At 40.3% G+C, this 111,634-nt stretch overlaps 2 protein-coding genes and 1 long non-coding RNA gene across 7 annotated transcripts; 1 reads left to right on the top strand and 2 right to left on the bottom strand.

The window, feature by feature from the left end:
* Window positions 1–10,389: 10,389 nt before the first annotated feature.
* On the bottom strand, window positions 10,390–77,085 carry RECK (reversion inducing cysteine rich protein with kazal motifs). Of its 4 annotated transcripts, XM_031677294.2 has the most exons (21): window positions 76,926–77,085; window positions 65,565–65,623; window positions 61,609–61,683; window positions 60,687–60,723; window positions 58,001–58,086; window positions 56,265–56,312; window positions 45,153–45,186; window positions 42,825–43,022; window positions 39,262–39,529; window positions 36,853–37,032; window positions 31,489–31,701; window positions 29,769–29,905; window positions 27,297–27,437; window positions 26,283–26,471; window positions 24,642–24,764; window positions 22,488–22,659; window positions 16,459–16,651; window positions 15,100–15,310; window positions 13,869–13,942; window positions 12,864–13,019; window positions 10,390–11,993 (listed from the first exon to the last, which is right to left on the bottom strand). In XM_031677294.2, exons 1-21 carry the CDS (start codon window positions 77,023–77,025, stop codon window positions 11,772–11,774), a joined length of 2,916 nt encoding a protein of 971 aa, XP_031533154.1. In that variant the 5' UTR covers window positions 77,026–77,085; the 3' UTR covers window positions 10,390–11,771. The 4 variants fall into 4 exon arrangements, with proteins under 4 accessions (XP_031533154.1, XP_072815825.1, XP_031533155.1 ...); XM_072959724.1 differs by lacking the exon at window positions 65,565–65,623 and having other exon boundaries at window positions 76,926–77,017; XM_031677295.2 differs by lacking the exons at window positions 60,687–60,723; window positions 61,609–61,683; window positions 65,565–65,623 and having other exon boundaries at window positions 76,926–77,074.
* A 104-nt stretch (window positions 77,086–77,189) lies between these two features.
* On the top strand, window positions 77,190–85,250 carry LOC140696081 (uncharacterized). Of its 2 annotated transcripts, XR_012072084.1 has the most exons (5): window positions 77,190–77,400; window positions 77,497–77,761; window positions 79,382–79,436; window positions 83,816–83,890; window positions 84,959–85,250. It is a non-coding gene; the product is annotated as an uncharacterized lncRNA (long non-coding RNA). The 2 variants fall into 2 exon arrangements; XR_012072083.1 differs by having other exon boundaries at window positions 77,190–77,761.
* A 13,796-nt stretch (window positions 85,251–99,046) lies between these two features.
* On the bottom strand, window positions 99,047–100,052 carry LOC102539896 (olfactory receptor 13C7-like). The gene has a single exon (XM_006204119.3). The coding sequence runs from the start codon at window positions 100,050–100,052 to the stop codon at window positions 99,093–99,095; it is 960 nt and encodes a 319-aa protein (XP_006204181.1). The 3' UTR covers window positions 99,047–99,092.
* Between the last annotated feature and the right edge of the window lie 11,582 nt (window positions 100,053–111,634).

Genomic DNA, 111,634 nt, shown 5'->3' with positions numbered 1-111,634 from the left:
TCCTTACTGGGGAAGGGGCTCAGTAAACCCTAATTGAAGGAAGCTAATTTGAAGACCTTTCAATAAATGGGCACTGAAGTAAACTGACTTGCTATTATAAGGGTAGAATTTGTAACACCAAAGGCTTCAAATATCCAACAGGGCAACAGCAAGGCTGGGCACTGCCCTCTTCACTTCCTCCCCTAAGTCAGGCAAATACACTTCCTGTGACTTTGGACAAATGTGACTTTGGACAAGTTAACTGACTCAGTATTCTCAGTCTTCTCTGTAAAATGGGGATAGTAGTACTAGTATCTCCCTCGTAGGGTGGTTGTGAGGATAAATGAACTAATACATGTAAAGTACTTAGAATGTTCTTGACAAATATTAAGCACTGTAGAAATGTTTACCACCACTCCATTCTTTAATTTTAATATTGCTGCTGCTTTACATTGAAAGTGACCAGCTTGTAGTTGATAAGATGTAGTTGAGTCTTTCTTTTCATCTAGGCTGATAATATCCGCCTTTTAATTTGCGTTAAGACCATTTACATTTGATAACATTATTCAGATTTCTATGGAACAAATATAAAAGTTGACCAAATATTAGGCCTTTAAAGTAAACCATGATAAATCCCTAAAGTAGAAACTGTTCAAATTTTCTGAACACAGCGCAATAAAACTAAAATTTAACAAAAGATTAACTAAAAAATTTTGAACTATTTAGAATTTTTTGGTTTTGTATGGCCATATTTATTTTTAATTTTATTTTTAAATTGAAGTATAGTTGATTTACAGTGTTTCTGATGTATAACCAAGTGATTCACTTTTTCAGATTCTTTTCCATTATAGGTTACTATTAAAAAGAAATCTTTTCTAGAGCATTGAAAGGTGAAATCAAAACAGGTGTTCATAGATGAATGGCAATTGGAATACTCACTTAAGAGCCTGGGGCATGGACTTGAAGTCATGTGGCCCAAGTTCATGTTCTTTCTCTGCTGCCCATCGACTGTGATTCTGATCCAGGTGCTTGAAACAAAGACAGTAACACTGATCTTAGAGGATTTTTTTAAATTAAATGAGACAATACTTAAAAGCACTCTTTAAACATCACTTATTTTCGAGTGTGTAACACTCACAGTTTAGATTTGTAAAAAGGTAACTGTTTCTCTGTATATATAGATCAAGTCCAAATTCCACTGATGGTAGAAAATGTAAACTTGCATATTGATGGATATTCAGCCACATTTACTTCAGTCTCTTGGGGATAAATATTCAAGCAATCCAGAATCTTTTCCAGCCCCTCTCTACACCTCTGGGTCAGCTCCTCAAGACTCAGAGATTCTTGGGCAGGAGCACCTGTTTGGCTGAGCCTGGATCACATGCCTTCACACAAGCTTTCAGAAAGAGAACAGAGGAATGTCTGCCTCTCTTCAGCTTCCATAGTTAGATTCAAAATCTTTTACACTCAAAGACTTCCACACACTGAGCAGCCAAAAACCAGCAGATGTCAACCGTATCTCCCTTTTCAGAAGGGGGAATTTTGTTTCTGTCCTAAATGTTTTCCCAGAATGTTCTACACTCTATGATTAAGGCCTCTCAGTGTCTAAAGTCCTACATTACTATGAATTCTTCCTTAAACTATGGTTTAAAATACCTAAATGCTTTAAGTCAGGCTTTGGGTCTTGAACAGTTTTTTGGAATAAAAAAATTCATTGTAACAGCTCCATGGGTAGAAGCCATGGCAACTAGAAAAGTGTGGGAGAGAAAAACATTGGCAGAAAATCCCCTTATTTTATTGGGTTATGCTCTCTTTATTATTGTTGTTAGGACATATATGGGATGCAGCCAAAGCTGTACTTAGAGGAAAATATACAGGATAATAAATATGATCATATCTTTGAATTAGACCTAAGTTCAAAATATCCCTGCTCTGTTCCTTCCCAGCCATGTGATCTTGAAGAAATTATTTAATCTCCTCAATTCTTAATTATATCAACTGTAAATGGTATTAATAACACTAATTATCCCATAGAGAAGTTGTGAGAATTGCATGAAATGATTCATTTAAAACACTGATACTATGCTTGTGTGAAAGGAATCCTTAGATAATCCTGAGAAAGTGGTCTAGGAACCTTCTTGGTCATTCTTGGCCATTTTCCTTCCAGTGGGAACTGTCAGTAGAAGAGTGTGAAACATGAGGCTCAAGCTACTCTAGTTCCATGAGGTAATACATGTAAGATACAACAAAGCCTGGAGAGTTTGCTAGCTTTTACATTTCACTGATTTGTAGTATAGTATTCTTGTTAACATACAGACCAAGTTCATCTCTCAGTGCTCCAAATGAGAAAGAAAAGCTGTAGTTAGATGACATCACTGTCAATCCTGGATAAGCAAGAGGAAGGGAGGCAGGTGGAAGGGAGAGAAGCAGTCACTACATCATGTCCACGTAGCTAAACTGTAGATGATCCTCTTATTGTGCTCGCTTCCTAAGAGAGGCAACACATTCGCCTCTGCCCAGAGCTTGGGAACCAGTAAAGAGAGAAGCTTCACTATCAAAGGGCTGAGAAAAATGTATAGGTAATGACTTATTACTTGATACTTTTTTGATTTGAAAATAATAGATTTTTTTTAAAAGAAAGGAAAGTGACTTGAACGAAAATCCTTTCTTACTGATATCCATATTGAATGTTTGTGTCCCACTGAAATTCATGTTAAAACGTAATCCCCAGTGTGATGGTATCTGGAGGTGGGGCCTTTGGGAGGTGGTTAGGTCATGAGGGTGGAGTCCTCATGAATGGGATTAGTACTCTTATAGAAGAGACCCCAGAAAGCTCCCTCTTCCCTGCCACATGAAGATACAAGTAGATGCCAGCAGTCTGCAGCCTGGAAGAGGGCTCTCATCAGAACCCGACCATGCTGGTGTCCTGATCTCAAACTTTCTGCCTCTAGAATTTTGAGAAATAAAGTTCTGTTGTTTAAAAGCTACTCAGCCTATGGTGTTTTGGTACAGCAACCCAAACTAAGACATGTATCTTAGAATTCTGAACCTTACATTTGTTGACTTAGAAAAACAATCTATTACCTAATTTGGGGCCTGGAGAAGGCTCTCCCCTGATCTTAAAAAATTCCCCTAAAGTGGCCTGAAACATGATAGCTGGCCAATAAACCATAAATGTTATTTTACCAATTATTTAAAAAGAGAAAAATAAATAAACTAATGCTGGACTAAAGGAGCTAGATAAGTTACAAAAAATAAATTAAAGAACCATAAACAAATATTGAACTCTAATTAATGAATGAATGCTGAAGTGTTTAGAGGTGAAATGTATTGATGTTTGCAACTTAATTTGAAATACATAAAATATAACATGGATAGAAGGATCGATGGATAAATAGTGATAAAGCAATTAGCAAAATGTTCATTGTAGAATCTAGATGGTGGGTATATGGATTTTTCACTTTCATTGTAGATTTGAAATTTTCCATAATAAAGTATTTAAAATTGAACAAAGAAATTAATATAGATAAAAATAGAAAAGAAGCAGAAGTGCAAAAATACATCCTAGAGCTGGAAGACATATCAAATGGATAAATCTCTATAAAATCAAATCAATAAAAGAGTCTAAAAGGAGAGATAACTCAAATGTACTATATTAGTAATAAAGAGGATGTAACCTCTTTTTAGAAGTGTTCAGAAAAATAATATCAACTCTCCACTAGTAGTTTTTCTGAATTGGGCAATTTTCTAGGAAAATATGAGTTATAAATACTTAATAAGAAGAGAAAAAATCAAAATGAACCATAAAAAAATAGCCATAAAAAAGGGAAAACACTACCACTTACCCAAATAGAACTGAACCCAAATGAATGTGCAGTACAATTCTATCAAAGCTTTGAGACAGGGATGATTCTGGTACTGTTTATGTGTTCTAAAGCGTAGAAAACTTCTTTTCATGTCATGAAGCTAGAATGATCCTGATTCCACAATCTGAGAATTACAAAAAAACCTTTAAGAATATAAATACCAAAGTCCTAAATAAAATATCAGCAAATTCAATCTAGCAGTGTATTATTAAGAGAAATATATCATGACCAGGTAAAATTTATTTCAAGGGTATTAAGAAATATATTCACAATTTATAATATTAACAAGTCAAGGGGAAAATGTCATTTAAACACATGCTGAAAATATCTTTCTTACAATTCAATGTCCATTACTGCATTTTAAAGAAATCTGTTGTTTTCCTGTAGCAGAATAAAGAGAGGTCTCCTGGAACAAACACTAAAGCATATTTAAGCATCATGCTTAACAGTAAAACAATGGGATGTTCCCATTAAAGTAAAAAACATAAGGTCTCTTGCTGTCACCACTGTTATTCCACATTGTTTTGGGAATTCTAGCCAATACTAGGACAACAGAAAGGGATTAGAGGTACAAATGCTGGAAAAAGAAGAGTGAAGTTTTCATTATGGCTGGAAAAAACTAAGAAAATCCATTAAATTAATATAAAAAATTTCAAATGGAGCCAGGTCCAAGACTAATTTTATCTATCTATCTATCTATCTATCTATCTATCTATCTATCTATCTATCTATGTACAGTCAATTACAATGTGTCAATCTCTGGTGTACAGCCCAATGCAAGACTAATATTTTTAAGAATCAGCTTTTTTTTTTTTTAACACAGTATCAATACCCAGTTAGAATATATCATGGGAGAAACACTGACAATAGCAACCCATTTTAAAAGCACCCAAGTATATAGACTCATTTCACTGACACATGATCAAATTCATTTTATTTTGAAGATGATGTCCCTTCTTCACATGAGACAGCCTGGGCTGTTTTAGGAAGAAAACGAATACTTGTGCTGAGGAGGGTGCTTGCTCTTGGGCAGCTCCTTGCTGATGGGGAAGGCGAGGTGGGTTCTGGGCCAGAGCCTGTCCTCCGCTGGGGAGCCAGCAAAGCCCGGCAGGAGAAAGTTTCCCCTACAGCCTGAACTAGTGCAGCTGGGAGCTATAGCGCTGTAGGCTGGGAGCGCGTCTGTGGGACTCAGGAAGCGTCTCTTCTGAGTGGAGGTGGGTTGGGGATTCTCAGGGAGCTGGAGAGAGACTCTGGGAGATGTGGGCGTGAGGAAGGGCTAGGAGAGGATGGAGAGGAAGCGAGGACACAGTGAGGTTGCGAAGGTAGGAGCGCTCAGTGGGATTCCTCCAGAGGTAGAAATCAAGAGGCCTTCCCATCTGGGGCGGGGCACTGGGATGAGCAGGCAGATACTGTCCCATTGCCTGTCCTGTCACTTGACCTCGCCCTGTCCTGTGGTGCTGGTTATCTTCTTTTGCTTCACTTCCTTCCCTAAACTGATTCTCTGCTCTCTGCTGGGAAGGCTGACCTGTGTCATTGCCGCAGGCTCCCTTGTCCTCTGGTTTCTGACTGGGATCAGCAGTGGGAGGAGACCCGAGGGAGAGGGGAGAGGCCTCTTCCAGGCAGCACAGCTCCTGGTTCTGGGAAGCAGCTCAGTGGTCTGGGTCTAGGGGTGCTGACAGCCCCATGTTACAGCTCACGCCCTGCACTCTTCCTGTGGTTTCTTACATTCTGCTCACACCTTTGTAAATAGTCCCTTTCATTAAGCCTTCCTCAAATTATCCTAATTGGGGTGGGCCACCTGTTTTCCTGCTGGGTCCTGATCAATGTAAATGCTCCCCTGACTGCTCAGGAAAACTGCCACTCACCTCTCCAGTGCAGGCCAGTGGGAGGCTGCTGGGGAAGACAGTTGGCAGCCCTCAGGAGGACAGCTGATCGCCTGCTGAGGTTCTGGCCAAGATGTGGCTTCCACCTGTGAACCGTTAGGCCGGAAAGTGCCAACCAGCAGGCGACGTCCCAGACATGAACCCATATTCCTGAACTTCCCCTCACAGGGCAGCAAGGTAATCACCTTTGCTCCCATGCAGACAGAGGAAGGATCTGCCCCAATTAGGCACAGAGACAGTTCTAGAAGGACTCTGTGGTCACCGGCAGAAGCAGAGAGAGGAAGGTGCCTTGCGGGTGACTTTTTCCTTTGCTTATATTTCCAGGTATTTGGGGGAATGTGCATGTTATTTTTTATAATAAGAAAACAATACAGTGAACTTCATTTAGGAAAAATGAAAGTGGGTGGTGCTGGGGGCAGAGGTGTTGGCAGGCTTCCTGCCTTACTCTTACCCCACCAGCCGAACTTCCTGAAAACCTAACCAGACCTTAGACTCTGTGTGCGCTCTCTGTGCACCCTTTTGTAGTGGGTCAGTGGGAGAGCAAGGTGGAAAGCACTGTGGACACTGTCAAGAAAGGGCAAGAGGGTTGTGTCTGTTACTTTTATGATCCCTGTTGCTCCTTGGACCTGTCGGACCCCACCCAGGGGCCTGCCTTGTCAGTCTGACCTGGCACTGAACTTCGTTCACTCAGCCCACCCCTGGGGTCCACCTTCATGGAGCTCTCCTGCATGGCTGGCTCCAGCCCTGAGAAACACCAACTCTGTCCAGCTGCCTCATGCCAGGGAAAGCCCAGACCTGGCCTCGGACTTAGCTTTGCCCTGACTCACTCTGTGACCGTTTCCGGGAGGGTTGCCCTCTGGGGACGAAATGAAAGTCCACTGCTCAGCTCCAAGACTGCTGGACTGACGAAAGGGGCTTCCCGAGGAGCAATGCCTCAGCTTTCCCTTTCTCTCGTCTGGCAAAGCTCACAAAGCAGCTGGGAGAGAGGGAGCAAGGGGCAGGGCCTTTGGGCCCTTTGAGAAACAGCATGCCCTCTGTGGGAATGTGTGGGTTTGATGCTCACCAGCCAGGCCTAAGGAAAACTCTTTAGTCAAATGAAGGAAAAGAAAATGTCTCCTATGGATTCTGTGTCAAAGCCATCAGTGTCATTGGTGCGTTTAACTTTCTTCTCGCGGTGGAGCTAAAGCAGACCCAAGCTGAACTCCGAGGGAGGGGGCCAGGCCGTGGAAGCCTGGCACCCAGCCTGGCTGTTAATGTTTCCTCAGTAGAGTCCAGGATGTTCACAGGACAGAGGGGAAGGGAGCACAGCTTGATAACGAGATCAGTGGGTGATCTCGAAGGTCTCTGGTGACACTGAGGTTGGATGGCCACAGTTCTACGCACACCGGAGCTATTCAGGCAGTCAGTACAGCTGGGAGGGCGGGGCCAGAGGCTTTGTGTGCCATTCTGGGTTGGCATTCAAGGCTGCACATCTGACTTGCCTTACCTCCTGTCACCACCCCCTCCCAGGCTGTCAGCTCCACCCCTGGGGTGGACCGACTCTCCTGCTTCTACATCTTCACTCAGCCGTAGTTTCTACTTCGAATGCCTCTCCTCAAAGCAGTCTGCCAGAGCCTCCCTATTTCTGCCAGGCCCAGCTCAAATCAAGCCCTGGGAAGTCTTCTGTCTGTTCCTTCTTAGATTTTCTCTCCCCCTTCTCACATATCCAAGTCTGTACAATTAGATTACCTACTCCTGTCTTGTACAGGCAAACCAGAGCTCAGGGCAAGGCCACACAGCTCTTGGTCGACAAGCTTTCTTACTAGGAATGAAATATCTCGTAGTTTGTATGGAAGACATCCAGTGACTGTCTGTGACTGATGCCACTAGAGACACCATGACAAGTTCACTGTCACTGAGAAATGGGCCCTACCTATGTCTGTGGCAAAAAGCCCACATCTCCAATCCCCGCTCCTCCAAGAACCCATCTAGCCTAGGCTGGAGGAGGCAGAAGAGGCCTTCACATTGGATATGGGATTGAAGTTTTAAAATGACCAGGACAGAGGCCTGAGGAACAAAGTGAGGCTGCTTAAGTAGCTGGAAGAAAGCACTAAAGGTAAGGATGGCATCAGACAGCGTTGTCATGGGGCTCTGCTACCTTGCTGGAAACGGCTTCCCACCTAGCACAGCCCCAGGCAGTTACTGGAAAAATAAAATTTTTCTTATTTATACCCTAAAAAGTTGAGATTGCAAAACAAAACAAAACAAAAACCAGCTTTATCTTGAGGCAAATACTGTTGGTCTTGGCCTTCTGACACGTGCCCTCCTGCACCTCGACTTGGCTGCGACAGCAATGTCTGCAGTCCCTGACTGGCTAGCTATGGCCATCCTGCTCCCCTTGGCCAGTTGTCTAGGGGTGGGAATACAATCCCGTCCTGGTCCAGGAGATACAAGGAACAACTGTTAAGGGATTTCTGAGAAATGTTTTCCTTACTCAGAAAAGGCGCTGGCAGCAAAAGAAGACACTGACTCTTGTCCCTGTTTTATCTTGCTCAGAACCCTGTGTTTGAAGCTCAGCTTAAAGTGGAGATGGCGACAAGGAGACCATGACAAAGCTGTGATCTCTTTACCATGGACATCAAATGAGGATTTGGTGGCATGAATGATGTGCATTTGCTGTCCCTGGTTTACAGAAAAATGATGACTTAGGAGAGACCAACTATTTGGTGTCATCCAGTGACAATCAAGCCTTAAGCCCAGACACTCTGTCCTGGAGCCCTTGAGAAGCCCCCCATTGAGCTGATTCTGGAGTGAGGCATCCAGGAGGCAAGCAGGACCTTCCCCGAGTTGGCCTGCTTCTTTTTGCACTGATTTAAAATTCTGCACTCATCACAGTCTCTCCTCTTTGTTGCCATTTTTGCTCGAGGGACAACAAGTATTTTATTATTAGCCACTTTGGATAATTCCCTGTTTCAATAGCTCCATCATACAAAGCACCCCACTGGTTGTTCCTGGGCTCTGGTGGCTGATGGCACGACACCTCCAGGTGTGTCCCCGGCTCTGTGCTCACAGGCTGAATTGATTTGGGTGCTACTAGCCTATTAGAGAGATGCATACTCCCCAGAGGACACACCTAGCAGGCTTCTCCTAGGATCTGAGAATCACATTTCCTGTAAGAAATCCATTCCATCTGGTTGAGGTGGGGCCGAAGCTCCCCTAACTATCCTTTGTCACAGAGGTGGGCATGTGACCCAGGCCAGGCCCATGACCCTCTTAGGGTCCCTTCCTGCCCAATTACTTTCTGTAGGCTGGATAGGAGGCTATTTCATCTGTTTTTCTAGTATCTTGGTTTTGTTACCCACAGCCATAGGAGCCTCTGAATCTGTCTCTGGAGGAGCCTCTGAATCTTTCTCTGGAGTCCACTTTCTATGCGGTTACCTCATCTTCTAAATTGTCTTCCTCCTGCAGAACCACTTTCCCCTGGACTTTCAGGCCCTCCCTTACTAGCCCTTGGAGAAATTAAAGGGGCACAGGAACCTCATTTCTCTCTCCCCAAAGCCCCCCTGTCTCCCACAGGATCTCAAGTCAAGGTCCCTATGCAGCCTTGGGCAGAATGCTGGAGAGCCAGCCAGCAGGGCCTCTGTCCTGCTCTGAGGCCAGGAGGCCACTGACACTCTGTCCACAAGGCAGCCGGGCTCTGCTCACCACAGCCACAGGCAAGTGAGGAGCATGAGCTCCCTGAACTGACCGGACCTGGGCTGTTTCGCCCATAACCAACATCGGAGTTCTCATGGTTGTGTCCTCAGGGCAGGACCCACCTTTAGATCTTTTCTTCCCTTGATACTCCCCCTCTCCATACCCAAGCACCTCTCTCATTTCTCTTATTTTCTTCCCGGGCCATGAAACTTCTACTGCTTTTCTAATAAGAAATTTAGTCAGTCCTGGCTGTGGTCCTATCCTGAAGAGAAAGGACCACTGCGGTAGACTGTTACTATTGTTCAAAATGCTCATGGTCCCTCCCCCAGCTCCTTCTCTCCTCAACACGCACCCCACCCCCATCACCACCACCACCACCAACCAGAAGATGATACATCCCTACCTTTTGAACTCAGGAGTGGCCACGTGACTTGCTTGGGCCAATGAGACGTCGGCAGAAATGGCAGTGTCACTTCTAAGCAGAGCCCTAAGGGCCAGTTGTGGTTTTCTACGCCATCTTCTTCCCTTTGCGAGGTCAGTGGGTGGGTCCTGGAGATGCAGAGAAGAAGTGCAGCTGACCCCCAGCAGACACGTAATGGGAGTGAGGTGGAGGCTTTGGGCTTCAGCCTCACCTGGTTGATAGAACATAGGGCTCTGATCAGCAGGCTCCGTCTCCACAGTGCAAAGCTCCCTCTGCTGCAGGACGTCCCCTGGGGCTGGAATATCGGCTGAGGCAGTGGGAAGTAGAACTGCCTTGTCTGTTCCTGGGTCCAGAAGACCTAGAGCTGGGGTCTTTGTACTTGACTTTCTGCCACAGCCTGGCCTCTGGTCGGACCTGGGTTGGCTCTGACTAGCTCTGTCCCAGCTGCTCTACTTCCCCAAGAATAACACTCCCATAACTTCTTATTCCAATGCAAAGGACATAGCTCACCCACGACGGATCAGTGTGTATTTTGAATATGCATACTGCTTGGAAATACACATCATCATATAAAAATTATTTTATTATAATAGAAAAGCTTTCCAGTATATTGCATTGAAGACATTTATATAGAAAAAGCAATTGCAACAAACATGCTACATCAACACTGAGATATTCTGAAAGCTTTAAGTGCCCACTTTTAAACAAAATTTTGGTATAACAAGCATATCCCTATATATTTCAGAGGGTACACATAACACTGAAAAAAACGCTTCGTGTAAAATCTAAGTTCAGGTGCATATAAACAAGAAGTATTACACTGAATAGCTTATTTCAAACTGTGAAACACATTCAAAGTATTCAATTTCTTGGACAACATGCATACATTTAATACTTAGATTGACACTTTTAAATATATAAACCACAATTCTTTATAATTCTATATCAAAAAAGAAAGTCAGACAGAACACTTATCTACACTGTGCATGTCACAAAAAGCAAATGTGTCTTCATGAACGGAAAGTACTGGGTTAACACACATGATTGTCATTTTACAAATATGGCTATTCACCTTCTTCATAATAAAATAGAAAAATCATGTATTATTTACATGAACTACTAATTATTTCACTTTTTGGCAATTACATAAGTAGCAGCAATTGGTTTAAAGGTTGATATTTAAAAACTCTAAATTTAACTTGGATGATACCAAAGAATACATATCTGGTTAATACAAAAATGCATAATGCAAGATGCTTTGATGCAATATAGCTTCTCCCTTTCACAGACACACATTAGACACCACTGAAACTGTCACTTACCATTTATCATGTGAGTGCCATTTACTTAGCTTGTTTTTGCTTAACACAATAGATGGATTCCTGAATTAGATTTCTGTAAATTAAATTTGCCTGATGATTTACATGAGAATTCCAAAGGTGCCTGATCTTGACTTCATACTCTAATAGCAGTGGCTCTTTGCTGTGACCCTTCACTTCCAGACAGAATAAGGAATTATCTGTAAACAAACACACACACACTCGGGGCACCTTAATACTGAAAAGAACTCTGAAATGAAGTTTCTGTGATACAAAGCCCATAGTAAAATGAGTTATCTTTCTAAAAAGTGATCATCTCATTTATCAACGACATAGAATTTGTTTTAGAGTTGGGGACTCATTCAGGAGCAAAATGTAAATTGTAAGGCAGTGATCTACCAGGAGACATCCTCTTACCATAAAGGATTTGGAAGAATGTACTGTAACACTGGAAGAAACAAAACAAAAATCCTACTAATATTGGCAATTAAGAAAAATACTGTGTGGTGAATAGAGGTGACAAGTGCTTTGACTTGGCCACTATTCAGCTACAAACCTGTAGTCCTGCACGTCTTTCCCAAGGTAGAGAAAATTAGATCAAGGATCATTTTGCACTTTTCATGGGCAATCAGTTTTGTGTCCAGACCCTGTGCCAGGCGAGGCCCAGGCTGAGGAGGAAGAGGCAGGAGTGGCAGGGAGGCTGGGCCACAGCAGCAGCCGAGGGCAGGCTGCTGGAGACCTGCACCTGGGAAATGATGAGGGCAGAGAGGGGGACGTGGGCCGCCAGAGTGGGGCTGTCAGAGTTGATAAGGGATTCGATCTTCTCTGCTTCTTTATTGCAGGCCTCGATCTGGGAGAGGATAATCAGATTCTTTTAACATAAAACCACAGCACCCGTGAAAAGGTCAAGTCAGACAGATTTCAACATCAAGAATACACTTTCTCTGTTCTTCTCTCAGGTGAAGTAACGTTTTAATATAGTCTTAATTTACTACACAAATAATTACATCATCAAGGGAGATCATAATCAGAGAAGACATGTATGACCCACACTGCACTGCCCTTTCTTTTCCCACAATCCTGTTCACGGCTTATTCACATTTAGACATTATCTTTTCATGCTTAAACAGTCACAGGGAGTGGCCTTTCAGTGCCTACGTACACATTAAGAAGAAAGCAATTAGACTTGACGAGATTCCTAATTGAGAGAGTTTACAAACCACTGTGTTCACCCTGTTCCCTTGAGCCGTCACCTATGTTGATGCTGAAACTCAAGCCTGCCTGAGTGAGGTTCACCTCTAAATTTTGAGGAAGTAAAATCGGGGCACATGAGACCAGCTCTGGGGCTCCCCCTCCCCAGCGGGAGTGCAGCCCTCAGGAGACAGGAGTTCGTTCTGGCCTTGTCACTGTGTGACCTGTGTCAGTCCCTGTGTTAGTCCCTGCCCTCCCTGGGCCTCGATGAGCAGATGTCTTCCATCTCTGCACACTCTGAGCCACAGCATCCCAACCTTTTCCCTCAACTGCTCTGTTGTCAAATGTGGACCTGTCTGCAGCTGCTCACCTGCTACAGCCCCGTCCCTCAGAGACTGCATGCTTTTCTCTTCCATCCCCCAAGCCCCAAGCTTGGCCCAACTTTCCAAATGTCTCCATTTCCTCACCCTCTCCCAAGTCCGCCAAACTTGAAAGGGATAGGATGGCTGCACAAGTGTGCTGAACCCACCTGCAAAGCTTTTGGATAATGATCGACAGGAATGATCAGGATCACAATTTCTGATTCAATGCTGAAGTATCCAAATACGTCACACTGTGGCACAGACACGTGCATGCGGATTTTCTGAAGTATTTCCAGAACTGTTATTGGCTTTTTGTTTGTTACCTAGGAAGAGAAAAAAATTCTATTACCCGAAAAAAAAAAGAATTCCTTATTACTGCCTAAGCTGCCTTGCTACCTTGCCTAAGCCAAGAAGGCTCTTTCAACCAAGGATCCCCTAAGTGCAGGCCCCAACAAGGCCTTGCTGGCTAAATTCTGAATATCCACAGAGCCCATCCCAATGGGTTTTTTTCTGACTGCTGAGCTTTGTGGCAGAGATTAAAAAAAAAAAAGTGCTCCTGGTGAGAGTGTTTAAGTGACAGTTCTGAGTTAGAGGCTACAGGGAAATAATTAAAGCCTTCCTGTAAAAATATAGATATTTTAATCTAAATGGGCATCATTTTCTAGGTAGTGGCAGGTGTTGGCTGGAACCCTGTCTCCACAAGAATGAGCAGCAAAAGTGATGGTCCAGAAAAGGGAAAGGGGCAAAACCATCACGGGAAGGTGGCTGACTGTGGACACACCTCCGGAGGAATGGGGACTGCGTGAGGGCAGGTAACCCTGCAACCATCTGGGCATTTTGCAGTCTCTGACTGCCTGTTTTGCCTCCAGCCCTCACTCCACTCACTACACCAGCAGGAGACCTTTTCTAAGAAAGGCCCAGGCTGCCTGATGTGCAGAGCAAGGTCACTACATGGCCAGGCTGTAGAGGGAAGGAGCAAAGGACTGGGAGCTAGACAGCCTGAGCTCAAACCCCATTCTCCTGGTTGTGAGCTATATGGCCTTGGGCAAACTGCTTCTGTGCAAATTAGTTTCTTCATCTATAAGTAGGTGAGATGACGCGTTCTATCTGTACAATTACTGAGAGGTTTATCAATACAGTTTCAAAAGTATATGGCACCTAAAACAACTTACCTTAGCAATGGTATCCAGTTTCTCTTTGTCAAATAAAACTCTTAACATCCCAGCACATAAAGGGCAACAAGCACCTGTATAACAGAAAACATTTCATGTGTTCAGAATTAGAAAGAAAGAGGATTCAAAATAGTTGGTGAAATTACCAGCCCTCCATTTTGTGCTAGGAATGTTACAACAGTCTTTCCTGATGACTGTACTTTTATTTATGTTCCCTGACCAACTTGGGGTCTTACAATCTATACATCTACAAAAATCCTTCCTCCGTCGTGCTTTCCTCCTGTGCCACTCCCTAGGCGAGGCAGCTGTGGTGCAACACAGCACAGAGCGCGCTGGCCTCTCAAGAGACGCAGGCCTAGACTCTGCCCTGCTCAGAACTCACTGTGAGACCCCAGGCAAGTGCTTTCCAGTCTGCAAAACATGGGAGCAAGCGTTTCAGGGATCCATGAGTGTTTGTTTGAGTCACATTTAATTTTAAACTGCTAAAAATGACAAAATATCAGAACGTGGTCTCCAGGAGAACAGAGGCTTTGTTTTGCTCACTGCTGTGTCCCCAGTGCCCAGGTGTCCAGCACACAGTGGAAGCTCAGGAAACATTTGCTGAGTTTGTGGATTGAGGAATGAACTTGTTAAACTCCAGATTACTCTGCTCTGTGCAGACTTGGGATAAAGTCTCTTCTGCCACCTCTGTTCAACTGAAGAATATGAGACTAAGGTAAGCCATTTAAAAACTGGTACCGCTTATAATAGCCCATATGAAACAAGACTTTCTTGATTATAAGCAACTAAAACAATTAAATTAGATGCGCTAAGGCCAATCTAAGACAACAAATGTCTTCTGTTTTTCTCAATTTCAAATGTTTGTGTTCATCAAAACGATTTCAATTATTTATTCATTCATTACTAATTCTTTACTCATTAACTTTACAATATTGTGCATTTGAACTAATAACCATAATTTTGGTAATTAAATATTGCCATTTATATGTTGGTGTTTGGGGTAAGATTGAAAAAAGTTTTCGGTTTGTTTTTAAACCACCAGATGTCCTCTATGGTAAAAATCAGCTTTTTAAAGCTGACCAGGAGCAGACCCTCTAATCAGCATCAGGTGGAATCAAGACCGTGCAAAGTTTAAACAATCCAGTCCACGCTCAGGGACTCAGTCTCTGGAGACAGATGAGCAAACGTTCGCAGTCCGAGCCCCGCCCCACCCCAAACACCGCCGGCCTACCGGGCGGGAGGATGGGTCTGCACTCGGCCGCTGAGAGCGACGGGCACTTCACAGCAGCGCACTCGGCCGCGGGGCTGTGCTCGGAGAGGGCCCCGACGGCCTGGCAGGGCCCGTAGTAGTCCACTGCCACCCGGTCCGAGTAGGCAGCACACACGCTGCCGTAGGTCTCCCCGTCGTGCCCACATATGGGCTCCGTGGCTCTGCAGAAAGGCTGAAGACAAGCAGAGCACGTTTAGCCTGCAAACCTCTAAGTGCACTCTTTTTAACCAACAGTTAAGGTAACCCTATTTTCAGAAAGGAGACAAAGACAGTGTACATTCTTGGACCTTCTTACGCCAGCTCCTGAGGCTGCTCACCGCGGGGTGGGGGTGGGGCCACAGGCCTGTCCCAGGATGAAGAGATTGCTCTCTCAGCCTCTGTGGACTTGGGTGTGCGTTCTATGTGAAGTGATACGAGGTAAAAATTCCCCCTCCCTCCAGACTTCTATTATTCCAGAAGAGCCTGTTTTGAAGAAAATAAGACCCATCTTCATGCAAATTTGGAGGCCTTGTCATATCACTATCATTTCGTGCTGGGTCTGGGATAAGATGGAAGAATGGAGAGATGAGGAGAGCAGGTATGGGGTTAGGTTAGGAAGATGCAGCAGAAAACGTGTAGCCACAAAGAGGGAACAAGAGGAAGACTGGGAATTTAGAGCGAAGGTACCGGCGCACTTGCAACCCGAGCTCTGAGGGAAAACAAGCCCAGGGAGAAGTCAGCCGGCTGTGGGCAGGAGCGCCGGCCCCGGGGGCAGAGGGGCTGGCACACAGGCAATGGTGTGTGCGGGGAGCCTCAGGGAGTTTGTCCTTGGGGTTATTCTTTAACATGAATACAGATTCCCCAACTCTAGAAGACTGAAAGATGAGCTGATGTAAGATTACGTTAAGTTTTAGAGAAATTTTCAGTCACTTTTCAGGACTGCAGGTGCAGCTTCAGTGGGAAGAGCGGGTAGTTTTCACGCGCATTCTTCCTGAGCTGCGTTCTAACAGGGCCCCCAGAACCAGGGGAAGTGACAGTGCTGCTGACTCATGCCAGCGGTGTGAGACTTCAGAGTCTTTTCCTGACGGCTGGGGGCAAGAAGCCACTCTGTTTCTGCTCGGTACACTACACGTGCAAAGGTTCACACACCAGCCGAGGGGCCCTCCAGTGTCAGGAGGAAAAGCCAGCCTTGGGATGGCTCATCTTCGGTGGAGGGCTGAACGCTCTAGATTTGACAGGGTTCACAGAAGACCCTCAAGGGGTCTCAATGCTGACTAGTGTAAAAGATCATAAACTGATTTCATGCTCGGCATACTTGGGTTTGTCAGGAGACAAGGGTACCTGGCACGGGCCTTTGTATAAGAGGCTTTTCCCTCTCTGGTACAGAGTGCAGAGATTGCTGTGCTCCATGTGGTTTGTGTCACAAACGGGATCTCGGACCTGGTCACAGGTGAGCTGTCTTGGCAAGCACTCATATTGGCTACATCCAAACTTATCAAAAGTCGTCAGGCAGACTTGTGGTTTGGGTATGCATCTGAAAAACACAAATGTGGCACTGTGAGCCAATGTTGGGAGGGACTATGGTGGGGCCGGCAAAGCACTGACGGGGCACAGGAGGCTGAGGAGAAGGCAACAGAACAATCAGAAATAGTCCTTGTGCCCAAGAGCGTACGGAGAGTGGGGAGCCGAGCCACGTGTAAAGCAGGCTATCAGGCAGAAAATCACACACCAAATGCTCATGGGAATGAATCATTCTGATTGTGGTGTCCTGGCTGGAACCAGGAAGATGAGGGCCTGCCAGGCTGAGGGAGCAGCAGAGCAAAGGTGTGATGTCCAGTACCCCGTGGTGCTGGGAGAGGGGCCAAGGACTACAGGGGCAGGAGCAGAGGACGCACAGGGCAGAAGAGGCATGAGATAAGGCCATCAGATGGGCTGGGGTCAGATGTTGGAGGCCTTCTAGTTAATAATAAATGAAGCATTTTCAGGGGCTTAATTTTCAGCTTGGCTAATATGAGTCTATCTTAAGAGAAGGCTTCACAATATGTGCTGAAAAATCCAGGCTTCTGTGCTCACAAGGCTGAGGACCCAACGCTGGCTGGCTGCAAATCACCGAGAGAATGCCATTCCATAAAGCTGGGTTTTCCTAGTAATACCTGCACTTTGTTTCATTCTCAACCCCTGAACTTCTTCAGAGGGGTTAGAGAGGATGGTTCTTTTCTTCTTTATATTTTTTTTGCCTCCCTCATTTCTGTAATGGTATTTATAATTTTCTACAAGAAGATAAAAACTATTAAAATGTTTATCCTTCACTGGATATCTGAAATAATAGGATCTACAAATATTAGTCTGTAAAGTAAAAGGAGAAGAATATAGTAGCTAGCATTATTTAACTTCAAAAGAAATTACTCCTATCCTTTTTAGGGATACGCTTCCTGCACTGATAACACCACCACCACCATCACTACCACCATCTGTGGTCGCCTTTTCTGATGGGATTTAGAATCAGAATGCCTGTAAAGAGAAGCTAAGAAAACAGTTCCATTTACAGTCACATCAAAAAGAATAAAATACCTAGGAATAAATCCAAGTAAGTAAGTAAAAGATCTGTACTTGGAAAACTGTAAGACACTAATGAAAGAAACTGAAGATGACACAAACAGATGGAAAGATATACCGTGCTCATGGATTAGAAGAACCAATGTTATTAAAATGACCATATTACCCAGGCAATCTACAGATTCAATGCAATTCCTATCAAAATACCAGGGCACTTTTCATAGAACTAGAACAAACAATTCTAAAATTTGTATGGAAACACGAGAGACCCTGATCTTGATAAAGAAGGACAAAGCTGAGGGTATCATATGCCCTGATTTTAAACCATACTACAGAGTTACAGTCATCAAAACAGCATGGTATTGACATGAAGCAGACACACAGATCAATGAAACAGAATACAGAGCCCAGAAATGAACCCATACTTATATGGACACTTACTGTATGACAAAGGAAGCAAGAATATACAATGGGAAAAAGGTAGCCTCTTCAATAAATGATGTTCAGAAACCTGGGTAGCTATATGCAAAAGAATCAAACTGGACTACTTTCTCACACCACACACAAAAATAAATTCAAAATGGATTAAAGACTTAAATGTAAGACTTGAAACCATAAAACTTCTAGAAGAAAATATAGGTAGTATGCTCTTTGACATCAGTCTTAGTAATATTTTTTAGATATGTCTCCACTGGCAAGGGAAACAAAAGCAAAAATAAACAAATAGGACTATATAAACTAAAAAGCTTTTGTACAGCAAGGGAAACTATCAACAAAATGAAAAGGCTGCTTATTGAATGGGAAAAGATATTTGCAAATGATGTATCTGATAAGGGGTTAATATCCAAAATATACGAAGAACTCATAAAAAACAACCAATCAAAAAATGGGCAGAGGATCTGAATAGGAAATTTTCCAAAGAAGAAATACAGATGGCCCACAGGCACATGAAAAGATCCTCAACATCAGTAATCATCAGGGAAATGCAAGTCAAAACCATAACGAGATATCACCTCACATCTGTCAGAATGGCTATTCTCAAAAAGACAACAAATAGCAAGTGTTGGCAAGGAGTCAGAGAAAACGGAACCCTTGTGTACTGTTGCTTGGAATGTAAATTGGTGCAGCCACTAGAGAAAACAGCATGGAGGTTCCTCAAAAAAATTAAAAACAAAGCTATCATATGATCCATCAAACCCACTTCTGGGTACTTAATCCAAAGAAAATGAAAACACTAACTAGAAAAGATATATGTGCCCCTATGTTCATTGTAGTATTATTTACAATAGCTAAGATATGGAAGTAACCTAAGTGCCTATCAACAGATGAATGGATAAAGAAGTTGCGGTATATCTGTTTGTGTACACACACACACACACACACACACACGAATATTACTCAGCCATAAAAAAGAATGAAACTTGCGACAATACGGATGAACCTAGAGGGTGTTAAGCTAAGTGAAGTAAGTCAAACAGAGAAACACAAATACTGTATAATTTCACTTACATGTGGAATCTTAAACACAAAAGAAATGAACAAACATAACAAAACAGGAACAGAATCATAGATGAAGAGAACAAATAGATGGTTGCCAGAGGGGAGGTGGGTGGGGAGAGGAGAGAACTTGGTGAGGGAGATTAAGAAGTACAAACTTCCAGGTGCAAAATAAATGAATCACAGGTATGAAGTGTACAGTATGGGGAATATAGTCCACAATTATGTAGTATCCTTATATGGTGATAGGTAGTAACTAAACTTATTGTGGTGATCTTTCAAAATGTATGGAAATACTGAATCACCATGTTCTGTACCAGAAACTAAGACAATGTTGTAGGTCAGTTATACTTCAAAACAAACAAACTCATAGAAAAAGATCAGATTTGTGGTTACCAGAGGTGAGGGGGGAGGAGAGGGAGAATTAGATGAAGGTAATCAAAACTTCTGGTTATAAGACAAATAAGTACTAGAGACGTAATGTATCCCATGATAAATATAATTCACACTGCTGTATGTTATATAAAAGTTGTTAAGAGAGTAAATCCTAAGAGTTATTATCACAAGGAAAAAATATTTTTTTCTATTTCTTTAATTTCATATCTATATGAAATGATGAATATTCAGTAAACTCATTGTGGCAATCATTACATGATGTATGTAAGTTGAATCATTGTGTTGTACACCTTGAACTTATACAATGCTGTATGTCAAGTATATTTCAATAAAACTGGAAGGAAGAAATCAGAATGCATGTAGTTATAATTTTATGGAAGTTTAAGACATTTGAGGAGAAATAATGAAAAAGAATATTTAGAACTTCGTTATCTATTAGCATAGAAGGGAAGAGAACTAAGACTATCAGGAGAAATTTGGTGATTTTTGAAGGAAAAACATTATCAGTTTGAGCATACAGAATAAGAGGATCAATATGGAAGGCTGGGAATCGGGAGGGGGGTAAATTAAAATAAACACAATCAGGGAGGAACTTCGTCTTGCTTACTATTGTGTCCTAGTGTCCTGAAAGATGCCTGGTACATCACTAGATACTTGATGAATGAATACAAACTTTAATTTTTTTTTATTTTCAACTTTTTATTTTTTAAACAATTGTTTTTTGAACAGACAATATAAGCTCTGGTGAAACTGAAAAGACACAAAATCATATGTAGTGAAAAGTAATTCTCCCTCCTACTCTTTATGGCTGAGCCTCCTAGGTCCCTCTGCAGAGGCAACCACTGTTACCAATTTCTTATTTATTCCTCCAGAGATATTTTATGTAAGTATAAGTATTCATATATGCTGATTCAAAGAGTATGTGTATTTAAGATTTGGCAGGCCTGGCCATACTGCCCTCCACGGGGGTGTACTGTCCTCCCCTCCACCCCTCCTGGGGATGGGCATGGGGGTGCCAGTTACCCTAGATTGTGCTATCGAACTTTCTACCTTTGCCAATCTGGTAGATGGAAAATGGTAAACAATTGTAGTTTCAATTTAATTTACATTTCTCTTAATATGAGGAAAGTTAACCATTGTGGTAGACTGGCTAGACGTTCACACATCAAATTCATTTAATTTTCTTCCTGGGCATACATCTAGACTACATTTCCCAGCCTCCCTGGCAGTAGTTGTGGCCAAGAGACTAAGTTCTAGACAATGGAATGTGACTGAAATTAGAGATGAATTTTAACCTGGCCTCTAAAAGCTTCTCATGAGCAACCTCCATCATCTCCCTTCTCTTATCTGCTGGACAGAGGACTAGAGGATGTAGGAGATGGCAGATCACTGAACAGAAGGATCCTAAGTCTCTGAATGACCATGTGGAAAGCTGAACACCCAAAAAGGACTGTATCTGAACATCTATTATGTTGAAATACTGACATTTTAGGGTTTTATACAGTTGCTACAGTTACTCCCCCCAATAAAAAAAAATCTTTTCAAGTGTTTAAGAACCATCTGTATTTCTTTTTCTATATTTATATCCTTGGTTCATCTTCTGTTGGTAGTTGATTTTTGTCCATTTTTATATTAGGTTGTTGACCTTTTTCATATTGATTTGTAGGGGTTCTTTATATTGTAAAGGACATTAGCCCTTTCTCTGATATTATTCTCAGTTTGTCATTTGTTTGTTACCATGCAGAAAATTTTCATCTTCATATAGTTGCATTTTTCAAACTTTTCTTTTTATTATCTATATTATACCCAGCAAGGCCTTTCCATTTTGAGATCTTACTATTTTATCATAAAAACAAGCCAACCTCATTTAGAAAGGTTAACAAATAGAGGAAAACAAATTAACAAACAAACAAATACCAAAACAATCCTCAATTCTACCTCCCAACACAACTATATTATCCTTTTGGCTTATTTCTTACCTTTTTTCTTGTGCACAGCACCCTGTCTTCTGTCCATAGGAACCTTTTGGGCTTCATTTTCACGATGTAAACGTTGCCAGATGGGTCACCAGTTCTCTCTGCCATTTCTTTTAACACATGAGAAGATACTCCCCTCCCTCCACACTGCACTGGGTTTTCAGGATGGAGAAGCAATTGCTGCTTCTTCATAAAACCTCCATAAGGCAAGGACTGTGGCACTGGGACATGTCCTGCTCAGGTCTCTGGAACCTAAGAGAATCCACAGGACCCTTGCCCCATGGCCACCACGTGCAGAAATCCATCATTAAAATGAGATAAACTGCACTCTGAGCTCCTGAGGAAACCACAAAGAAAGGAGCCCCTAAGCAAATAACTTCATGTAATACTGAAGTTGCACTTGCAGAGACTTCTCATGTCCAATCCCTAAACTGGAGGTAGATGACTAGAATAGCTGCTATTACTATCAGGTGTAAGTAGTGCGTAGTAAGAGTGCATCCATTTCTTGTCTCAGCTGCTGCCTCTCCTTGCCCCACGCTTTCTGCTTCAGCCTCACAGAACGGCTCCAGCTCCCGGCATACACCACGCTCTCTCCTCACCTCCAGCAGCCAAGATCTTTGCTCCTGTTACTCTCTCTGCCTTCACCACCACCACCTTTCCTCCACCGGAAACCGTGCCTGCAATCTTCTCCTTCTCCCAGCCAAGTAGCATGTGCTCCAGAGGCTTTCCTAGGTTCCCCCCAGACTGTGCCAACTGCTCAGCTTCTGGGCCCCCCAACCATAGCATGTTACCAAGCAGCTTTACCTGGATCTTTCCCTCCACACTTCAACTTTTCAGGGCAGAGGCCACCTTAACTCATCTTTGTACTTTCACTGACTGGTACGCAGTAGATGCTTAGTAAGCGACGGCCTTCAGTTGAAAAAGATAAGGAGCCATTTGACTTACCTTTGGTTTTTGGGGCAGGGGTTAGGATTACATGGATCCTTTGAGATGCATGATCCAAACTCAAACTGATGGTCTTGGAGGCCCACGCAGCGAGCAATGCAGGCGCTGGGGTAGGTGCGTCCATTCTGCCCACACACGGGGACAAACTGATCTGCACAGTTACAGGGCAGCCCTGAGAGAGGAGACAGCCTCAACAGTGTGCATGTGTACATTCCCCTTCCCCCACACATTTCCTAACTAAGGCAAACCACTACAAGTATGTGGAGGTCTCATGTTAGAATAGAATTTTAAATTAAGTCAGAAAAAGACAACCTTCAAATCTCTTACAGTGTTTTTAAAAGTGGCAAGGTTCTGAAAAGCCATCTGTCTGCATAATGGCTTCCTTTGTACCATTTATTGCCAGTTAATTGAGGGCCTCCAGATCTTGACCCCAGTGGTAGAGACCCCTATAAACAAAGCTATACGTCGGAAAAGTAAAGAATGTTTCTCCCAATCAGGTATATAAAATCTAGAATTTAGATGTTCATCTCTGACTTGGGAAATTTCTAGAATGTTAAAGGGTAACAGCAAAAACAAGACAAAAAATGAAGGTTGTAAACACCTCACTTAGGTTCCTTCCATCTCCACGGGGTGGGGGGGAGAACAAGAAGGTAGTAACTTGGGAAATTTTTGTGATTTGAGACAAGAATTTTTACAAAAGTCTATCTGTGAGTCATATGTGGGCTGGGACACTATCTGAGTCCCCCCAAATGTGGTACACTTTGTGGCTGGTAAAAATCTCCTTAGAGTCTGCTGGCTAAATAGTCACTGATGTAATTTATCCTGGGACATGAGGGGCTACACACTATAGGGAAAAAGGATCCTGCTAGTTGTAAAGATCATCTTCCCAAAACTCTTAGATGTAAGTACGTAGATAAAGAAGTCTTCCAGGTAACTCTTTGGTTAACTTTTCATCTCTACATGGTTTAATGATTTCTCTAAGCAGAGTGAATTGTCCTCATCAGAGCAGAGCAGACAAGGCAGAAAAATAAAGCACAACAACAAAACAATAAAGCAACAGAGGCTGCTCACTGAGGTGGACAGAGGCCGGGCTGGGTGGAGCTAGTCCTGCCTCCACTTCCCGATCAGCCTGCCATTCACTTCTTATTTCTGATCTGCTTTTTATTTCCAGTGGGCTGGAGATACAAGGTTGGTAAATCCCTATTCTGTTCTCCTACCTGACTCCACGGAAGGAGAATCAAGTTGCTGCAGCAGCAGCAAGAACTGGGATAAGGGCAGCTACCTGGTTCCTCTTTGCCCAGAACCAAAGGTATTTCAGGTCTGAGAAAAAGCAGATACCAATAAATACCAGCAACTGTACTGTTGCTCTTAACAACTGTAGCCTCGTCACAAGACAAGAGCATTCCATCTCATTAGCTTTTCACCTGCTGTAGCTGGTGTGAGCACACCAGCAGCATAAAGCACAGGAGAGTTAGGAAAGTAGTATTCTTGACTGATTATAAACATTCTTAAGTTTCACATTACAGTAACTTCCCGCGTTAGCTTCCTGCTTTTCCTCTCCTTATTAAGGAGATGCAAGTGGAAGGAATCTATGTAAGAAGCTTACAAACTTTGTCTTTGTCTTGCCTTTCTTATTACCCTTTAACATTCCAGAAATCTCCCAAGCCAGACTAGAATTTATATACTAAATTGGAAGAAACATTCTTTACTTTTTCTACGTATAGCTTTGTTTATACAGGTGTCTACCTATAAGAACCAGTAAGCTAATAAGGTAGGTCAAGGAAGAAGGTGGTAAGAAAAACATTAGAACAGAAGCAAACTTAAGAGAATACATGGATACTTTAGACCATAATGGTAGGGCGGGTAAACGGGTATTTTAGCAGGGAGAAAAATTCTGTTTAACTAAAAGCATCCCAATCACTGACCTATTCTTACTGACTCATGGAATTCCAGAAGAAATCATTTAATGCCTTTAATTCATAGAGGAGGAAACAGATCCAGAGAGGAAAATACCTTGCTCTCAGCTCATGTATTTGTTTCTTTTTACTATGTATGTTTGCAGTTAAGGCAAGATCAGAGAGGCTGCTTTGAAGGAAAAATGGGTACAAAGGGATGATGGCCCACTGAAGACAGCTTCTGGGTGACCATGGTTACCTGTGAAGGTACGACGGTCATCTTCTGAACTGTGCTCACTGAGGCACAGCCGAGTAGAACATACCAAATTGCCAGCAAAACAAGAACAGATATTGCAGTCGATATTAAAGGATGTCCCATGACCTGAGAAAAAGAGAATTAAAATGTTGATCTATTATCATGCATTTACAAATAGATCATAAATTAAAAATTTAATAGTTTAAGAAGTTTTCAAATAGAAATTCTCGAAAGATGGCTTCTGAATATACAGAGAGTTAAATTTATAATATTTATATTTTCATATTTACTTCCCAGCATATCCCTCCAAGCCCCTGATGTGCTGGTCTCACTAGACTGCTCCTTATTCTCTGAGAATGTTTCTGGCTGCCCCGTTTGCCTCAAATGTTCCTCTCCTCCTTCTGGAACTTCCCTCACTTTTCTGGGACCAGCCCTGATGACATCTTTGGATCGAAGACTCTCCTGATGCGCTGGCAGGAATGACTAGCTCCCTGAAGTACATACATTTGGTCTGCTCCTTTTGTGGTTCAAATTGTCTCCCATCTTATCATGCAAAGCATAACCTCAATCCCTCATTCCAGTTTCAGCTCCACAAGGCACTAATGTGTTCTTTTGTATAGAATGGGCATTTATTCAGTGAAAGTTTTTGGAAGGAATGAATTTGTTTATCTTCAGATGTTTTCTATGATACAAGGTACCCACCTTACGTTTTAGCTAAGGAGGATATGGACTAAGCGATGAATACTCGACTTGCTAGTCTAGGCAGAAATTTACAAGCTCTTTCTAGGCAAGAGCACTCTTCTTAAAATTAAATCTCACACAGAAGAATAAAATAAGAGGCATATTAAAATTGAACTACTCTGGTTGATGGGTAGGGGGATGGACATGGAGGTAAAGGTAACTGAGCAGGTGTGGGGGAACACATTTGCAAAAGTGGCATTTTTCCACAAATTTCGAGGTCCTATATTGATATGAACAGTTAGTAGGCTATAAGCAAAAGATGGCAAAGGAATCAGTGAAAAAAACAAGACCCTCAGACTTTTGGAGAAGGTGATCAAGGAGTGTTACCTTTAATGTGCTCTTGCCTAACCTCTAATCAATAGTGTAGTTCCCATCCCCAGTGTGCTTTCCACGACATCAGACTCTGAGTTCTACTTCTGGTAAAGGGGCACAGGGAGGGGGACACTGTTGAGGAAGGGGTGGGGAGGAGCAGACCTGTGTCCTTGCTTATGGAGGGCAAGGGCTTTGGAGTCAAAGAGGCCAGGACTGAATTATGCTTTGGTCACTTACCAGCTGTGTGACCTCTCTGTGCATCAGCTTCCCTACAATAGTACATGTGCCAGAGAGCAACCAGGAGGGTTTAATGAGATAACACAGGCCAGGACTTAGCATAGCGCTTGACACACAGTTAGGAGTTCAGTGTTAGTTACTATTAGCTATTAGTCCCTTCTTGATGAGGCTTCTAAAAGGGTTCCTTAGAAGTCCTTGCGTTCTATACAGCATAGTTTGAAAAATACTGCCCTGGAGTATCTGCTTTGTAGACTTCACTCTCTGGTGAGAATCCATCCAATGTTCTCCCTACAAATTAAGATAACTCATCTCATGTTAAAAACAAAAACCAAATAAATACAGGTCCTGACTCACTTTTTCTTTTTCCTCCAACAATACAAGACTTCTGAAGGTCTATACAGTGCATCTCTATGCAGTTCTCTAAGAGTCCACTTTGTCCACATGAGCAAATTTTATAACAGCCAACTTCCCCAGCAGATGATGGCACCTGGATTAGTGTCCCTTGACGGACAATGAAATCAGAGGCTTCCCCTAATTTGCAACCTGTATAAACAAAAGTTAGCTGAGAGAGATGGTACTGTTCTCTGATATTGTTTTACGATGTGAGATACACTTCGCAAAAGTCTTACAGGCACTGTGTGGCTTCAGAAGATTAGCAACAGAATTTTCACTAAACTAAGGAACTCTTTTGGTTCACTGGTCAAAAACATATTTTCTCAAATAAAAATTCCATGTTCTGTGAGATGGTGGTGATTAAAGGACCTATACCCTCAAGTTGGCTATAGTTCTGTACAAAAGTGCTGTTTAAGATATTCGGCATATCAAATATATTTTCAAATCACAGATATTTTTTAAGTGGAGTATGGAAACTGACAGTTAATTATGATGCTATACCTGTTATGTTACAGTATTACACAAATATAAACAATCCTTTAAGACAACATGCTTATTTAATTGAATCTTTTGTTTCTTTTTACTTCATACATGTTTAAAAATGTTGATTCTAACAAGATAAAGGAACATTTTCAATTGGGAAATAGATCATAGGAAGCAAAATGTTGCCACAACTATTTCCTTTTAGGGTTCTTTTTCCTTTTGTTGTCAAGAACCCTATATCTCATTATGAGAGTCTGGTTTTGGATTGATATTAGCTAACAATATAAATGACTACTGAAAATTACACTTGTCTATTTCCTGCTTATATAAATAATACATGTTTATTGGAAAAACCTCAAACATTACAGAAAAACGTACTTTAGAAAATAAAGCCCCTGTTATCTCATTCCAAAGATAACTCCTATAAAGAAAGAGCAGTGGCACATGGCACATATCCACACCCACCCTACACCCCACCTGTCTAACTCTTACCTTGAACACAAGAGTATGGAAGGCAGGGATCACCAGACGGACACCCTTTCCGGTTTACCTCACAGAGCTCATTAGCGGGGCAAGGATTTGGGTTACAGGGATGAGTCACCTCTTCTACAATGCTACCTAAAGTACTTGGCCCTGAAAAGCCAAAAGCAGATTAGTTTAAGCAACCCAAAAGAGTAACAGGTCTGTAAACTGTCTGAATTAATGACATCTGGAAAAAATGGACAGCTCTTGAGTGTAAAGCAAGGCTTGATTCTAGTAAGCTATTAAAATACTCAGATTCCCTGATCATCCATGCATTTAGCATTAAACATACATTCATTAATTTGTTTACTTATTGGGTGCTACAATATGCCTGGCAAGGTTCTAGTTACTGAAGATACAATAGTGAATAAAACAGACAAATCTCTTACATAGAATTTATATTCTCATCAGGAAATAGACAATAAATAGACACTGTGTCTGTGTGCATATAAATAAAAAGTCAGATAATGATAAATAATAAGTAGCATAATGAGATGGAAAGTAAACAGGTATATTTTGAATAAGGTGGTCAAATAGGTGCTTATGCCTAAGAGTGATAATTCAGCACATTTCACCATAAATGATAGTAATTTATTATGGTAAGATGGACACTACACCATAATTATATTTATCAACTTGTTAAATAATGACCAAGAAAAAGTCTCATTTTATATAAAGTACAGTCACCCCTCAGCATCTGTGGGGGATTGGTTCCAGGACCCCCCTGGATACCAAAATCAGAGGATGCTCAAGTTCTTTACACAAAATGGCACAGTATTTGCATATAACCTACCCACACTCCCCTGTATACTTTAAATCATCTCTAGATTACTTATAATACCTAATACAATGTAAACACCATGTAAATAGTTATAAATACAATGTAAATGCTATGTAAATAGTTGCCAGTATACAACAAATTCAAGTTTTGCTTTTTGGAACTTTCTGGAATTCTTTTTCCCAAATATTTTCAACCTGTAAATGCAGAACCTGTGGATATGGAGGGTTGACTATATATGTGATATTTAAAGAGAGTATTGAAATTTAAACAAAGGCATTTCTTTAAGTGTACTCCTATTGAAATAGTTTCCTTCTACACACATATTTGACTGCTCTAATAGAGTCTAGGAGTGTGAATACATTTTGCCTACCTGATTTCAGGCCAGATTCAGACTCTAAGGCTAGGAGAGGTAGCGGGCTCTTGGGAGTTTATCTCATCTGCCCCAATCATTAAAAATAGGGAAGCTGAGTCTCAAAGAAGTGATCTGCTTAAAGTCACAGAGGCCCATGATTCTAGTCTAATGCTCGCTCTCTTTTGCTGTACTGGTCACAAAAGCTAAGGGACATAGTTTGTTGGTCTTGGGAAAATACAGCAGATATTACTAGCTGTAAGTCTAGCACCCACTCTTTTCCTCGTGCTTACTACCAAAACCCCAATTTTACTTAGGATGGTAATGGGCCCACAGATAAAAAAAATCTTTCCCAGTTTCCCTTATAATTAGGGGTGGTTTTCCCTTACACTAGGATATGGCGGCTAGAATTATAGCAGTCCTATTGTGATAAAGTATATGAAGTAACCTTGATGATGAAGGCCAGGCAATAAGGATGGTGGAGAAAGAAAAAGGAGTGCGGATCCCTGATGATTGAGCCACTGTAACAGCCCTGGACTATTTATTTCCGGGCTTCCATTTAACACAGGAAAATAAAGCTAATAGCTGAATTCACAGCCCTTCCAGCCAGCTCATGGCACTAGTGTCCCCTGGTGGTTGCCTAAACACTTCCCTTAACATAACTATAAGGAGTGTTATGAGTCCTACTTGTTAATCCCTGGTTTCTACCAGTCACCTCCTACCACAAAGCTTAGCTCCAGAATCCCTCAAAAAGATACCAACTTGTTTTTCTTGCTCTTGGCAGAAGTATTTGGCACAGAGAAAAGTCCCATTTTCATGTACTAACCCAGACCATCATTCCTTACTCCTTACTTGGTGGGAAAATCCAAAGCCAGGACCTGGCTCAGGTCCACTGATATTCTACTGACAAAAATCTGAAGACTCCCGAGGGGAAATTCCCCTTCTTGGTCAAATCAAGGCATGGAGACAGCAATGATAGCAATGATACAGAGCTGGTTATCTGAGTAGCCGGTCCCTGATTCACCACTTAGAATTCCTGATTGACAACAGTTCACTACCTCCTCAGACTGATATGATAATTGCTTCTGTGTACATAGTTTAAGATGAAATGCTCTCCTGGACCAAAAAGGCCACACAAGAAAGGTAAGAGCCTGCAATTGAGATAGTATCATTAAACCACATGTTCTCAACAGAAAAATGCTCATCCAGAGCAAACATCAAGGGCAGAGACAGAAGGAAGAAGCTTTTGAAATTATTAAAAAAAACCCAAAAAACAAAAAACAAATCCCCACAAATACAGCAAAGTACTTACTGAGGTATGTATCCAAAGGTATACAATTCTCCAGGTCATCTGTAGGTGACAGAAGCTCGCAAATACTTTCAGCTGTGTGGTCTTCAGGGAATTTGTTCTGGTCCCCACATTTCTTGAGAATCTCCACACAATCTGATCTTGAAAAGGAAAATACACACAAATTTAGTATTCAGGGAACATTTTCATGTTTTCTAGACAATATCAATTCTGTTTCTGAAGCTTTCCAGATGGTGAGTTTTCATGACTCAATGTTTCACACTTTGTTTGGTGTATGTAAGACAAAAGAACAGGAGTGAGAGCAGAACTGAGGTTGAGAATAAGTAAGGTATTGCACTATCAAAGCATCTCTAAGTTTCTCTGACCTGAGATCAAAGGCCATGCTCAAATTCTGCACTCATACTTACTGTTACTACCATCAACGTGGCTTTTCACTGGCTTTGAAAGGAAGTTAACCTAGGCTAGTCTGATTCCCTCTTTGTAAAATCATACATCTTTTCTCTCAGGACCTTATGCATGCTTGCTCCTTCCTACTTCCCTCCCTCCCATCCTTCCTCTTTCTTTTAAAATATCTGTTTAAGAAGGCAGGGGAGGTATAGCTTTGTGGTAGAGTTGTACTTAGCATGCATAAAGTACCTTCATTAAAAATAAATAAATAAATAAATCTAATTACAACCCCCCCCAAAATAAAATGAAATATTTGTTTAGTTATCAACATTAAGGTGTTTGGGCTATAACAACTGGAAAATCCACTTCTTGAAAATTTTCTGTCTTCAGTAGGAATTTGACCCTTATAAAATTTTGTGCTTAGAGTCTATAAATTTCCCATTTGTAGCCTGTTTCTTGTCACCCAACAGTTACCCCTCATCTCTCCCCTACTCAGGTTACCCCCAAGTAACGCAGAGAATAGATCTGGACCCTGTTCAAGGTTGAAACCATCTGCAATCATCAAGCATCCAGCAGCACTGAGCCACACACTAGCAACTTAGGGGCCGGATATTAACTTGGTTTTGGAAAATCTTTTTGGAAAAAAAGACACTTGAAGAGCAGTTGACATAGATTACCATGCAGTTAATGCTTTTGGTTCCATACCATAGCACCATAGCAGCTTTGATTTTACTTTATCCTAAATCTTAAGCAAACTATCCACAAAATGTTTACTAGGAATACGCCTTAATGACTATATTCACTAAGTCCACTCATCAAACATCTTTGAGAATAGGTATTGTGTGTTAGGATTTTGCTAATCCCTGAAGAGGAGAAAAAGAGGAAAGAGGAGACAAGAAAAAACACGCACAAAGAAGAATAAACTCCTCGAGGAGAACAAAGTATTACAGAATATAAGTACACATATTAAAATGTACAAAATAGAACTGTGCACTGAAGATACTCAATGCTTCTTGAATTAAGTTCCATATGAGAAGTATAAATTAAGGTCTGCAGAAATTTGTAATAAGGATAAAGTACTATCAGTTGGAGAAATCTGGGAAGATCCCATAGGAATGACTGGTGTTTGAGAGGAGCTCAGAAGGACAGGCAGTGAGCAAGTGGAGAAGGGGGAAGAGTACTTTAAGCAGAGGAGGAAAAGTGGGGAAGTATTTGACAAGTGGGGGAGATGGGCAAAGGGAAGTGGTGGAGAGAAAACTCTAGAAATAGGCTGTGGGTAGAGATCATGGAGGGTCTGAACCAAAACTGGAGGGTCATTATGATGAAAGAAACTTACTTGCAAATGATACTTCCCCGGGATTTACTGTGACAAGGTTTAATCTGCAGTGAACAAGCTATCGCTTTCCACATTTCTGGCTGGCACTTTTTAATGTCAAGAACAGGTATGTTGATAAATGGCATCTTTATGCTTCCTTTCTCCCACAGCTTCATATCATTCATGGCTCCTTGATCTGACTGAGCATTGCAACTCCTGAAAAGTTCTGTTGGCCTGAAGAGAAAAAAGGCCAGAAGGAATCAAGAGGCAATTACTTAAAAAAAAAAAAAAAAGGCAATTACTTTATAGAGAGAAGCAATGTGTGAGATCCCAATATGCTAAGGCATCAGGAAAATCTGATTTTTTTTTAAAGTATGTACAACCCATCAAAGACTGTCAGCTTTGAATGTAGGAGGATTCAATGTAGACACTGGCATTAAGATCTGATTGAAATTTTTCTTTTTAATACGGATTTTTGTGACGCAGTTAAAAACTTTAAAAACGCTGTGGACAGGACGATTATCTCTACCCATTACCATTTCTTTCATTTCACAAAAGAATTAAATCCAAGTTTTAAAAATTGGGGTATAATTTACAAAAATAGAATGTACAGATTTTGTGGTTAGTTTGACAAATGTGTGCATTCACATAGGCACATCCAAATCAATTAGAGCATTTGCATCATGTCAGAAAGTTCCCTCATATCCCTGTCCCGTCCATGCCTTCCCTGCTGACCGTACCCCAGAGGCCACCACCATTCATACTCAGACCATCATAGGTTAATTCTGCCTCTTCTAGAACTTCATATAAATGGAATCATACTGTATGTACTCTTTGAGTCTGGTATCTTCGGCTAATCTCTTCTTGAGATTTCCTCATGTTGTTGTGCATATAAATTGTTTGCTCTTTATTGTTGACTAGTATTACATTAATAAATGTACCACAGTTTATCCCAGAAGTTCTCAAACTTTTTGATCTCAGGACCCAGTTACACTCTTGAAATTATTGGGTTCTCAAAAAGCTTTTGTTTATGTGGGTTATATCCACTAATACTCATCACACTACAGATCAAAACTGAGGTTTTAAAAAATCTATTAATTCATTTAAAATGACAATAAACCCATTATTACATGTTAATATAAACAATATTTTAATGAAAAATGTATTTTCCAAAACAAAAGAAAAATTAGTGAGAAGGGTAGGTCGGGTTTACAGTTTTGAAATCTCTTTAATGTCTGGCTTAATAGAAGACAGCTGCATTTTCACATCTGCTCCTGCATTCAGTCTGTTGCTATATCACACCTTAAGGCAACTGGAAAACTTCACTATTCCTTTTTGTGGAATATGAGTGAAAAAGCCAAATAACATCCTAGTATTATCATTAGTTTTGATCTCATGGGGTTTGGGGGGGTCCACAGACCACAGTTTAAGAAGTGCTAGTTTATTCATTCACCTGTTGATAGATATTAAAGTTGTTTCTAGTTTTTCTAGTTTTCATGTCTCTTTTCATGGCTATGAATGGCATTGCTGGGTCAAAACTTTCGAAGAAACTGCCAAACTGTTCTCCAAAGTGGTTATACCATTTTACACTCACCAGCAAAGTATGAAAGTTTCGGTTATTTTTCATGCTTGTCAGTCTTTTTAGCTGTAATCCTTCTGTTAGTGTGTCGTGGTAGCTGATTGGTTTAATTTGCATTTTGCTGATGACTAATCATGTTGGACTTTTTCATGCACTCATTGACCATTTGCAGATCTTCTTTTGTGAAGTGTCTTTCCAGCCTTTTGATTTTTTTTTTTTAAGTTGTCTTTTTACTACTGAGTTGTAAGAATTCTTTATACATCCTGGACAAAAAGTCCTTCATCAGATAAACGTATTACAAACATTTTCTGCCAGTTTGTGGTTTGCGTTTTCATTTTCTTAATGGTGTCTTTTGATGAACAATTCTCTTTTAATTTGAAAAATTTATTTATTTGAAATCATCTTACTGGGGCATAATTTACATACAATATAAGATGTAGATCTTAAGAGTTCAGTTCAATACATTTTGAAAATTGTATTCATCTATGTAATCAAAACCCCCCAAAAGATATAGAACATTTCCATCATTCTATGAAATTCCCTTATACAGTTAATTCCCCCTTCCACCAGAGGCAATGACGTTCTGATCTTAACCCTGAATGATTACTTTTGTCTATTCCTGAACCCATATATGTGGAGTTATAAAGAATGTATTTTTGTGTCAGGCTTTTTTCATTCAACATTAAGATTCACCCACGTTTTGGGGTTTATCAGTAGGTGGGCTTTTTTTTTCTTGCTGGGTCTGGTCCATTGTTTGGGTATACCACAATGTTTTTTCATTCCCTTCTTGATGGGTGTCTTATTTTTTTTTTAACATTTTTTATTGATTTATAATCATTTTACAATGTTGTGTCAAATTCCAGTGTTCAGCACAATTTTTCAGTCATTCATGGACATTACACATTCATTGTCACATTTTTTTCTCTGTGAGTTATCATAACATTTTGTGTATATTTCCCTGTGCTATACAGTGTAATCTTGTTTATCTATTCTACAATTTTGAAATCCCAGTCTATCCCTTCCCACCCTCTACCCCCCTGGTAACCACAAGTCTGTATTCTCTGTCTGTGAGTCTATTTCTGTCCTGTATTTACGCTTTGTTTTTGTTTGTTTGTTTGATGGGTGTCTTCTTTATTTTCCCCCCGATTTGGGGTTCTTGTGAATAAGGCTGCTATATAAATCTTTTGGGGGACATATATTTTCATGTCTCTTGGGTAAATGCTTCAGAATGGAATTGCTGGGTCTTAGAGCTAACTTTTTAAGAAACTGCAAGAAAACTACAAAGGGCTTAAACCATCTTATACTCCCAGCAGCAAGTATGAGAGTTCCACTTGCTTCAGATGCTTGTCTGTCTTTAAATTTTAGCTATTTGGTGTGAGGAGCCATTTCATTGGGGTTTTAATTTGCATTTTGCATGACGAATGGTAATGAACTTTTTCATAAACTAAAGCGGATATTATGATGTCTTCTTTGCTGAAGGGTCCTTGAAAGTTTTTTGCCCTCTTTTTAATTGGGTTGTTTGACTTTTTATTATGAGGTTGTAAGAGTTATTTATATATTCTGGATACAAGTCCTTTTTCAAATACTTGTGTGTGCACGTGTGATATATTGAATATTTTTCCTCAGACTGTGGCTTATCTTTTCAAATCTTAAACAGTGTCTTTTGGTGAACAAAAACGTTTGCTACTGAATTCTACTTCATTAATTTTTTGTTTTATGCATTTTGTGTCCTGCCTAAACCTCTGCCTATACCAAGGTTGTCAAGATAGTCTATTTTGTTTCTTTCTAGAAGCTTTTATTTTTAGCTTTTATGCTGAGTTCTATGACCCATTTTGAATTAATTTTTGTGTATGGTGTGAGACAGAAGTTGAGGTTCTTTTTTTTTTTTCATACAGATATTCAATTGTCAGCATCATTTGTTAAAAAAAGACCTTTCTTTTTGTATTGAATTGCTTTGTGGCCTTTGTTAAAAATCAATTTATGAGTGTGGGTCTATTCTTGCCTCTCTATTTCGTCATTGATCTATTTCTTTAAGCTTACACCAGTATTACATTGTTTTTATTTTCTGTTGCTTTATAATAACTCTTGAAATCAGGTGCTGTTAAGTTCTCCAAAATTATTCTTTTTTTAAAAAAATTGTTTTAGCTATTCCAGGTCCTTAGTATTTTCATATAAATTTTAAAATTAGCCTGGAACTTTATATTTTAAAAGGAAGTCTGTTGGGATTTTGACTGAGATTGCACTGAATCTAGAGATCAGTTTCAGGAGAATTAACATCTTAACAATATTGAGTCTTCAAATCCATGAACATGGTACTTCTCTACATTTATATGCTGTCTTTAATTTCTCTCTGCAAAGTTTTCCAGTTTTTAGTGTAGAGTTCTTATCTATTTTTTGTTAGATTTATCTCTAAGCATTTCATGTTTTGATGCAATCATGTAACATTTTTTAATAAATTTCATTTTCTAATTGTTGCTACTATACAGGAATACCACTGGCTTTTGTATGTTAACCTTGTCACCTGTGACTGTTAAATTCAAGGATTTAAGGGGAGTTTGTATGAAGATTCTGGGGCATCTCCTTTTGTGGGTCCCTCCTTTCTGGGATTTTCCACTGCCACATCCAGGCACTCTGGCTGCCCCAAACTCTGATCTCTTAATTCCTCAGCCTAGGACTGCTGCTTTTTGCTTGAATTATTCATGTCATGTCAGGGGACTGAGAGTGCCCATGAAGGAAAGACTGGGTAAATGTGGCCCTTACTCCATGTGCTTTCTTTCATGAGATGTAGCTCCTCTTTCTTTTGGTCACTCTCAAATGCCTTCAGAATAATCATGTTTTTATATTTCATGTAGCATTCATAATTAATATTGACAGGACTATTGGTTTGATGCAAACTGTTTCACCATTACCAGAAGCCAGAACTTTGTGTCCAAATTTAACTTCAAACATTTCATAGAATTCAAATTTGCTCAACCTCTAAGCCAGGTCCTTATTGGCTAACACTCTATCACCAGTTGTAAGGATATCTCAATTTTCTTACTCAAAATAATAATCTGAATACTTTTAAGATGATGGGATGTGTGATAGTTTGAGGTGAACATGCTCTGAACTTTCTTCTGGTCCAACTGAACGATTCTCTTCCTTTTTGCCCTCTTAATCTCTGGGCTGCAGCTTACAAAACCAGCTGGTCCCTCTTTCTTTAGAAACTCTCCCTCTCTGGTTTCTCAGATATGGCATTCTATGCTTCTAGACACTCTTTTTCTATTTTCTTCACTGCTTCTTCAGCTATCAATTCAGTTCTTAGTCCTTATTTTTCTTATCATAATTGATATGTCAGGAAAACCTATTCAAATTGCTTCTGTAAAGAAAGTTTTTGTATGAAATAGTGGATTCACTGAGTGGGAAACTCAACCAGTCTGAAGGTCCTTCAATGCAAACTGTCCACAAGAGGGCATTTGGATGAGCACATTGTTCACAGTGCTCTATTCTGCAATGAATTATTTCCACCGGTGGTGCAGCAGAAAGGAGGTGGTGGGGAGAAAGGAAGACTGAAGGCAGAGGAGATTCTTTGAACCTTAGAAGCTTGAAGTATCTCTAGATTAGAAGGGACTTTGTTATAGTGCTTCCTCTCCCAGGGGTGATTTACCAGATGAAATAAAGTATTTAAAGATGAAACCATAGAGAAATACTATTTCCATTTAACTTAGCAGGAGCAAAATTAGAGTAAAAGAATCTTTTCACTTATTTAACAACATTGTAAATAATGATGAAATACTTTCATTCCATGTACAGTAATTTGCTCCTACCTGTTGTTAAAATTAGTACAGTAAGTAAGGTTTCTACAGCCCAACTGGCAAGGTTCCCGAACATCTGCCAAACAGGTCAACATGGACACTTCCACTGGATTATATTCACAAAAGCGATCGAACTCTTGCCAGCTCTGTGTATTACCCCAGCTCATGCTATACAGTTTAGTGCACAGTTCCCTGAAACAAAAGCACAAATGCAGAAACATACAGATGAGCCAAATGAATACATATTTGATTTGCATAAAACTTGAACTCTATGAATTGTGCTTTAGAACATAAACGAGAAAAAAAGTACAAAAAACAAGACTAAGATCTAACTTCTAGAATTTAGAGCAAGAAAAAGTAATCTTTTCTAAGAAAAAGTTAGCTTTCTTTTATCACCCATCCTTTTTGCCCCGGTTGCTAGGAAGCTCACTGCTAAATTTAATGTTTAATTATAGTACTTGTAATCCTTATTCTTGGCACAATTATTCCCCTCTGTATTTCTGATCTCTCTTTTACCTTTACTTAAAGTAAGGTAAAGCATATGGGGTTTTGCCTCCACAAAGATATAGTCTACTATATTTTTGTTCCAATCACAGGAGGCAAAATTGTAACATGGCCCTCAGACTCCTTTTAGGAAGCATTACAGACAGAGTTCACTAGTTTCTCCCTGAAAAAGTATCCCAGGATAGCCTACATGGAAAGGCTTTATGAATTCCAAAGCTGCTACATGCTATTGCATATAGCAACATATACAATATGCTATGTATTATATATATTATTGTAGTATGTATGTAATCTTATTTCAGTACTTGATGATTACAAAACTTAAGTGCATGTATATAGCTAAAATAATATCAGTATTATTTCCAAAGTGCTTTCACACATTACACTCATTAGTTTAATTTTTAAAATTTATAAATGTAATACAAGTGTAAAAAAGTAACACATAATACAAAATTTTAACACTATCGAAATACGCAAAGTCACAAATAAAAATTCTCCACTCCTATCATATTTTATTTGACTCTCATAATTACCCCTATGAAGAGGGTATCTTTACTTTTATAAGTTTGCTCATTCACTCTACCAACGTTTGAGTCCCTATTTTGTGTAAGGCCCTGTTCAAGGCACTGGATATGTAGTGGTGAATGAAAGAGACAAGGTCCCTGCTCTCAATGGAGCTTACACATCATGGGTATGAGGAAGTTGAGATCAACATCCATCCAGCATCCTAACTTTCTGCATGATCTTGGAGACTGTTTACTATCTGAGTTAGTTTTCTTTATATAAACAAGAATTATACAACTCAACACAGTCATAAGATGACACCAATCATCTTGTAAGGTTTCATGAGGATGAAACAAGATGAAAGTGAAAGCATTAGTAAACCATAAAACCTCACATCAAGGTAAGAGATGCAGTTTTTCTTACTAAAGTTCTTCTGGGACAACACAGCCATTCCAATCTTCAGTGAATATAGGGTATAAACTCTTTTGTGGGCATTTAAAGAATTACTAAGCATCCCTCCCATCAGTACATTTATTAATTCCTGTCAGCAACCCAATTTCCTGAATTATAGGGCCAGCTTCGTTTTTAGCCCTTCTGTTAACTTTCTTTGATATTTTCCAAATTCTTCATATCTTTGGTAAAGTTTGATAAACTATTCTAGGGACAACTTTTTGCTAAAGGTCTATCCAATTTAGAAACCACAGGAAAGATGGTTTCACTCTTTGTATGTCATATTCATTTCAGGATATTCTAGTAATATGTGGTAGCTTTTCACCCAAAATATCTCTAATAAAGCAACCTTTTATTTCACCTGTGTTCTACCATTACCTTATCTCCATTTATGCTTGTCTCTAGATTGGGTTTCTTCCATCCTATGTTTGTATTGTTATGTTTTTTATCCCTAAGTGTTATTACCTAAATGAATGCCAGTACACTGCTGTCTAACTTTGGGTATAAGTGCCAACCCAGGTTATTCACTAATATGTACAAGAGGTTGATTAAGTTCAAAGTTTCATAATTTAACAAAATGAATATTCCTTAGGTGTCAGGTCAAAACATCTTCTAAATCGTAAACTTACCTAATGATAACCTCGAGGGTAGAATCCATACTGCATCATCTTTAAATACTTATTGCCTGCCAGTGCTAATCCTCCACACCCCAAAACACCCTGCTTTTAGCTCAATGTACAAAATCTCTATATACATGATGCTCAATAAATATTTGCTGGATGAAAGATTGAGAGATTTTATGTCTTCTAAACTGTTTTTTTTTATTGAGTTATAGTCATTTTACATGTCTTCTGAACTCTTAAGTCTACACAATGCAAGAATATAACACACAATTTACTAGACTTAAAATTAATTAAAATGCTATTTTCTACTGGTTTTAATAAAGGAAAATGAGGTACTGACCTACATGTTGAAGTGTTTGCTTTAGAACAGCAATGCAATTTAGCGCCATCAAGGCCTGTAGAGGGAGGAGGGTGTAGAGTGACTCCAGGGTGAACAGATTGTGAGCTTTCAAGAAAACACTGCCAAAGCGGATCCTGAGGCAAAGGTTGGGTCTTACAACCCTCGATGAGGCCATCAACAATCTCCATTTCTGTTTTCTTAGACATCAGAATTCTCTTGCAGGCATTTTGGCAAGCATGATCTTCAGCTCTGTCACAGCAATATAAACCTACATTTTCAGAACATAAGTGGCTTAATTAGCTCATTTTATGTCAGGCACTGCTCAGACAGAAGAACCTAGTGGTGTATTGGTACCCGTTACTACTCTGAGTCATCGGTCAATACCTGCAGTATACAGAGCCTACCAAATTCTCTCTCCATTACTTTGCAGTATAGCAAATAGGTGAAAAGCTAAAGGTGGACTAGGTGAGTATTACCAGATTCACCACTGTCCCCAGTCATGGGATCTCCAGCACCATTCCTACACAGATTAAAGGTCATCTTCCTCCTAACAAGTTCTAACGTGCAAGGTATTTTATGTTCCTGGAAAAGGGGCTGTAGATCAAACTGGAATTATTTTGTGCTAGAAACGACCATCTAAAAGGGATTACGAAAAAAAAAAAAAGGGATTACGTACTTGACATGAGAAAGTTAACTAATTTAATAGCAATAACCATAAATACCATATTTTATCACATTCTGGGATATAAAACTTTTATAAATCTGTACAAATTAATTAATCTAAGTTATAATTTAAATAATACAATAGCAAACTCTGACAAGATATCAGTTTGCTTTTGCCTTTTTCTACAAAAAAATCAGAAAGTAAAACAACACTTTCAATCAGACAACAGAGTTCAAAAGGGCTTTTTTGAAGTAGTTTTCTTTTTAAGAAGAAAAGTAGTTGACTTTTTAAGAAGCCTATTCAGGGATATCTGTTTGTAGCTTTCTTTTCCAGATTTCCTGTGTATTGTGCAGACATTTGAGATGGTTGTTCCTCCACCTTTAAAACATCTTTATGCCTTTTTTTGAGCTGCTATCTATCAACTTTGCTTCAGTAGTGCCTCTGTATAGCCTAAGTCTCAGTGAAGACAGATCTGCCTTTAAAATGAATAAAGGCTATTTGTGGCTAATGCTTTACCCTCTGATTTCATCACATAACCACAAAATGCCATAAGCCTTAGGGTTCTGCTTTAGAAGCCGGCCAAAGAAGGCACAGAACTCGCTTTTGAGTTTACAAAAACAAGTATTTCAATATCCCAGTGTGAATCAAAACATTGGCATCTGGCTTATAAGTCTTACAAGTCTTTTGCTAGTTTGCTTGATTAGTCAGTTCCTTAACGTTTGGTCATCACTCAATGAAGAAAATGGATTATAGGATAAACAAATCTGAGACTCTGAAGACCTCATAAGGTGCAGGTTTGTTAGACCCCAATTTTTGAAAAAGTATCAGGATTTCATTTACATTGATTTTTTTAAATTATAAAAGTAATAACTGTTCATTGGTAAAATTCAAACATTACAGATACATATTACGTGGAACAAATAGGTATATAACTAAAAATGTATCTTACTATACATCAAGTTCTGCAACTTGCTTTTTTGCTTATTACCTTTTGGACTTCTATAAACATTCATCTTTCTTTTTTTATTGGAGTATAGTTGATTTACAATACTGTGTTAGTTTCAGGTGTACAGCAAAGTGATTCAGTTATATTTAAATATATGTTTTTTTGATTCTTTTCCATTATATGTTATTACAAGATATTGAATATAGTTCCCTGTGCTATACAGTAAATCCTGTTGTTTATCTATTTTATATGGTAGTGCGTATCTGTTAATCCCATTCTCTTAATTTAACCCTTCCGCGCCCCTCTCCTTTGGCAACCATGAAGTTTGTTTTCTGTCTGTGACTCTGTTTCTGTTTAATAAATAAATTCATTTGTATTACTTTTTAGACTCCACATAAAAAGTAATATCATGTGATATTTGTCTTTATCTGTCTGACTTAATTCACTGAGTATGATAATCTCTAGGTCCAACCATGTTGCTGCAGATGGCATTATTCTTTTTTACGGCTGAGTAATATTCCGGTGTGTGTGTATATGTGTATCTATATCTACATATCTATATATATCTCTCTCTCACATCTTCTTTATCCAATCATCTGTTGATGGATACCTGGATTGCTTCTATGTCTTCACTATTATAAACAGTGCTGCTATGAACACTAAGGTGCATGAATCTTTTCTAATTAGAGTTTTCATCTTTTCCAGATATACTCCCAGGAGTAAGATTGCTGGATCATATGGTAAGTCTACTTTTAGTTTTTTAAGGAACTTCTATACTGTTTCCCACAGTGGCTACACCAATGTACATTCCTCACCAACAGCATAGGAGGGTTCCCTTTTCTCCACTTCTTCTCCAGAATTTCTTATTTGTAGACTTTTTCATGATGGCCATTCTCACTGGTGTGTGGTGATAACTCACTGAAGCTTTGATTTGCATTTCTCTAATAATTTGCAGTATTGAGAATATTCTCATGTGCCTGTTGGCCATCTGTATGTCTTCTTTAGAGAAATGTCTATTTAAATCTTCTGCCCATTTTTTGATTGGGTTTTTGTTTGTTTTTTTTTTTTTTTTGATATTGAGTTGTATAAGCTGTTTGTACTTTTTGGAAATTAAACTCTTGTTGGTCCCATCATTTGCAAATATTTTCTCCCAGACTGTATGTTGTCTTTTCACTTTGTTTACGGTTTCCTTTGCTGTGCAAAAGCTTAAAAGTGTGATTAGGTCCCATTTGTTTATTCCTGCTTTTATTTCTTTTGCCTTGGGAGACTGGTCTAAGAAAATATTGCTACAATTTCTGTCAGAGAATGTTTTGCCTATGTTCTCTCTTAGGAGTTTCATGGTGTCATGTCTTATATTTAAGTCTTTAAACCATTTTGAGTTTATTTTTGTGTATGGTGTGAGGGAGTGTTCTAACTTCACTGACTTATCTAACATACATTTTTCTTTATGTTGGCTGTATAATGTTATTATACAGATATATAATTTATTTAATCAATTTTAATGAATACTATATTGATGGATGTTTGGATTATTTCTAATTTTTCTCTATTACCAGCAATGTTGTAGCAAATACCCTATATGCATAGATGTATTTTTGCAAATTTGTGAGTTTTCTTGAAGGACAAATTCTGAGAAATGGAATTGCTAGATTAAAAGGTATGATTATTTGAAATTCTCATGGTCATAACCCAACTTCCTCCCCCAAATATCCATACCATGAATTCTCCCACTTCAGAATAGAGAATAATTGTTTCCTCATACCCTTGACAAATCTTTCTTTTTTGGCATCTTTTAGCTGTGACAGTAATGTTCAATCTGCCAAATCTAAAGACCAAAGAAAGTCTGGTGTTTCCTAAATGACCCAGACTATAGATATTTTCAAGAAATTATTTCCTTTTTACAAATTACTTTACCAAAGATTGAAATGAGAGGAATATGTCCCTTTTACTTACTGTCTGTTGGGTTCCTCATTGGATAAGACTGGGTATAATTGTTTACACAGTGTATTAACTGTGGACTAATAGAAGCACAATAATTTTCCACTGCTTTGATCTGAGAGGGACCAGGAGAAGAGTCTGTTCGAAAAATGGCTTGACAGTATTCTCGGCAGTTTGTATGATGGCCTGCATAACTGCAACAAACTGAGCCCACTAGGGGGAAAAAAAGGAGATGACAATGAAATGAAATCAGCTTTTGCTAACATTAAATCTTCATAATAATAATGGAACAATATGTAACTTTTTAAGTTTGAGAAATAAAATCATGGCATAGAACACAAGTTCTTAAAATCAGCAGTACTGTGAGCATAGCCACGGGGACATTCAGGTGCTCCCTGGTCTAAGAAAGTCATTATTCATCAGCCCTCAGAGAATATGGATGCATGTGGAAGTGGTTCTGGTTTTCATGATGACTTGAGAACAACTGCTAATATTTAGTGCATGGGGGTCAGGGCTGTTAAATGCTCTGCGACATACAGTACAGTCTCACACATTCAGAACTGTCTCCCAAAATGCTATTGGCACCCATGCTGAGAACCACTGGAACAGCTTCTTTCCATGTTAGATTTGTGGAGATTCATAAACAAAGCAAAGCAAAGCAAAACAAATCAAACCAATCAAAATAAAACAAAACCCCAAATACCACACATTTATAAAGTAGGACCAGAAAAAACTAAGAGATCTCATGATCATTTCATAAATTTACAACTTATATAACTGTCTATCTTAAAACAAAATCCCTCAAGTTCTATACTGTTTGAAAATCTCCAAGACGGTGCCTAAATTGAAATAGTCCTCACCTCACAACTGATATGACCTGTTTCAATACTGAAAAGTAAAACCCCCTTTTGAAATAAGCATGATGCTGGATTTACGCATTTTTAAAAGTCAAGAGGGACCATTTAGGGTATCTGGTAAGAGCTGGATGTGTGGTTGGGGGTGCAGATGTGGAATTTATAATGAGAAGAGCAAGAGACTCTCCCAGGAAAGGCTAAGGGGTCTGTGGGAGGCTGAAGGGAGCCAAAAGGTAGAGGTATGGCAGGAAAAGGTTAAGAAAAAAGGAGGTAGGAAATCTCTGATAACTATTAGGAATGGTTATGGAGGTTTCTGGTGGATTGCACCAGATCAGGGAATAAGCAGGGAATTCAGGTGACTTTCAGAAAAAATAATGATAAAATCATACAAATGAACTAAACTAGGATTAAACTGACAGCAGGACAGGCCTGTTTCCTGGACAAGGAAACTGTTTTATACCTTTTGTTCCACCTAAGTTTTTGACTTGAAATTACTACCAAACTTACTGTGATCATTGCTGAATTGTTCATTTTCATCACAAAGAACAATCATTAATGGCTACATTTATCACTGTTAACCTCAATAAGGATAAACTGGGTCTGGGGGTAAGGGATGCTGGGGACAGAGTAAGGCAAGGATGCCTAGCTTCTCATTCCCCATTTGGCTGGCTTCCTCACAGTGTGAGAGGACCTAAGATTACGTGCCAAAGACTATTCGGGAAATCTTGAACTAAATCCCAATTAGAAAGGGTAGAAGATAAAGTGCAGACAGTGAATGTTTCTTACACTTTAATACACCCCACTGCCAAGCTAACCTAAAGAACTCTTTGCTTCTCATCTCTAACTGCTCTCACTATTCCCTTCACCAGAAATACCCTTTCTCCAATGTCTACTGTTCAGATTGTGTACATCCTTCAAGGCCCAGCTCTCAGCTAAGCTACCAACTCCATGAAGTCACCTCTAAGCTCGCCTGCAGGATGCTAAGCACCCCTCCTTCCTCTGAACTCTCCCAGCACCTTATCAGTAACATTAACCCATATCCACTATGTCCCAGAGTTCTTTGTGTACAGGTTGTATCTCCCACAGATGTGCACCTGCCCTGCATAGACCAAGTCGTCAATGAATGCCTGCTGAATGAATTGAGGGGCAGCGCTCAGCAAGTGCTACATCACATTACATGGTCAACTTCTGAAAGTGATCCTGTTTATCCAAGGGGGTATAATCTTCCTACAGCACATGCAGCACTAATACCTGCTTTGTAAACTGCAATTAGGACGTGGGAACTGTTAGAATTCATGAATGGCTCCAACACTCCCCAGGAAAGAGTCTATCAGAGGAAAAGAGTCTATCAGAGAAGAGAGTCTATCAGAATCCTGCTGTGCACAATCATTCAGATGGCTTAGTAACAGCCTAAGCTGTAATGTCAGATATTCTATAAACTGTGTCTTGCTCTTTGGATTGCTTGTATAACAATCAACAATATACTTACTTTCATTTCTGCTAATGCAACTGAAAAGAGCATTCTGTAAATTAAAGAAAAACAAATAAACAGAAATTAACAAACACAAAGAATTTCTAAATTTCTTCCACTTTATAGTTATATCAGATATCTTAAATCAGGATATCAAACTACTTAATTCTTCTCTAAATCCAAGATTGAAAACAAAGAAATTATGATATAGTATCCTGGTGAAAAGAGAAACCATCTTCTAACACATATTGGGGATCAAGATTAATACCCAAGCCACAAACTGACATTACAGCAAACTAAGTTTATGAAAAGCTGTACCAATGCGCATAGGTGGGGGAACTTACAATGTAGTTATCTCAATCATTTCTTGCAGTACATAAAAAAGTTTTCAGAGAATAATATAATAAAGGACACTTAGGGAAATGTTTCATATAACCACTGCATTTTAGAGTGGAAAGGACCTTAGAGATTATCTCTAATTGTTCTCAAACACGGCCATGCACTAGAATTACCTGGGCTTCCTAGGCCCTACCTAGACTACAGACTCAGAATCTGGGAATGAAGCACAGAAATCTAAATTTTAAATAAGGCTTCAAAGATGATTCTTAAGTAACCATCCTGGGGCCAGAGTTGGGGAACCCCTCTACCATTTTACAAATAAAGAAACTATTTTTCTCAGCAGGGGAGAGACTGACCCAGGTCACAGAGCAAGTCAAAAGCAGAACCTGAGACTAGAATTAATTTTTCTAGATCTCTTAGGTCACTGTTCAGAAACTATCACACTGTGTTAAAGTCATTGTAAGGGAAAAAAAGAAGCAAAACAAGACAAAAAATTCCTTGTAGAAAGCCATTTTGATAAAAATGACTTGTTAACTATGATTAATATCAATCACGCTTGGAAGAAAATGAATTCTTAAAATCAGTAATATGGACATAAATAAAAAGCAAATACATATCAAGGGTACCTATACTGATGAAGAGATGATTTTGGCTTTTAATTGTATCCAGCTTCCAAGCTGGCTATGTGATCTGGACTTATTAAAGGACTAGCTTTACTGGTCCTTTGCTGACATTTAAAACCTAGCTTTAAGGACCCATCTATGTAGCTGTGTGAAGCAGTATTGCATTTTTTTTGCACTAAATATTATTTTACTGTATGAATAAGCCAATGTCGTCACTCATGTGTATGTCTTAATCTTAGGTAACTCTACCTTTTCACTGCTTAAACTACTGCTGATTAGTTTGACAGGACTTAAGACATACACATAATGAGTAACAGACAACACTGGTTTATAGTTTCTTCAATTCTTAGGACAGTCAATCTTGTGGATTTAGCTAAAATCAGTTCTTAAGTCTTTCAAATGTCTGATCGCCATCTAGTGGCAAAAGCAGGTGGTAACTGAGGGTTTACATTCAATTGGGTTTATATGGAGCCTCTTTTGACCTTCTGCCATCAATACTACACCTATGTAATAGCTCCCCACCCCACTCACCTTATTCTAGAGTAGACAAAAATTAGTGTAACCAAGGCAAAGACCTACTACAACCTCAGAGACCCAAAGAACAAGTAAGAGTACTAGAGTTGACAGTGTCCCAAGAGATCTTCAAGCTCCAAAGCTTTCACTATACAGCTGGAGAGGCAGATGCACACAGTAAGCAAACGACTGAGCCGGGGCTAGAACCCAGCCTGCCCTGCCAGTCCTCTCCATGACACTGCCCTGTGAGAATACTTGGGATATTATTCTGAATGTAGGCAATGCAAGGCTGAATTTATGTCCCTACAGTAATCTATTTTAACAGTCTATTTTTAAAACCAGCATCTTAAATTAAGGAAAAAAATCATTTTCTTAAGGTTATGATTATTTCCCTTAAAAAAAAAAACTTTCCTCAGGCAGCTGCTTTCATTAATCAGTTCCCTACCCTACTCTGAATGGTTTTTGAGAACTGCAACAAGCCCTTCCACTGAGTGTTGGGAGCAGGTAACCTGTGGGCAAACCTGGCAGAAAAACTAAGAGACAGAGTGCAATCAAAGTCAAGGGAACACTATGTGATCCTTTATGCCACAATGGCCTTCTTTTTAGGGGGAAGAGCCATAGGGACCCATCTGGGAGGTAGACTCTGCTGCTCCAAACTCTTGTTCAGAAGTTGGCTCTGCAGATTTACTTTCTGACCCAACCACTCTCTTTTCTACTTCAGTGACCTCTTCTAACATTTCTCCATTTGTCTCAAACTTTTCTGTCCACTGCCCTTCTACTACTGGCCCCTTTAGCTCCCTTTCCCATTCTCACCAAAGATGAAGATGCTGAAAACAAAACAAACATGGATCATATGAATCTTATAAACAACAAACAAAACCAGATTTGAATCTTGGATGTTTTAGTCACTTCTGGACAAAGATCCAAAAGAGCACATTTTATGAACTGTTATTTAATGTTTCCTACCCCCAAGGTTACTAGTTAAAAGTAAAGGGAGGGGCTGCTTTGTTCCTAAGACTTCAATAAATAAAAGCTGTTTGCTTTTCACAGATGGACTGAGATTTCTCCCAGTTTAAAGTTTTGCATTTCATATGAAAAAATCTAGCTTATCATATGCTAAGTCAGGAGATTAAGTAATTGACCTTTAAAAACAGACATGTTTTAAAACCTCTACAAGATGTTTTCTCCTTGTTGTGGACATCATGGCATTTTAGTAGGAAAAAAAAAAGTCTAAGTGACTAGAATATGTAAAGGAGTTTAATATGACATGGATATCACTAATCAAGTGATTCTTCAATTTCTTCAGCCTCCCAAGTAATAAACATAATTTCAATAGTTGGATAAAAATGAACCCCCTAAACTGAAATAAGATTAACAGGTCTAGACTGCTCAGCGAAGTTTGCTCATTATCACCACAGAGCATCCAACCAGCTGGAAGCAAATTCACTGGCAAATAACATCTGTAAAGTAATGCAAGGCCTAGAACAGAGCTTACACAGAGTGTGTGTTTGTGGCAGACTGACTGCAGCAATGGCCCTGATTTTTCACATTTTCCTGTATCTATTTCTCTCACACCAACTGTCTACATAGTTATGTGATCTGCTTTAGTCGAGTGGAGGGTAACAAGCTTGAAGTAAACAGAGGACTGCACATATACTTGCACATATACATGCACTTCCTCTCTTGGGCCCCCCAACATGGGAACCTGCCTGAGCTAGCCTGCTAGAGGGCTGGGAGAGACACAAGAAGAACTGAGCTGACTTAGCCAAGGGCATCCGACGCCAGCCAGGCCCCGGCAGACCTGCCAGCTAATTACAGATGCCTAAGTGAGCCCAGCCAGAAGCAGCTAAGCCTGTCCAGACTGGAACTGCCTAGCTGATCCACAGATTCGTGAGAAGTCAAAAACTGTTACTGTTTTAGGCTATGGAGTTTGGGGATGGTTTACTACACAACATTATTGTGATTACAGATACAGTATTCAGTGCATTCTCTATTCAAAGAATGCCTAATTCATACACATACACAGGGTTTTCACATTAAACTGCCATTTACTCTGAAACAAAGAACCTTGTGTAATTCAGCTGTCCAGAGTGGAAAATTTCTCTATTAAAAAATTCTACCTGTAAAAATACTAACTGTAGCACCTATTTACACGCAACAAATGTTTATTCATCCTTTAAGTCTTATCTGCTCTGTGAAGATTTCCCCATTACTCCAGACTGCAATGTGTCTTGTATAGACCTCTAACAATGTATTTGTCTCACTGAATTGTAATGGACTATTTGAATTTCTTTCTTCCCATGGACTAGACTATGATGAGCTTCTTATAGTAGCTAAATCCTTCCATCTTTGTACCCTGAGAACAGTGCCTGATACACATTAAGTATATCAACTTAATGAATGTTGAATGAACGACAGATGCAAAGGCAACTGAGACATGAACCCTGTCCCCAGGAACTCAAGAGTTCAGTATTAAAAAGTAATGTGCAAACAAAGCATTACACTACAAGGGGATAAATGCTATAATAAAGCATGTGAAGTGTTCATAAGTAGCAACCAATTTTTCTGTGTGTGGAGGAAGAGGGCTAGCAGGAAAGGTTTTAAAGAGGAACCATCTAAGCCAGAATTTGGATAGGGGTTGTGGTGCTAGGGTAGGGTGGGGTTTAACAAGGGTGGGGGTGAAGAGGAGTTCTGATTTGTAATATTTGCTGATATTTGTGGTATAAATACCCCCATCATGGCTGCTTTCAAGTTAAAAACTGGCTTGCAAAATTCCTGAATATTTAACAACCAGTTCTCCCTAGCCGGATGGGGATGCTAGGATGGATTCAGGGAGAGGGAACTCATGAAAAACAAACAGGTGGGACAACTACAACTAACAAAACACATGGTCAGTCTGGGAAGCCACAAGCAGCAAGCTGCTCAAGTGTGAGGGAGGGAAGAGTCAGGAGCTAGATGGAGAAAAGCTGTGGAACACCAGGCCGAGGAACACGAACCATGTCCTACACGTAAGCCACTGAAGAGTCTGAGGGAGGGAGGGAGGGATGTGAACACACCTGGTCTTTAAAGAAGTCACTCCAGGAGAAGCGGAGGCAGTAAATAAGAGGAGAAATTAGAGATAGGAAATCTAGGCAGGCAGCTTTTGAAGTAGTCCCCAAAAGTAGTATAAAGGGCTGAGTTAGGCAGTAACTGAGGATCTGGAAAGGAGACCAATTTAAGGTTTATTTCAGAGGCAAATCCTTGGCCTGATAGCCATATTTTTTTGTTGGAGGTGGTAAGAAAGAGGAAAAAGTAGACAATACCTTTATGTATCTACATGGGAGGACTGTACTGGAACAGCCAAGCAAGAAATATAAGAAAAATGGTTAAGTTTTTGTTTGGGGATATGTATATGTGTGATGTTGTGTAGCAGTAGGGTGGAGGGAAGGGGAGGTAGGGAAGGTAACAGTCAGTTTGGCTGATTTGAAATGTCACTTCAACATCAAAAGTACACATATCCAGTAGAGATTTAGGAGCTCAGAAAGAGAGGTTAGCAAAGAAGATTCTGGAGTTGTTATCCATCATATTGGGGCAATTAAAGCTATGGGAGTAGATGAGATTGCCTAGGGAGAAAAACCTGGCCATCTAGATTAGACCAGGTCACAATCTAATCAGATTTGATCAGATTTCCCTCTTGGGATGATTTTATTCAGGTGACTTCTGAGAAGAATGAACAAGAGAGGAAATATACTAGCACAAGGAGACTAAATAGGAGTTATTTCCTTCTCCAGTATAAAATATGACAAAACAAAACAACATACAAATGCAACATAATCAAGGGTTCATACTATCATAAGCCAGTACTGCAGGACCTAATAGGTTTCGCTCTTTTTGGAGCTCATCAGCTGCAGGTAACGGCTCTACTCGAGTCTGATATAGCATACATGTACAGTGTTTTACCATTTACAAAGCCTCCCATTCAGTCTTCTACTTTCTACACGCTGACAATTCTCGGAGTTCCCTTTGTATTAACTAAAAGAAGCTCTACATTTAGGTCCTGAAGGCTTTGCAGGGGCCAAGTTCCACATAATTCTTTCGGCTAAAATCTCCCACAGCTGAGGTTGTCATCTACCACACACGATGGTCCACTCTATTCTTGGAACAACCGCAGCACAGATCCAACTATACACTGAGGCAAAAAAGGCCTCTAGCTGTTCAGAGAATCCTGCTGGTCCTGACATCCCTGCCCTCCTACCTCTAAATTTTTAGGATTACTTTTTCATTCCTTTTCCTTTATGCTTCTGGTAGTGAATCTAGAATCAAGGTTAATTTGAGAGAAAAGGGAACAAGATAAAATTAAAACATAGAAATTTTAAAAGCAGAATATTTTATTATGACATTTCCTGAGGATACACTGTATACCCCATATAGACATACATAAATATGCACCAAACACTGGGATCTGGGAGTTCAACAAAGTGAACGGTAGGCTACCATTTGTGTTACAGGGGGGTGGAAAAGGACTATATATACACATATTTAATTTTATGAGCATAAAATATCTCTGGTGACTTTAGTAGGAAAGAGACTTTTTATTGTATACCTTTTTGAATTCTGAACATATGAATATTCAAAAAATAAAATTTAACACATACCTGCACTCTTCTCTTACGCATTTAGCTGTGTGTTGATAGGACAGTGCTGACAGACTGAGCCTGGAACTCATAAGGCTGACCAGCTTTGTTTCTGTGGTTCTTAAGAGCCTCTTTTTAATATCCTCAGTCTTAATTTTAACTTAGCTTTCTCACAGAGTCACAGCCCCAGCACAGGACATTATTTTGGTTTTGTTTAGCAACCATTTAGTTTAAAACTTAGATATCTTAAGATTAAATTTTAAAAAAAAGCAAACCTCACAGAAATATCTCCTACTGACTTACCCACCTTCCTTAATGAAATAACAAGACTGAAGAAAGATAGGAAAGAAAGAGAAGTGAAAATTGAATTTCTCAAAAGGATTTAAAGAAAAGCATAAAGAAAGATCTGTGAAAGAAGAACAAACAAGTAAAAATATGAAAGTCTGATGACAAATTTGCAGCACTGTATTTCAGTGGCTCATTCAGCAAGTGGAAAGGTACTTATATTTATGGCCATTATGTTAAGAAAATAGCAGGTAAGGTCTGATATAAAGGCATGAAGTGGATTTATAAACCTGAAACTAAAGTTTGTCTCATCATGTTACAGACATTGCCCAGTCTCTGAAAATACGCCAGCCTCATATCATCTTAACGTTTATTGTGACATTCAAGAAAATAACTATCAACAGCCAATTTTTGCTTTTAACCACCATTTTGGCGGCTAGAAGAAAATGTTTTCAGTCAGCTTGTAGAAAAAGACTACGCAAAAAGAATTACACTAGATGTCTCACACCTCGTGGAAAACATGTTAAGTTTTTACTTTAGTTCTAATTAGCCAATCTGCCCTAGTATGGCTAAACTAGAATGGCTCCAGTTTACATCTAGCATCTGTTCTGATGGTTGGTGCCTATGTCATTCCAGTTGTGAAAGATTTTGAAATTATCCCTAGTATAGCATCACCACATCCATGAACCCATGTGGCATGATCAATACTTCAAGGTGGGCCAAGGACCAAGCCTGTGAAAATGCATGGCGAACCTAGACTTGAGATTGCCCATTACACTTGAACATGTCTGTGAGAGTTTTCAAGCTACTGGTTGATTCTGGTAGCTCTAATCAAATGGCTATGATTCTGAAAGAAGCAGTCTCGAGTACTGAAGGAAGTAATCTTCCTTAGATATTAGAACAAGAACTGCAGAGGCGGGAGTATTAGCCAAATCTCCTGTCCACAGCAGAAATCCCCCCACAATGTGTTCATCCAGTTAAGTCTTTGCTCGAACACTTTCAGTGATAGGAATTTCTTTTTCTTGGAATATTTCAATCCAACGTTCTCACTGACACAGGTAGGTCCTCCTACTGAAATGTCAGATCAGTTTATGGCTCCTTCTCTTTCAGTTCCCTAAAAAAGCAATTTTCAAAACCAGTTCTCTACTTTTTTCTACACTTTCATAGAGTTTTCTTTCACTCTCAAGGTTCAAGGGTTAATTCATGGCTGACTGTGGGCATGATCTCTAGTCATCTTTTCTGGCATTCCAAACTACCTCTGAGATACAGGTTTTTACATTTAAAAAGGCCTAATATTTAATATACTTCAATTTCTTTAGAATCCCTTCCCAAGGTATATGCTATTTTTGCTATGTATTTTTTAACTCAATAATACATTCTTACTGTTTTATACAATCTGTGTATATTTTAACTTAGTCACTTTGTATTTTTATCATTCTCATTTTCCTTTGCATGCCAAATTGTAGGTATTTTAGAACTTCTTTTAGAGAAGGACTTCTAGAAAGGGTCCAGTAATGGCAATTCTCTTTTTTGCTATCTGGAAATATCTTAATTTTGCCTTCTTTCTTGAAAAAATATTTTTGTGTTGGATATGGAATTCTAGGTTGACAGTTATTTTCTTTCAGAACACTTTAGGTATCTTTCCACAGTCCCTGGCTTCTTCTGTTACTATTGAAAAATCAGCTGTTAACTTCTTTGAAGACAGTGTCTTTATTTCCAACTACTTTTAAGATCTTTGGCTAGGAGGTATGTCTGCAATGTATGGATTAAAAAAAAAATCCTGCTGGGAATTTGCTGGGCTTCTTTAAACACTGCTTCTGTGCCATACTCTTTCCTCTTCCTCTAGTGTTCCAGTTAGAACACTGTCTCTATTCTCCATGTCCCTTAAACTCCCTTTCTACCTGTCCCTCTGGGCTGTTTTTTCATATAATTTCTTTAGTTCTATTTCTCAGTCCACTAATTGCTTTTTGTATTTCCCTGAACATCATCTCCTATATTCAATCCATCATAACAAATCTTGGATGATGGACTCTGCCTTCAAATCTCTGATTTATTCCCAAATATTTAACTCTATCGCTATCATCTTTATTTGGGGTCTTTTTTTTTTTTTTAAGCTAAGTTAGAGGAATTTGGGGAATCTAAAATGTAGCCTGCATACAACTAAGACTTGAAGCTTTCTAAATTATTGGATTTGTTATTTGTTATGTTGGTCTCCTATTACAGAATCTTCATCATATCCCCCCACTTAATAATGGGTTAAGACCTAGAATATAATTTTTCCAGGATCTGGTCCCACTTTGTATATCCAAGCACAGATTCTCAGCCCAGAATAGATCCATCTTCTTTTTGCCCCTGCACAAGCCATATGCATTTTTGCTAACATGCATTTGACTCACAGTCTTCTAACCCAAACTCTATCATTCCTTTCAGGCCAGTCTCTTTTGTAGTTTTCCCTGGTAACTCCCAACATGCTCACTCTGCTTTCTGATTTCCCTGAATTCTTGTGTGTATAGTATATTTTAATTATCTTGACTCAATTAGATACAATTCTTTAGTATTTGAAGTTGAGTTATATGTAGCTTAACCATAATTGTACCTTAGGTCTGACTCCAAAGGTTTTTTTCCTCCTGATATAATAAAATTGCCTCTCAGTATTAATAAAAATTTGTTCATTTGCATAAAAAAACCAGCTGCTATAAAATCAGACATAAAAATGCTTCACATTTAACTGGTTTATCTTAGCTTGGTTGGAACAAAACAGAATCTTAAATGGAATTAAAAATTTTTAACTTTATTCATGTAAGTAAATTTCTCAGGAAATCCCCTCAAAAGGGATTCTGCAGTAGCTTATTGGTAAAGATAAACATTAGCTCCTCAATCACTCATTCTCTGAATTTCTAATCAAACTACACAGCATCATCCTTCAGGGTAAATACCAACCCCTAAAATTGTAAGCCTAAAGGAATAGCTTACACATCTGGAATTTCACTTCCGGAGACCACTCCAGTGTTAAGGAAAAGATATTAAGCCTAGTTTTATAAATTAGCCTAATGTTAATAAATATGTAATCCAGTTAAAATAGGCTGCACTACACCAAAGTTACCCAATTCACTTTATAATAAATAGCTACTATGTCTAGAGTAGACTTCAATAATCTAATGAGAGTGACTGTTATTGGGGGCTTATAGTGCAGGACCCTCTTTCTATTTTAAAGTGCAATCTTGTCTTTCTTTTTATTTCTAAATAACGTATAAAAATCAAATTAAGTCTTGAATTATCTTGAATAATTTGCATATTATATTTTACATATATATATATATATTCTACATTTATATATATATGTGAAAGAACCCTCTTGGAACATTCATTTTTGGAAGACAGTTGCTTAATTCTAGGCCAAATAAAGCAGGACAGACTGGAACAAGTAAACTACTCTTAGTATTTCTCTCATAGGACAGTGTTTATCTCTCTTACCTTTCCTGTCCCGTCCTTCATCAACACATACTGGCAGACTTCCTAGGGCAATGCAGAAATCCAGACAAGAGAAGGAAGCACACTAAAATAATGGAGGACAGGCTACAGGAGATGGACAGTGTCAGACATCATGTGGGAGAAAAGGAATTATCAGTTAGCCACTTTGTTCAAGAGAAACTAAAACTAGTTATTTCAAAGGTAGAGAGATAAGAAAAAAAAAGAAAGATCTTTTACTTCTTGGTAACAAGGCTCCTTTCAATAAGAACAGAGAAGAGCTGCAGTCATTTTGGAAATCTGTCTTCAGAGAAACAGATATAACTTAGCAAACAGCACAAGGCGCAAAAGATAAGTAAGATTTTTCCAATTCAAAAATATTAATTGACAGATATAATTATAGGCTTTGAGAAAAGAAAAAAAATTAGAGCTATAATCTAGAAGCAGTTGAGAGTTGTTCTTTCTTCTGTAGAAAATACAGACTATTAAAAGCAATAGGAATCCCAATGTTTATACATAAAAATGATGAATGAGGCATATGCACTTAAGTATGCTTAATTATATGGTCTTACACTATGAAAAAGAATAATACTGTCACATTTAACAATGAAGTTCTGAGAACTGAACAAAGTATTCCCAATGAGGAGCTTTTTCACATCAGGGATAATCTTTTGTACATATTTATATGGTGTGAAATACCTCCTCTACCTCTGCCCCTCCTCAACACCCCCATCCAACCTAACCACTGTCTAGATACTGGAGTGCTTAAAACACCACCACTGGAAGACAAGAGCCCTTCAGATTTAATACAGCCTTTGTAATTTAGTGTGGTCTTTTTTCCCCCAAATGTGAGATGCCAGGGAAGTTTGAAGCTACTCACACTAGCAATGTGATTTTGTTTCTTCCAATTAGAGGAAGTTGATAAAGATGGACACCTGGACGGATCAAGGTATATAGAAAAAGGGGCAAAAGAGGATATGGAATCTAAGAAAAACTATTTTACAACCTTTGGTACAATCAGTTGTTTTATTATGAAAGCATTATAGGTTAAATCCTCTACATATGAAAAAGATTAAGGCATTTCTTTGAAATTAATGCTTGATTTCAACAAGTTAATTAAAGTCATAACATTTCTAAACAAGGTAAATGACATTTTTGTCAAGGCTATATTTTCTATAAGGTAAAAGGTGATTTTATGTAAGAATGAATTCATTTTTAAAATTTGAGCAATTTAATCAATTCTGATAAACTTTAATTGATTATCCAAATTTGTTAAATAAAATGCATACCTCATATTCTTTTCTGCAGACTCTGGAAATATCATTTTTTGAAGATGCCTAAAAGATAACAAATTTCTCCATTAATTTATTACAGGACAAAAAAAGAACACAAATATAAGTATATGTTAATTGCTGGTATAGCAGTCTTTATTTCATCAAGGAAAACCTCATGCTCAAATATTTTAAAGTTTCTAAAATAGAGACAAATTTCATGTAATTTCTTTAAAACAAACATCAGTCCCAGATATGCTAGAACTTCACTGTAAGTCTTATGGCTTTAATCTCACATAATGACACAGTACTTTTGTTATTTCAGAAACTAGATAACTTTGTAGAAAATGTAAAGCAGAGGACTTTTTTAAAGCTAAATTCCACTCCGTAGCAAATTTTCTTGTGAAGCTCTGCTGCACTGAATTTTCTTGTGCAACTCTGCCAGCCATTTATAGGTTGCTTTTTCTTTAACCCTTCATATTCTAAGTTCTTATGAGAGCCAAAATCCTCAAAAAAGATCCATACATAACTGAGGGGACAATTAAAGACAGGAAGGCTATTCCAGGCAACTAACAAAAATTATTTTTATATAATTCTCTTAACAAGTTTATGAGGAAGGTAGTATCCCTTCTACAGATGAGGAAACTGACCCACAGAGAAACAGAAAGTTATTTACTACATCTAAGTATATGCTTTCTATAAAAAACAAGCCCAAAAAATTTGCTGAAGGGTAGTTATTCTTCTACATGATATTAGTACCCATTTAGAGACGAAGTTCCAGAGCCATGGGCTCTGGTTCTTTGCTCTACTCCCTCTGTTCTATCACCTAAGCTCATGCAGTTCTGAAGAGGCCAGCTGATGAGGACAAGGAAAACAAGAAGCAGAATGGACTGGCAGCCATTTATTGTCCCACTGGATGCATTATAGTGCAAGTCGTCTATAACTCAGCTAATCTCAATGCCTGGAGGACAGCAGCACATAGCTAGAAAGCACGCTGCTCAAAGAGTGTGGCTCAGGCTATACAGTTCGGTGGTCTGTATGGAAGTGAAGGTGTCACCATGTCTCATATAATCCTGTCGAGACCAGTCACTAGGAGAAGAAAATAAGAGAAGGCTTTCCAGCTGTAGTTTCAGGGCTACCTAAATTTCCCAGGGAGGTCTACTCCCACCACTTGGAGTACGAGGAATCAGAAGACCAGTTTTCCCACAGCATCTGAGGAACCACTATGAAAACATACATAGTGAAGAAGAATTCAGGGGACTTGCTTGAATTGGACCAGAGATATACCAAATCAAAGAGAAGTCATAACTTACTGTAGGAGTCATGCTCACCTTAGGAGACAAGAAGGGATATAAGAACACGCTCAGGGTAAACCCACGATGAAAGAGAGGGAAGATGAAAGCAAACAAGCCAACTGTGTCAACTGCTCTCATCCAAGCATGCCGGAAATTTACACGACCATTTGGAGTCATTCAGTATTGACTAAGCAAAAGGCCTCCATTCCTATAATATTCTGTCTTTGTGTGGCAGACAGTTAAGAAATAGTAAGAGAAGGCTGAGAGTCTTAGATGCAGCAGCCATAACTGAAAAAGCAGCATGTCTAAAAGGAAGTGGTTTATTTAAGAAGTGTTAAATTTGCAGTTTTTATGGGTCATCTCTCTAAAGGTACGAGGTGGGCTAGGTCCAAGACATTTGCACAGCCAAAACTCAAACTGTACTCCACGCTGTTTAACAGCCTGATTGCCAAGCGTTACCTGCTTGCATGCCTGTCGACACTCCAAGGTAATAGCCAGTTCACAGCAGCCTAAGCCAACCCAGCCATCAGACTTCTTAAACACACCTTAAAAACAAAATGTTCAAATGTTTTGGTCATAAGTAGTGACAAACACAAATAGCGTGCTAAACTGGTTCGTGGATACCACTACAAGTCAAAGCAGGTGTCCACAAGAAGACTGATTCAGATGGCGGACCTCAAAAGTATGAAGTCCCAGGGGGAGGGTATAGCTCAGTGGTAGAGTGAATGCTTGTCATGCACAAGATCCTGGGTTCAATCTCCAGTACTTCCACTAACAAGAAAATGTATGAAGCCCCTCCTCCTATCCTTACTCTCAACACAATCAGTCTTCTCAGGGTCCCTCACAGCATAATTACCAGATCCTTTGTTTTTTTGTTCTTCTCCCTGCCCACCCTAAACTCTCTTTAGCTCATTCTCACTCTTAGGTACACAGTATCTTTAGAGGACATACAGGTTAAGGAAAGCAAGAAGAGGCCTTCATCACCTTTAGACTGTGACCCAGAGGCAAAGATTCCAATTTAACTTAATAAGCAAACAAAAAATGGCATGAGTATTATTGTATCCAAAATATTAAATACCTAGAATAGCATAAAACCCATGATGCTGTTTAAAAACTGATACTTAGTAAGCAGACAGGAACATCTCCTGTGAGTCAGGACTGACTTGGATGGGTATACTTAATTAAGGAGCAAAATGACTATTTCTGTTCAATTTATGCATAGCAGCTATTTCTCTAACCATATTACTGATACCAAAAGGTGATAAAATTATAAGAAGTGATCTAATGCAACTTTTAAATCTGTTTTTGCAATCATAAACATCAATGAGTAACTCCTAGGATAAAAGTAGGAGATATAAGTAATAATTATGAAAAAAGAAAAGATCTACGCTTACAGGGATACTGCAAATTCCTCCTTATCTCTTTTAAGAAAAATGCTTTATGCTGCTTCCATGTAAGACATAGATCTGCAAATTCTCATGTACATTAGATTATTATTTGCATTTTAAAAAAATGTGAGGGATTCAAGGCAATAGGTAACATAGTTCTCAACATGCAACTAAAACAAAGTAGCAAATAGAAGCATTCTGCTAAAAAAAAAAACAAAGTAAAGCAAACAAATGACTCACAGATAGACAAAGCCCTCAAAATATAATCATAAGCATCCCAATTATTAAAACTGGCTAAAAATACTACGTATCATAAGCTTCTGTATCCCTACATGTTTTAAGGTATAAAAGGCAAAAGGCTCCCACCCAGCCCCACTACCTAGTATAGTTTTTCCTCAATCTTTGCTGCTTGCCTTACTAGGTCTTTCTAGAATCACCCACATTCTAGACAGAATTCTGAATGGGATCAATGTAGGTCATAAACTCTGACCTTTTATACCATCATGCAGTATATTGCCATTTTCACATACCCAGTCCCTCTCAGAAAATATTAAATTATTCAACAAGCCTTTACATTCACTGAACACCTATTATGTACAAGGCACTCTATAAGGTATTATGTGGGCTATGAAATAGATAAACTATATGATTTGTCCCTTCATGGAGATAATAGTTTGGTAGGAACAATACATATATATAATTGCAAGATACTAGGTAGAGGGTAATTGGGAGGACAAGCAAGGATGTGGGCAATTCTAGGAAGGCAAATAGTCTAACATCATGAAAGCCTTTAGAACTGAGAGATACATAAAATATACTCCCTTTTTTCAAAGCACTGGCTTTAAACAGGACTGGAAAATGAGCTTTAATCCTAGGAGACCATGAATGCCAGGCTGAGTTTGGGCTTTATTCTGATGGAAGTAGATATCCCCTGAGTGATTTTTTTTTCCCCTGAAGGGAGTGAGGAGGACAGCTATGATGTATTGGAACACCAGTTACAAGGTTATTGCAATAATTTATCCCAAGGTGTAATAATAAAGGCTTGAACTAGGAATAGAGAGGACAGATGCAAGATTTGACAAGGGGGAAGTCAATGGAACTAAAAAGAAAAAGTAATCAGAGATAACTATAGGGTTTCCAGTCTAGTGTCACTCACAAGAGAGGTAGTTATGAGTATGGGTTTGAATTTGCACTTCAGATGCCACCTATACAGAGATCCAGGTAGAGATGTCCAGAAGTCACGAACAATGACTTGGATTTGAAAGTTATTTTCTCATAGCTGATCAGGTAACAGTTCTGGGAAGGAATGCAGTTACCAGGGTGAGTGTGGATAAAGAAGGGAAGAAGACCACACACAGGAATAACCATGGTTCTCATTGGGACGAGGGCAGGGAGGAAAAAGATAAGAGAAGACAAGGTCACGAGGCCAAGGTGAAGTCACAAAGAGGTAGCGGTCAATAATATCACGTGTCACAGGAAGTCAAAGAGAACAAGTGCTGAGAAATAAGATTTAGGAACCAAGAGATCCTGGTGATGGTTTCAAAGATCAGTTTCAACAGAATGATAGAAGTGGAGATAAGAGTACCACTAAGGATTGAGTGAGTGAGAATAAATTAGACATTTGAAAATTTGGGTGCCTACAAGGAGGAGAGGATAGAAACTCAAGGGTATACATTAGGTTATAGGACACAGACATTACAGCCAGAAAATAAGTTTTTAAAAAATAAAGTGCTGAAGGTTACACTTGTATTGCTTACCTGGCAAAGACGAATTCATACAACTCCAAATTTCAACCTAAAATTGTAATCATCAAAAGGCTTTTATGTAGATAACAGTTCCTTTCTATAGAAATTATGTATAGCTAATTTGATTATGTTTATCTCTATACAATCAATGACCTAGAACTACATGAGTATCAACCAGTTATTCATGGAAGCAAAAATAAAACTGAGATGCAAAAATACTGCTTGCTGTTTTCCCATCTTCACATCTAAGAATACTAAGGACAAGTATGGCTACTCAGGATATGTACTGGAATAACTGCTTACAAGCAAAAAGACTAAAGGAAAAAGTGTCAGTCAGAACTGTCTGATCATCAACTCCCCCTCCTCCCCATAACCAAGCTACCTTATCTAAAGAGGCTCTCTCATGCCAGCTCAGACTTTCTTAGCCTGGCTCAGGAGCTCCCAAACACTGAGGATGGCCCAAGAATTAAAGATATTTTAAGTTACAGGACTTAGACAGGCATGCAATGTATCTATAGTATACCAGAAAATGGGGAGACCAGAGTAATGAGAAGTCTCACATTTTCCCTTACCCCAAATCCAATTTTTAAAAAATAAACATGATTTAGTTATTATGGTTTCCATAAAATTGTCGAAATATAATAAGTAAAATCCCAATTCCAGATAGTTTAATCATAACGAAATTTAAAGACTAGAATACATTTATATGTAGTATTGTTTTATACCTACATCACAGAAAAAACAATAAAAGGTGGAAGACAATATTCTATCTAGCAATTTGTGTGAGGTTGTTTTTAAAGTACCTAATTAAATCTAACATTTTATTCTGACCACAAACTCCAATCACGTTGAAAAAATTGCTAAATCTAAAAGTAACTCATTAGAGTGTTTCATTTAGACAAAAGCTTCCATAGTTAAGTAAAATAAGACATACCATTGTTTCAGGACAATAATCTGGGGCTCGCTGCAACAGATGTTTTAGTCGGGATTCACTTTTTGAGGAGAATATCTATTTGAAAAAAAAAGTTTCACGGTATTTGTTTCGTAAGAAGTAAGAAGAGGTAAATTTATTATCTTCTAGATTCATCAGTTGTCTAGAACATTTTCCAATTTCCTTTTATAAATGGAAAACCTTTGGAAAGATCTAAATTAAGCTGAGGCAGTATTTCTTGAAAGGTAAGTTAGTTTGGCAAACAATCAACCAAACCCAGATATAGAAAGTCTGGACTCTTTTCTAATGACCAAAAACGGAGGAAACCAGGCTACTAACCTGTTAGGGTATAAGGGAGAAAAAGAAAAAAGAAAATAGAAAAGAAAGAAAAAAGATAAATTTATTCTAAACTGTTCTACAAACTGTTTTAAATCAATGACCACAATGAAAAACAGACTATGTCATACCCTTGATATTGGTGAAGAACAAATTTGTGAATAGTATTATAGTCAAAACTTCTCCATAAAATGCCACAAAAGAGATGAAGCCATTTTTTAATAAAGATGCTGAGGAGTTGACAAGTTCACTCCCCAGGCTAACTGGCTCACTTACAAATACAACTTTAATTAATGCAATTATAATTTGATGTCTCTATAAATTATAAATCATTACATATATCATTACCTGCAAATAGTCAAGACTGTAAAATCTACGAATGCTAAGACAATAAAAAAGGATTTATCTCCAATTAGTCTGAGTAGCCATTTTTCTCCAAAACCACCAATTGTAAGTGAAGAGAACTAGAATAACACCATTTTGCAACTCTTAGTGAATACATTTAGGCAACTATCAACAATGACTGCTAACATTACACAGAGACAACTAGACACAATACCATTTATGAATAAGACTTGCCAAACAAAACAAAAACAACCGAGCCTGAATCTGATCAAGCCTCTGGATCTGACTCATAAGGCAGCTGCCAGCAACATATGGCTATTTAAATTTAAACTTAAATCAATTAAAATGAAATAAAATTTAAAATTCAGTTCCTCAATCTTTTTAAACACATTTCAAATGTTCACTTGGCACATATAGTTAGTGGTTTCCATATTGAATCACGCAGATATAAATTATTTTCATCACTGCTGAAAATTCCATTGGACAACTCTGCTCTTAAATCTGCCTACCAATTACTAAGAAATAGAGGAAAGAGGAACACGTTAAATGGTACCACAGGGGTGCAAACAGCGTAATTCAGACTATGGGAAACTCCACAGGGTAAATGATCAGATTTATCTGTCAAATAAATTGTGAGGAAAAACCCATATTAAAAGGTCTTTAAGAGACATATAACCAGTTATAATGCATATACCTCATTTGGATCCTGCTTCAAATTTATAAAACAAAACTTTAATAAGTTTAATAATTAATAAATTTGAAAAATAACTAGATATTTGAATATTACATTTTTAAAGAAGTGGTAATGGTATTATGTTTTTTTTTAATGAGTACTTACAATTTGATACCAACTGAAAACTTAACGGACCGAAGGATATGACAACAGGGATTTGCTTCAATATAAATTTGCCTCAATATAATAGGGGGGAGGAGTAGATGGGAGTACAAATGAAACACAACTAGCCTTGACTTAATAATGCTAAAGCTGAATATGCGAGTTTATTATATTTTTCTTTACTTTTGTATATACTTGAAAATTCCCATTATAAAAAGATAAAAAGAAGAAAGAAAAGAAAAAGAAAGGGGAAAAGACAACAATAAAAGGCAAACAAGAATGAGACAGGAGAGAGGAAGCACATGAATGACATCAGTGGCGGAATGGGAAGAGGCAGAATTCTGAGTGTTAAGCACTATTCTAAGCATTGGGGATTCAGTATAAACAAAGCAAACAAAAGTCCCTGTTCTAGAATATCTCTCCTAAGATTCTTCTTTTTAAAACTGAGGGCCTTTTCTTAGATCTCAAACTTCTTGACTTATATGGCATCTGACACCTCACTGTGTTGACTATTACAAAACAACAGTCCTGACTTCTTATCTAAATTCAAATTCTAAAAGTTTCAATTCCAAATCTCCAACTGTCTCCACACAGTGGTCTTCACTGATAATTCAGCAATTCATCTTCCCATTCCCACCCCCCAAATCTTTTTCCTAATCTTCCAGAGCCTTCAAGGATACTGGTATTTACTTGAACAAAACCTAAGTATCAGCAGGACTCCACCCTTTCTTCATTTCCTACTGGTTGAAGAAATAATGATTCCTCAATTTCTGGTCATTCTTTTCAATGTCAGTGAGCTCTGCCAGTAGTGGCACCCTCGCCACTCTCCACACCACTCACTCACTGCTCCTGTGAGTAGGATGACTGACTTACTGACTGTTGAGTTTGGCAGGGGGAAGTGAATGTATATAACTCAACTCTTACCGCTCTTCCTCGGGGAGTAAGTCTAATATTGTAGTTTAGTGTTTATCTGGAGATAAAAGTTACATTTGGCATTTGTGTAACTAGTAATAGAAGTACTATCTGGGGTCCTATCTGCCTTACTACTTTGCCTTATTTCTCAATTAGATAAGGGAAGAATGTTTTTTATTAGAGTGACTATAGTCCTTAATTTGCTAAGTTATAGAACTTCTAATGCTTCAGATTTCAAGAAATTAGGCCTTGCTTGCTGCAGGTACCTCACAAAAATCATTTACCCTGTGGAATACCAGTGAGCAGAACAAGAGAAAAGAAAGCAAAAAGCTAGGAACACAGTGCTTCCAAATTTACCAGTGTTGCTTTCAAAGCTCCTTTATGGTGACACCACCAAGGAGCCATTTTTGCTTTTAAAAACTATTGTTTTGGCAGTAAATCTACAGAAAACTTAATTTGCTATAGTGTTTCAACATGAAACACTGTCTTGTTTTACAATTAGAGTATTTTACAAAAATCTTTCTAAATTCCTAACGTTGTTTGAGTGAAGTTTTAATCTAGGTATTTTACCCAGTTAGGTAGCTCTCTCAGTTTTAGGAAATAACAAGATCCAGGTATTACTTGAAAACTCCTCAAAAGATGATTGAGGTCATTAATTCTCAAGTGTGAAGGCAAGAGCTACACAATCAAGATGATGAAAGAAAGGTAAGGCATTATGAACAGGTATTGTCTCAGTAGAATTTGCCTAAAAAGGCTCAAGCAGAAAAATTCAAACCTACAGAAAAGTTTCAAAAGGAGTACAATGAACACTCACAAAGATTAAGAGTCCATCTATGAAGGACTCTATCCTTTCTTCATTCCATATTGGTTGAAGAAATTACCCATTATCCACTCATTATCAATGTTTGCAACATTTGCTTTAACTATCTCTACATATACATGCTATTACTATTATTTTGATGAAATATTTTAGAAATCATTACAGACATGACCATTCATTCCGAAATCCCAGCATGTATCTCCTAAGAACAAGGACACCATCCTACCTAACCACAGTACAATCACCAAATTTAGATCGGAACACTGATACAATATTATAGTCCATATTCAAATTTCACCAATTTATCCAAGTAATATCCTTTATAGCAATTCTTTTTTAATTCCAGGACCCAATCCAGAATTAAGCATTGTGTTTAGTTGTCATGGCTCTTTAATTTCTTCTTATCTGGAAATCTTTGTGTTTATAACACTGATACCTCTAAAGAGTACAGGCAGTTACTTTGAGAAACATCCCTCAATCTGGGTCTGCCCTACTGTTTCCTCATAATTCACGTTATGCATTTTGGACAAGAGTCCTACTTAAATTCTGTGCTCCTTTTTAGTGCATGTCAGCAGACACATGTAAAATTGTTCCATTACTGGTGATGTGAACTCTGATTACTTGTTTTAAGTGCTGTCCATGGATTTCTCCAAAACAATTATATTAAATGGTTATGTAACTAAACCCTGTACAATTGTTGTGTAAGCTTACCTGCTCACATACATCACGGCACATTTGGTTATCCTTTGAATGATTACAACATAATGCACCTAGAGAGAAAAAATAAACACCTGATGTTGCCCACTGTTAAATAAATAAGATGATTAAACTAAGCTGGATGATTAGACAAACCATTTATTCAAAAGACTATTATTATCCATTTTAACTCACAAACCTTTGCTGTATACCTATTACAAGTCAAGGACTGTCTTAAGTTCAAGGATGTGGTTTTTGCCCTCAAGAAGCTTGCAGTCTAACAGGGGAGACTGTCATGTAATAATAATAATAGCTACTATGTACTTTCTACGTGCCAGAATTTTACTGCTTGCTTTATATATTATCTCATTTAAACCTCATAATTACTCTATGGACTATATTCTATTATTATACTTACAATGTAAGGTTAAATGACAAAAAGTGAACTTTGTTTTGGATATGTTAAATTAAGATTTGCAATGGCCAAAATATTCCAGATATTCCAGTAAAGACAGAAACCCAAGCCTGGACTGTACATTGGCCAAGCCTAAAGATACAAATTTGGAAATCATCAGCATAAAGGAGGTTTATGTAAATGAATGACACTGCTTAGGGAGAGTAGTAAGAAGTGAACACAGCACCAAATTCTAAATAACCACAATCTGAGATACGGGAAGAAACAAGGAAAGAGACTGAGATTGAAGAGTCAGAGGTAAGCCAGCCACCAGAGAGTGGCATCACAGAAGAGGGAGCAGTTAGTGCCATGCTCCAGAACAGTCAGGTTAGACTGAAGACTCAAGAAAGGAAATGGATTTACTAAGAGGCCACTTAGACCTTCACAAGGTACTTTCTGTGAGTTAGTAGAAGTGAATGATATTAAAGGAGTAAACCAGAGGTGAGGAAGTGTAAATAGTAACTACAGGCTCTCAAGAAATCTGGCAGTAATGGGAGGGAAAGAGAGTGGTAGTTACCGAAGGATGCAAGATCAAGGGAAGATTCTCCACCCCACCCCCCGATTTTAAAAAAATCTTTTTGTTGGGGGGAAATAAATATTTTATTTAATGGAGGTACTAGAGATTGAACCCCGGACCTCATGCATGCTAAGCATATGCTCTACTACTGAGCTATACCCTCACTCTCCACTCATCCCCCACCCCTCGTATTTTAGAGAGGCCTTTGCCCCTGATTCCTGAGACTCTAAATCCTTGTAATTTCCAGAGTAACAGGAGTGTCTTTGTTAGACTAAGGAGGTAACCCATGGTCTCACCTAGATAGCTTCAGGATGGGGAACGGCCAATCCAGAAAGAGAAGCCATGTGATTAGAGGGTTGGGGCTTTGAGCCACAGGATATCAACCCAATCTCCCAAACTCAGTGGGACAGGGGGACTGGAGATTAAGCTCAACCACACAGATAATAATTTAATCAATCATGCCTATGTGATGAAATTCCAATAAAAATTCTAGACACCAAAGCTCAGTGATCTTTCCTGGCTGCTTGAAGACACTGATGTGCCAGGAGGGTGATTCACACTGATTCCATGAGGAAAGGGCACAGAAGAAACTGCATTTCCTCCCAGACCTTACTCTGCATATCTCTTCATTTGACTGGTCCTCCTGATTTGTATCCTTTTATATTTGTATATTTGTATCCTTTATAACAAAACTGTAATCATAACTAAAGCACTTCCCTGGGTTCTGTGAGACATTCTAGTGAATTACTAATTTTGATGGGGTTGAGGGAAGCCCCAATTTATAAGCCAATTGGTCAGAAATGTCGGTGACCTGGGAACCGCCAAAGTATGGTTAGTGTCTAGAGAAAGGGCAGCCTTGTTTGGGATCATGCCCTTTACCTTGTGGGGTCTGTTCCAACTCTGGGTGGTTAGTGCAAGAACTGAATTGCTATACACCCAGTCGTGGCTGAAAGAATATAAAGAAATTAGGTGACTGCTGGAGAGGGATGTGGGTTCAAGAAGAGGCATTGTACTTGGGCTAGGAATACAATAGTAAATATATGTTATGCTAACTTCATCCAGTTTATAGTCTGATGGTAGAACAAAGTCTAGACAAGAGAAAAGGATATAAGGACACTGACAAATTAAGAGGGAAGCTGAAAGCCTCCATTTTCTCAGTGAAACAGAGATTAGGTCTGAAAACAAAAAGGTTGAGATGGGGTTGAAGTCTTGAGGTGAAGTAGAAATCTCAACAGTCATTTTGGAGAACAAAGGAAGCAACTATAGAGGCTGCTCAAACTTGTGTTCTGTGAAACACTGTTTCATGAATTGTTATTATCTATCCCTCAAGAGAAAACGTTTTGTGTTCAAATAAATTGGGAAATAAAGGATTAAAAAGTTAAAGAGAATTCTTTACTGCAGGACTTCACAAAGCCTTCAATATGTTAATATGCATTATTAATCTCCTAAAAAGGGATCTAAGATTTCTCAGACCACAGAATACTTTTTCCATGCAACTTACTAACATTCCAGAATGCCAATCTGAGAAACGTCATATTAGAGAAAAGGAAAAATGTTGCCAAGCAGCATTATGGGCCCAGAGAAATTAAAAAGTCAGCTATAGAGATAATCAGCAGGGGCATGATAATACTCTAGAGTACAGCTGACTGGACAAAAAGATACAGCTGGATTGGTTAGGACTTGTTTATAGACTGCCAAGTCAAAAGAGACAAGGACATGAAAATATTGTATTTCAGGCAGCTAGATCTGAATACAATGGTTTAAAATATATATTTGCAACATAATCTCTTCAAATGCAATGTATATAATTTCAGTATACAAATTAGATGAAAGCAGAGCTTTTTTCTGATTGAAGGCAGGATTAGTGTGGGAAACAGATGAATAAATGAGTGAAAAATAAAAGTCCTCTTTAGATCTTACCAACAAGACTTTTAAGTTCAAAACTGGAAATTGTTACTCCGTAAAATAATGACAAGGGTATATGATATTACTGACATACTACTATAGCTTAGTTTCATAAAAGACTATTTTGGGATTGGCTTTCTAATACTATTTCTATGCAGAAAGGTATCTTAATGCTCTAAACATCTGACTCAAAAATCATGAAGAACATACAGAAATTTCATTAAGTTTCAGAAATTTAATAAAAAGTTCTTTGCTTATAAGCTGTAGTTACTTTCTTAGAAGCTCTAACTCGAGAGAGGGCACACTCACCCATGAGCTGTTCTCTTAACAACCCTTCCTCCCCTGCCATGCCGCCTCGTGCCACCCCCTCTTCTGAGATTCTGTCAGATCCCCAGCCTTATTAGAATGGGGAGGGCGGGGGGGGGCAGTCTCTCCTGAGATACTGATGTGCTCTTTAGAAGTGCTCAAATTTTTGCCACTTTCTACTATCCTTCAACACAAAGGTCACAGAAGGGCAGAAAATCCAGCTGATCAAGAGCAAAGATAACTCAGGATAACACATGGTCCCAATAAGCACAGGCTTAGCAAAAAGTAAACAATCAGGCAGACAAGAGTCTGACTTGGGCCTAGGGATTTTTTGAAAAAAATTTCTTGGAGCAAAGGTCTATTTAGAACAGAAACATAAAACATGTCATAGTTAAAACTCCAATAACAATGGAAGGTTTTATTAAAAATATAAAAGCTCATTTTTTCCCTACTTAGTGGTGAAGATTAAATTTACACTGGAGTAAGCCTCAAAGTTAAACTTTTAAAATAATTCTTTTTTTATTATGAAACTCCAAAATCTGGAAAAGAAGAAAAATGATCTAATACGCCCACTGCCCTGCCAGAATGTGTGTGATTTTGACATATTTCCTTCTAGTCTTTCCAAAAGACTTCCGAACTTCTGACAAAATGGTATTAAAGAGAGCAGCCTGAAGTCTTCTGGTAATAATGCCCTTCCCCCTCCCAACCAAGCATTCCTCTATAACAGTACATTTCCTCCCTTGAGAGGACTGCCACCCTCCTGGAACAGGCTAGGGGACCTACGCTCCATTACATTTTCCACAATATTTTTAACGTTAACTATCATTATATTAGTACACATTTTTCTTCCTTTGAAACAACAAAAACTTACTAGAATCTTTAACACAGCATATTTCTCAAGAATGTTCACAAAGGGACATCAATTCATATGCCTTCATTAAGAATGGGAGCAAAGGATTCAAATGCAATTAATGCAGCAATTAAAGGTCTTTGTCTTTCTTAGAGCTATCAAAAAGGAGTAACTGGGTCATTCAACTATTAGAGTGCAAAAAAACAAAAAAAAACAAAAAAACCCAAAAACCTCTCCAAGGCCTAGTGTTTTATACAAGAGAAGACAATGAATTCTAGAAATGTTTTGTTTTTATAATTTGATTCTAACCTAATTTCTTCAAAACAGTATAAAATGGAACTGAACAGATAAAAGTAAATCTGTTCAAAATAAAACTTGACATTGACATGATGAAAATAAAGAGCACAGGTGTTACCCTTATTAAAGACAGGTTGGGTGTCATATTTTCCATTCTTATTCTAAGAGTCTGTAATTATAAAATTAAAAAAAAAAACAATTACTAAAGGCCATGTATATTGGGTTTAAGAAGGTATTAGTGTAACCTAGGAATAGGCAAGCAGAATTATACAATAATTAGAAACATCAAGGTTTGGCTGCTGGTTTGGGCCACATGTGTACTAAAGATAGGCAAGTAAGCAGGAAGCACATGCTCCAGCCACAAGGGAAAATGCAACTTCTAAGACCAACCAGCATTTAAAAAAACAAACACATACTCTAATCTAAAATTAAAATATTCACAGAATTATAGGATTTCTGAAGTTAAAAGGGATTTTGCCACAGAAGCCTCCCCAAAGCTGTAATTCAATGTGGTTAATGAAAAGCCATTCTTGTTTTCTTTTCTAAAGAAAATGAAGATTCTTTCTAATTAATGTCTTCCTAAAGAATTACTAAAACAGAAAAAAAATATATTATATATAAATATAAATATAAATATAAATATAAATATGTATTTATCCCACACTGTTGAGGGGCAAAAACTAAACCTGAGCTGATAGTGGAAAAAGATCATTCTAAATAAAAAAGATCTTAATAAAAAATCTGATCTGACTTTTAATCAAATTTACATTTTCAAAATACTTTACTGACAATCACTTTAAATTTAAAAACATTTAAATGACAACTGCAACTTTAACTTATAAGTACATTCTTGCAATTGTCACATTTACCCCTTTAAAAATGTGTGTGTGTATGTATATATATATATATATATATATATATATATATATATATATATATATGTGTGTGTGTGTGTATATATTTATATATAACATAATATCAGCCAAGGAATAGCCAAACAGTTAAATGATTATCTATATTCTCACCACCTGGATTCAACACAGCTAACATCTAGACAGATAAATACTTTGTTTTCTTTTTCTGAATCACAAGTTACAGATGTCCTTCTCCACTGCTTGCCTCATACTGCACTGCTGCAACAGCCAATTACGCTCATTTGCTTCTATTACCAATATGACTACCAGATTAAGTTTCAAATAGATCCTGCATGCTGTCACTCTTCTAATCAGGGACCTACAATGACTTCCTGCTATTTCAATTCTAAATTTTCCAAGCCTTCTTCTCACCTTCCCTTCCCTGAACTTCTGTTATTTTTTAACAAGGAAAGCCTCATTTAACTTGAACACAGCCTTCTGCCTGAAATGTTTAGCCCTCTTTCTGCTGACCTAAATCCTAAACATATTTCAAGGCTTAAATCCCATCTCAACTCTTAGTAACTCTTTCTTCAACAACTCCAGGCTATGTTGGTTTTTTGGTTATTTAAGGTCTTACAATTCTAGTCAGAACTGGAAACTTTAACATTTCACTCTTCAATAATTTCATGTGTGTACTAATTGTATCTCCAGATTGAATGGAAACTTCTTGTATCCATTTAGCACAGTGCTCACCTCAAAAAATTTATTCATTCATTGGTTAATAAGTAATAATTTCCTAGTTATACAATGCTTATTAATCAGAAAAAAATGTACAAAATGTTTATTTCTCTCACCGTGCCACTGCCATACCACATTTCACATAGTGACCAAGTCATAATTTAGCAAACATCATATATGAGTTCTTGACCCAGGTCAAAAGACAAATTGGACCCAATCATATGCACAGGTACAGAGGTATGCAGCCAGTTGGTGGTGGACTCTGTAACTATAAATAAGGTCAAGACAAGTTGGGGCTGGGGAAGTTTCATGTTGTGCAGAAACCATGAGTAAAGGAGGAAGCTGGTTGGTAGAGAGTGGGAAATGCAAAAGATGCACAGACAGAAGCTATGAGAGGTAGAGAGAGAATGTCTCTAAAAGTAGTCTTGGTTCCTGGCAGCTTACCAGTTCGCACAGCAGTCCCTGAGGTTGGGCTGTGCTCAATTTCCTACCCTTCGATTTCCACGTGTTCCCTGTTAGATGCTACATAACTAGCTTCTGAATTCTGAGATACCTTGGTTTCTGTTTTTCCAGGGGTCAAAAGAGCCTTAACAGACATTCATCATTATGAAACAACTAAAGCAAATGACTCCTAAGATCCTCACAGATGCTAATAACCAGTATTCTTGGATAATTCCCTTCCCCATTCTATGCTGCAGGACTTCCATCTTAAGGAATCAGAAAATATGAATGTCTGGTTCCCAATGGTATATTCCATGGTCAAAATGTTTCTCTTAATACTTACTACACTTTTCTTGAAGTCTTTTGATGTAATCTATGTGCTCTACAGCATCCATTGCATTATGTACTATATACTTGATTAAATCACACGCTTTCCCCTCAAATATATTCATATTTAGAATATAAATGGATACGTACTAATGTAACCACATAGTGTTAGCAATTTAGATATTATACACTTTTTGGTGATATTTAATGTCTGCTTTTCCCACTAAACCACAAACCTCATGAAAGCAGAGACCATGTCTATTCTGCTTACCACATTGTATATCTAGTGCCTATCACAGTGTCTGGTGCAATTAACAGCTTAACAAATATTTGCTGAAGGGAATACTGACAGGTGTGAAATTCAGTTTAATAAGCAATGAGCCAGGGGCAGTTATTCCTAATATTCATCTTAAATATATACAAAAATGGAAAATTTGATTCTCTTCCTGACTCACCTGCCAATCCTCCAACCTGCTGTTCCCCATCTTCCCAAATTCAGTAAATGGCATCATTTTCCATTAAGGTGCTCAAGGTAAAAACCTATAAGTAATCTTTAATTCCTCTTCCCCTCACTTCCCACATCTAATCCATCAGCAATTTATCTTGAATCTCTCCTCTTCTACCTCTACCATCACTCTACTCTTAAGTCACCATTATCTCCTGCTTTGACTACTACAATGGCCTTCTAATAGCCCCACTTTTACTCCTACCCTATTACAATTACTTTTTTCCACTCAGCAGCCAGAGCGATCTAAAATAGAAATCAAAGCACATTATCTCTGACTTAAAAGTCCACTGGTTTCTATCTGCATGTAGAATAAAATCCACAATCCTTACGTGGCTTTTTGCAAGGCCCAGCACTATCTAGCTCTGGCTTACTCTCTTGCTTAAGATGTTGCAACCACACTGACCTTCTGTTCCTTCTTGCCTTAGGGCATGTGCACTTCCTGGTCCCCACCCCGAGCTTTGCTAAGGACAGCACCTTCAGTCTTCAGATTTCAGTTCTGAACTTTACCTTACCAAAGAGGCCTATCTCATCATCATTATGTAAAGAACCACTTTCCTCTATTCACACAATTCTCTATGCTATCATCTAGTTTCCTTCATAGCATACTTACCACTCCCAGAAAACATTTTATCTGTTTATTGTCTGTCTCCCCTTTGCTGGAATGTAAGCCCCTTGAGAGCAGCAACTCTGTACCTGGAATAGTGCCTGACATATAGGAAGCACTCCAATATTTTTTGAATAAACAAAGTCGTATGGTATCTATTTTGCTCTTTCAAAAAACTACATTTAAAATAGATAAAAACCACCTCCTTGACATTGTCCCACTTTCTTCTACAAGTGGCATATGGTGAAAAGTATGATTAATGAAAGATTGTTTAAATCCATAGATATAAGGCAGGAACTTTTAGTAGCACACCAGAATAAACTGTCATATTTGGTCTATCACCAACTCTAGCTCTTTGTACAGTGTGGGCCAAGATACTTTTAGGGAAGAGAATCTGCTTCGTATTACTCTCCTCCAGATAGGCGGTTGCTTTTTCTAACTTAAAATTCTTTTTCAGGATTCTAGGCTATTACATAATTCCTGAAACGTCAACTTATTGAAACCTAGCCCTAATGTTACATCTTTCTGTCTTCTGTACTATTACAAAACATCTTAAATAGAAACAGAGAAACTACCAGATGCCATGAGCCACAGATCCTGAGACTACAGCATAGGGCCCCATCCCATCCTTCAAAGGGAACACTAGGAAGTGTTGGGGGGAGGGCTGGAGGATCAAGGGGACCAGAAAGTATTCAGGATAGGAAGTGTGGCATTACTCCAATGTAGATGGTGTGGCTAAACTTCACAAGAGTTAATAATAATTGAGCAAGTCAAATCATTACGTCTCTCACCAGCCTCCCTTGCCTCCCCTCCCCCAATAAGAATGAAAATCTTCAAGTCAGAACAGATAAGATTTGGAAAGCCTTATACCAGAGGAGACAGGAGTACCCAATCTTGGATGGGGTAAGGAGATGGGAAGGAAGACTGAGCAGGAATACAAGCCAGGCCTTCATTGAAATATAATTTAATATTGTGTTCTTAATTTTTGTTTAGGATTGAAGAACATTTTCCACACTTTATACAAATCCACAGTGGAAGCTTTTGTCCACTGTGTTACTCAATGCCCTTTATGTAAGGAACCAGGCAACATATGCTTCCTAGAATTTAGTACAAGTAACAAATTGCACTTTTATTATTTGTTTGTTTTTTTGGGAGGGGAGGTAGGTAATTAGGTTTTTATTTATTTTATTTTTAGTGAAGGTACTGGGGATTGAACCCAGGACCTTGTGCATGCTAGGCATACACTCTACCACTGAGCTATACCCTCCCCCAAATTTCACTTTTAGATCAAACTTGGAAATTTTCGTTTTACCAAACAACGCAAACTCTATGTTGCCACAAACTTTTAGAACTGGAAGGGCCTTTAGAAATCATCTAGCCCAGAATTTTCTGAAGTGTGCTTTAGGTGTTCTGAAGAAAAAAACAGTTCCTTAAGCGAACAACTTTTTTCTTCTTTTGCATAATAATTTTATTGAGATATAAATCATGTTAAATTAATTAAACAAGGAGGCCATTAGCCTGAGGTAGCTTCAATGCCTTAGTAGCCTAGTTAAGCAGACCAAAGCCTAAGCCTATAGTGCCTCAAGGTTAGGAAATTGGAATCCCAAGGACAACCAATCACAAACAGCCACCAGGGCTTTCCCAAATAAGGCACCTGCTCAAAATATAGCCAATTACATAATTTCTTTACTTTGCTTCCATCTCTTCTATAAAAGTCTTTCCCCTAGCTCCTGTTACTTTCCAATTGGCATTGCCCAATTCAAATCAATTTTTGCTCAAATAAACTTAAAATTTTAATATGCCTCAGTTTATCTTTTAACAATCACACACCACAAAATTCATCCTTTAAAAGTGTACATTTCAGTTGTTTTTCGTAGTCATAGAGTTGTGCTCACCACTATCCAATTTTGAACATTTTCATCAAACTAAAAAGAAACCCCATAACCAATAGCAGTCATTTCCCCACTCCTCCAGCAACAAGTTTCTTTACCACAGGAATCTTTGTGAATTATTGTGAATCTAAGGTGTCTAAGAGAAGAACGCCGTACCCCGTTTGGGTACGGTGTTTCCCAAACTTATTTAATAGCTAACATTTCTGTGCTTACTATAGGCTATTCTAAATGCTACACATGTATTACCTCAATTAATTCTCACAATAAAATCTATGAGAATTTCTATATATAATAAGTGTAGATATTAAAGCATAAAAAACTAAAGCTAAGTATTTTGTTCAAATATTCTTAACTATTCCACTCTACTATCTCCCACAGGACCGACCAATTGTGGGATTAAGAATGGACAGCTAGTATTTTCTGAACCATAACTTTGGAAGTGCTTTAGTTCAATTTCTTTAACTTAATGAGAAAAATGGGGCCCAGAAAGGGAAGTTGATTTAGCCACGAATACACAGCATTCTCTTTCTCTCTCCTTTGTCTTACTGACCGCTGAATTTTAGAACCCACTTACAATCAACTATCTAACCCCAGGTTCCTGACAATTTTCTCCCTTCTTTAAATACTTGGTTTAAAAAAAAAAAGCCAACTTTAACACTGTAAGCTACCTTAAAACCTTGCTGGGACTGATTTTGCTCTTTCAAGGTCTGCCTCTGTGTAAGCAATGCACTTCTCCACCACTGCTTCATGTATTAATCCCAGTCATCTTTTACTATCTAGTGCCGTTGGGGAATCACTCAATTTTCTTCCCACCTAGGTGGACGTCATCTCTCTCCCTCTGCACTCACAGCCCTTCATCTCCTCTGGACACTTCTGCCTTGAATTTGAGGCGCTCATGTCCTGTTGTACCCCACCTCCTAGCCAGAGCTACTGGAGGGCAGGAATTGGCATAACTCCTTAAGCCCAGCACGTGGGAGATAATAAGCACTAAAGTTTCCTACCCACCCGCGGTTTAATTCCTCTAGAGCAAGAACAAAACTCTCAAGTCAGCCAGCCCCTAGAAAGAGAGTTCACTGATTTTTACTGTCTCCTGCCAGAGCCCAGCGCCGTCTCTGACACACAGCATACCCACAGCGAACGGCAGCAGAACTGCATTTAGAGGGCTTGGACTTGTTCTCTTCTGAGACTTCAGAAGTCAGGCAGGCTGTGGGGCCCATCAACGCTAGCTGCCCGAGGTCGGCCTTTCTGAACTGAGGGTCAAGTAACAAGTAACAATAATTGTCAGGGCAGCGGTAAGGCGGCTGCACCTCCGGAGTCCCAACCAACCCTCGCGACGAACCTGGGCGAAGGTATTTCACCCTCTTCGGACAGAGACCCGAGCCGGATGAGGGGGTAAGGGCCGAGCTGGGCGCCCCTGCCCGGTGGCTGACAGAGCAAGGCCTCGAACCTGGGTCACCGCTCCCAGTTCAGCAGACCCGGGAGGGGAGAGCGAGGGTGGAAACGGGTCCTGCTCGTCCGGCCTCAGCCGCCCCTTCTGCCTGCTGGGACCTCCGGACCCTGGGTCACAGACGTGGGCTGGGTCTGGGGGTCGCGCGCACCCCGGCCCCCTGCCCCGCGCCATCTTGGAGCGCTAGAGGCGGCCGCTCCGGACCGCCCCGAACCGTTGCTCCAGCAGTTACTTACCCGCACTGCCGGGAGCCAGGCCTCCTGCCACCTCTGCGACCCCCGCCACGGCCAGGAGAAGCAGCAGCGCGCCTCGCGGGGAGGCCCGGACAGTCGCCATGTCCGGGCCGGGGGGTCCGGAGCCGCGGGATGCTCGGACCCAGCCCGCCAGCCGCTGCGGCTCGCGGAGGCCACGCCCCGGCGGCCTGGACCCTCGGTGATTGGCTGCGGCGCCCTCAAGCCCCGCCCCTCAGCCGGCCGAGTTTCCAAAACCTGCTGGGGGCGGGAACCAGCCTGGGACCCCGGCTCTTTGTTAAGTCCCAGCTGTGTGTCGGCTTCTGCAGCGGAGTTCCGCAGCCAGCGGAGTCCCGCAGCCCCTCCAAGAGGGGAGTCAGAGGATGTCAGAGCTGGAAGTCCCCTTAAAACGCCTCGACCTCCTGAGGTTTGCAGATAGGATCACTGAGGGTTAGCGAGGAGACCGTCCGCCCAACTACAAGTTCGCCTGAGAACTGAGGCATAGTCCAAGGCTGAACCAAAAGGACTTCTCCCTTTCACTTACCCTCAATGATCCTCTTAATAACCTTTCTGCCAGACGCTGCCTCGCACCCAAAGAAGGCGTGACACCCAGGACATCTCGGCCTTCTCTGGAATCTGAGAGGCTCTGCCACAGACACGGTCCCCTGACAAGGGCCCCGATACACGGATTTGCCATCAAAACTCTTTGGGAAGTTTAGCCTCAATGTGTCTTTGACGTACTAAGTATCTCTTCCTATCAAGTGGGGAGGAATGCTTGTGTATCTACATATGGAGAGCCTTGAATGCCAGGTTGGGTTTAGACTTTAAGAGACTATTTGAAGGTGGGTCCTCACTCCACCCCTTACCCCCACAGTTAATGTACGAGAGGATTCATTTGCTATCAAAGCACCCTCCACCCCACCCCACCCTGCCCCATCCCTCCCTCTTCCTCCCCCTCTCCCTCTCTTTTCCATTCCTGAGTTACATAATACTTTTTCCCTTTCCCCTTCCTTTTAAAGAAAGCACAACTGCAGTTAAATGTTTAAATTCCTCAACATCATTAAATATCCAGTAAGTGTTTACATTTTCGTATTGTCTTATAATTTCCTTTTACCATTTTTCAAGTTCCATCTAAAGTCCGTATTTGAATTGGTTAGTATGTCTTTTAGGTCTCTATCTATTCTCTCTCTTAGCTTTATGAAAGAAAAAATGAGTAAGTTACAATACTCTTTCTAAAACATTTGCTCTGGCAACAATGCTCTTGCTTCTCTGATAGGCCATGTCTTTTCTTACAGGATAGAAGGATGTACAATTATTCAACATGGTGTCAGAGGGTCTCAGCATTTAGACCCAATCACCTTTTCCAGCTTCATCTCCACACTCTCCCTGCACCACTGCCACTATCCTTTCAGAACCTCTGGAACCTAGTTCCAGACCTCTTAGTTGCTTTCACAACACGTGTCCTCTGCCAAGAATCCCCCAATTCTTGTGGTAACCCAGGTCAGCTGAGGGAACTAAGATGGTTGCTCTGGGCCCAACTGTGCCCTGGAAAAACTTGAGCAGGAAGTGACCAACACATCTCGATTTGTCTGGGATTGTCCTGGTTTTAAAACTGGAAGTCCCATGTCCCAGAAATCTCATTAGTCCCAGGGAAAATGGGACGATTGGTCTCCTTAGCTCTGTGGACCTCAGAAAATGCCATATGGGAGGCCTGAAGGGGACTTCCAGATGGAAAAATAAACTCATACAGCTAACAGATACCACTTCCAAGGTAAATCATTAGGTGAACTGATTGCTAATAAGCCTTGGAGATGGGTCATTAGACCACTGGGTTCCTGTATTAGTTTCCTAGGCTGCTGTAACAAAGCACCACAAACTGGGTGGCTTGAACAATAGAAGGTTATTGTCTCAGAGTTCTTGAAGCAAGAAGTCTAAGATCAAAGTGTTGGCAGAGTTCGTTCCTTCTGAGAGCTATGAGGGAGACTCTGATTCATACCTCTCTCCTAGCTTCTGCTGGTTATTGGCAATCTTTGGCACTCCTTGGCTTGTAGTCTCATCACCTTGCTTTCTGCCTTCATGTTTACATGAAATTCTCGTGTGTGTGTGTGTGTGTGTGTGTGTGTGTGTTCGTGTCCAAATTAATCCTTTTTATAAGGACACCACTCATATTGATTTAGTGGCCTACCCTACTCCAGTATGACTAATTACATGTGTGATTCTGAGGTACTGGGGGTTATGACCTCAATATATGATCTCATATATATGACCTCAACCTGAAATGGTCCTAAAGGAAAGTCCCATCTTTTGTGCTAATGTTGTCATACACTTTACTTCCACACACTTTCTATTATTTGGTTTTAAATAGTCCATTATTCAAGCAAGAGATTATAAAATGAAAAATAATGTGTTTTATATTTACCCACATGTTAAGCATTTCTGATGCTCTTCATTCCTTTATGTAGATTCAAATTTCTCTCTGGTATCTAAAGGAAGAGAAACATTTTGATTAAAAATATGGTAAGTTTTGCTGATTTTAATTAACTAGGACCCCATATATTGTTTTTTGGAATTTATGCATAGTAAACTCAAGTTAACTTTTAATGAAAATAATTTTTCTGGGTTTGTTTTGCCTAAACACATTTTATTATCATGAATTGACCTATCTTGATAAGGGATAGGTCCATTTTGAATTATTAAAGTAAGACTTTATGATACCTGGCTTCATATGTATATGAAGTGGGTCAATTTTTTTGAATATTAATTAATATCTTTTTTATTCCCAGTAATTCCTTGGCTAGAACTAAGCATGAGAGTAAGGCATTCATTTCTTCAGGGATGATGATTAGAGTAGAAAAGCAGACAAAGAGGCTATTTCTAGCTTTTTGGTTTTAAAAACAAGACATTTGAAATTCCAAGCAGAGACAGTGGTTTTAAGAGTAAGCTTTTGAGATCTCAGAACCTAGCCCAAAAGGCTGAGGGTATAAAATCTTTGTCTGAACAACAGACTTGTGAGAATACCGGACACAATCCCCCCACCCCCACCAGTCCCCACCAACCTCACTCACTCTGATTGGGAGGAGGAGGGCCACAGGAGCAGCAGGGCTCCTTGAGGGAGGCTGCAGTGGGGTGGGACACAGAAGCCCGAAAGGCCTGAGAATATGAGATAAGAGGGGACCTGGACCTCATTTCCCATGGAGCTCAGGGACGTGACACACCTCACAAAGTTCCCTTACACTCAGCATGATGGGAGAGTAGAGGAGAAACAGTTGCAAGTATGTCCTGTTTCTTGCTCCCCACCTATACTGCCACAGGAGAGGAGCTGAATGTGCAATTTGAGAGGGGCAAATCAGAAGTTAAGAGAGAGCTGAGAGCCTGAAAAGGCCTCAAGATCAGAATAAGGCTCTAGCTGTTATTTGCATGGTCTATACAACTGGACACCAGATGAGGACGCAGGTGTCAACAGGGATTGATGATAACAACTGAGGACCAGATGTCCTGCCTTCTTCCCAGTCCCCATTGATGGGTTTGGCTCTATATTTTCCTCTTAAAACTAGGGAGGAGGTTGGGGATAGGCATTGACTAAGCTGAAATCCCAATGCATTGACTGAGATTAAATTTCAGTCATTTAGCAGGAAGGGGACTTGCAGAGACAAGTAGGTGTCTATCAGAGATTTGTGTAGCCCTTCTAGAAGTTGGTGCTTGGAAGCAACTGCCCAGACAAAGCAAACATCTTCTAACTGCTGTCATGTTTGCTATAAACTTGTTAACTGGGAGTATGGCCTCGGAAAACAAAGGAATCCCATACCCTGGCGCAAAATTGGTGTATCTGACATCTTCATTGGCCCTTATGTTGAGATCTCATGAGGAAGAGAAGCTCTCTGCCAAGGCAGCCAACACCAACACATAAAATTTTGCCTTGTGACCTCAATTTGTGATGCTGGTACAATAGCCTTCCAGCCTCCAGTGAGCCCTCTCACAACATGAGCCTGTGAGTATGAAATTGTCCCCATTCTCTACTCTCTTTGCTTGTTTATTTCAGTAATTTTCAAACTTAAAAAATATTATTTTTATTTTTTAGCAGTGTAATCCTTTTTCCAACAATCTTACAGAGTCCTGCCACCATATAAAATTTTTAAAAGCTGTGTTTTATAGCTACTTTTATAAGTTTAAATTTATTTATTTATTTATTTATTTATAAGTTTAAATTTATAATAACAATTCAAAAGTAATAATTGAGAATTCAGATAATAAGTGAGATTTTGATGAACATGAAAATTTGAAATCTGGAATTATGGATAATTATAGTCACACTAGTTTCAGCTTCTATTCTGTATTTTGTTTGGTTGCCTGTTGTAGAGAAAATCCTGATTCATACAGACGAGTAGTTTGCAAAAGGGTGACGGTTTTTGAACTAGCCCACCTTGCAATCTCAGACTATTCTTTATTAAAATTAAAATAGTACCTTGGGAAAAGAAGTACTGAGACATTATTTCAATATCAATTCATGATATTGAATTATGTTATGTCCATACCAAAACCTGCACATGCAGATTTATACCGGCTTTGTTCATAACTGCCAAAATTTGGAAGCAACCAAGATGTCCTTCAGTAGCTAAGTAGGTAAATAAACTATGGTACATCCAGATTGTAGAACAGTATTCAGCACTACAAAGAAATGAGCTACTGAGCCATGAAAAGACATGGAGGAAACTTAAAAGTATATTACTAAGTAAAAGAAGCCAATCTGAAAAGGTTATGTACCACATGATTCCAAACATATGACATTCTGAAAAAAGCAAAATGATGGAGACAATTAAAAGACTAGGGGTTGTGAGGGGTTCAAGGAGAGGGAGGAATGAAGAGGCAGAGCACAGAGGAGTTTCAGGGCAGTAAAACTATTCTGTACAAAACTATAATGCTGGATACAGGTCATACATTTGTCCAAACCCATAGAATGTAGGACACTAAGAGTCAGCCCTCAACTATGAACTCAGGGTGATGATGTGTCCACGTAGATTCACCGATTGTAACAAAGATACCATTCTGCTGCTGGATGTTGGTAGTAGGAGAGATTGTGCATATGTGGGGACTGGATATATGGGAACATTTTGTACTTTCTGCTCAGTTTTGCTGTGAACTTAAAACTGCTCTAAAAAACAAACTGTATTCATGTAAAAAATGCCAGTTAGATATTAAAAGTAAGGAAAAAATACTGATTCACTAACAAGATTGAATAACTGCTCAAATTCCTTATCAGAAGTGTAGTCAGAGAAGTAACATCCCAAATTTATGGCTATTTATGGTCCCAATACTATTTATAGTGTGACATTATTATGGTGTGACAAGTTATGTGTTCACTTGTTATTGTGAAAATGGCTGTGACGCCAGGATGAGAACATGCCCCAAGCAGATGATTCTGAGCCTTGCCTGACACTTAATTGAGAACAGCGCACATTTGTACTCCCTGGTACAATTACATGTGGGCCAATGAACGTAGGCCTAGATTAGAGAAAAGATCAATGCAGAACTATACTTTTTCTAATCAAGGACATGTTGAAAGAAGATAAAATAAATGTGCAGAGATGGTAGGAAAAGATCTATCCTGAGATTTACGCAAAAGGAGTCAACTCAACAGCATACACGCTTAGGTGGTAGTAGCCTCTAATGTGTCTAGAGTCAAAATGTAGGTTTGTGTGTGTCTATGGTCTTATTACATAATATAAATTATTTAGTGTGTATATATATATATATATATATACACACACACACATATACATATATACACACACACACACACACACATATACAAAGAAGCTCAAATCAGATACTTGCAGAACCCGACAAAACTCCATTTGGGAGCTATTTGATTCCTATTTCATTAGACGATATTATTCAAGAGGTTTGTACAATTAATGTTTGAACATGCCTCTTTTAATTCTGGTACCCTTTCTCTTCCAAAATAATGACTCACTCTCTCTTCCACAGCTGGAATAAACATGTCATTCTGTTCTCTTGTTTTTGTCCTTTGTAATCATGGTGGCGTTTTATGTTTAATTCTAATCCATCCTAAGTTTATAGCAGTATGTGGTGTGATGTATGGATCAAAGCAAACCCTCATTCAATTGAATGTTGCTGCTGTTCCACTATTTATTAAAAAGTGGTTCCTCTTTCATGCTATTAATTTTTATCTTACATATGTGTATTAAATTCTTATAGTTGGGATTAATTTTCTGATACCTCTAATACCATTGATTTTACAAAACTTTTTAAAAAAGTCAATGATACATCATTCAGTAATTGTTACTTTGTAGTAAGTTCAAATCTGGTAGGAAAATCTAATATCATTACCTTCAAAAGATCTTTGTATTGTTCAATTATTCTTCACTAGCAACTTATGTAGCTCAGTAGAGTCTTTAGCAGGGCGGAGATTTAAAAACACTTGTTTCCAAGCTCAAGTTTCCTTACTGGTCATTTAAATTTTATTTATTTTCTCAAGCCTTTGGTCAATCACTCTGCCTTCCTTTATACTCCTGTAAGACTCATCATTTTTTTCTTGATGCTGTCTGTCATGTCTGGAGTTATATTTGTTTCCAATTCTTTGATACTTGTTTCTACTGTAAATAGGAGAGTATTCCTGTTTTTTGTTTGTTTATTTTGTTTTGCTTTTTGCTGTATATTGATGGTGTGTAGGAATACAATTGCTTTTTGAGAAGTTATTTCTATCTCAAACTTTTCTGAATTCATATTACTACAATATTTTTCTGGTTAATTTTTAGAAATACAATCATTGTGTTTTCTGTAAAATCTGATATCTATTTCTTACTCTGCTATGTGTATACCTCTTATTTTGCACTTGACCACAATTTTTTATTTATTTGCACTTGACTGCACTTTAGAGCTATTTGAAGTGGGAATGGCTTGTTTCCAGTCGAGCATGGAAGAAGATTGGAGTCTCCACTCTGTACTAACAGGTAAAAAACTGAACAAACTGAGAAATCAACAATTCTTCTTAGATCCACAAGAGAATTCAGGTCACAGGGCAAACTGCTATCCCTCAAATTAGAACAGCCTCGGTTGCTGATGCTGGAGGACTTGGCACACGCTGGAGTTGCTTCCCTGCCTCTCGCTTCAGCCCCTCAGTCATGGTCCTAAGTCTTGGAGAGCCTGCTCCTCCAAGTGTGGTCCACGGACCAGCAGCATAGGCATCTCCTGGGAACTCATCGGAGATACATAATCTCCAACCCCACCTCAGACTCACTGAATCCAAATCTGCATTTTCACAACATCCTCAGGTGACTCAGGAGCACACTAAAGGTAGAGGATCACTGATCTAAGAAGCTTGCAGAAATGTCCACCAGATGGCGGGTTTGCAGCAGGCATAGGTATCCAGAGCCACAATCAGCCAAGTCTCTTTCAAATAATGTCCTATGTGGCCTTAGAAGTTTGGAGCCACTGCTCACGATCTATGGAGGGCATGGGTTGGGGAGAGAGCCCAGAGGAGACACCTAATAAATGACCTGCAGGTTGTGGGCTGTAAGTCATGAATTCTTCCTCTCTGGGCTTTCCCCAGGTGTTTTCATGTGCACTGTCTATTGAGAAGGATGGGGCATAAGTTCTTACTGTACAGACAAAAGAATTGAGGCCCAGAGAAGGAAAGAAACTTAGCCAAATGCTCAGCAGTGGCAAACAGTATCGAAGGCAGAATTGGAAAGCAGGTCTCTGACTGCCTGGCCTGGGCTGAGAGACTTCTAGGGGGACAAGGAAGGGTGGCTAAGCCCTAGTCTATGCTGAGCTGGGTGGCCTGCCTACCCCACCCTCCCCCCAGGAATATTCTGTCTCAGTATTCAATAAGGGATATTCTACCCTCCTAGGGATTTCCCAGAGTCAGGAAGCCTTAACTAGGGCCCAGAAAATGGTAGACAATTGTTGGTTGCCCTCCCAGGACTGACTGCTCCTCTAGCCCTTTCTTAACAACTCCAGACTTTCCTTTGTATAGCAGCCACAGACTTAGGTGAGACTGACCCAATCTTCTTTTTCAGAGGAAGGCCTTGCTGCTTTGAGTCCCACCTGCAATTGGGACTGATTTGTGATTTGCATCAGTCCAGTCAGAGCAAACCTCAGGACACTTGTTCTCTGGTTGGGGGAAACTAGTAGTTTCTACCCCATAAGTGAATGGGGAAAGTGCAAGCCCAGGGCCGATGGCAGCCTTCTTGTGCCCGTGCAAAGAGTCAGCCTGAGAAAAAAGCTGATACGTGGAAGAGCAAAGTATAAAGAGAATCTCAGAGCGAAAGAATTGGAGCCTGATTAACATGCCTGAGGCTAGTCCCACTACTTTTGAATAAACCCACATTATTCTTAAAGCAGTTTGAGTAGAATTTTCTCTTTCATGTAATGGAAGGTCTCCTCCCTGTTACAGCCTCCAAACTCCATGCTTTTATGGCTGCTCCTGACCACCCATGAGTTCAACCCGCAGACCCCAGCCCATCACACCTGTGGGAAGCAACTCTTACTAATGGCTAAAGGTAGCTGTTGAATTGAGGATTATTTATAAGCTTTTGCCTTCCCCCAAACATTTTTTGGGTTTCCTTATGGTCTGGACTCTCCTGTGGGAGTGTTTGGTGGTGTTAGTGCTGTGAGTCACGTAGCTCGAGTAGGGAAGAAGAGACTGACAGGTGCTGCCTCCCAGACATGCAGCACTGTACCACCGCGTGATTGGAGCCATGGTCTGGGGAGGAGAATGCAAACATCTCTCTGTGCTTCCTCGCTGGGCAAGGTAAGAGACTTCTTTTCCTGGTTGTAAGACTTGAGGAGAATTCCTGTCATGGAGCTACCGGGCAACACACTGTGATGGTGTGGATGATGCTTTTCACACTCTTCTTACCAAACACAGGCCTCTAGGATAATATAAAAAAGCAGGTACAGTAATCAACAGTTCTACATGGGATCGAACAGTATACTCCAAGAGCCCAGTTCTACTAAAACCAGGTTCTATAACTGTCTCAATTTTGCACACATCAATGACTCTTCACCACAGATTGCACCAGCTTCTGGTGGCAAAGGATCTAAGATTTCATTGGCATAAAGTAGCCATGATTTGATGATGTCACTGTGGTTATGCATGAAGCCAATAACTAGCCAGTATTTCTAGAAATGTGAAGCTCTTTCCTTCTAGCTTCTTAGATAGAAGCTTCCATTGCCTATGGAACAAGGGTGATGGGACCAGTTTATTTTTCAGTCGTAGTCACATGGTCCACGACATGAACCTTAGGGAGACTCCCTTCTCTACTCTCGTTATCATTTCCCCATGAGTACAAAGAGGAGTTTGGAGATCACGTGTTCTGGCAGCCTGGGATCTGTGACTGTCACTCAGTGAGGTTTTTCTGAAGTACAGGCTCTTCATAGCAGCCTTCACATCTTTGTTCCTGAGGCTGTAGATAATGGGGTTGAGCATGGAGGTCACCACCCCAAAGAAGAGGGAGGTGAGCTTCTCTGAAACATACTAATTATCTATCCCCAGTGGGTCCTTAGACTTGGCCCTAGCATACATTTAGACAATAATGGTCCCATGGAAGACGACCACAACTGTGAGGTGGGCAAAGCAGGTGGAGAAGGCCTTTTTCCTCCCTTCTTCTAAGGGGATCTTCAGGATAGTAGCGATGATGAACACATAGGAGACAAAGATGAACAGAACTGGGATGCCCAGGAAAATAATAGTTGTTATCCCATACTGATCACACTGATGGAGATGTCAGCGCTGGCCAGCTTCAGGACAGCCAGGATCTCACAGGTGAAGTGATTGATGACATTGTCCCCACAGAAGGTGACATCCAATCAGGTTCTTGACGGAGGCTGAAGGCTGGACTTGGTTGGGCAGATGTGTTACCAAGGATGGCTGCATTCTAAGGTACTTATCATCCCCCCAAGCTGCAGTGCTGTTCTGGCCAGTTTGGCCCAATGCTCTGGGAAATCTGGCTGTGTTAACAGCCACCATTTCAGCCTCCAGAGAGCCCCATGGGCATGTCTGTCCAGCCCCCTGGGTGGCTTCTCATACTGTTGCCACTGAAATGAGGCTAACGCCTTATCCCTGACTTTGAAGGCCTCAGCCTTGGAAACTGCACCTCCAAACATCTTATCTACTTGAATTTTTCTTTGTATATCCAACTTGTGACTATCCAATGTTTGCTTGGTTCCATCCACCAATGAAGATCTCGTTACCTTTTTAGGAAGCTGACTCTAGCTTTATACATCTTTAACCATCTGAAAAAACACGATGTGATATAGTGATTACTCTCCAATGGTGGGGAAGAAGTCTCATGTCTCTTGAACCAAATCACTATATTTTTAGCCATTAATCCTAGTTCTGCTCTTTGGGGACACATAGAGCATGTCACCCCTTTCTGCCCCATAAGAGTTCATCAGAGATCCAAGGATAATGACTCCTTACTTCTCCTCTTTTCCTGAGTCACACCCCGGGCCACGTAAATCCAAATGTCTGTGATAGAATCCAGGCATGAGGACTTGTTAAAGCTCCCCAGATGGTTTCAATGTCCAACCGAGGTTGAGAACACTATCCTAACTTTGCCTTCCCAGGTATTCCATCCTGCTGTTATGATCCTTTTTAAAACAGACAAACAACTGAAAAGCATTCTTTGGAGATTTTTGCAATTTCTTCCTAGACATTTGCTTGATCAAGAGATTTTCCCAGAATAAGCAATGTCCACTAACGGATTTTGAGGACAAGCCATCCTCAACTTCCTTGGGCTTTTCTGAGGCCCTATGACCAGCCGTGTTATCCTCTCCATCCCTAAATGCAAAGGTCAGGCCAGATAACTGAATGCCTGTCTCTCTGACCTTTCGCCCCAACACACAGGTGGGGTCTGCAGGAACGCTGTCTGGGGCCCCGTGCCTCCAAGGTCAGGGTTCCTCTCTGACACAGGAGTTGGATGTCACGAATCCCCTTGAACAGTACTTCTTGAGGAAGGAAATCATTTGATTTATTCATGAGGAGGATCATGGTTCCAACCTTCCCTTTCCCGTCGTAAGAATAAAGATGAGGAATGCTTCCCTGTGGGATCACTTAAGCCCAATTAATTTGGTTTGGAAGAAATTCATGTTTGGAAAGGTTTTCCAAAAGATTTTCTTTCAACGGATGTGCAAAAATAGACACAGAATCAATCATGGGGTGAACGCCACCTGCTTATTCAGGACTTCCTAAAACACACCACATTGGCCATCCTTCAGTTGTGGCTTTCATTATGCTGACAGACAACTGTAGACCCAGGCCTGGGAGGGGCCTGAGGGTCTAACCAGGCCAACCTCCCCACCCTGAACTCCAAAGCATGCAGGCCCATAGCTCCCTTGATCATGGCCTCTGGCCTCAGCTGGAATACTTGAGGGAAGCAGGCTCTCTGCCTGCTGGGGAGGTTCATTTCATTTTAAGGTAGTTCCTATGGTTAGAAAATTCTGCCTCCCTGCAACTTCCACACCGCTCTGCCTTCTGCAGACCTCAAACAAAGTTAGTTCCTCTTCTCCACAGCCTCCAAATATTCAGAAATCAGTTGGTTTCGGCATTAAGATGATAGAGAATCAACCTTGTTAGTCTTATAGCAACCAAAAGGAAAGTCATAGAGTTGAGAGGAATTGTCCACAATTCCTGAGTAATCTTGAGATGTCTTTCAGGCTACTGTGTCCCACCAAGAGGGGCTGCGTGGCATTCAGCACTTGCCGTGCCCCTGAAATCACCTCTTTTCCCCTCTTTTGAGCCCTATTCCACTGAACAATCAAATCTATTCTTAGAATGAGCTTGTGCTAATGAGAATCTAAGTCCTTTTATCCAAACCTTCACTTACTTTTATCAGAAACATGATGTGAAAGAGTGATCAGTCTCCTAATGGTGGGGAATAGGCCTCATGTCAGAAATAGTCACAGTGGATCCAAAGCACCAGGGGCAGGAAGAGGGGGGTGACTGTCAGTCCCTGTGATGGGTCTTCACCCATCCAGGACTCCCTACTCCACTTGCCTTGGTGTTCCTGAAACGACCTCCAAAGAACTGGCCGTTGCCTATAGAAGGTAACTTGAGTCTCAGTTTATTCTGGGGCCCAACTTAGTCCCTAAAATCATTTAAAGTTTGGAAAGTGAAGTGTACTTAGTTTAGAAACTTTGTGTTCTTCTGGGATAACATCCCCATGATCCAATTATGCTAAAGGCACTGGAGGAGGTTTTCTGCTTGTTGCCTTCCTTCTTCCTTTCCATGTTCTCCTCTCCTTTCTTTGCTCAACATATTCCTATGAAGACATCACCCAGAGCCCAGAGCCTGCTGGTCAGTCATTCCACAGCTCACTTAGCCCCCAGGTCCTTTCCCCTCAGCTGCTGCTGAGCTCTGTCATCCCCAGCCTGGACTCTGCAGTGGTTTGAGGGGGGAGATTCAGAATTTGATTTTAGGATGTCTACTCATCTCTAGAGTGGTTAGGCTCCGTGAAGCAACATGCTGTGTTCTTTTTGGATCCTCACTCTACTTCTAGTAAGTCACTGTCCTTTCAGCTTCCTGGTCCTCTGTGCATGCCCAATTCCTTATCTGAGTCGCCGACAGGAGCACAACACAGGACAGGAATGGATACAGAGCCCTCAGGCACTCCATGAGAGGACATCACTATGGACATTACTTTATTCAGGGTGGAGTGGAAGGCAGATAGATAATAGAAAGGAGTAACACACTGGCTCGGTCTTCAGGGCACTCACCCTCTGTACTGAGAAAGGTGAGTTAAAAGTTAATTATGGCTCTTCTTGAGCTGGAATATCATCTTCTTCCCCCAGACATCAGAGCTCCTGGTTGTCAGGCCTCCAGACTCTGACTGATTTACACCTTGACTTTCCTGGTTCTCTAGCATGAAGATGGCAGATCATGGGACTTCTTGGCCTCTGTAACTTTTATCAGTACAGTACATTCCACCCAAAAGCAGCAGAATACACATTCTTCTCAGGTGCATATGGAACTTTCTCCAGGATAGGTCACATATTAGGTCACAAAACAAGTCTTAACAAATTTAAGAAGAATGAAATCATGCCAAGTATCTTTTCTGACCACCATCAAATGAAACTAGAAATCAATAGCAGAAGTAACACTGAAAAATTCAAATATGTGGAAAAGTAAGCAACATACTCGTGAACAACCATTGAGTCAAAGAAGAAATAAAAAAGGAAGCAAGAAAACACCTCAAGACAAACAAAAACAAAATACAGTATACCAAAACTTATGGAATGCAGCAAAAGCAGTACTAAGAGATGTATGGGAGTCTACTGCTTATATTGGACAACAACCAATCTGTGTTTGTGGTTTATTTTAAGGACAACTTATTGAATCTGTAGATTGCCTTGGGTAGTATGGTCATTTTAACAACAGTAATTCTTCCAATCCATGAACACAGTATATCTTTCCATCTGTTTGTGTTGTCTTCAATTTAAGAAAAATTAATGTCTTATAGTTTTCTGAATACAGGTCTTTTACCTCCTTAGGTAAGTTTATTCCTAGGTATTTTATTCTTTTTGATATGATTATAAATAGGATTGTTTCCTTAATTTCTCTTTCTGATAGTTCATTGTTAGTGTATAGACATGCAACAGATTTCTTTATATTAATTTTATATCCTGAAAATTTACTGAACTCATTGATGAGCCGTGGAAGTTTTTTGGTAGCATCTTTAGGATTTTCTATGTATAGTGTCACGTCATCTGCAAACAGTGACAGTTTTACTTATCCCTTTCCAATTTGGATTCCTTTTATTTCTTTTTCCTCTCTGAGTGCTGTAGCTAGGACTTCTAATACTATGTTGAGTCAAAGTGGAAGAGTGGGCTTCCTTGTGCTGTTCCTGCTATTAAAGGAAATGCTTTGAATTGAATCTATAGGTTCAATACAGTCCTTATCAAACATTAATGGCATTCTTCACAGAACACTGAATAATTTTAAAATTTGCATGGAAACACAAAAGACCCTAAATAGCCAAAACAATCTTGAGAAAGAACAGAGTTGGAGATATCACCCTCCCTGACTTCAGACTATACTAAAAAACTACAGCAATCAAAACAGCATGGTACTAACACAAAAACAGACACATAGGTCAATGGAACAGACTAGGGAGCCTGGAAATAAACCTATGCACTTATGGTCAACTAATCTACAACAAAGGAAGCAAAAATATGCAGTGGAGAAAAGACAGTCTCTTCAATAAGTAGTCCTGAGAATACTGGACAGCTGCAGGTAAAAGAATGAAATTAGAGCCTTTTCTCATACTGTATATAAAAATAAACTAAAAATGGATTAAAGACCTAAATGTAAGACTGGAAACCATAAAACTCCTAGACAAAAATATAAGCAGAATGCCCTTTGACATAAATTGTAGCAATACATTTTTGGATCTGTCTCCTAAGTTAAAGGAAACAAAAACAAAAATAAACAAATAGAACCTAATTAAACTTAAAAGCTTTTGCATAGCAAAGGAAATCATTTACAAAATGATAAGACAAAACCTACTAAATGGGAGAAAATATTTAAATATTTGCAAATGATATGACTGATAAGGGGTTAATATCCAAAATATATAAACAGCTCATAAAACTCAGTATCAAAAAATGACCCAATTAAAAAATGTGCAGAAGACCTGAATAGACATTTTTCCAAAGAAGACGTTCAGATGGCCAATAGGCACATGAAAAGATGCTCAACATCACTAATTATCAGAGAAATGCAAATCAAAACCACAATGAGATATCACCTCACACTTGTCAGAATGTCTATGATCAAAAAGACCACAATGTTGGCAAGGATGTGGAGAAAACGGAACCCCTGTTGGTGGGTATGTAAAGTGGTGCAGCCACTGTGGAAAATAGTATAAAGATTCCTCAAAAAAACTAAAAACAGGACTACAATACAGTCCAGCAATTCCACTCCTGGGTATATATCTGAAGAAGACAAAAGCACTAATTAGAAAAGATACATGCATCCCAATGTTCACACCAGCATTATTTACAATAGCCAAGATACGGAAGCAACTAAGTGCCCATCAATAGATGAACAGATAAAGAAGATGTGGTATATATATACATAATATACAATGGAATATTAATCATAAAAAAGAATGAAAATTTACTATTTGCAACAACATGGATGGACTATGCTCAGTGAAATAAATCACAAAGAAAGACAAATATTATATCTTATCACTTATATGTGGAATCTAAAAAATAAAACAAACTAGTGAATATAATAAAAAAGAAACAGACTCACAGATACAGAAAACAAAGTGGTTATCAGTGGGGAGAGGAAAGAAGAGAGGGGTAGGGGATTAAAAGGTACAAACAACTAGGTATAAAATAAATAAGCTACAAAAATACATTGTACAGCACAGGGAATATAGCCAATATTTTGTAAGTATAAATGGAGTATAATCTTTTAACTTGTGAATTACTATGCTGTACACCTGAAATTTATATAATATTGTAAATCAACTATACCTCAATAAAAATAAAATAAAATAAATTTTAAGGGCAATTTAACATCTTTTTCTCAGTTACAATAGTGGCTATTATGCAGTGTGATGCCAATGGGCTGGTTTTTTTGAGGGGGAGATAATTAGGTTTTATTTATTTATTTGAATGGAGGTACTGGGGATTGAACCCAGGGCCTCTTGCATGCTACACATGTGCTCTACCACTGAGCTATACCCTTCCCCCCTACCAATGGGCTGTTTTTATAGAGAGAAAACATTTAAAAGCATTTTTGGACACTTTTATCAGATGTGGTTGCTAGAGATTTTGCTTTGTTCATGTATTCTTTTCACAGCAGGAAGCCAAAAAACGTGGGAAGTGACTGATTAGAATAAAGGTCTGTGTGCAGGAAATAATGGAGTTGTGTTAGTAAATTACGGGAGAAAACTTAAATGGGGCAGCCATAAATCAATGCATTGTTATTAATCTTTTCCCATTCCAATGATGTAATATAAATGTATGCGCACACACACATACATCATTCATGAATGAGATGCCATGTTCAGCATGATGATTTTTTCTGATATTCTAGATAGTACATTACATTAGTAGGTAACCTAACATGGATTCCAAACTTCTATTTTTTTACAATTCAAACGAGGCTCTAAATATGCAGACTTTATATAGTTTTCACATCTACTATTCTCTTTGGAAAATCAGAAATTATTGTGAGAAAACAAAGTTGATTTTTCACAGAATATAATAACAGCTGGCATCCAAAGTGCTGACTTTTAAATAAATGATTTAAAAGGAACATGCGAACATTTTGGGGTCAACTTTTATAGCTTTTCTTCCTTATTTTGTCTATAACTGTATACTTATACTTTCTCTTAGGACATAAAAACAATGCTAACTATACCTATTAAGTTTATATTGTAGTATATTTAAAATTTGCTTTGAAATAGCTGTCATAGCATGAGTAATAGTAAAAGGTGACACTTTTGTTAGGCTCCATTTTATTTGGTGTATTTAAAAATCATACGTGTGTATATTCAGAAAACCAAAAGCTGAGTTTTTATATTTTCTTGCTTTTTATTAACATTATGTAGTATAATCCATGTGATTTACTGTTTCACAAACTACCAGTTAAAATATTGTTTCAAGTGTACCATGTACTATAGGCGAGACAGAGGGTGATGAAATAAAACAGGCACCATGCAAACCCAGATTGTGTACGGAGGCCCCTCATCCTCTGACCTAACAGGTCAGGCTGGGGGTTGTCACCATCCCAGACTTACACAAGCGGACAGAAGGCAAGGTGCTTACCGATTCACAGACTGCTTCTGGCGGTGATTTATTTGAGGCTTCCTGATTGTTCCAGAGCTGATGAAACACCAGATGCTGATCACCCAGAGTGAGGTGGATGTTTATGAAGCACTTGCTGTGGTTCTTCCTGTCCCGCAAAGTCCAGCTCAAAGCCCTGGAAGCCCTCTGGAGGCTCAGTCTCGAGTTGTATTTTCCGCTGGTTGTACTTACATATGTCTAAGAGGAGTTAACTTCTTTTTCGCTGCATTCTGTTTTCACTCTGCCACGTTAAGGGACATCCAGCAGGATCCTGTGTGCCAGTTATTTTGGGGCGTGCTTGTGTGTGGGTCCCCCTTCCCAGCCTTTGGAGGGCAGGAACTGTGATGGACTTTGAACTAGCTTTCTTTCAGCACCCTGCACTACTAGGAGATCTACAGACATGAGATAGATTTGTTTAGAGTTTATGATTGGGCCATCCAAACCATTAATTCTCCAGAAGTAAATATTGTCTCTGTGAGAAGAGCCACAGAACCTCCATTTTTCTATTTACATGCCCCCTGCTTCCTATCCTGACACGTCAACTGCTCCCAAGGCTGCTCCCTCCATTTAGATCATCACCAGCTGCCTTTATTCCCTTCTGCCTTCAGACATGCCCAGGCCTTTCTGATCTAGAATGGTCGTGTGAAAGGTGCCCATTTGTTTTTGCAAAAACAGCCTTGGATGTTATTTCCTTCTTGAAACTAGAGTTTATGTTATCTAGTATCAGAGGCACAGCAAAATCTCCCAGTTTATAAGCAAAGCAGCTGAGGCCCAGATAGGAAAAGGAACTTGACCGTGGTCATAGCGCTGGTACATAATGCTAGAAGCAGAACTGAAAGGCAATGCTACTCTCGGCTGTGTAGTCTGGGATGGGACTTCCTCTACTGGAACAAAGAAGGGCAAATGAATCAGCCTAGTCTATGGTGGCCTTACTGGTCTGATAAAGGCCAAACTTATCTCATGTGTACCTTCTTTGAACAGCCACCTGGCCATATTGGGAGAGGGACACAAGCAGCCATAGTAATGTATTTGGGGATAGTTAATGGACTCCCTCCCCTATTCCCTTCTCCTCCTCCTTTTAATACTTAGGATCCCATCCCTATAATACTCTGGATCCTCTGAGTTAACCCTCAAGGGAACACTGCCCCACTGCAGCATTCACTGGGACCAAACAGATCAGCCCTGGTGTCTCCATAGCGGTCCCCCAAGAAGCCTGCTGGCTCCTAAACTAGGGTCAGGACTGATTAAGAGCAACTGACTATGAACTCTCATCCTGACCTAGTTTAGTTCTGCTTTTTTGGTTATAAGAAACCAAGACCCACTCAGGCTAACTCAGGGAAAGATTTACTGTTGTGGTGGTTCTTAGTAAAGACAAATTTGGGGCAATTATGGAATCATATAAATCAAAGAACAGGATTCTTAACAGAGCAAAGACTGTAGAGATGGACAGTATTCTTAACAGCAGGCAGAGTTCATGGGTTCACCTTCTGAATCTCCTCTATTAACAAGACAGAGACTTTGTACATTTATTTCTTTTTTTTTCTTTTCTAACAGGCTTCATCTGTTAACTCATAGCTTTTACTTCCCACCCTACCCCCATAACGTCAACCCTACCTCATGGAATCTTTGGTGGATCCTTTCTGATTTGGGTCTTACTAAACTGACTTAGTCTCCCTGTTTCTCAATTTCTCCCAAGATCAATCTAGTTAGCCCAGTTCAATAGATTAACTCCTCTTGGGGCAGTTGTTCTGGTCCATTGAACTATGGCTGCCAGATAGCTGGAAGTCATTGGGCTGCAGCTGGAACAGATCCCTTTAGAAGTAATGTGGATAGGGCATGCTCTGTGGCATCTTTCAGCTTTCTGCTTTTCTGTGCACTATCCATCTTTCTGCTTTTCTGCTCCAGGACTTCTCCTATGCTATGGTAGGCTGCTGTGTGTAGCCCAGAAGAACATGGGTTACAACTGTGGTAAGGAGATTCTAAGATGCCCCCAAGATTTCTTTCCCCCTGGTGGACGCACCCTGCATAATCTCCAGGGCTGTAAAAATGATGGCTTTTACCCTATGATGGGGTTATGTTATATGACAGTTGGCCTTAACATAGGGAGATGACCCAGGTGGATCCTGCCTAACCATGAATCCTTTAAAAGCAGAATTTTTCTCTAGCTGAGTGACAGCAAGGGAAGCCAGAGATTCAAAGCACTAAAAGGATTTGATGCATCATTACTGACATGAAGATGGAGGGGGCCATGTAGCAAGGAAATGGGGACCTCAGTCTTGTAGCTGCAAAAAACTGAATTTTGCGTCGTGAATGAGCTTGAAAGTGGATTTTTCATCAGAGCCTCCAGATTAGAACTCACTCCAGCTGCCACTTTGACTTCAGCTGTTTGATACCCTGAGAAAAGAACCAAGTTATGCCATGCTGGATTTTTGACCTACCCAACTGAGAGCTCATAAATGGGCATTGATTTAAGCAGCTAAAATGTGGTGATCCGCTACATAGCAATAAAAAACCGATCCAACTTTGGAGGCAACTATCAACCATGAGAGGAAGGGAGCTGGGGATAAACGCACCAGCCTCCCATCCTTCATGTAGACAATTCTGAGAGGCATTCTTCATGCTTCTTGGGCCTCTCCAGCAGAACAGATCCTCTGTTGTCCACAGCAGCCACCTTAATAATGTACCCTTATATTGCCTTTTGCTCCTTTCATTTCTCCCTCTTCCTGCTGCCTCATGCCAGCTTCCTGAGATCACTTCCAAAATAAGCTATCTGCTCCCAAGTCTGTGTCAGGCTCTGCTTTGGGGGAACACAACCAAGACAACTGCTACCAGAAGTAGCCCTGAAAGACATGCCCTCACCACTCAGATGGCACAAGGACCCCATTTCTGTGGGTAAATGAAGTGGTGATAACCCCTGGTCTGTTGTAGCATCATATTCAATACAACATTTACCTGCAGGGGGCCGGAGTGTTTTACAGGTTGAAGGGGAAGCATGAGCTATTCACTAGCTCTAGTGTTTAATAATATTGGGTAACAGTATTTTTAAGGATGGTAAAATGGACTCTTTTTAAAACTACCTTGTAAGTTTTAAAGAAAGAATAACAGGTTCAGGTAAGCCAAGTGTACACACAGAGCGTGCTGTGAAAGCCAGCAGGCATCTAAGGCAGTTTTTAAAGAGATTCTCATTTCCTGCACCCACAGGGCAGACTGTGCTACCGGGCAGGGCCAGGACTTAATTGTAAAACTGGCAGAGCTACAAAGACTGGGTGTGTAGCTAAAATTGGTGCTTTGACAGGGAAAGAGTGGGATCCCGAGGAACCATGAGTCCTGAGATCAGGGTACCTGGATGGATGCCCCTGAGAGCCTTGAACCCTTAGATTCCCCTGAACCCTCAAGACCAACAGAATCAGCCCTTCTGGTCCCTCGCCTCAGGCTGCCAGAGAGCAGCCTCCCCCTGCCTAGAGACTATGCAGGGATCTCATCGAGACAGATACCCTTCTCAAGGTCCACCCCAGGCTCCCCTCGGTAGGTTCTTGCTCTGACAGCAAACAGCACACTCACCAAAGCATACTAGGATCTGGCTAGTAGAGAAACTGGGGAACATTTGTGAGAGTGGATCTCGAGGGTGTTGGAGGGGAGAGGGGTGTAGGCATACATGGCTAGACAGGGAAGCCGTGGGCACGCTCTCCTTGACTCAGGATTAAAGACTCGGCAGGAACACTGGAGCTCATCCTAATGTACAGCTACGATGGGTTCCTGAAGCTGGGATGTGACAACGGTCCACAGTAAATGAGGTGAGGAGGCTGGCACTGCCTTGGCAGAGTGTGGAGGAATAAATGAGAAGGTTCAGGGATTGTGAATGTTAGAAAAGGCTTCAGAGGTGAGATCAAAGAACGCACCACCCTGCTATTTTTCCTGGGAAGGCCCAGAGGCCACCCTCTTCACTAAGGCAACAAGGAAAGTACCAGTAAGGAGAGACCAACGTCTTTGAGGAGTTTGGCGTTCACTGTCCTCCCACGGAGCATTAAGCAGCCATTCGCCCCAAGACCCAAGGACACTGCCATAGAGTAGGGGTGAGTCCCACCCAGATGGGGGTCTGCCAACCTCCACCTCTCCCCTGCCTCCAGGAATCTCGCCTCCTTCCCAAAGGTGATCTCTTTCCCTTCTGCTTCAGGACATTTAAACGTGTCTCTCTAATGGTCTTAGGCTTTTATAAAATGAAGGAAAAGATGAGTGCCAGCTCTGGCATGCTGCTTTAGTTCTCTGGACCATCCCCTCTATGTCCTGTTGCACTTACACCTACAAAAACACATCCAAGGCAAGGACCTGGGCCTGATAACTAACAAAAGTTAAAGGATCAAAACTGGGCAATAACTGATTCAAAAAGATAAAAATTAAAGTGGTTTAAAAATAATCACTGTAATACCATAAATTGCACTTCTATTTCAACACGTTCCTTGAGCATAGGAGAAAGTCATGGACGCAGAGCTCCAGGAGGGGCACCGGCTGCACAGTAGGTCCTGTCTGCGCCACAGATGCTAGGGAGTAACTATTACTGTCGGTCTCTTACTAGTTGTAGGGTTGAGAATGACTTTTTCATTTGCTTTCCCACAATCCTTTGGAGCTTCATCACAATGTGGACACACTCATGGAGTATGTGCTGGGTGTAACTGGCATCCACGTACCACGTCAGTTGCATGGATGGAAGTTTGGCAACTGCTGGCACCTAGTACTGCACACTCTACTTATGCTGCAGCGGAGTGGCCTGCATGCCCCCTCCCTGCAGTGACAGTCAAGAAGAGCACATAGCGCATGATAATATTCTTAGAGTCCCACCGTCAGATCAAAACAAAGCAGCTGCTCAAAGTAAGTCCCACTATTTCTAGTGCTGACGTGGGAGAGGAATTCCCACAGTGGTGCTAAGGATCACTATTGTATGTTGAGGCTGAGGACATTTTCCAGTTTCTCCCTCTATCAGATGGAGCCAAAGTCTCTGGGATGAGACCAAAACAGAACAGAGGAAGCAGTGGTTCAACACAGGGAAAAACAATATACTTGAAGGTCTCAGGACCACCAACATTTTTGTTTGTCTCTTTTGACTATGTTTGTAACTTTTTATGGGTAGTCACTCAAATTCTGTTATCAGAGAATTAGTAAGACTTGAGCAGCAAAATACAGCTATGATATGACACAGTATGGTTCTGGGTGAAGCCAACAAACTAACCAGAAGCACCAGACATGAAAAGGCTCCACTGACAACCCAAAGACCTCCCTGGGTTACCATTTCCCCACAAGGACAATGAGGAGTTTAAAGGTCTTGCACTCTGGCAGCCTGGGGATCTGTGACAGTCACTCAGTTAGATGTTTCTGACATACCAGGTTCCTCACAGCAGTCTTCACGTCCTTGTTCCTGAGGCTGTAGATGATGGGGTTGAGCATGGGGGTCACCACCCCATAGAAGAGGGAGGTGAGCTTGTCTGCAAGGTCCTGTTTGTCTCTCCCCAGGGGGTCCTTGGATTTGGGCTTCCCATACATGAAGAGGATGGTCCCGTAGAAGACGACCACAACTGTGAGGTGAGCAGAGCAGGTGGAGAAGGCCTTTCTCCTCCCCTCAACCGAGGGGATCCTGAGGATAGTAGCAATGATGAACACATAGGAGACAAAGATGAACAGCACTGGGACCCCCAGGAAAATCACATTGGCCACAACCATGCTGATCACATTGATGGAGATGTCAGCACAGGCCAACTTTAGGACAGCCAGGATCTCACAGTTGAAGTGGTTGATGATGTTGTCCCCACAGAAAGGCAGACTCATGGCCTGGGATGTCTGAACTACAGAGTTGGCAAGACCAGCTGCCCAGGAGCCAGCAGCCATGGGCACGTAGGCAGCCTTGCTCATGACCACGGGGTACCTCAAGGGGTTGCAGATGGCCATGTAGCGGTCAAATGCCATCATGCCCAGAAGCACACACTCTGTGGCTCCCATGGCAAAGGAGAGGAACATCTGCATGGCACAGCCCGAAAAGGAGACGGTTTTCCTGGAGGTGAGGAAGCTGTCAAGAATGAGGGGGACAGAGGAGGTTGTGTAGCAGATGTCGAGGAAGGAGAGGTTCCCCAGGAAGAAGTACATGGGCGTGTGCAGGCGGGAGTCAGACACGGTCACCAGGACGAGGACCCCGTTGCCCAGCAGGATCAGCAGGTACATCAGCAGGATGAGCACAAAGAACGTTTTCTCCAGCTTCGGGTGGGCTGAGAGGCCCAGAAGAATGAACCCCAGCACTGGAGAGGTCTGGTTAGACTTGTCCATGCTGCCTCTGCTCTGTCACCTGCAGGAACTCTCTGAGCTCCATCTCAGCACTCTCTGACTCCAAACGTGCCTGGGCAGCAGGGCAAAAATCTCCCCAATGCTGAGCAACTGGAGAATAGCTCTGACAATTCAGTCATGTCTAAGGGGTTCTAGGAAAAATACAGTAGAGATCAGCATTTAACCTCTGTGTCCAGTAAGAATGAAGAGTAGATTTGGACTAACTCATTGATAGATGACAATTTTAAAAAACTGGGCAAACTATAGAAAACATCTGTGTAAAGCTCTGGCAAGGTTAAGTAAAACAAGGAATCATGATTCTGGGGGTAAAAAAGGCATTCAGAGAAGTCAGTCAAGCATTTGAGGCTATTTCAGCTGGGGCTTCTGCAGCTCAGGAGGTGGTCACTGGGAGGCCAAGAAGCACTACTCACAGCCTCCTGGAGCCTCCTGCAAGGCCTATTGTGAAGGGCCTGTAACTAGACTTCCTCCCTTTGCTGGGAAACGCAAAGGGCAGCACCACAGGAATAAGAGTGAATCGGAGGAAACACACATCTACAGGTCCCGTAGCTTAGCTTCAAATCTTCAAAAGCCCTGAAATTGGACTGAGGTGGTCCCAGATTTTTGGTGCTCCTAAACATTCAACAGAAGCAAACATATTATCTACCTTGCAGGAAAGCAACATCACCCCCGTCCCTAAAGCGTTTCTACAAATGGTTCTGCAAAAAGAACGTGCGGCACACACTGAAAAAGACTAAAGGACACGGGAGACAAGGCAACATAAATGAAAACCAATAGGAAAAGACAGAAAACCAAGCCTCCCTTTCCCAGGGGCAGGTGGGAGCCAACAGCTCCTCAGCTCTGATATCGCCTGTTGAGGGAATTAGCTCAGACATGTTGCCAAGGACTTAACCTCCTGTTGGTCCTTTTGTACATCTGGGGCACAGCGGGGCTCTTGTATGCTGTGGCCAAGTTGAAGGAGGGTTTGACTGAATCTCCCTTCTTTTCTTCGTTCTCCATCAGCCTCACCAGAGGCACTGGCTTCTGCCTGAGACTGTTCCCTGAGTCTTGTTCTGTCAGCCCTTCTTCCTGGAAAGCCTGAATCTCTCCTCAGACTTCTAAGAGTTCCTCAAACTAGGATTTACTCTGCACCAGTGAAACACCGTAGGCAACACTGAGGGTGTTAAGCATTCGGTTTTATTTGCTCTGTATCTAAAATAGTCATGAACTTCCTGATCTCCATCTCTCCAAGCGCTCTCAGTCATCCAGCCCCTTCCCAGTCATGCGGGGGCACTTCCTGCCTGGGAGCTCTGGGACAGTGGTGCTCAGCACTGTAGCTGTGACCAAGTCAGTGCCACAATAATTCAATTCAGGCTGACGTTATTTATTGAGCATCTGTGCTAAGCCAGGCTTAATTCTAGGTGATGAGATCACAGCAAAGAGAGGCCCAGCCCACAATCTCAAAGAGCTCAAAATCTAGCAGAGGCAATAGTCTTGCAAACAAGTAATTACATCATCGTCATCACCATCAACCAAACAATCGCTCTACGACTACTGACAACAGGCCTTGGATCTATTTTGCAATCTGCTCCTGTTCCCATGTAGAAAGTCCCTGGCTGCATTCCTCACAGTCCTCTGGTCTGCATTTGGTTCCCTGAATGATGTGGGGCACTGTCCTTCCTGGCGAGGCTCATTTCACTTTGAAATAATTGCCCTTTGGTACTGAGCCGAAATCTGTTCCTTTGCAACCTTAATCCCTCTTCCACAGACAGCCCTCCAAATGTCCCGAAATAGCTTGGCTTCAGCATGAAGATAAATAAGAGTCCATCTCCCTTTTTCTCCTAGGGCTTTAAAATGGATGTTTTCTCTCACGGGCAAATGAACCATCCAGGAATTAACTACAAAGGCTGGTCAAAACTGAGAACGGTCCCCAGCTCGAGGACGGCTCATGGGGCCAGGACACGCTGTACCTGAGGTGGATGTGCTGGGGCTGGAAACCAACCCCAGGCTAGGTTTTCCCTTTGTGATGGCCAGCCCTCCAGGCTCTCTCCAAAGCCTGGATCATGTGAAGAAGCCATTCCCTCTGTGTCATTGTTACCAGGTCCAGAATTGTGGCTCATTACTATTGCTGGACTTTGGATTTTTAACTACAAAAGAAGAGAGAGCCCCCCAGTTTTAATAAAGAAGAAACAACTGTGTGAGAAGACTGCCAGATGGGGGGACCTGAGCAAGCCTTTCCCCTTGGCACAAAGTGGAGTGAGGCCAGATGACCTCAGAGACTCTTGCAGTTTGCTGGGTCTATTTGACTCGGTAAGAATAACATCAACAAAAGGGCTTCCTACCTCCCTTCTCAACCCCATTCCATTAAAATCAAGTCTGATGGCAGAAACGCAGCTGAGCTAATGAAGCTTTTGGTGTGATTGCATCCTGTGCTTACCTTTACCAGAAGCATGGTGAGCAAGAAGGATCAGCTTCAGAAGGGTTGATACCAGGTCAGAAGTAGTGATACCAGGTGGGAAGTGTCAGGGTGAGAGTTTGGAATGTGTGACAGGTGAAGGGTCCAGCTGGTCCTCTGTGCTCCACCTGTCCCCTGTGCTCAGGGCACAATCTCCGAAGGACTGTCCATTGCCCATAGAAGATAATTTAAATTCCAGTTTGTTCTTCAGGACCATTTTAGTCCCTGAAGTCATTTAAAGTTTGGAAAGTGAATTGTACTCAGTTTAGAAATTTTGTATCCTTCTGGGATAACATCCCCAAGATCCAATTATGTCAAAGGCACTGGAGGAAGTTTACTGCCTGCTTCCTTTCTCCTTCCCTCCCACCCCTCCTCCTTCCTTTCTCTCTGATCATCATAATTCCGTTAGCAGAGTCCAACAGCCTGCTGGTCAGTGATTACATGACTCATTCAGACCCCCAAGTCTTTTCTCCTGTTCTGCAGACAAGCCCCATCACCCCAAGTCTGTGCTTATGCAGTAGTTTTGTGGGTCTAAGTGAAAGACTTATACTCTCCCTCTAGAATTGTGGACAGAATGTGACCCACAAAAGGGACGGGTCCAGAGGATGGGTACCTTCCTTCTATCAGGAAACAATTACCGAGCGTGTACTGCATAGAAGGCAGAAATGTGCTGAGAACCACGGTCCAATGGCAAGAAATAGGAACGCGAAAGAAAATTACAGAACAAGGAAAGACATGTAGGCCAGGGAGAATGCCCACGCTGCTGTGACAGCTCAGAGGCAGGCAGGGGCCAGACCTCCCAGAAAAGATGACAGAAGGTGCCTGGCGTGCTGGAGCTGGCTCGACAATGTGCACATCCCCCAGCTCCCATTCAGTGACTTCGTTGATAGCTTGAAATGGGCCATCCTGGAAGGGTTTATACCACAGAAATAAGCAAATGCTCCAGATCAGGGCTTTTTCTGACCTGGTGATCTGGTCATGAAACATTCACTAGCACACCACTGGAATGGAGGAATGATGATTTCCTCGACAAAGCGGAGTGGGGAATTACCCCAGGCTGAAGGGGCTGCATAAACCAAGGCATAGAAATGAGAAAGAGACTTAGGAGTGGGGAGTGACCAGCAGTGCAGTGTTGCTGGAGCACAAAGACAGGGGCTGCTGACAGGGACGAAGGCAGGGATGGACCCTAGTGGGTCTTCCGGGGCATTCTGAGGAGTTAGGACTTTCTTCCATAGACAATGAGGAGGCACTTAGGGATTTTAAGTAAAGGTCTGACATGATTAAATTTGCATCTTATGTTGATTCTTCTGGGCACAGTGTGGAAGGAAGACTGGGAACAGAAGGACAAGTTCTAAAGAGACAGAGAGACACTTCAGGAAAATGAAGATAAGAATATTAACTGGGAAGTAATTGAAGGGTGAAGATAGGGAAATTCAAGAAATGTTTGGTAGATATGAAATACAATATTAGAGTTTGGTTGGATACAGCAGGCAGGAAAGAGTGTAGAGTCAATATTCCTAACTCAGCTATGGGGGATGATGATACCACCACCAAGGTAGAGAATATTGACCAAGTTGCCGGTTTGGGGAGAAAAGATGAATTCATTTTGGAGAACAGGGTGTCTGAGGAACATCCAGGTGGAGATGGGGGAGATGTCTGAACTGGGGACTCACTGACTTATCCATCACTTAGGAAGAGTAGCTAGAACCTGGAGATGCAGGCACTGCTCTGCTGTCTGCAGGTACAACTCTAACTGTACCACCACTGTACACTGTTGGAGGCTCCCTGAAATCCAAATTCATATCTACAGGGTTTCCTTGACCTCTGGGCCACTAAGGGCCCTCTGCTCTGTTGTGAGAACTCTCTGAGAAAGTGGATTCTAAGGACAGGAAAGAGATTCCCTGCTGGCAGAAGAGAGAGAAAGGCCCCAGAGACCAATGACCCAGAGGAGTTCACTAGAGGCGTGGACAGTCAAGGGTCAAGGGTCAAGAGTTAGGGATAAGCAAGGACTGAAAGAGCAGTTGACTCCAGAGCAGAGGAATTATAGGTGGCTGCTCTGATCATTCATAAAAACACCCTCCCTCCTCTTAGATTCCTTAAAAGGAGTAAGTGGGACCCTAATCCTTGGAAAAGTCCAGATAAACCAGTCCTTCTTCGACATGAGCATGCATCAGAAACATCTACAGAACTTTTTTTTTAAACATTTTTTATTGATTTATAATCATTTTACAATGTTGTGTCAAATTTCAGTGTTCAGCACAATTTTTCAGTCATTCATGGACATATACACACTCATTGTCACATTTTTTTCTTTGTGATTTATCATAACCTTTTGTGTATATTTCCCTGTGCTATACAGTGTAATCTTGTTTATCTATTCTACAATTTTGAAATCTCAGTCTATCCCTTCCCACCCTCTACCCACCCCTGGTAACCACAAGTCTGTATTCTCTGTCCGTGAGTCTATTTCTGTCCTGTATTTATGCTTTGTTTTTGTTTGTTTGTTTGTTTTTGTTTTTTAGATTCCACATATGAACGATCTCATATGGTATTTTTCTTTCTCTTTCTGGCTTACTTCACTTAGAATGACATTCTCTAGGAGCATCCATGTTGCTGCAAATGGCATTATGTTGTCGGTTTTTATGGCTGAGTAGTATTCCATTGTATAAATATACCACATCTTCTTTATCCAGTCACCTGTTGATGGACATTTAGGCTGTTTCCATGTCTTGGCTATTGTAAATAGTGCTGCTATGAACATTGGGGTGCAGGTGTCATCCTGAAGTAGGGTTCCTTCTGGATACAAGCCCAGGAGTGGGATTCCTGGGTCATATGGTAAGTCTATTCCTAGTCTTTTGAGGAATCTCCACACTGTTTTCCATAGTGGCTGCACCAAACTGCATTCCCACTAGCAGTGTAGGAGGGTTCCCCTTTCTCCACAGCCTCTTCAGCATTTGTCATTTTTGGATTTTTGAATGACGGCCATTCTGACTGGTGTGAGGTGATACCTCATTGTAGTTTTGATTTGCATTTCTCTGATAATTAGTGATATTGAACATTTTTTCATGTGCCTTTTGATCATTTGTATGTCTTCCTTGGAGAGTTGCTTGTTTAGGTCTTCTGCCCATTTTTGGATTGGGTTGTTTATTTTTTTCTTATTGAGTCGTATGAGCTGCTTATATATTTTGGAGATCAAGTCTTTGTCGGTTTCACTTGCAAAAATTTTCTCCCATTCCGTAGGTTTTCTTCTTGTTTTACTTCTGGTTTCCTTTGCTGTGCAGAAGCTTGTAAGTTTCATTAGGTCCCATCTGTTTATTCTTGCTTTTATTTCTTCTAGGAGAAAATTTTTGAAATGTATGTCAGATAATGTTTTGCCTATGTTTTCCTCTAGGAGGTTTATTGTATCTTGTCTTATGTTTAAGTCTTTAATCCATTTTGAGTTGATTTTTGTATATGATGTAAGGGTGTGTTCTAGCTTCATTGTTTTGCATGCTGCTGTCCAGTTTTCCCAACACCATTTGCTGAAGAGACTGTCTTTATTCCATTGTATATTCTTGCCTCCTTTGTCGAAGATGAGTTGACCAAAAGTTTGTGGGTTCATTTCTGGGCTCTCTATTCTGTTCCATTGGTCCATATGTCTGTTTTGGTACCAATACCATGCTGTCTTGATGACTGTAGCTCTATAGTATTGTCTGAAGTCTGGGAGAGTTATTCCTCCAGCCTCTTTCTTTCTCTTCAGTAATGCTTTAGCAATTCTAGGTCTTTGATGGTTCCATATAAATTTTATTATGATTTGCTCTAGTTCTGTGAAATATGTCCTGGGTAATTGGATAGGGATTGCATTAAATCTGTAGATTGCCTTGGGCAGTGTGACCATTTTAACAATATTGATTCTTCCAATCCAAGAGCATGGAATATCTTTCCATTTTTTAAAGTCTTCTTTAATTTCCTCCATCAATGGTTTATAGTTTTCTGTGTATAATTCTTTCACCTCCTTGGTTAGATTTATTCCCAGATATTTTATTACTTTGGGTGCTATTTTAAAGGGGATTGTTTCTTTACTTTCTTTTTCTGTTGACTTATCGTTAGTGTAAAGAAATGCAACTGATTTTTGAACGTTAATTTTGTAACCTGCTACCTTGCTGAATTCTTCAATCAGCTCTAGTAGCTTTTGTGTGGACCTTTTAGGGTTTTCTATATATAGTAACATGTCGTCAGCATATAATGACACTTTTACCTCTTCTTTTCCAATTTGGATCCCTTTTCTTTCTTTCTCTTGCCTGATTGCTGTGGCTAGGACTTCCAGGACTATGTTGAATAGGAGTGGTGATAGTGGGCATCCTTGTCTTGTCCCAGATTTTAGTGGGAAGCTTTTGAGTTTTTCACCGTTGAGAACTATGCTGGCTGTAGGTTTGTCATATATAGCTTTTATTATGTTGAGATATGTTCCCTTTATACCCACTATGGCGAGAGTTTTTATCATAAATGGGTGTTGACACAGAACTTTTTAAAACACATGAGCACACACACACGCTCATGGGTGCACAGGCAGATTGCTGGACCCCACTCCCAGAGACTGATTTAGTAGGTCCAGGGAGGGGCCTAGGAATCTGCATCATTAACAGGCTCCCAGGCGATAGTGACACTGCCCTCTGTCGGTCACATTAAGTAGCACAGGGCTAGACTTCTTAACTAACACTGTGTGGCATCTCAGGGCATTAAGATTTGAGGTACTGATTCTCCTCATTGTCTAGGGGAGACTCAGACAGACTAGCCAAGGGGATACTGGGTTTTAATTGGCCAAGATGAAGCTTTGTGTGACAGAAATCTCCTTTCTGCAAATGTGAGTGTACGTGTGTAATATGAGTTTGCCAAAGATAAATGGACCAAAGGGACAATCTGAACCCCAGCCACCCCAGCATTTCCTGGGGAGGCATCTATTTATTGTGGCTTTCTGAGGACAAATGTGCACGCGACACCTCTCAGAATTCATGAGGTCAGCAACCAGATTCCTGCTCAAAACACTGATATTCTGTCAGGCCTGACTGTGCCACTGTCCCCTGTGAACCTCACAACACTCCCTAACTCCTGAGGAAATCCAAGTGTGAAGGAGGGAAAGGTCCTGGCATTTAGAGGACAGAGGTCAAAGATACCAGATATCATGAATATGAGTCACTAGAGTTTAACGAAGGAAGGTCCCTCCACCTGCTCACATCCAAGTACCCCTCATACCTAGCTCATGGGGTTTGGGGGGAGCATTGGATAAGATTTAGAAAACAGTTCTAAATAAGTGGCAACCCTGATTCATATTAATATCTCATCATTATCTCAAATACAACAAATCCAACTGGCCATAAACTCCTCAATCACAGAAACTATTTCTTAGTCTTATCTTTATTTCCAGTAACCAGCCTGGAGCTGAGCACGAAGACATACAGAAACCATGCACTGAAATGTCAGAGACGACCTTGCAGCCCCCTCCCCACACCAGCCCAGACAGGCTCTCTTCCTCACTTCCTCCAGGTCTTTCTTCCAGGTCTCAAGATCTGGGATTTCAGCCATTAGTAATTCTCCTCTCCCCTGCATCTCCCAACCCAGGTCTCTCTCATATCCTATAATTTCTTCCTCCTAAATGTCTCCCAGGGCCACTTGTTCCTCATCCCCATTATTTTCATCCTGGGCTAGTTCTGCACACTCCTCCTATGCCCAGCTTCCCAGACAGCTCTGTGACACACCCAGTTATGCCTTAGTCTCTGGAAAGTCCCACTCTGCTGGATGTTCTCCAAAGACCGAGACCCATTTCTGGTCATCATGGACCCCCCTCCAACCCCTACTCTTTGGTACCGGGCACAAGGTCTGACACACATGACATGTTTGCAGCATGGAAACTGTTCAGAGTGGAGGGCAGGCTGGTGGCAGAGAGAGAGAGAGAAAGAGAGACAGACAGCATCCTGGGTCACCCAGTAGAGGGGAGGAGATACCTGGGTGGCCAGGAATCTGGTCCGAAGTTCCCAGTAATATCTGAATCACTGAGGCCCAAGTCTTTCTCCTTTCTAGGCTCTTTGGGGGCCAATGACAGAGCCACCTTGGACCAACTGTTGCAGTTAAAGCCCAGGAGAACTCTGATTACTTGGCCAGAGAATGTTCTAAGCTAAGATATTCCTGTACTGAGAGGGGCACTTTGGGTAGACAACACAACATGCCTAATTGGGTCTATGAGGTGAAGTTTAAATTCTGAGCCTCTTACCGAAGTTTAAATTGCTTCTGGGATAGGGTCTGGTCCCAAAGCAACCCAGCCCTAAAATTCCTGAGAGACTGATTGTGGGACCCCCCTGGAGAGCAGGGTAGAACACAGAGAAGAGGGTCCTGGGCGCAGGGGCTGGGCACGGCTTTCCAGCCTGCCCTGCGGTGCAGCCTCCTCCTCCTCCGGGCTGGGGCACCTGGTTGAGCCTCAGCCTTGAGGGTCAGCCTTCATCTCCCTGTCTCACTGAGCCCCAGGGGCAGGCAAGGGCACTGTGGGTAACTGTAGCTTCCGTGAGCTGCAAGCTGTGTGTGGCTGCACTTGGGAGCCCTCTACACCCAGGGCCATTAAGATATACCAGGAAGTTAGACAACAGGTGAAGGGCACATGGCTGTGTTAAGAGCGTGCACCTAGGCATTGCCAGAGCAGCTCTGAGGGATATGGCCTGTGTGGCCAGCCTGCTTGGTTATGGCTCAGTAGCAGCCAGATGGGCAGGTGACACCAGAAACAGCCACTTCTGGCCTGCCTCCTCGCAAGCAACAGACTGAGCCTAGATGGGAACCCATACTGGCTAAGTGCTGGATGAGCTCTCTGGCTGGTTCTTCACCAGTGGGAGGAAAGAAGAGTCTCATGCAAAGAGGGCTGAGCAGACTGGGGGCTGGGAGGACAGGGCTGGGGGACAAGGCAACTATTTCTAAAGCTCCAAAGGCTGCTGCTGTGGCAATGGTGTGGGTCTGTTTTGCATGAGTCCAGGAGGCTGACTTCGGACCAGTGGAGGAAGGCAGAAGTTAGAAAAGGGCACATAGCAGGTCCGTGGAGAAGTCTAATAGCCCAGGCTTCCTGACAACAACATTGGAGGCTGTGAGCCCCCTCTCACCATTGTTCAAAATGTTCAAAAAGAGCCCGAGAAATCAATTCCTGAAGATGGGACAGCTGTAACAGGTGGGTCAGAGGAGGGGACTGGATTGGTTTAATATCTGAAGATTCTGCCAAACTTCAAATTCTGCACTCCCTGAGACTAAAGGAGCCTTTCTGTAAAAAATGATTCTGCATCCCTTAATTCCTGATACCCTGAGATAACCTCTTTCGGACATTGTATCACTACCAGTTAGAGAAAAGCACCCTTCTTCAGTCATGTGAAATTCACCAACCTCCTTCCTGACCTCAGTTTCCTCACGTTATAAGAGGTCAGTGATTCCCAACACTGGTGTACATCACAAGTACATGGGGAACATTTACTTAAAACAGAAAACCAAAAAACTGATCTCCAAGACCAACTACAAAGGTAGGACCCAGCAAACTGGTTTTTTTTTTTCACTTTCTTACATTGTATTTTCAATTTTTTTGGTTTGCAATTTCTTCTTTCATTTTTTTATTGAGCTAGAGTTGATTTACTATATTGTGTTAGTTTCAGGTGTACGGTGAAGTGATTCAGTTTTTTAATATATCTATATCTATTCTTTTTCAGATTCTTTTCCATTATAGGCTATTACAAGATATTGAATATAGTTCCTTGTGCTATACAGCAGATCCTTGTTGTTTACCTATTTTATATATAGTAGTGTGTATCTGTTAATCCCATGCTCCTAATTTATCCCCCACCTCTCCCTTTCCCCTTTGGTGACCATAAGTTTGTTTTCTATGTCTGTGATTCTGTTTCTAGAAGTTCATTTGTATTCTTTTTTAGATTCCACATATAAGTGGTAACATACAGTATTTGTCTTTCTCTGTGTGGCTTACTTCACTTAGTATGATAATCTCTAGGTCCATCCATGTTGCTGCAAATGGCATTATTTCATTCTTTTTTATGGATGAGTGATATTCCATTGTATCTGTATATACTACCACACTTCTTTATCCAGTCATCTGTTGATGGACACTTATGTTGCTTCCATGTCTTGACTATTGTAAATATTGCTGCTATGAACATTGGGGTGCATATATCTTTTCCAATTAGAGTTTTCAACTTTTCTGGATATATGTCCAGGAGTGAGATTGCTGGATCATACAATAACTCTATTTTTAGTTTTTTAAGGAACCTCCATACTGTTTTCCATTGTGGTTGCAGCAGTTTGGATTCTCATCATCAGTGTAGGAGGGCTCCCTTTTCTCCGTGCCATCTCCAGCATTTGTTATTTGTAGATTTTTTGATGACAGTCATTCTGACCAGTGTGATGTGATACTTAATTGTAGTTTTGACTTGTATTACTCTAACATTTAGAATGTTCAGCATCTTTTTCATGTGCCTGTTGGCCATCTGTATGTCTTCTTTGGAGAAATGTCTATTTAAGTCTTCTGCCCTTCTTAAAATTGGGTTGTGTGTTTTTCTGATACTCAGTTGTATGAGCTGTTTGTATATTTTGGAAATTAAGCCCTTGTCAGTTGCATCATTAGCAGATATTTTCTCCCTTTACATAGGTTGTCTTTTTGTTTTGTTTATGATTTCCTTTGCTGTGCAAAAGCTTATAAGGTTGATTAGGTCCCATTTGTTTATCTTTGCTTTTACTTCTTTTGCCTTGGGAGACTGATCTAAGAAAATATTGCTATGATTTATGTTAAAGAATGTTTTGCCTATGTTCCCTTCTAGGAGTTTTATGGTGTCATGTCATATTTAAGCCTTTAATCCATTCAGGTTTATTTCTGTGTATGGTGTGAGAGAGTGTTCTAATTTTGTGGATTTACATGTAGCTGTCCAGCTTTCCCAATACCACTTGCTGATGAGACTGTCTTTTCTTCATTGTATACTCTTGCCTCCTTTGTCTAAGATTAATTGACTGTAGATGTTTGGGTTTATTTCTGGGCTCTCTTTCTGTTCCATTGTTTTATATGTCTGTTTTTGTGCCAGTACTATGCTGTTTTGATTACTGTAGTTTTGTAGTATTGTCTAAAGTC

This window comes from Vicugna pacos, chromosome 4 (genome assembly GCF_048564905.1).
Source record: "Vicugna pacos chromosome 4, VicPac4, whole genome shotgun sequence".
Lineage (NCBI taxonomy): Eukaryota > Metazoa > Chordata > Mammalia > Artiodactyla > Camelidae > Vicugna > Vicugna pacos.
The sequence above is the reverse complement of the archived record's forward strand: the minus strand, read 5'-3'. Positions and strand labels throughout refer to the sequence as shown.

Bases quoted from the DNA above. Each gene is read 5' to 3' on its own strand.
- RECK (XM_031677294.2), bottom strand. From the start codon at position 77,025: ATGGCGACTGTCCGGGCCTCCCCGCGAGGCGCGCTGCTGCTTCTCCTG. The intron at 58,087-60,686 runs GTAAGCAATACA...TTTGTTTTTAAG, and splicing joins TATGAATTCGTCTTTGCCAG to GTGTGTTTAAGAAGTCTGAT. The intron at 39,530-42,824 runs GTAAGTAAAAGG...CTGAAAATGTAG, and splicing joins AATGAGGAACCCAACAGACA to GTTTATATTGCTGTGACAGA.
- LOC102539896 (XM_006204119.3), bottom strand. From the start codon at position 100,052: ATGGACAAGTCTAACCAGACCTCTCCAGTGCTGGGGTTCATTCTTCTG.